At 32.5% G+C, this 132500-nt stretch overlaps 13 protein-coding genes and 1 non-coding gene across 36 annotated transcripts in view; 3 read left to right on the forward strand and 11 right to left on the reverse strand.

The window, feature by feature from the left end:
• Positions 1-1690, reverse strand: part of LOC130813529 (cytokinin dehydrogenase 1-like) — a 4778-nt gene extending 3088 nt beyond the window's left edge. The window contains exons 1-2 of the mRNA XM_057679369.1: positions 1356-1690; positions 614-741 (exon numbers count right to left, since the gene is read on the reverse strand). Of these exons, the coding sequence (XP_057535352.1) occupies positions 614-741; positions 1356-1608 (381 nt within the window). The 5' untranslated portion in view covers positions 1609-1690. The remainder of the gene's footprint in view (positions 1-613; positions 742-1355) is intronic.
• Positions 1691-8041: 6351 nt separating this feature from the next.
• LOC130815459 (uncharacterized) lies at positions 8042-20668 on the forward strand. Of its 7 annotated transcripts, none has more exons than XR_009042611.1 (7): positions 8042-8182; positions 8348-8426; positions 10177-10241; positions 12801-13194; positions 20059-20098; positions 20228-20267; positions 20358-20668. XR_009042611.1 is itself a non-coding variant. In XM_057681949.1 (6 exons), exons 2-4 carry the CDS (start codon positions 8401-8403, stop codon positions 13178-13180), a joined length of 471 nt encoding a protein of 156 aa, XP_057537932.1. In that variant the 5' UTR covers positions 8042-8182; positions 8348-8400; the 3' UTR covers positions 13181-13194; positions 20059-20091; positions 20228-20668. The 7 variants fall into 7 exon arrangements, 2 of the variants coding, with proteins under 2 accessions (XP_057537932.1, XP_057537952.1); XR_009042612.1 differs by having other exon boundaries at positions 20059-20091; XR_009042606.1 differs by having other exon boundaries at positions 20228-20668.
• LOC130815448 (cytokinin dehydrogenase 1-like) lies at positions 13200-16145 on the reverse strand. 2 transcript variants are annotated; one of them, XM_057681937.1, is made up of 5 exons: positions 15154-16145; positions 14860-14987; positions 14513-14773; positions 14154-14416; positions 13200-14067 (listed from the first exon to the last, which is right to left on the reverse strand). In XM_057681937.1, exons 1-5 carry the CDS (start codon positions 15806-15808, stop codon positions 14004-14006), a joined length of 1371 nt encoding a protein of 456 aa, XP_057537920.1. In that variant the 5' UTR covers positions 15809-16145; the 3' UTR covers positions 13200-14003. The 2 variants fall into 2 exon arrangements, with proteins under 2 accessions (XP_057537920.1, XP_057537912.1); XM_057681929.1 differs by having other exon boundaries at positions 13201-14029; positions 15154-16144.
• A 6674-nt stretch (positions 20669-27342) lies between the features above and the next one.
• LOC130810938 (uncharacterized) lies at positions 27343-27927 on the reverse strand. The gene is made up of 2 exons (XM_057677058.1): positions 27896-27927; positions 27343-27805 (listed from the first exon to the last, which is right to left on the reverse strand). Exons 1-2 carry the CDS (start codon positions 27925-27927, stop codon positions 27343-27345), a joined length of 495 nt encoding a protein of 164 aa, XP_057533041.1.
• Positions 27928-38477: 10550 nt separating this feature from the next.
• Positions 38478-45687, reverse strand: LOC130813605 (protein FATTY ACID EXPORT 1, chloroplastic-like). Of its 12 annotated transcripts, none has more exons than XM_057679491.1 (7): positions 45445-45687; positions 43937-44183; positions 43397-43564; positions 40179-40225; positions 40057-40097; positions 39864-39971; positions 38495-39301 (listed from the first exon to the last, which is right to left on the reverse strand). In XM_057679491.1, the coding sequence occupies exons 1-6, from the start codon at positions 45544-45546 to the stop codon at positions 39878-39880; spliced, it is 699 nt and encodes a 232-aa protein (XP_057535474.1). In that variant the 5' UTR covers positions 45547-45687; the 3' UTR covers positions 38495-39301; positions 39864-39877. The 12 variants fall into 12 exon arrangements, with proteins under 12 accessions (XP_057535487.1, XP_057535441.1, XP_057535436.1 ...); XM_057679477.1 differs by having other exon boundaries at positions 39856-39971; XM_057679485.1 differs by having other exon boundaries at positions 38496-39280; positions 39856-39971.
• On the forward strand, positions 45564-46600 carry LOC130810946 (lichenase-like). Its single transcript, XM_057677067.1, has 3 exons — positions 45564-45665; positions 46150-46268; positions 46354-46600. Exons 1-3 carry the CDS (start codon positions 45564-45566, stop codon positions 46598-46600), a joined length of 468 nt encoding a protein of 155 aa, XP_057533050.1.
• LOC130801188 (U11 spliceosomal RNA) lies at positions 45718-45846 on the forward strand. The gene has a single exon (XR_009039528.1). It is a non-coding gene; the product is annotated as a U11 spliceosomal RNA (small nuclear RNA).
• Positions 46601-46957: 357 nt separating the features above from the next.
• On the reverse strand, positions 46958-50997 carry LOC130813591 (protein IQ-DOMAIN 12). Of its 2 annotated transcripts, none has more exons than XM_057679435.1 (6): positions 50594-50997; positions 49872-49993; positions 48998-49303; positions 48345-48542; positions 48126-48206; positions 46958-47542 (listed from the first exon to the last, which is right to left on the reverse strand). In XM_057679435.1, exons 2-6 carry the CDS (start codon positions 49944-49946, stop codon positions 47027-47029), a joined length of 1176 nt encoding a protein of 391 aa, XP_057535418.1. In that variant the 5' UTR covers positions 49947-49993; positions 50594-50997; the 3' UTR covers positions 46958-47026. The 2 variants fall into 2 exon arrangements, with proteins under 2 accessions (XP_057535418.1, XP_057535413.1); XM_057679430.1 differs by having other exon boundaries at positions 48126-48257; positions 50594-50995.
• Positions 50998-55575: 4578 nt separating this feature from the next.
• LOC130820689 (probable inactive purple acid phosphatase 16) lies at positions 55576-59378 on the reverse strand. Its single transcript, XM_057686157.1, has 5 exons — positions 59039-59378; positions 57144-57368; positions 56716-56989; positions 56371-56539; positions 55576-55935 (listed from the first exon to the last, which is right to left on the reverse strand). Exons 1-5 carry the CDS (start codon positions 59376-59378, stop codon positions 55717-55719), a joined length of 1227 nt encoding a protein of 408 aa, XP_057542140.1. The 3' UTR covers positions 55576-55716.
• Positions 56969-62443, reverse strand: LOC130820695 (uncharacterized). The gene is made up of 2 exons (XM_057686168.1): positions 62108-62443; positions 56969-61016 (listed from the first exon to the last, which is right to left on the reverse strand). The coding sequence occupies exons 1-2, from the start codon at positions 62202-62204 to the stop codon at positions 60208-60210; spliced, it is 906 nt and encodes a 301-aa protein (XP_057542151.1). The 5' UTR covers positions 62205-62443; the 3' UTR covers positions 56969-60207.
• A 7931-nt stretch (positions 62444-70374) lies between these two features.
• LOC130810955 (glycosyltransferase-like KOBITO 1) lies at positions 70375-91687 on the reverse strand. Its single transcript, XM_057677077.1, has 11 exons — positions 91388-91687; positions 88702-88851; positions 88320-88372; positions 87858-87966; positions 86943-87077; positions 86164-86208; positions 77187-77386; positions 76175-76316; positions 71225-71271; positions 70655-70742; positions 70375-70515 (listed from the first exon to the last, which is right to left on the reverse strand). The coding sequence occupies exons 1-11, from the start codon at positions 91457-91459 to the stop codon at positions 70375-70377; spliced, it is 1182 nt and encodes a 393-aa protein (XP_057533060.1). The 5' UTR covers positions 91460-91687.
• Positions 91688-93757: 2070 nt separating this feature from the next.
• On the reverse strand, positions 93758-103565 carry LOC130810964 (glycosyltransferase-like KOBITO 1). Its single transcript, XM_057677087.1, has 11 exons — positions 103251-103565; positions 100278-100427; positions 98656-98708; positions 97743-97851; positions 97518-97652; positions 96899-96943; positions 96160-96347; positions 95722-95866; positions 95216-95262; positions 94698-94785; positions 93758-93937 (listed from the first exon to the last, which is right to left on the reverse strand). Exons 1-11 carry the CDS (start codon positions 103563-103565, stop codon positions 93863-93865), a joined length of 1350 nt encoding a protein of 449 aa, XP_057533070.1. The 3' UTR covers positions 93758-93862.
• Positions 103566-107205: 3640 nt separating this feature from the next.
• Positions 107206-112508, reverse strand: LOC130823175 (glycosyltransferase-like At2g41451). 4 transcript variants are annotated; one of them, XM_057687813.1, is made up of 10 exons: positions 112052-112508; positions 110471-110620; positions 109977-110029; positions 109572-109680; positions 109348-109482; positions 109017-109249; positions 108792-108933; positions 108322-108368; positions 108014-108101; positions 107206-107806 (listed from the first exon to the last, which is right to left on the reverse strand). In XM_057687813.1, exons 1-10 carry the CDS (start codon positions 112397-112399, stop codon positions 107567-107569), a joined length of 1545 nt encoding a protein of 514 aa, XP_057543796.1. In that variant the 5' UTR covers positions 112400-112508; the 3' UTR covers positions 107206-107566. The 4 variants fall into 4 exon arrangements, with proteins under 4 accessions (XP_057543796.1, XP_057543794.1, XP_057543798.1 ...); XM_057687811.1 differs by having other exon boundaries at positions 109953-110029; XM_057687815.1 differs by lacking the exon at positions 110471-110620 and having other exon boundaries at positions 109953-110029; positions 112052-112471.
• A 2941-nt stretch (positions 112509-115449) lies between these two features.
• The window catches only part of LOC130810974 (probable jasmonic acid carboxyl methyltransferase 2), a 17381-nt gene continuing 330 nt past the window's right edge, over positions 115450-132500 (reverse strand). The window contains exons 2-4 of the mRNA XM_057677094.1: positions 131514-131918; positions 116373-116633; positions 115450-115806 (exon numbers count right to left, since the gene is read on the reverse strand). Of these exons, the coding sequence (XP_057533077.1) occupies positions 115450-115806; positions 116373-116633; positions 131514-131918 (1023 nt within the window). The remainder of the gene's footprint in view (positions 115807-116372; positions 116634-131513; positions 131919-132500) is intronic.

A 132500-nucleotide genomic window follows, 5' to 3' on the forward strand; every position in this document is an offset into this window, starting at 1 on the left:
TGAGTTGGATCTGTTGTCAATGCCATCATATAATCGGGAAAACATGAGACGCACACACTTCATAAGCTAAAGAGATACCATCCAAAAATCATATGGTAATAGGAAGAAGGAACCTAAGGACTTATAAAGTGTGCATGCGATCTTTAAATCATCAATGTGAGAGAAACCATCCCAACACCCACATGTGAACTCTTATCAAATTCGCATGTGGAAGGAATCAATAGAGGTCCCAGTTAATCAAAATAGTTGGCTCTGATATCATATTAAACTCAATTAGACTTATTGTCAATACCAGCATATAATAGGGAAATACGAGGTGCACTTTTTATAAGCCAAGGAGATTTTATCCAAAATTAAACTATATGGAAATGGGAGAAAAAGCTCAAATGACTGATAAAGTATGCACACCATTTTTAATTCATCTTTGTAGGACAATACATCCAAAAAAGTGTTTGTAATTCGATAGTTGATACCACAATGGTATCAAGTGAATCTCATTTAAGCGGAGTTCAAAAAACCTTAAGATATATACATAATCTTATTCTTGTCAAAATAAAAAGATTGCGATTTTTAAGTGACAAGGTATGTAAATTAGTAGGAGATAATACTTAACGAGTTTTGGAGCCACTTGTAGAGAAATTCTGGCCTTAGTGATGATACCAAATTGCCCTAATCCTCCAAGAACACCATAAAAGAGGTCTGCATTTTCCTTTTCTGAACAATTCACTAAATCTCCTTTTCCTGCATCCACATAATATCAAAGGATAAACAATATCTTCATCTTACCTATCCCTACATACGGAAAAATACTAATGGTTGAGGCCCTAAGATATGTTATATTGTCTAACATGTCCCCTCAACGAAAATCCTTTGGCCCTTTTTGCTAGATGTGCTCCTCAATTCTCATATTTGGTGCTGAATATTCCACTTTAAACGAGAGGTGGTTGAGAGTTAAATTCGTGACCTCTTATCACGCAGACTTCTTATAATTATACCATGTCAAGAAAACGACTCAATCAAAAGCCTAAGCTTTTAATTGAGACCAAAATATGTTATATACTCTAACACGAGCTCAATCCTACCATCAATTATTCCCAAATACAAAATTGACATTACTTCATTATCTCTTAAGTTTAATTGGATTTATTATGAGTGCCAACATATAAACGGAAAAGCACGAGATGCACACACTGTATAAGCCAAAAAGATATGTACCATCCCAAAACCATATGACTATAGAAAGAAGGATTCCAATAACTTATAAAATATGCACACTATTTTTACTTTATCGATATTATCAAATATACCAACACTATCAACTCATCCAAGTAGTGCAATAAGTCATAAAATCTTACCTGTTACAACTTCCAATTGATAGACATTACTACTATTAATTTGAGGTCCATGTTTGAATGCTTCTCCACTAATCCCACCATTTGATAAAGTCCCCCCAACAGACAAATACAAAAAATCTGTCCATGATTTTGGGGCCAACCCATATTTTATACTCTCATACAACACATTTATCCATAATTCACCTCCCAAAGCATCCACATAAGGATCCTCCCCTATATGAACAAAAAACCTTGGTTCTTCCAATGATTCCATACTTATAACAATCCCACCTTCATTTTGTGACTGCCCTTCAAGCGAGTGACCGTGTCCTCGGGCAGTTACAGTCAGTTGATCTGAAAACCGTCGGCTCTTTTTATAAACATATTTGATTGTTGTTGAGATATCAGAAACTGTTTTTGGAAATAAAATTGCTAGGGGAATGTAATGAAACCTATTGCCAAAATCATATGCTACATTACTCGTATTGTCGAAATCGAATTCACCATTTAGTTTAAGTTTCTTGAGGGATGATATTATGTGATCATTTAAGTTTTTGATGTTGGGTTGTGCATAAGATTGGTAAGAAAAGTTTGTGTTTATGAAAAGAAGTAGGAAATAACTTAGAATTTTTGTTAACATTTTTTTTATAGGAATGCCAAAAGATGTGCAGAAAAGAGTTGCATGCTTAGGGGTTTTAAAGAGTGTACGGCCGTGTGGGTAACGTAACCTTACTATGATGTGTAGAAACTTACTTGTTTTATGAAGACATTCAACTTCGCTTGGTATTGTGGTTTTTGAACTTATAAATTAGACTAAGACCCTTAAAAAGGGACGGATTTGGATTGGGTCTAATAGGATCCTAAATCCATAATCCATCCCTACTTATAATATAAATATAGTCGATTGCGAAGTTGGAATTCAAATTAAGGGTTAGATTGAGAGATTTCGGGTTGAGCTTTAAAAGATTGATAGATTACTCATATCAATAAGGTGAATCTTTTTTTTAGGGGAGTATATTTGTTAAGAATTCCAAAGTTAAGTACGCTTGTTGCGGAACAATGTGTAAAAGTGAGGCTAAGGTGCGCTGAAAAGATTTGTATTGGTTTTTGAAGCCAATATATGAGATACATGGGTAGTCACCTAGATTTGGTGGAATCGGGGGTGTTACAAGTGGTATTAGAGTCTCACAGCAACCATGGTAGCTGATAGTGTGTTCAATCCACTTAGCAGGGAAAAGTTCCTGGAACTAAGGTGCAATGAGTATGTTGCATTTCTAAGTGGGGGTGAGTGTGATACCCTGAATTGAGTTTTAAAAGAATTAATAGTCTACTCATATAAACAAGGTGCATAAAAAATACAATAAATTACGTGTTTGAACATGGAGGTTGACCATTAAAGTCAATTGCAACTAAAAGGATAAAAAATTAATAAATCTATGGGTGGTTTTTGTTTCTTAATTAATTTACTTCATCAGTCAATTAAGAGAATTTTACGTTCTTTTTTAGGAGAAAACAGTTAAGAAATTCAACTTTGCTTGTTTGTATGGTAACTTGTCAAAAAATTTAGTGTCATTTACAACCGAAAGGTGAAACTTCTAATGAAGGTTTCGTGGATTTCCATAATTAAGAATCAAATAATACAAATTGATGAATAAGACTTTAATTGAATATACTTGTAAAGATAAATTAATTAGAACATTATGAAAAATATAATTAATATCAACATAAAATTATAATGTAATGATTTATATCCTATACAAATTCTCATTTAGAAGATCGAAATATGAGACAATTTAACCCAATAAAACTAATTAAATAAACATTAACTTTCGTACTTAAAATATTTATTTTGCAAATATTTAATATATCATTTTAAATATTTAAAATTGACATTTTGAATGTTAAAATATTTTTTTTATTTAGATACTTGTAGGAGTTGTCTCACTAGTTAGAGTATCATGAAGAGTTGCTCTTGTTCCTTTTATTTTGCTATTTTTTGTTTTGAGTTATCGCTTTGATTTTGCAATTTTTTTTTTAATTTTAGTCACACTTTTTCTCCTAATTTCACAACATAATATCTTTTTTCATTTCATTAATTTATTTTCTTTTACGTTAAGAACACTTTAAAATATAAAATAATATCTATCTATATCTAATACTAAAACAGACATCATTTAATAATAAGTGTCAAGCTCTTATAGCTTTTTTTTCTGCTCAAATGCTACTCTAAGTGCATCTTCTTTGGGAAATAATTCTTTCCTTAATTAATTACTGCTCTAATGTATATTTTTTGGAAACAAATTTGACCAAAAAAAGTAAAATTTGTAAAGATATCATATTTAGCCATATTATTAGTGGTATTCTATTGTCATTAATAAGCCCTCTTAATTAATGCTTGAAGAAATAACTATATGCTATACAATCCTTTTATTCTTAATTATAATCAACTATTGTATATTTTTGTACCAATTATCCTATATTAAATATCGTACAATACAATATAATCAACTATTGTATATTTTTGTTACTATATGTATTAACATTATTCTTGTCTTAATATAAAAAGGGGATGAGACACTTTATAGTAATTGCAATAGAATAATAGTGGTTTATTGGCAATATAATGATATTAATTATATTTGGTTTTAAATTACTTGCAACATTTGCTTTTCCACGTATGCACTAATTCAATCTTTAATATCTCTACTTATAATAATAAAAAATTATAAAAATTTGATATTAATAATCTTTGCATTGTGACAAATCAAACAAGATCCCACTTAAATATGTTTTAACTAACAGATTAAGAATTAATTACAAATTAAGGGTGATGAGTAAATAATGCAATTTGATAATGTTGCAAGTGATTTAAGACGGAGACAGTATATATCATTTACAAATTTCGTAGTTTTCTTCACATTTTTTCTTTTCACCCTTTTTTTTGTTTTCATTCATCAAATCACTGACTTATTTTTTCTATCTCATCAATCTAAGTCTCATATATTTGCAGTTTGGGAGGAAGATTATTTTTATCTTTTTCTCATAAAAAAATCTCTATTCCTATATCTAAAAATTGTGTTTTTTGTTTTTTAATTATTTCTCTATAGATTTTTTGGGTTAGTTGATTCGAATCAAAAAGAGAAATAAAGCATATAACCAATCGCGATGAATGGGCCATATCACCTGCATTACTTAAATGATAAATATATTTCTATCTTATTTGCATTGATTAATAATATATGCATGTAAGGATTATAAAGGATACCATAAGTTACATTCTTTGCAAATATTAAATTTGTATCACTTCTAATAAAAATCTAAAATTTATACATTTTTCTAAAAAGTGAATTTTTTTCTAATGCAAGTTAAATAACAATGATGTAAGGATATTTTAGACACTAAATTTCAAGTAACAACACTAAATATATTAAATTGATATTTTTGTTTGAGTTTTATATTAAGTTTGAATTTTATTAATTGTTAATTAGATAATTAAATTTAGATTTGAATATAAATTGTTTGGATTTAATTTATTGGAGTATTGATTGATGTATATATATGTTTTACTAATGGTTTATTTAGTTGGTTTCTTTGTTTAGTTGTTAAAAATTGACTTTCTATTCAAATTGAGGCAATATAAACGGCGTTTAGAGATAGACGATATTTATAGAGGAGTAATAAAACTAGCTAGAGAAAAATTGACAATAACAATCATGATATTGTTTCCTAATACTAAAATTTAAAATTTTATTTTCCTTTATTTAGTTTGATCAATAACTAAAGACTTGACATTAACAGTGTCCTGATAAGAAAATAAAGAACAAGATATAAAATTAGAATTCAATTATTTGATTATCATCTAACATAAATTTTAAAATTTTACCAATTTGTATTAAGGTATAATCAATCATATATAGTGGTTTTATGGGTCAAAATTAGCAAATACTAAAGATTTTAATATGTGATGATGATAATAATATTCATACTTCAACATACAATGTTGTATACAAATAAAAAAGGTGGTTATATATTTATAGTAGATATAAATATGTCCATTTTCAAAATATGTATATATATATATATATATATATATATATATATATATATATATATATATATATATATATATATATATATATATATATATATATATATATATATATATATATGTTTAACTTTATTTTTCGTTTATTACATATATATATGGGTCAAAATTAGGCAAATACCAATCATTATTTTTTATTTTATTCTTTTTTTTGATAATTTCTTCATTTATTTATAAAAGTATATGTTAAATATAATTAAGTATTAATAGCTCGTGTTTAACACGGGCAATCACCTAGTTGATTAATAAATAGTAGATACTATATAAATAGGACAACTAATTTAAATTACAGATACTATAAAAAATTATTTTCTTTTTTTAGCAAACTAAAAGGAATATCAAAAGTATGAGACTTGATAAAAGTAAATTTTTTTCTCACAAAAATTTTCCAAACAAAATGATTCCAAGCTTACATCAAAAGAAATAATAATTCTCAGAATACCGTCCACATAAGAATGTGCTACTTCAAGAAACAGTTTAATCATAAAACCGCAACTCTAATTAGTGATTTTACCTTATCTAGAAGCCGCTACTTGAAGTAGTGGTTCAATGAAAAAACCACTACACTAACTAATGATTTTATAGTGAAAAGAAAATTAGATTTTGGGCGACAAAAATGAGGAGTTTAGGGCGACAAATAAGAGTGATCCAAAATCCAAAGGTGGCATATGGGCATTAGGGGCGGAGCAAAAATTAAAATTTTTGTTAAAGGCTTTGTGCAATTTTAAAAAAGACTAATTTGCGAATTACAGCTTTAAAGTTTAGCACTTTTGCGAATTACACCCTCAATGTTTATTTTTTGCGAATTACAGCCATCAAAGTATTAAAGTTTGCAGGTTTAAGCCAAAACATAGAATTCCGACTATTTTGGTGGTCGGGATTTTTGGTTAAATGGTTGAAGTTTTGTGTTTTTGGCTTGAACTTGTAGACAATTCACAAAAAATAAACATTAAGGCTGTAATTCGCAAATGTGCTAAATTTTAAGGCTGTAATTTACAAATTATTCTTTAAAAAATTATGACATTTTTTTAACAATTTTGTATCTTTAAATACTTAACATGTACTACATAATTTAATATTGAGGCATCTAATTTTCGAGGCCTTATACGGTCGAACATGTTAAACATGTTTAGAACCTTCCCTATGGGCATTAACGACAAAATGTCGCCCAAACTGTAATATGGGGTCAAAATTGATGTTTGTCACCCAATATTGCTTATGTGATATGTGCTACAAGTCTACAACAGATACTGTGGCCCATGAATTATACAGATGACAAGGAAACCTATTGGAGACAATTTCTAAGCTATTGTTCCATACTTTTATGTTGTCGCCCATTGATGCGCATATCCATCAACACATATTGTGCCCCATAGATTATACGAATGACAACCGAAAACGATGGACGACACTTTGTGATATGGGACCTTTTTTCCTCCTAATATCCTTATGTGCCCAACGTATTTTAAACCGATAGATTATATGAACAACAACCCATAATATATTTGTTGTATTTTATAGTTTATAAGCTAGATATACTTTTATGAAAGATCGTTTCTTGGTAAGACTAATTCAAATAAAAAGTTCATATTTTCAAGATATATATTAGATGAGCTATTTAACCCACGTATGAGTTGAGTTTCACGATAAACCGTCTTATACAAGAATTTGTTTATGATCTATAAATCACACTTCTTTGTCGCTAAAAAGATAAAATTGCTACTTGAAGTAATCCATGTAGGGGTCTTTGCCAAATGGCCTTTTTCGAAGGGTTTTTCTGATCAAACAAATAAAAATGTAACTGGTAGATGTTTATTAAGTAGATTGAATTTTTTTAAACCATATTTTTTTAACCTTAGTTTTTTACAGTGTTGACCGAGAAAAAGAGGGTAGTGTGTGAAACTCGAACAGAAAACAATAAAAAGTAGTGTGTATTTTCCAATTGAAATAAAACTCGATTTTTTTAAATGTTCCTCAACATTTAATGTTTTGATCATCTTGATTAGGGGTGAACACGGTTCGATTTTGTTTGGTCTGATACTAAAATCAGACCAAGCCACAACTTTTGGTCTGGAAAATTTCAAGACCGTACCGGACCGTTTAAATTAGCGGACCGAATCGGATCAAATCGTTTTACAACAATTTGGTCCGGTCTGGTCTACGAATTTTTTATTTTTAGATATTTATCCAAATTAATACATGTGTTTGTGCAAATATTTTGTACCTACAATCACAAAATATAATAATTTGTAATAAGTTCATGACATCAACAACATTCAAGTATATATTACTATATAAAGTAACTACATCTTGAAATATCTAGGTAGCAACTTATTTTTTTTTAAAAAAAATTATGATTTTCAACCATAGAACGGTTTGAGGTCTGGTCTAAAAAATAAAAAACCGAGACCAGACCGTAAACCGTAATTTATTTTGAAAAAACAGATCAGACCATTTAGACCGTAGACCAGACAATTCTGATTTGATTCGATTTAGTTTACGGTTTAGACCAAACTTTGTTCAGCACTAATTTTGATCGCTGTTGACGTGTTGGTCTAACATGCGTGGGGGATTTGAATTCATAAAATACGTGTCCAGTAAAAGACTAACCCACGTCTTGCACCACTTCCCTCCTTCTAGAATTGTAGTATCAAACAAAACAATCACAACGATGGCGAATTGGCGGTAAATCAAAAATACCTATTTACTCATGATTCTGCTCTACCGAACATCTTGAACCTCGGTATCTTTCTTTTGTTCATCAGTCACTCCACGTATAATCGAAATCGCATTGTTTTGAATTGTTAAATTCTGTTGAAAAAATCTTCAAATTTGTTCAAATATGATGTTGTTTTATGAGGTTTTAATTGTTAATTGTTGTTGTTAATTATAAATGTTGTTTTTGTAGAATTAGGATGTTAACTAAATTATTTGTTTTTGCTCCTATGAAGAAAACTCGAAATGCTACCTTGTTCTACTCTACGAAGGTTAATTTTTTGATTTAATTGTTACAATAAATTTTTTGTATTTATTTTCATTATATTGCAGTAATCTGAGGCATTCCTGTTGATCATTCTTTTTTTTGAGAGTTTATTATTTTGGTAATGGAGAATTTTGAGGGTTAAGAAATAAGTTGATCGCTGGAATAGTGATTATGGACTAGTGTTACTTAATCAGGGTTAGATGATGATCTTCTGCTGAATTCGGGTTGAAGAATATTATGATCCAAATTCGAAGGTTTGTGCTTAGGGAATTGTTCAAATATGAAATATGTGACCAGTTTCGTAGTATTTTTGATATAATATATAACATATCATGCAGTTGAACCATCATTTTTAAGTTTTTGGTAGAGTTTATATCTTATATTATCAGAAGCCAACTTGGCCGTTTGAATCTCATCTTTGGAATATTTAGCACTATATATATATATGAGGAAAACATAGATCTATAATATAACATAATATGGGTTTTAACCATCTGAGTTGGTTTCTTGACATTATTGAGTTTATGTTGTTGATAATATGTGGTGATAAAGGGTGAATAAGTTTTGATTACTTTGACCATTTACTGTTTCCATAAAGAAACTAGAGGTTGATTTATAAAGAGGGGTTGAGGAAAATATTGGTTGTCTCACTCATTTATCATTGCACCCTGTATATCCCGCGCTCATAGACTCATAGAAGCTAATCAAAGTTTAGGGAGGGATCGAAAGGGATAGAAAAAGATTGATCATATCCTAATCAAAGGAGGTTCTGTTCCTAATGTTGATGATGTGTAATTGTGCTTAAGTTCTCCGAATAATAAGCCAGAACATTTGGTCTTTGTACATCTTATTACGCTCATTAACTTGAAGAATACACTTGAATTTATTGAATCTGATTTTTGTATTTATTATGGACTAGTGTACAGTTGCTCAATAAACTATGTGCGCTTTTATTTTTTGAAGTAGCAAAAAGTTTTTGCAATCAAGTTCAAAGAAAAATACTCTTTGTCATTATAGGCCAACACCCCTTACTTCTCTTAGGTGAATTTCACATTAGTGACTCTTGAGCAGTGCAGTTTACGCTCTAATTTCCTGACAAGACTGAGTACTTTTAGGTGGAGGGAGAGTGTTGATCTGATTGTAATAGGATGGAATCAAAAAGACCAATGAAACTTGGTGTAGAGTTATAGAAATCTCTCACAAAGATTCTGATACTGAAGGTATGGATCATGATGATGCAAAAAATCAGGTTGGTGGGTATTGCATAAGGTGTATATAACAAATGTTCTGACACAGATAGTCTTTTACGGTTTTACTAGGAGAGTTCTGTCATTTTGGAGGTAATGTTTGAAATTAGATGGTATTTTTGGTGTGATTCTGTATTGCATAAGACAGTTGGTCCTCACTTATGCGCCCTCAGCCTTTTTATCTTGAAAACTTCCTCATGTTACTGTTACTGATGTATGCGTGTGTAAAATAATTTCTAGTTTTCAATTTGCAATATAGATCTAAGTAGGTATTAGCTCTCATTTGTTATAACTTATCAATGAAGAGATATCATGTTTTAAGATGTACAAATACAAATATTCTTGTGTTTATGTAATCTTTGGTTGGTGTTTTGAAGTTCATGTATCCATATTTAGATCTTTGTATGCTCAATCTAAGAGATTACTTGGATTATTATACTATCGATAGTATTTTAAAATCAATATTTTATAAGGATGTACTAATCTGTTAGTTTGTATTATACTCAGCTTGCGACACTATCACCAGTGTGTGATTGAATCAATGGATGATAAAGGAGCTGCAATTAAAACTGGTATTGGCTTCTGTTTCATGTGTCAAGACTTGAATTTAGAATCTTTTAATTTAAAAGTTTGTGATTATATTTGAATTAACATGATGCTGAATTGGTATATAGACAGCCCTTCCTTCAATATACTTGACAATGGACGATGTGTCCTGCAGGTATTGACTGTCATTTATTGAGTTTGAGCTCAGACTGTTATCACCAAGTTGATTTTTTTAGATCAGTATACAAGACTGTTTCCCTTTACTAGACTTCAATTTGCTTCGTTGCCAACAAGAAGCTTTTAGCAGTGTTTTAGTTGAAGAATGTTGCAGTGTTAGACTAAGCGATTCTCTATCTTGACTCAATACTTGCAGTATCTCTTGGAATGTTTGTAACTACCCCATAGCCGTATTCTTTCTTAAAGCCTTTTGGGGCTTGTAGGTATTTATCTATTTGTTAGTTTTGGAGTTCTAATTTTGACAGCTTGACTGTTAGATGGTATTTGTCAGCTATAACTTGAGTGTGTGGAGAGATTTGAACTCGATTTACTCAATCTGTTTAAAACTAGTTTATTACCATTACCTGATAATCTATGCATGTTGGCAACTTATTCTGTTATTCTTTCTTGTCTCGATCATTCTACTACCTAAAGTTATTCTGTTGAGGTGAAGGCTGAGAGAAGTTGGCGATTCATTTTTGAATATAGGTTTTTTTATGTCTTTAGTGTTCAATTTGTTCAAACTTGTCAGTGAAAGTGGGTGTTAGAATTTTAATTGATGCAAAATTTTATGTCATCTCATTTTGATTACTTCTCTTTTCTTTTCTGCTCACTGCTTGAAACTGTAGTTGAATATGTTTTGTTATTGTGTCATTTGCTCGGTAATTGTGTCCAATTAATCTTTCATGATGAATTGATTTGATTAAATTGATATCACATTTTATGTTTGTTAGTGGAAGTGTCAATTCTCCTAGGGTAGGAGATGATTTTGAACATCTCATAGCCCAATCCATGACTTGCACCTTAGAGAAGATAATGTGTGTGCAATGAGATATGGGGGATTGATGTTTGGATCACTACATGAGGTGATCAATGTGATGCATAGAGCGTGCCTTGAACAAGGGAAGAGGTACCTTGAACAAGGCAAGAAGGTGCATAGGGAGGGCCTTGGTTCATGCCTTGAATGAGGCAAGAGGAAGGAAGGAAGATATCTTGAACGAGGCACAACACATGAAGCAAATAGTGAATGGCATTGAGTTGCTCATTCGAGCACATATAGTGCTCGTTCGAGAACCTCAATACAAGGGCCATTTTGAATTTCTGTTTTGCATGATACTTTGGGGGCAAGCTTAGTACTTTATCTTATGGTTACTCTACTTGTTTTGGGCTATATAAGGGCCTTAAATCAGATTAGATTAGCATGTGGGGAGGCTAATACATAGAGAGCAACTAGGGTTGAGTGCCAAAAGAGTGCATTTTTTGTATTAGTGTGTGTTTTCATTAATGGTGGAAATGTTGTGCTTGAGAGGTTGTTCCCAAGGCTTGGACAATTTGCATTAATGTAAGTTGATTAATTAATGAAATACTATCTTGTTTGAGGGGGAGCTATCCAAGATACTTCATTAATCATCCTTGTGTTCTTGTACTCTTGTTTTTGTTGTTCTTTTGTGTATGCTTTGTTTTTCTATTTCTTTTTCATCTTGTTCTTTATCATAGAGAGGTCTTTTAGCCTATCATTTCAATTTGGTATCAGAGTTTGTTGCTTGTTGAGTTTCTTAGGTGTTTGGTGAGTGAAAATAAGAATTTTAGTGAAGAAAGAAGATGGGGAAAGAAACAAGTTTTCATACTTCATTGTTTGATGGAAAGATGAACTTTTCGGTGTGGATAAGTTCCGTTGAAACTTTTTGGTTCAACAAGGTATTGATGACGCTATAGAGAAAACAAAGCCTACATCTTTGGAGGTTGGAAAGTCGGTATCCATGAAGTGAAGGCAGCGAGCCATTAGGCTTGCTAAGGCACTCAAAATCAAATACAACTATTTGAAGGAGACAGATCCCGGTGGGTTGGAGAAGCTTCAAGCGGTGGAGGGTTGTTTTATTAATGTAATGTCGCTTAGTTAAAATAAAATCTATTTTGAGGGGGAAGTATCCAAGATACCTCAATAATCAACTTTGTGTTCCTGCACTCTTGTTTTTGTCGTTCCTTAGTGTATGCCCGGTTTTCTATTGCTTTTTCATCTTGTTCTTCATTACAGAGAGGTCCTTTAATCTATCATTTTAATCTTTGAAGATCTGAGCTTAGTCTAATTTTGAACATGAAAAATATATATAAAAGAATTTTTGCCATTTGCTTGTGTTTATATCTTCCTGTGGTTGCTCTGAGCCTCCGACACAGTTTTCTAAAGTAACGTCTTTATTTGCTAATTGATCATTAACAGCTCTTATATTGCTTATATCCCAAACTTTTTGTCTTTTTCTTACAATTTTATTTATTTATTTATTTTTGAGTTCTGTTCTTACAATTTTGTATTGCTTCTCATACTTGCAATTGCATTTTGAGCGGTGTTTAAGGTGCTTTCTGTATCTCAGACAATTCTAGGAGCAGAGGAACAGAATCTGAGAGGACTCAAGGTGATGCTGTTTTTGAGCTGGGCTCACATGCTGCTAAAGATAATGCTCAATTCTCTATGACAGATTCTCAATCTGTAGGAGATATTGCACGAAAGGAAGCACCTAAACATTGTGATGATCCCTCAATGGAGGTAAATATGGATGCTACTATCGATCCTGATGATGTGATACGAGCTGGAGGTTTTGGTGCTAGAGATGATATAAATAGTTTTCTTCCTATTGCAAGTGACTCAACTGACTTTGAAGCTTCATTGCTTGATGCGCGTGAGTATGAAGAGCCCCAGGGTGAGCTACGCCGACCAGGCCTTGGCTGGATGGAAGATAGACTCTCACAGTGAATATGTTGTTTCAGGTATTATCTTTTGGAGTTTGCTTACAAATTTTGAACTTGTTTTAGGTATGTTCACCGCACATTCCGTGTGTCTTTTCCTTATACTATGAAGTATGCTTTATCGTTTAACTACCAAAAGGCAATCTTGGAGCGTCTTTTTCTGTGGGTCATTTACTCATTTTGAGAATCCTTTTTAGTCGACCAACTCTAGAAAAAAAATATTTTCTGTTCTGAAGTTGTCTTTTAAACTTTACATTCTCATTTGGCTTATGCAACTGGATTTTCCTCAGTTTATCTTCAATCACAGAATAAATATTGGTGTCTTGCTCTGAATTGTTATGAGAGCGTTTAAAAGAACAAAAATGTACATCAATGAAATTGTATCCTCCCTGAAACTAAAGTCACTAGCCCTAGTGTGCTGAAAGTCGCTTCAGTTATGTAGATGGGCTACTTACTGACAACGGCCTTGGTGCTTCTCTAACTTTTTCCGTTGAGTCATACTATTTGAATCAGTTCTTGAGATGATGCCCAATATCACGAAATGGATCTTCCTTTACGGAAAATCCTTTGTCCTGGTGTGAGGATTGCTAGAGGGTCATAGTTGAGTTTCCGTCGTGCAAAATCATCCCATCTAGTCCCAAAATGAGTTTGCCATCTTTCCTGAGTGTCGTAATGTGGAAGATATTGCTTAATCCCGAGCTTTTTCATCTCACAGAAATCTAGTATATGTTTGTTTTTTGTTAAAATATTTTCTAAACCGTCTGATCCAGATGAAGATGGTATTGCAGATGACAGAAATGCAACAAGGTAGAAAACATCTTCCTCTGGGGTCACCATAGATGTCTTGTCATTCCATCTGAGAAGGACAACGCAATGTCTACATTAGTTTCTCGCCTAAAAATAAAAAGAAAAGTGAGAACCACTTTAGTTTTGAAGTATGGGCGTAATAGTGGACAAGCACATATTAGATTTGTGGGTACCTAGACTGGTTGACAGGATAAATGAGGATTGGCCCATTGCTTGTATCTGTGAGGATATGACCAAATACTTCTTCAGAAAAACTGTGTATCTTACTCTTGGGAACAAGAAGATTTAACCAGGGATGAGGAACATCCCACAGTCCTTTTGCTCGGAGCTTTATTTCTGATAGGTGAACTCTGTTTAGGAAGTCCCCGTATGATGCTTCTGACTGGAAAAGTGTGTGAGGGATGTAGTTTAATTTGGACAACAAAAATTCTGTTTTCTGCATTTGGTATAAATTACAAGGTTTAAGTGTAATGAGTGACTTACATATTAGAAGTTAGCACATCATATGAAATTCTTTGTCGTAGATTCTAACCTGATTTATAATGTTCGCATCTTCAGAGTTAAAGTACTTCGCCATTTCGAGGCAGTATAGAGTTTTTCCTTCAGAGATGAACTGACTAGCTTGAAGGGGGTCTTTGGGGCTAAAAGTAGATCTCCAGTTGTTAACAAGACCTGTCCTGTTTATTATGACAAAACCTTCAATATAATCAAAGGAATTATCTGATGATATTAGCTTTTCCTGTTCCATGGTGAATAAGTTGAAATCTGAGTAAAGCACTCTAATCCATTTCACCTGTGAGTGTCAAAAGGGTGATCAGATCACTACAGTTATCTTTATGATTAAATAGACAGAGCCAACAAAAACTATCAGGTACTTGCCATTTTTGGAGCTGGCTCTAGAGAAATTCTTGCTCTGGTAATGATGCCAAACTGTCCTAATCCCCCAAGAACACCATGAAAGAGATCAGCGTTCTCTTCTTTTGAGCAGTTCACTACTTCTCCCTTTCCTGCATCCATACAAATAAATAAAATAAAATAATTTCCCAAAATGACATGAAGATATTCAATTTGGTTGGATGTGATTTTGTTTACTGAGGCTCTTGTTGGATGAATAGTCACTTTTTATTCTAGTATTATTATTCAGTATACGTTGAACAGAGGTTGTGAACTTACCAGTGACAACTTCCAGCTGGTGAACATTATTTATTTGAGGTCCATGTCTGAACGCCTGTCCACTAATCCCGCCGTTTGACAGGGTCCCTCCGACGGTTAAATATAGGTAGTCGGTCCATGACTTAGGTGTTAATCCGTATTTTAGTGTCTCATGCAGAATGTTTATCCACAATTCACCTCCAGAAACATCAACATAGGGGCGCTCCCCTGTTTGAACATGCATTTTTGGTTCATCTAATGATTCCATGCTGATGACTATGCCACCATGACTTTGTGATTGCCCTTGAAGTGAGTGACCATGGCCTCTTGCTGTAACCGTGAGGTCTGAGTTATAACCCTTATTGAAGACATGTTTAACAGTAGAAGAGATGTCTGATACTTTTTTTGGGGACAGAACTGCCATTGGAAGGAAATGGTATCTGTTGCCAAAATCATTTGCTACACGACGGGTGTTGTCAAAATCAAATTGACCATTTAGATTCAACTTTTTAAGTGATGATACTAGATCATGTGCACTTACGTTTGTGAAATCTTGAGTGGCTTGAGGAAGGTAAGAACAGTGGTTGGTGTTATGATCAGCTAAGTTGAGCAAGAGAAGTAGGACAACTTTTAGCACTAGTTCTGCACTTTGTCTACATAGCTCACATGACACCATTTCTCTGAAATGGGTTATTCAATTAATTGTTATGCTAAAAAGCTATAAGTTTTGTGTAAGGAAGAAGAGAGGTGAAAGCTGGTTATTTCTTGGTTTTCTTAGTGAAGCAAAGGGTAAAGAAGTGTGGAAGAGATGCTGTGTTGGAGGGCTTTTAAAGGCAGTTTCTTAAAGGCAGTTCTTGAGTCAAATGCGGTCACGTATGTTGCTAAGTGGTGGAAACTTCATTAGGAGATTGACGTTTGCTTGCTCATATAGTATTATTAATCGTTTGTAGGCCACCATCCCAGACCTCTTGTGGGGTTGAGTATGCTAAGCTGTTTTTAGATTGGCTGCAATATATATTTCCTTTTTTCCTTTTTCTTTTTTATTTTGGTTTTTTGGCTTGTATGTTTTCTGAGTGCATCACATTTAAATTTAGGATGTAGGAATATTGTGTCCTAAATTCCTATTAGCGGCTGTAGTTTAATTTGGCCTCTTTTTCTATGTTATTCATTTTCTTTCTGTCACCTCAGTCCTCAAGTACTTGTGTTGGATTTTTTGCACTTTGGTGTCGATACTTGACACTTACGTTGGGACCAAAAATCGAAGATTGTTCGTAAGGTGATTGCGATATTTGGGTATATAGGAAGTATTAAGCATCAGTAAATTAATTCTGAGTGCCAATAGGTTTTCGCTAGATATCGTATGCATGCTTAATGTTTCTTCAGAAAACATTTGACTTGTTATGATTCATCAGTTGTTTTTGCTGTTGTTTGCTTGCTTATGAATATAAATGGCAGTGGTAAGTTTGTTGAGCTTTTTTTTTTTTTTGTTAATTTGAGGTTAAACCAAACGATTAAAAGCAGTTGACCTGGCTAGGATCTCCAGTTTACTAATCAGTTGACCTGGCTAGGATCTCCAGTTTACTAATCACTGGGGAAAGGAATATGGGTTAGTATGATAACTGAGATTTAATGAGAGCTGTCCCACACCAAATTTTGAAAAAAGAATTTAAATCTTTTGTTGGATTCTTTGTTTATTTAAATCATATTTTAGGAAATATACCTTTCAAGTGGATTATTCTCCACCTACTTTAGCCATCAAGTCTTGCTTGGTCGTTGCCCTATCTTTTCTTTTCTTTTTTTTTTTTTTAATTTCCTCGTTCTCATTTTTTAGGAAGGTAGGGGGAACACTTTTCTGTAAATATTGAGTATTTATTTAATATCTCGTGTATGGACTAAATGTTTTTGCTTAAATTTGGTGTATGGGATGGACTATGGAGACTGTTCACTGCATCTTTTGATTTGTCCTCTATATATTAAAAATAAATTTAAAAATTCTCTTTACAAGACAAAATGGAGCAAGCTCAATGAGACATTAGGATTGGGGAGTATAGCTTAAGGATGTACTTACTCCTAAGATGAACTGTTAAACGACAACGAATTATCCGGACACAATTGGAGTAGAATGTGTTGGTAATTGGAGTATGTGATAGGAGAAAGAAAACTAAAGGTCCGTTTGTTATAGTTTTTAGTTCTATAGTTTTTAGTTTTTTAGTTTTATAGTTTTTAGTTTTTTAGTTTTTTTTTTCTTTTTAGAATTAAAAACCAAAAATAGAAAACTAGAAAAAATGGTTTTTATTTTTTAGTTGTCAGATTTTAAAATTATTGTATTTTCTATTAATTTGACTAAATTTTTCATTGATATTAAGACATATTTCATATCATATGGCGTTAAAAATTTAAAAATTAAAGGTAATACTGATTACCAAGAGGCAAAGACCTTAATAGTAACAGTAGACTGTCATTTCTAATTTTAGTTTACCTAGCATTAGCTTTGCCTTTTAAAGGCAATAAAAGTTCTGCATGAGAGTTTATTTGTTCCCCTTCTAACCTAACCCCGTAGAGGAAGAAAAGACTTTAGCTATCATACTCCTACAACACTGGCAAAATCTGTCTGATTAAAAATTGCAGTAAGTTCAGTGGAACTGATGCTTTTTTTCGGACTGTGAGATCTAGATCGGAGAGGGATTGACGGGGCTGGCCCCTACTGAAGGGCTCCCTGAATATTGGTCTGAAATGAAATTGTGGGGCTTCCAATTCCTGAATCTCTTTTTCAGTTTTTCTTTCTTGTTTACCTCGTTTTTAAGTTGGGTAAATGTCATACTTCCACAGTCCCAATAATTATGAGATAATGATGTTATCTCTCACTATATATCATTATATTGTTGGTAGAAGGGTAGAGTAGGGGATTTCCGTTTCATAATACTCGCACTTATTATATTTTTGTTTGTTTCACAATACTTGTGCTCTTTCCAACTTTGACAAAAAAAAACAACTTTTATTCTCTATTTTACCCCTTTTTATTCTCACTCTTCACATTATTACTTTTTCATCTACCATATAAAAAGGGTAAAATAAACAAAGATACATTGAATTTCTTAACATAAATTCGTGTAAGAGACGGTCTCTTTAAGAGGCTATCTCTAATTGAGTCAGCGCATTATATATATTTTTTGTAGGTAGGCATTAAGAATGATGTAAGTAGACATTTAAGATATTGAAAGTAGACATTAAGTATACTTAGTATTAAGGATAATATAAGTAGGCATTAAGAGTACCTTAAGTAGGCATTAATCTTTAGTGGGTAGGGCTTGAAATACGTCTCTCAAGAGACTAGCTGATTTCTTAATTCTTATGCCACATGCAAGTTTTTCAGAAAGGAGGTGGTATTCATGTCCAAGAGATTAATTAACATGTATACTTTCCACTAATGAGTGTTACATAATATTGCATGCATCAAGTTGGGGTTGTCTGTGTACTATAGACTTAGTTTTAATTTTTTTTATTATTCAAATGATTTATAGAGTTGCAAATATATGGGGTGAAGGGGTTAATACTTTCCCATATGTAAAGTTGGATCATGGATGGTACGCATTGAATTTAAATGCAGTAGTATTATTAAGCTTGGAAATTATAAGGTAGTATATCTTAGTGAAGTTCCCAGCCAGTGTTTAAATTCTTCCATAATTTTCATCCTACAAAGAATTGATATTAAATAAGCTCTTCTACTGTTCAGCTTGTTGGGTAGTTAAGGGGTAACTAACAATCGGTTTGATGTTTTCCAAAATGGAAAAAATCTCAAAAATGATAAGTACCTTTCGCTCTCTCTGCATTACTAACCGTTCAATTTCTAATAATCACCAAAGGCAAGGTATATTTTGGGCATTTTTATTTTTAGTGCTATGTGTTAGATGACTAATTGTCACACATAAGAGAGTTATGATGTCCTTTTTGGTTAATTATTGTGGCCTTATTGTCACGTGATGTTCACAAGGTTATGCTCTATAAGAGCCTGGACCACTGTCACTATGAAGTACCATCAGCGTCTATCATTGTATAGCACTAGCCTTGTAGAAAACAAAAATCCTTCGTATTAAGGTCAATAATAACATTAAATGTTGTTTTTGCAGATTTCTGTCTGTGAAATACTTCTTTGAATAACTAGTATGCTTGGATCTTTCTTTTTCATGTTAAATCTTCCATTGGTCCCCTTTCTCTGTGTTTTTGCTAATTAGCTCGTACTTTAAAAAAATTTAGTGGTCAGGGCATCTAGTTGAGTTGGTACGTCTCTAGTTACTAGAAGCCTCAAGTTTTTTTTAACCATTTTTCCCCTTTTCCATTGTGCATTTTGGTAAAGAATACAATGAAAATTGATGCTAGTTCATGATCTATGGCCTTGTTTTTACCGTCACAGTAACTGGTTGTGTTCATATTAAATTCATACTCATCAGTTCCGCATACCCGCTTACAAATAGGGAAAACCCGGAAAAAAAAAAGAAGAAAGAAACACGTGCACACACAAAAATAAAATGAGAAAGGAAAAGATAGAAGAGGGGGGAGGGGGGTGGGGAAGGGGGGTGTGTTCAAATGAGCTGTCTGTTGCAGTATGAAATCCCAGCACTGGGGCATCCTTGAAATGATTTTGGCTATCTAATAAATTGTCATCCTTGGGTAAACATCCACTAACGTTAATTGGAATACTATTTATCAAATTATTATCATTATTGCTTTGTTTCTTTAGCTCGTCAGCCACATTTTTGAGCAGTTATTTTGGGGGTAAATTGAAGTGTTGTTAACAAGCATGTTAGGTTTTTGTCGTGAATATTTTTGTGGGAAGGGAGGTGAAGGAGAGGTCCGAGGCATTGTTTAATGTTAGGTTTATATCTTGTACGTCCAAATTTTCATAAAGGTTGTACTCTTTGCTTGCAGGGGTACAAGTCGTTTTTGGATACACTAATAATGGTAATTAGTAAGTGTTTCATATGAACGCGATAATTTCTTTTTTGACTTAATGTTTTGATCAGTGGTCCTTTCGTATTCGTCTACACGTGTTGTTTAATGTTCCAAGTTCTCTAAAAGGCTGTACCATTTCTTGCAGGGGTTTAAGTCGTTTTTGGATTCACTACTAATGGTAATTGGTAAGTGTATTTCATATGAACGCGATGTTTCTTTTTTGACTTAACGTTTGGATTAGTGGTCCTTTCATGTTCCTCGACACGTGTTTCTAGGTTCCTTACTCAAATGTTGGCAGCTAACTCCGTGTTCAAAGTAACCTCAATACCCATCTTATTCGAGGTTTGAACAAAACGCTCTTCCATGCCTTTATTAGATAACTAGCAAGTGTGTGCATGGACACTAATTATGAGCTACCTTGCTAATCCTTGCTATTTGACCCCAATAAAAAAGCTTTTGGACAAATTTGTACATATAATTTTGTAATGTCAGATTGATTATATGCTGTTGGGATTTTGGTCGAATCCCAGTACTCGGTTAATAAATTTATTTTATGTTTGATGAGATATGTTATATTTGTTTGTTATCGAGTTTGTCTGCTAATCACCCATTTGTTGACCCCAATTGGATTTGTCGACTACAATGCAATTCTCTATAATGGAAACTGAGAAGAGTTTTCTTATTGGTTGTAACTGGAGCTCCCTAATTGGTTAGGGACCGGGTCCCTGCGAAATTTATAAATTTCTTATCATTTATTATATGTCCTAGACATAAAATACATGTGATTTTCATTTAAAATTATAACAAAAATATGAAACAAACAAGGTTTTTGAAATTGATGTGTGTTTTTGCTCCTTTCTCTAATTGTTGTGTCATACTTTGAGGTGCAACGTCAGGGGGACATCGGAGTACATAGTAAACTACCTGATAGGGAGGAGTGTAAGGAGTACACACGTAGTTTGAGTAATATGCAATTTTGATGGTACAAAAATAAGATACTAAGGAGTATATTACATTATTTTGTTTGGTTTGCTAAGGTTAATGATGTTTAAAGAAGATAATAATAATAATAATCCACTAAACTAATAATTTAATTAGTATGAATGATATCTTAAGTGCATCATTGAATTGATTTTGAAGCATGAAAAAGGAAAGATGGTACTTAGTGTTAATGAACTTTCATAAGGGCAATAATGGGAAATTGAATCAAGTGCTCATGCAACAATGGAAGACAAAATGGACTTTCAGCCAAAAGGCTATAAATCCTATTGAGCTTTTTGAGTCCTAGATTCCAGCAGTGTATCTCTATTTCTATCCTTCTTTTCTTTTCTTCTCTTTTCTTTTTCTATAGAAAAGCAAAGCCCCAATTACAGCTGTTGCCCCAACCAAGAGAAACCGTGGGCAAATTATTACTCCCTTTGCCTTTTTCTTATGGGGAAGGGGAACTAATGGATCTAAATAGGTAGTGAGATTTGAATTTCTGTTACAAGGGTGAAAGATATTATTAGGAGTCTCTTGGATTAGAGATAAATATTTAATTGGTAAATAAAAGTCGAATTAGAAAATAAATGAAGTTAGATAGATGGTTTAAGAAATTTCATTGTTAGAGAGGTGAAAAAATTAATTAGAAGATAATGAAAAATGAAAAAAATAGTAATTAGTTATCTTATATTGGGGTATAAATTTACTCTAAGAGAAGGTGGGAAAATTCTTTACCTCTAAATGAGAAACATTAACCTCTTTTTTTTAAAATTTTTTTTATTTACTTTTATTTTACCTGTATCATCAGTATTTCAATAACTTTATTTGCTTCTCTAAATAGTAAATACATTTGTTACATTAGTTTGACTTTTTTACTCTTAAATATTTACTGTCCTTCCAAGCAACCCTAATTAGATCAATTTCTTTTTTGTTTTTCTTCTTGTTTTCGTGTTTAGTTCATTTTTTTTGTTGTACTTTATTTAGTGGTTTCTCTAATTTCATTAGTGAGCCTAGGCATGGGCTTAAGGGATGGATCTAATATGAATTTTAATTAAAAATCCAATAAATGATAAAATGTGCAACAAAAATAATGAGTAAATGCGAATAGAGCTGTCTAAAGTAAATGATAGTATGACCTAACTTGACTCAAAAATAAACGTATAATAATCAAATTAAAGTTTCAAAATATTTATATACTCAAAAATCGAAATTGATCGATTTTAAAATATTATATTTAAGATCTGTTCGAAAATTAGAATAGACACCTCTAATTACAATTAAATTAGCTCAACACAAATGCAAATATAAGTATTTCACTCATTATATACTACTCCTTTCGAACCAATTTAGGTGTCCCATTTGCTTGAGTACGGTTATTGAGGATGGTGTGGGGTCTATTAAAAAGGGTAAGTAGTAAAGGGTAAGTATTGAAAGGTAAGTAGTGAAGGGTAGTTGGGTAAGTAAGGTATATGAGGGTATATTCGTAATTACTTGTGTGAATTAAGGATATTTAGGTAAAAAAATTGACAAAAATAGAAATGGGACAACTAAAAGACTTTACCAAATAAAAAAATGGGACAATTAAATTGGTTCGGAGGGAGTATTATTCTAAATCGGCAAGTAATATGTTTGCTTGTTTATTTTCCATTGAAAATACGTCAAAATAAAGTGGTTTGTAATGTATATAGATTGGTAGACAGTAGTAATTAATAATGAGCTCATTCTCATGTGAGAATGTCGAATGACTTTTGACAATTAATAAAAATTAAATTAATGCTAAAGATTTGGTTTAGATTTGTACCTCCTTTCAAGGCTTTGTATTTGGCTTTTCTATGATTATGTTTAATTAATGCTCATAATTATATGCAAAATTTAGTGTCCTCTTGTTCAACCGATAAGATTTCTTCCATAGATGAATTTTTCAATCATTCTGTTTTCTCGGGAGCTGTAGTAGCCAACACAGACAAAAATCTATTAGCTTTACTCATTTTTTTATTAATTAAGATTAAGATATAAAAACCTTAAATGATTGATATTAAATAGTAAAAAAGTTAATGAAAGTTTAGTATAATTTTATTTAAAAAATTTGATGATAAGTTTAAAGATTATCCTATTTTCTTGCATTATTTAATACCGTAAACTCAACAGTAAAGGAAGACTTTCAGACTAGCACATTTCTCACGTCATTTATGGTTGTTAGTACAAACAAACATTTTCATAATATAGCATTGTACTCCCTTTGATTGTATTTTCTTTTTTTGTTGTGTATCATATAGTGATTACAAGAAGTATATATAATGACTATTATTGAACCACTACATTCTAGAAGCAGTAAAAAATAACAAACTTGGGACAACTGTCATGAGAAAAGAGGAGCTACAATGCTGTTGTAACAAACTATGCAGGAGGAAGAAATCAGCTGCAAGACGAGTGCAAGAGCATGAGTGTGCTTCAATACTCCCCCTCAAGATTGGTGAAAGCTACGAACACCAAGCTTGGACATGAGCTGATGTTGCTGATGAGTTGGGAGAACTTTGGTGAACATGTCAACTACGTGCTGAGTGGAAGGAATGAAAGTTGGGGTGATAGATTTGGAGGCAACTTGATCACGAATGAAGTGGCAATCAATATCTATGTGCTTGACACGATCATGGTACACAGGATTAGCAGCAATGGCAAGGGTAGCACGATTATCACAGAAGAGAGGAGTAGGAGCACAGTCTGTGATCCCCAGATCTTTGATAAGTTGTTTAACCCAGAGGACTTCACAGGTGGTCATTGCCATGGATCTTTATTCAACCTCAGCACTGCTACGTGCCACCACATTTTGACGCTTGGACTTCCATGATATGGAAGAGTGACCAAGTAGAATACAAAAATCAGTGGTGGATCTCCTGGTGGAAGGACACCCAGCCCAATCATTGTCACAGTAGGCAGTGAGAGAGGCAGTGGAGGAATGAGCAAACAACACACTTGGTTTGGAGAGCCTTTGAGATACCTGAGTACAGGAAGAGCAGCTTGGTAATGAAGAGTCGTAGGTTTGTGCATAACCTTGCCGAAGGCATGCACTGTAAAGGATAAATCTAGGCGAGAAATGGTGAGATATCAAGTTTGCCTACCGAATGTTGATAAGATTCAGGATGAGGCATAGGATCTCCAGATGTTAGGTGCAGTTTATGGTGAGCAGCCATAGGGAGACGTAAAGATTTGCAGTTGAACAAGCCATATTCTTGTAGAAGGTCAAGGATATACTTGCGCTGGGAAAAAAATAACCTTGAGGAGTGTGATCAACTTCAAGACCCAAAAAGTATCGTACAGGACCTAAATCTTTCATGTGAAAGGTGGAGTTGAGAAAGTCCTTGGTAGACTGTATGTCAGAGGATTTATCACCAGCTATTAGAAGGTCATCCACATAGACCTAGATGATGGTGATGGAAGTGGATGTGCGTTTTATGAACAGACTGTAATCAGTGTTTGATTGAACAAATTGATGAGCTAGTAGTGCAGTGCTAAGTTTAGAGAACCACTAACGTGGAGCCTACTTCAAGCCATATAAAGACTTAAGAAGGTTGCACACTTTAGTTGAAGTAGAGGGCACATAAGACTCCCCCTCAGAAGGAAGAGAATGTGAGAATAACCTGCAGGCATTTTCATGTAAACATCCTCCTTAAGATCGCCATGTAAAAACACATTTTTGACATCCATTTGTTGAACCACCCAATTTTTCAAAGCAGCTACAGCCAAGAGAGAACGAACAATGGTCATTTTGGCCACAAGAACAAAGGTTTGATTGTAGTCCTTCCCAGGCTTTTGGTGGTTACCTAAGATCACAAGACGAGCTTTGTATTTGTCAAGACTACCATTTGTCAATACTACCATCAGCATTGAACTTAGTCTTGTAGAGCCATTTGCACCCAATGGCCTTTTCATGCGGAGGAAGATCAGTAACCTCCCAAGTGTTATTCATCTCAAGAGTGTAAAGTTCTTCATTCATTGCAACAACCCACTGAGGTTGAGTAACAACATGTTTGTAATGGATGGGATCCTTGGTATGCATAGAGTGAGTAAGAAAGCAAGAATAGGAGGCTGAGATAGAGGCTGCCACAGTACGTTGAATCTTGGTAGGCAGATGTATAAAAAGGTGAGTAAGCATGGAGCAAGAATAGGAGGCTGAGATAGAGGTTGCCACAGTAGGTTGAATCTTAGTAAGCAGATGTATAAAAAGGTGAGTAAGCATGGCATAGTCAGAGTGCCAAGATGGTTTGGTGATGTACGAGAAAACTTCCTCACAGTGACAACAAATGAGATAGGGGCTCCTGGATCAGTACGAGAACCTTGCTCAGAGAAGAAGGAGAGACACTGAAAATCAGCAAATTCAAGAGCATTGTCAGAACAAATGATTTTTATGAACTTGTCATATTGAGTTTTGACTATGAGAACAAAGGTCTTGATAATATTAACGGCATCTGACTTCAGCTTCAAAAGACTAACCCATGTAGTATATGAGTGATCATCCACAATGGTAAGAAAATACTTGTGATGCCCTTTACTAGGTGTTTTGTAGCGACTCCAGATGTCTATATGAATCAGATGAAATAAATCAGGTGCCCTTGAAGCACTGATAGGGTAAGGAAGCTTGGTAAACTTGGCTAAGGGGCAAGTGAGGCAAATATCTAGATGAGGAATAGGAGGAATGTGGGGAATAAGAGATAGTTTGGCGTGTGGAACATGACCAAGCCTGCAATGCCACAAAGTAGAGGGTGAGAAAGGTGATGTGTAGGGTATGCTATTAGGGATGGATGGTGTAGTGATTGTAGTAGAGATGAAAGAGGAAGGGTGAAAGTAATATAAACCATGATGAAGTTTGCTAAACAAGATGGGAGTAGAATTATATTTGGGGATAAGGAAGCAGGAGTCAGAGGTAAAAAGAATTTGACAACCAATTTCTTTTGTGAGTTTGGAGAGAAGATTATGCTGAAATATAGGGACATACAAAACATTGAGGAGAGTAATGGTAGGAGAGAGATGGACAGTACCAGAGCAAGTGATAAGGGATGTGTGGCCATTAGGTAGAGTAGTTTTGGTATGATAAGGATTGTGTTTGGTGAGGGTAAGAAGGGATATGGTGCCTGTCATGTGATCTGATGCACTAGAATCAAGGATCCATGGTTTTGGTGAAGACGTGATGGAGTGACCAGTGGCCATACCAGCATAGATTTGGTCAAACTCTTCTTCATGGGTTGTAGTAGGTGTATGAGAGGTGGAAGAGGGTAGGAATTTTATCAGTTGTTCAATTTGAGCTGGACTAAGAGTGGGAATTGCAGTGACTTCATTACTGAAAGGTCTGTGGCATTTGCCTACTCGAGTGCTCTTGGGCCACCTACCCCCTTTGCCTCTAGTAATACTACCTCTGCCTCTATAAGGTAAAGATTGAGACATGGTGTGCCAAGTAGGATAGCCAATAACTGTCCAACATTTCTCCCTGCTATACAGGTCAAAATTTCCTCAACACTTTTACCATACATCACTAGAGGTGAACACGGTTCGGGTTGGTCTGGTCTGACACGAAAATCAGACCAAATAAGAAATTTCGGTCTGAAAATTTTTCAGACCGGACCGGATCGTTTAAATCACAAAACCGGACCGGAACAAACCATTCGGTCTAGTTTGGTCTTCGATTTTTTATTTTTGTATTTTCATCCAAATTAATACATGTATTTATGCAAATATTTCATACCTACAATTAATAAAAATAATAATTTGTAATTAGTTGATAACATAAACATCGTTCAAGTATATATTTCTATATAAAAATAACTACATCTTAAAATATCTAGGTAGCAACTTAACTTTTTAAATACAAAATTATGATTTTTGACCATAGTACGTCGTTTGCGGTCCGGTCTGGTCTGAAAAATAAAAAAATCGAGACCAGATCGTAAACCGTAATTTAATTTGAAAAAAAAAATCAGACCAGACCATTTAAACCGTATACCAGACCAAATACTAAAATTCCGGTTTGGTTTACGGTTTAGACCAAACTTTGTTCAACCCTATACATCATCAAAGAGTCAGAATCATGCTTGGTATTTTGAAGAACTTCACGTTGACTCTCTTCTTGCTGCAAAAAGATTATAAGCCTTATCCACATTGGGAAGAGGTTGCATAAGGAGAATATGACTCCTGTGAGTGCTATAGGATTCATCTAAACCATTTAAAACGTGAAATAATTTTTGCTCAGTTTGTTGTGTATGCAAAGCAACCAAAAACATTCTAACCTTATCTGTCATTTTTGTCTGCTGGTAAGGCATCGAGGCTCTCCAGTTCTTCCCATAGACCTTTGATTTCTATGTGGTACTCAGACAAACACCTTTCAGCTTGTTTTATTGAGAAAATTTCTTTGTTCAACTTGTATTTTCTTGCTCTATTGATCACTGAGAAACGTTTTTCCAACTGTTTCCATATGGCATGTGCACTATCAAGAAACATAACAGATTTTTTAATGGATTTTGATACATTGTTAAGTATCCATGAAATAATCATACTATTGTAAGTATCCCATGCTTTTTGCTTCACTATATTCTCTGCATCTCTCTTAATATCACCAATTACAAACCCCAGTTTCCTTTTGAAAGTGAGGCCTATTTCAAGAGACGTTCTCCAGCTTTTGTAGTTACTTGCTCCCAGTAATTTTTCAACAATGATAGATGTACTCCCATCCGAGGGATGTAGGTACAAAGGGCTAGAAGGTTCAAATAGTGAACGTTGCAGATGAATCAGCCATAGTACAGAAAAAGAAAAGAAAGAAGATAGGAAGAAAAAGGATTAATACAGATTGTGAGAAATATGCAGCTCTGATACCATGAAGACTTTCAGTCTAGCATATTTCTCAAGTCATTCATGGCAGCTTCTGTAGTTACTTGCTCCCAGTAATTTTTCAACAATGATAGATGTACTCCCATCTGAGGAATGTAGGTACAAAGGGCTAGAAGGTTCAATAGTGAACGTTGCAGATGAATTAGCCATAGTACAGAAAAAGAAAAGAAAGAAGAAAGGAAGAAAAAGGATCAATACAGATTGTGAGAAACATGCAGCTCTAATACCATGAAGACTTTCAGTGTAGCACATTTCTCACATCATTTATGACTACTAGTACAAACAAACATTATCAGAATATAGCATTATACTCCCTTTGATTGTATTTCCTTTTTTTGCTGTGTATCATATAGTAATTAAAAGAGGTATATATAATGACTATCATTGGACCACTACATTCTAGAAGTAGTACAAAATAACAAACTTAGGACAACTGTCATGAGAAGAGAGGAGCTATAATGCTGTTGTAACAAACTCTGCAGGAGGAAGAAATCAGCTGCAAGACGAGTGCAGGAGCATGATTGTGCTTCAATAAAGATGGGTACAAAATAAACTTACGCATATAATCTGAGAAATTAAGAAGCAAGCAAGAATACAAGAAGTTCATCCAAATAAAAATGAGAAACCACAACCTCAACAATGAAGAATGGTCATCTACTATCTTCTCTATTATTAGATGGACATGTTTTTTTTGTGCCAACAATAAGATGACAAATCGAGGTAAAAATGAGATAATAAGTAACTTTTAAGGTATATACCATACCCTACAACCAAGATTTACATCTCTTGATTATAATCCAACCCATTACAATAAGAAAATTCTTGATCACTCTCTCGACCTCTCAAGAGCTCCAATCATCATCATCATTATCATCATACCCAGTGTATCCCGCTCATAGAGAACTATTATCAGGGTCTGAAAAGGGAAGAACGACGACAGCTTATACCCATAGAGAAGAGTGCAGTCAAAGAGCTATAATATTTTCTCCAGAAAGTACAAGAAAGACTTTCTAATAAGGTTCAACAATCACCGAGTTGTTTTTTCGCATTCTTCCACATGTTTCATCTAACCAAAATGACCACCTCCAAGCTATCAGAAAGACTTTCTTACAAGGTTTAACAACTACAAAGCTTCCTCGCACTCTTCCTCACACTTCATCTAACCTAAAAGACTCTCTATAAAACTTAGGAATTTTAGTTAAGAAGCAAAACCTAGGAATTCCCAAAATGAAACACGCATACAAAACAAATAGAGTTTTTAACAGCTTGCTCGATCAAGCTGCTGCTAGACACATTTTTGTTTTTTTTCTCTTGCTTCAATATGGCCGCATGTGAACCCCCTTGCTTTCCCTTCTATTTCCTCACTTATGAAAGCTAGAGCTTGCCCTACTAAGTGATCAAATGTATCATCATTTGTAATAATTTTGGTTCTTGCATTAACAATCTTCCTAAAGACCAAAATTACCCCCTTCATCAAATGTCGCATTTCTTGGTGACTCACATAGTTCATCATCATCATCATGGCTATTTCCGCCAACCTATAGCATATACAAGCTGCTCTTACTCCTCTTCTGAGCACAATGCTTCCTCTTATGACCTTTAAATTTCATAAATCCTCTACTAGTGTTGTAGAAACACTCTTTTTTGCTCGAGTGTACCAAGTGATATAAGGTTCATTTCAAACTTAAGCACATACCTCACATCTTATAGCCTACTCTTGACTCCATAATGTGTTTTAATAATAACTTCATCAACTCCTTCCAGACTCACAAGCTTTGATCCTTGTGAACTTTTCACAACAAATATTAAATTGGCAGATATATTGATCACAAAAACTATAAAATTGAAAAAATATGTTTTTTTCTTGATAAATTTTTTAAGTTTCTAATTTACATGATCTAACCTTAGAAAATGTGTTGAATACAAAATGATAATTGATTAGTTTTTTTAAAAAAAAAAATTTTTTTGAAGTGAATTAATAAGTTAATTATCACTAAATTAGAATTACAAAATATAGAGTTATAACCAAAACTAAAAAAATGTATTAAATACTTAAGACAAACTAAAATAAAAATGTAGTAAATTCATGATATGGATGGACTATATTAGAAAGAATAACATTTTACAAGCTTAATTTGAAAGATCTTAGTATATAGTTGCGATTATGACCAAGAAATTATTTCATCTACTTACCGGATAATCAACTCACTATTTATAGATATTAATAAATAGTGAATTAAACTTACGAATAATAATTATATTTTATTTATCTACTAGTTATAGATAATTTACCGAATGAATCAGTTAATTTATTTGTTAGTGATCAATAATTGATGGTTGTATACAAAAAGGGTGGACAGCAAAAAGCAATTTTAATGGTTTGGTAGAGACATTCTTATAAGATAAAGAAGTAGGTTTTACAGTGTGAACAAAACAATCCGACAAAATATAATAGAATGGTGAAATACATTATTTAAATATTGTATACACAAAAGTTTTATTTATGTACCTAAATACTATTGTTAAATACTCACTATATATATGAGTATCCATGAAGGGAACTTAAAAGGAATTTTTTTGACTTTAGTTGTAGAACAAGACACTCTAGTGTCCACTACATCTACTTTTACATGTCAAAATAATTTATCGGAAAAATTTCAAGTCAGATTATTTACGGGTTAAGTTTTTATATAAAAGTGTTGATCAAAAATAGTTTTATTTACAAGATTAGTAAAGTTATTTACATCAAACCTCAAAACGCAACCTAATAAAAGTCTAAAAATTAAGAACTACTTAAAGGTGTTATCATCTCAGGATAATTATCATAAAAAATAGGTGATGCATCGATGAAAATGTTAGAATATGTAGCATATTATAGGATCTCAACTATTAGTTTAAACATTTAATCTAATTAGTCTTTTCACAAATAAATATTTATTTTATTAGAATATCTTAGTTCACATTAATTTTCAACTAATTAGTAATTTTTTATATATTTATTACAAAATTTGATGTGTACACTATTAACTATATAAATTGCGGCTAACATTCCACGAATTTAGACTCCATAGTTTTAGACAAGAAGGTTCTTAGCCTAATTACATAATTAAGATTATCAAGCACAACTGCACAAGTCAACTAAGCTACTCTTAATTACTTTCTAGTTTCTACAAAAGGTAATCTGCCCTTACTTTTTTGTCAGCTCCAACATTGTTAATCTTTTATGTATTAAAGGTAATCTGTTTATAATATTGATTATATTTAATTTTTTTATAATTTTTTAAAGTATTATTCAAGCCTTAATATTTTAAATACACTTTATAATAAATTATCAAATTTATATTAAGAATTTATATATTGAAATAAATCTAAAAACGCGTTTTATTTTTCCCACTTGGGGAAATATAATCATTAACCAACAATATGAAATAGATGAAATTTATTATTGTTATTATTAACTCATCTCACATGTCAAAATTATGCGACATTTGTTTGTAGTGTGTTTTTAATTTTCCCTTGAAAAACATTATTTTCTTCTTTACCTAATTATTTATTGGGTTAGGCCTAATTATTTAGTTAAGTAGTTCGCCCTTAATCTTCTAGAGAAGATAAGTAATTAATTAGCCTCTCTAGCTAGCTTGAAAGAAAATAGTAAAGGGCATTATTATTATTATTATTATTATTATTATTATTATTATTGTTATTATTAATTGTTACTCTCTATGTTTCATTTGTTTTTCTCATTCACTATTTGTGTAGATCCTAATGCAAAATAAAAGTCAAATAATTTTAATTGTGAATTTTTAAAAATTCAAAAAAATTGATATTTAGAAAGGATATATTGAATATGTTTTTTTATATAAGATCCCACATGAATATGCTTTTTCATATAAATCAATAAGAAATTATAGTAAAAATTTGACACTAAAATTTATAAATTATATTTGAGAAGAATATATAAAAACGAAGGGAGTATATTTTTTTTTTGACACTTGTTGTGAATGGGCTATTGCAATGTTGAAGAAACAAACACAAAAACAAAGTGCAAAGGAAACAAGGAAGAAGCAAAACACAAAATGTATGAGGTGTCTATGGGTACCTCCCCTCAAAACAAATATCTTATCATTAATATATTCAACAATACATTAATAACTCACCTTACAAGCTTCAAGAACAATCCCCAAAGCAAAGACCTCACCTTTAATGGTGGTCTCTCACAAAATTACTAATACAATGAAGAACTCTCTTGGATAAACCCTAGTTACTTCTAGTGTATTACCTTCATTCACATATCTCTAATGAAGTTCTAAGGACTCTTATATAGCCCTAAAACTAATTAGAGAATAACCCTAAGACAAAAGACTTAAAAGGCCCACAAAATCGAGGACTTAAAACAGAAACTATTCAATTAGTGGGTTGTATCGTGCTCGACCCGAGCAGGTGGCGCTAGACCACTCGAGCGTGAGTCCAAAACTCACTGACTTGCTGTTGCATTAAGGCTCGATCGAGCCATACATGCTCGACCTGTCAAGATCTCTTCAATGTCTTCCATTCTTTGTGTCTTCTAAACATTAAGACATCCCAAATCATCAACACTCACTTCATCAAGTGATTCAAAATATATGCTACTTTCTTGCACTCACAACTTCGTTCTCAAATATGCAAGCTAAGGAGTACGCTACGAGATGATCAAACTCATCTGCATTAAGATGAGATTTAGAGTTTGACTCAACAACACCACTCTTTGAAGTTTTGTCCCTAGACTTATCTCTCAAATATCTCTCTATTCATTTAATTATTTGATCTCATTGTATGTAAAGATAATTGAAACATCCATAATTTGAATTAATTAATATTAAATAATAAAACACAGAGGTAATTAAGAAAATTGTGCAAGTCACACAAAATGTGATGTGCGGAAGGACTTGCCCAGTCGCAAATTTTGTGTTACATGCATTAATTTTTTTTTTTTAATAAATTAAAATTAATTGATCGATATGTAGTTTACTGCTAGGCTTATGTTAATCAACGCGTTAATCTTTTTTTAAGTTTTTATCTAAAAAATTAAAAGATCGGCATTTTAGATTTGTGTCTATATTGTATTTATGTTACTCGAAATTAATTAAAACGAAAAATCATATTGTTGCATTTACGTTAAACAATTGTTAAATTTATGAGATTTAGAGAGATAAGTGAGTTTAGAAAGTTTTAAAGGTCGAGTGCCAAAATTAAAAATTTCATTAAAAAAAAACTCATATTTCGGAAAATGAAAATGGAGTCATGATTGCACTTTTTAATCAAACACTACGAAGAAATCATAAAGATACGTGGGGGAATTGATTTTTTGTATGTGGTAAGAATCGAATATTCGTTATAAGGATCAAAAAAGCCTTTAAGGCTTTAACCACTAAAACAACTTATAATAATACTTTCTTTGTTTTAAAATACTCGCACCTGATTTGTGACATGTTATATGTAAAAATGTCACTATCAATAACAAACTAATTGAATGGAAGAAACATATAGTTTAATTTTTATTGTTAGTCTGAATCACAATAATGTTAAAGCGAGAAATTTCAATTTCAATTTCAATATCAATACATTTATTATTAGTCATGATCAAATCACAATAATGTTAAAACGGATATTCAAAACAAACCTGATGATCGGACGTTATCCAACCTTTTAATTGAATTCGATTTGACCCGATATAAAAAATGTATTAACAATTAGGTAAAAACCAACATGAACAAGCCCTAAGTTTAAAACTGATCCGAAACATTTAATCTAAAATCGACCCAATGACCTGAATGAACTTCTCTAGGAAAGCATAATAAGATGCTCTCTTAAGCCTCAGCCACTGAATACCGACGAAGAAAAAGGAAAACACAGTTCAAAGTGACAGAAAAAAGAGAAATGGGAGCAAGCAATTGATATACAGCAATCTCATGAAGATGGTTGTCAGCTTTCAAGAAAAGCTCCATGAAAATAAGTAATACTCCTATAGGAAGAAAACCCCACTAAATATAAGCATCTATATCTATCATGCAATATACCTTGGACACTCACACTCTCATATATCAGCTTTTATATGTGATGACTTATTTCATTCTCCATTGTTAGGTCACTTTCTAATTCAAGCTTTCCACCTTCACTATAGTCTATAATGGAGCATGCTAATAGCCCTAGATCATACTATAAATTATAATGTGCAGGGGTTTTTATGAAGTGTTGTCAAGAGTTCGTAGGGTTAAAGGACTATTTTCCATGCCCAACATTGTGAGGTTATAACCTATTGAAAGCAACATACTTTTTGGCATTTTGCAATCTCTTATTATTGTCATGGAAAGATTTACTTATTGAAGTCAGTTGACATCACTTAAATCTAAAATAAAATCTAGTAATATATAAATATATCCTAGATGAGTTAGTTAATATATTGTCATTCACGTCAGTTACTAGAGTTTAAAACCCATAAAATACGATTTTCATTAATAAAAATTTTACATTATTATTTTTTTTTCTAGATCCGTCACTGGCCCACTACTGATTTTGTCGCTATTCATACTTCCTTTCGAACTAATTAGTAGAATCCTCATTAACTATGTATTTTGTCGGTGCATGTGTACATGTATATCTTTGTGGTTCTCTCTAATATATGTACTGTTATTGTATGATGGCATGAAGTAAGCTCGACTACTAGTATATTATGTAATTGGGAATCGCCTCTAAAGCTAAAAGATAGTATGTTTTATCAGAAAACTGATAGAAAAGAAGTAATTACTTACAATTCTAAAAGAGATTTACTATTAAAACTAATTGGTAGTTGTAGGAGTTAATGTTGTAGTTTAGAAAGTGATGTATACTCTTCTCTTTCTTCGATGTGAACAACACACATGTAGGTAATAAATGGACATTTAATTGCGACTATAAACCAATGTTACTGGATAAGAATTTTGGGCTTTTAGAAAGATGATATTTAGGAAAATGGGAGTTGCAAAAATGTAAAAGATTAGATGAATTAGTGAGCATACTTTGAGGAATATAATTCGAAATGCATATATAAAAAGTGGTTATTAGGAGTTGCAAATAATGAGAAAATAATGAAACATAATTGTTTAAGATGGTTGTTTAGTTATGTGCTAAGGCGAAGTATTAGTAAAGTGGTTGAAAGGATTTAATGAGGGTTAGAAAAATTGAAGATGAACTAAATGATAGGTTCGAAAAATTATATAAAAAATTTAGACTTACTAGTTGAGATGATAAAAGGTTGAAGTGAATGAATAAGAATAGTTCATGTAGATGACCATTAGTATAGGTTTATTAGTTCATATACAGTCAAACCCAATCTTTTAGAATTAAGGCTTTAGCAATTTGTTGTTGTGTATGATGGCATTGGCAATGGTATATGGTAAAATGAAAAATATAGCAAAATCCGTAAAATGACTAGTAAAATCTCATATTTGATGTTTTGTGTAAATAACAATGTAATTACGTGGTGATGACTTTCTTTTTTCCTTAAAAGTCATGAAATTTGACAAAACAAAAATTAAAAAATTGCCAATCATGTCCTAAAATAAAAATATGACAAAATGAGTAAAAAGAACTATAATAGAATATGAGATAAAGTAAAACCACAAAAATATTTGAAAATGGGGTATTATCCTAGTGTTTTAGGATTTGACTTCTAGACTTTTGATGTAATTATACTTCCTCTAGTGCTTCTTTTACCTCTTTACTTCAAGTAAAATTAAAAGATTGTCAAGAATCCATTTTAGCCTACTTTTTATTTATGGAAGTTACATGTAACTTTTTTGTGTGACTTTGAACTTGGGTTTATGAAGACAAAAGGTAAAAAGGGAAAAAAATATGATCAAGAGAGGAACAATGGAGGGTGACAATCACTAATATCGATCCACATTATTTCTACTTGATTTGGTGGAAGACAAGAAAGGACATGTAAAAAGCAAGCTCATATTGCTATGGATTCATCTACTTTCCGACCATATACTCATCATGCCTCTTTCATATCCCATTAACATGTGCATTCTGCATTCATCGATGATTCTTTATTCCTTTGATTTTGCTGCATAACACAAGTTCAATTGAAAAATTTTGATATTATTTAGCAGATTTTATGGACGGAGGAAGTATGTTGATTGTTGATTGTTGATTATTAATATTCCTTATGTTTCATTAAGTTAATTACATCTGCTTTTTGCACAGTCTCCGAAACATAATTTAAATTTTTGAATCTATAATTAGAATGTGATAAAAGGGACAATTTTAAATAACCAATCATCTATCCGAAAAGGAATAATTTTTACACTTGTTCAAACCAATTTTAAATTGATTTTTTTTAAGTTTCATGATCACCCATTTCTCTTTAGGTAAGTTTAAGTTGGTCGATTTAAGGCTGAAAACCTGCACCAATTTTTAATTAATTTTTTTTACGTCTAATGATAGAAAGGTTTTGCACTATGCAAGTTCAAGTTGGCTTGTTTAGAGTTGAGCTATCCAATAATCACCTCTACCTATTTGACCGAGTGTAGTTAGAATAAACTAGAGTACACTAAACTAAACTAAATTAGAATGTTAATGAAAGTGTAAGAGTAAAGGCACTTAAGAGTGAAGAAAACACGAATGGAAAATAAAAAGATAACAAAACTATTTTTGGATGAAATTTAGTGGAAAGGAAAAGTGATTTGAATAATAACACAAAAAACAATTAGATGATATTAATGAGTAGTATGATGAGAAAATAAATTTATAGATAAAATTAAAGAAATGAAAGTGAACTCATTTCAAAAATTAAAAAGGGTGCAAAGTACTGAGATTAAAATAAAAAATATTGCAAATGTATAAGTAAAAGATAGAGTTTTCTCTGTCTCCAAAACATTGCCTCATTTTTCTATTTAATATGTTTCTTTTTATTATATCACAATTTTTTTTTACGAAAATGTTCCCACCACTTATATTTATTTTTGTCTATTCATTTTCACCTTCTTTAGTATCATCTATAGAATTTAAATGATCTCGTTATTTTTTAATCTTTATAAGATATAAAATTGTGATAATTTCTTATAGATGGATGAATATTTATTAGTGGTTGGCTTGATTTGTCAACAAGTTCAAATAACATAATCCGTCAAATCATTCCCAACCATGTTATTTTCCAACAATGGATTGGGGGGGCAGTTGGTCGTTAAATGAATACCTGCCACGTGTTCATCTAGACAGTTTGGTTCAATTTGTTGGGAAGTTAATTGCATCATTTCTAATTTTCTATTGTTTTTAATTATAATCTTATCTTATCTTTAAGAAAAATTGCTCTATCATTTTTGTTACTAAAAAGTACTACAAAAGAATTAGTGATTTTTTAGTCTGTTACTTTAAATTTATCTAATTTTTATTTCTTAAATTCTTACTTGAGACCGTCTTTATAAAAAGCGCGTTTCAAATGAACTGACCCATTATTAATAAAAAAAATAACTACTAGAAAAATGTGGGCCGTGTAATCCTATTTGAAGTTGGTGTTATAACCTATTGAAGTTAATATTATAACCTATTAGAGTTGGTATCATAACCTATTAAAGTTGGTATCTCCAAATAGGTTATAATACCAACTTTAATAGGTTATAACACCAACTCCAAAAATCAATTTTAATAGTTTATAATACCAACTTCAATAAGTTATAACACCAATTTCAATAGGTTATAACATCAACTTCAAATAGGATCAAATCCGCGTATCAGTTTTTAGATTTTTCTCTTTATTTTATTTGTTGGGCTTGGGCCTAGAGAACCGTCTCTTATAAAGACGGTCTCTCAGGAGAGGTGCTGTTTCAATTTCAGGTTTTGTCATATTCAGTTTTTAATTTTCATTTACACATTTAAGTTATTTTTCCATCTCATTTTTTACTATGACCGACACTCATTTTTTAATTCTCATATATTCAATTTAACTTACAAAGTTACAATTTATTTCATCCATATAAGCCTCGTAATTTTTATTAAAAAAAATATATATATTTATTATTTTTATTTTTTAAATTTTGTATCATATGTAATTAAAATTATTTCTTTGAGACTGAGGAAGTATAAAGTTTGAGTTCGTGCAAATAAAATGTACACAGATCCAAACCCTTAGACACTAATGGAGTATATGTATGAAAGTTTTATTACCTCTATGGCCCCATCCCAAATAGAGTACTTCTATATGTTTTCATTTGATTAAAATATTAATAATAAATTCGTATAAATAAAAAAGTAAACATATTTTTGATGAGAGAGTATAACAATCCATCTGTTATGAGTTTTAATACTCGTCGATCCTTATTTTTCCTCGTGTTAGAGTCAGATAAAGCTCTCATATATATGAGAAGTCAGGTAAATCGATTCGACATATGTATTTCTAGAGATAGAACACCTAATCTATACAACATACTTCCACTCGAAGAAGACCGGCATTGTGGCATCTTATTGTTTATTAATTTAAAATTCTGTAAGGACTTATTACTTTCTTCGTTTCATATTGTTTATTAATTTAAAATAAAAGGCTCTTATAATTTTGATCAAAACGTAACAAATAATATGAAACGGAAGGAATAGTATACAACTCTAAAAACGCCAATTGATAATGTGGGAATCATGCATCTTCCGGTGAACAATAATATTATCACTCTTTTCGTTATTTTTTTAATAATAGGGATCAGCTGAGGGTGGAAGGAGTGTATGAAAATCAAAATGGCTTTACTTGAGAAAAACTGGCACTTGCGTTTAAACTAAAACAAAAACAGGATTTTCATATTATCACTCTTAGTAGAACTTTCATCTAAAAGATAGATTTTAAGAGAAATGAAGTTTTTAGTAGTAAACATACCAAAACCTTTTGTTTTTAGTGTCTTCTCTTAGAATTCCCAAAAGACCATGGTATTGGTGGGTGATCTTTGGCTAGCCTAATTGGAAGGCATTCAAAGGGCCCAATTTATATGTAATACAGGAAGAAAAAGTGATTCTTATATTTAACTAAACCATAAATATAAATTGTTCTTTTATTTAGATATATTCGGTGTATCTCGCTCATAGAAAAATTACACTCCAAACTGGAAAAAATATTTCACATAAAAATTTAAGACCATTTCTTTCCTTTACGACAAATCATAAGACAATTTCTACCACACCGATGGGGAGAACGGGCATGTTTAACTTCATACGAACAAAGTTTATCGAAAATCGAGTCACCATATACTACTGTATGAGTATATCTTGCATTGACTGGAAATCATCATTTCTGCTCATCTTGCCATCAACCCTCTGTTGCTCGAACTTAATGCTTTACCTGAAATGTATGTGTCGGACCCTTGACACTCGTGATATGAGCAAGAGTGTAAGACACTTGAACACTTCACTAATTGATGATCTATTCAACTGTATGCTAACCCACTAATCGATGATTTAAAAAAGCCGAAGTGCAGTAACTTCCAAGCATGAGCAAGCAGCATCATGTGCAATGACGCGGTTACAAAAATTGACGCTCTTTTCATGCTAGCACAAAACAAGTCCGTCGCACACACTTTATTACTAAATCATAGAGCTTCATTATACATACAATTACATACAAGTAGTTTTCTATGACAAAATGTCACATGATTCGCTTGTCGCCTTGCTAATTGCAAATCGGAAAAAGCGAATTAAGATCGATTTTAGGCTATTTTTTTTGAGCGAATCGAGAATTCAAAAGGCGAACTAACTAGCGAATTTTGTTTCACTGCTATAGACAAAGACCAGTCACAATCTCTTATCTACACTGAATTCATTTTATGATCTCCAGCATAATAAACCATGGGTAAAGTCAAAATGAAGTATACAATCAAGCAAAAATTTGGAGAGGGGAAAGACATGATCAGAACATACAATCTAACCTTCAAATGCTTCGTCATGATGCAACTTCGGCTGCGGATTTCAATTTCTTTGGGGGTGGATTGCCTCCGGAAAGCAGCACATAAGTATAAAAGACCAACATGAAAACGCTGCACGGAATATAATGCCGGTGAGCAAAGAATCAGCATTTTACTAGTTACTACCATTGATAAAAGTGAGGTAACAGTTTTAAACCTCACTAAAGCATAGAGTCCTAACGGGAACAATTTTTTTGTCTGCAAAAGCGCGAATTATCCCATGTCAATAAGAAAGCACCAGCCAAAACTATCTGACAAGGACAAAAAAGTTTCACTTACCACTGAGTAGGTTTTGAAGTTCTTCCAGAACAAGGTGGCTGCAAGAACTGGACAACAAATGGAAAATGATGCATGAGTTAAACATGCTAAAGATTATAAAGACTGCCACAATAAACCAGAATTTCAAAGATCCATTTTGTAGTATTCAAGAGAAGAAAATGGGCGGCGGAAATGGGTATCAGGTTTATCGGTTAGTGATGTAGACAAAAAATATGCTATCCTCATCGCTACTTAGCATAAAATCATAATGTTTACGGTTGTTGATCTAAAATCACGAAAATGATCCATTTGATGGTCATCAATAAGGTCGAGATGAAAAAGATCCCAAAAGCATATCCACGGTGGTGAGTTTACATCCGATAAGTAGAGCAATGAGTTGTTAGCTAAATGAATTTTAAATTCTGATTCCTTGCGTTCTTCCCAATCCTGCTAACAAAGATTTGAGAGTCTGGGTCTTCAAGTTCATCACTTGGTTCAATACTTATTTATATAAAAAAAAATTAACCTACAATTATAAATTCCCCAGACACTCGCTTTCCGAGGACTCTTTGTGCACCAGGCTGCTCTTTTTACAATCATAAATTCACATGTCGTTCACTCAAGATGAAACTTATAAAAAAAGGTGTACGATAAACCTCAAAGTCTCAATCTTCACACACAAAAACACACGGCAAATAAAAACTCAATTCTTCCATAAAAGGTGTAATATTAAACTCAATTCTCCCACATCAAACCAAATATTACTCATACATAAGGCAACATCAACTGCACCTTGACTAATTCCATCAACTAAGCCATAAAAGTTGATACTTCTTCGCAGTTAATTTGTCTTATAACACTATAACATGCACCCCAAAGGCAAGGAGACACTAGGAAAAGAGCTTCATGCACTAGAGTTAAGGCAACTAGCCAACAACTTGAACATGTAATAAAGCGATGTGGCTCAAATCTCTAAAATCCAATACAGCCCTCATAAGGCATGATAACGGAAAAGGATGACAACAGGTAAGAAAGTAACGGAGATCTCTCAGGAGAGACTCGAGAGCCAGATGGAGGGAGTTCTTTGCCTCAGATACAGAGGATGGAGATGTTGCAGCCTTTTTCTTTGATCTAATAATTGGTTAAAAAGCTCCCAGACGCTAGATATAGCAAACAACTTAGATGATAAGATTACTAAGACTAGAACCTAGTCCAATTTCTTAAGTTCAAGACTACAATGCCTTTGTTTGTAAGACACTAAGACCAACCAAAAACCGACTTCCAACATGTTCAGTAAGAGAATTGGAAGAAATAAACAGATTAGTTTCATAAAATTACTTCCATCCAGATTTAGGCGCGTCCAGCATTTCAGTTTTCAATACCTTATGCAAGTGCATACACTGAAATATTCAAACGTAACTTAAATATTGAACCATTGAGCCAAAATCGCTTTAGCACAATGCAAAAACATGTTAACATGAACAAAATAACTACTCATGTAGTATGAATTTTGTTTGTGTCACAACACACATTCTATGTTCTTTTTTCCGATTTAATTTGGAGAAATTAACATTTATAATCCCCACTGTGAACCATTCCCACATAGATCCCAATTATTCCCAAAAAATCCCGACTGCTAACCACCCTATCCAAAACAATTTTAACGTTACACGTAAGTTGTAACCTATAATTCTGGAAAATATATTTTCTTAAATAAAATTTGATAACCATTAGGATTTAGATAATCTCAAGCCCCACATGTATTTTAGGTTTCTATCTCATTGCCCCCTTATCAACACCATGTCACCATTAGCACTGCAGATGCGCCCCTGCCACATTTCTACTCTCCTTTATTGTCTATTGAGTTCTTATTAAAGTAAGGGCAGTTGGTACAAACTTGTTCATTCAGCTGCATAAAAATTAAAAATGTTGCAATGGTTTCAATACCAAAAAATAATTGTCTTTTGGCTCATGCTAATCAGGGAAGGGTACCCTTGATTTGTATTATGTTTGATTTGCCTGCCTTCATTCTGTTTTTCCACTTTGGCTAAAAAAAAAGCCAAATTCATACTCCATTTGTCCCGAAGATAATACCCCAAGTCTTTTATCTCCCATTTCTCACTCACTAAGACTTTGACTCCCCCATTGCAAGTTTGGGGGTAAAAATCACATTTCCACAGCCATCAAAATACATTGGACCACCACTCCAATGGCAAGGCTAAACAACACCAACACCTCCCATCCCCAACATGCCCCACCGCACAAGTCATAACCACATCACATAATAAACTTTCACTATCATCACGAAAAAACATGATAACTTAGAAAATCATCTCACCATGTCCCATAATCCGTAGAACTAATAATTCCTTCCTTCGAAGTCACCATTGTTAGCACTTCCATCACCTAGCCCCCTTTCACAAGCACTACCACCTATCTAGATCTTAACTCTGGACTCCACCAAATTCTGGAACATCCAAGCCTACCCAAGTTAAAAAATCAAAACCACTAAATGATGGGTATACAATAATTTCACCTTCCACCGTAATATGGTGCAACAACAAAAAGCAAAAAAAGTGCAACACCGACCAATGACCTACCAACTCTGAAAACATCAACTTCACCACCGCAACATATGAAGCAATAAAAAAAGAAAAGAATGATTGCTAAAGAATATAAAAAACACCAATGGCATTCCCATCACAAAAAAAGGTTGGCAAATTTTTTAATTTGGCCATTGTGGTCAGTGTTTAATGCGAGTTAGGTTTAAAAACAGCACTCCAAGGCATTTATGTTTAGAAGAGTGGTGGCAAGCAAAGGACTGAAGTAGTTGATGAGCACGAAGGTGGTTCTTGAGAAGATAAATATAAAAGCTGAGTGGAGGAGATAGAGAGCAACGAGGATGACGAACTAAAGATAGGTGTGGTCAACAAAAATGACAATGGCAAAGTGTGGTCAAGTGATTCAAACAAGCTCAACAACCCTGGCCATAAAGTAAGCTGGTGATAACTAGCGTGTAACAAGAGCACAATATTAAGGTCAAACCACTCACATGAGATATTGATCCATAAAAAGCGTTAAAAATCCTAAGTAGTCCAAACAACTATTGCTACAATACTCTCAACCATAATGGTCCATAATAGTTCTCTTTGATCTATCATGTAGTCTATGAATGGACATAACATTTTAAAAGGACCATTAAAACCGTCAATTAAAACACAATAGTCCAACACATGTACCTGCTTGTCCAATGATAAAAGGGTACGACGATTTTCCTTGCTTCCAAACCTTTAAACTGAATGTGCTAAATGCTAGAATAGAACCTCCAAATAGAACACCCGTGCTAAGAGATGCCAAGTTCCTCGAGAAAATTGAGCCAAAGACTCCACCAGTCAGAATAAAGCCACCTATTTCATGTCAAAACAATCAACTTGCAATTCAGTCTTTTGCTTTATAGCACGTATCATTAAAGTATGCTAAGTTTTCTTATTTTGGTTTAACTAATCATCACCGTTGCCTGTACATATATCCTATACGCTTAGATTCTTTTATCTGAAATAAACAATCTTAACACATATGCAAAACCAAACCCTTTATTTAGCACAACATTTTAAAGACATGTGCCATTTAGTGGAAATTCTTTTACTTTTGATTTAAATGTTGATGCATCTATACATACAACAACAAACTTTCAAGTTATGCGTACATAACTTACAAGATGCAACATGTCCATCTATGTTGAAGAAATTCTAGAATTTGAAATGTCCAAACACACTCACCAAAAGGAATTCCAAAACAAAAGTCATGAATCTTTGCTGTATTCTTCTTTCCAACAACAGCTGGATCCGGAGATGCATTGACGCCAACCTTTCCGTTAACATTGGCATGCTCCTCTACCCCTGGATACAACTTCACTACTGGTTCTACACTGGAGCTTGATTGATCAGCAACATAGCTTAGCTTAGGCATGTTGCCAGCACTCGAAGTTTCATCATCATGTCCTTCAACGCTCATAACAGCTGATATCTATATAAAAAAAAACCTTCCACCGTCAATACCATTCAAGAGGAAATCAACCACAACACCCACAATTTAGTGCTGTTCCTATGTAATAACAAAAATCCGAATTTCAATTATGACAATATTCAGAAGTTGAATGCTATTCTCTTAAACTTATTTTTGATTAATTAACTTGTTTCTATTGAATTATACTTATTTTCTTGATAGAACTCGCTTATTTTTTAATTTTTTCTTCAATATAGAAATAATAGACGGTTGTGGGTTCCACATCCGCCCCAATTGGTGGGTTAGGGGTGGATATGGGTATAAAAAGTTTTGTGTGATGGGTGATGTGTATGAGATCATACTCCCCCCATATCCACCTCTTCCCAGCTCCCTCATACTTCTATATATTACTTATTAAAAATTATTGGGGAAAGTTAGAAGTTTTAAACTCTTTAAGAGGTTGCTTTATGATTTATTGAGATTTATTTTAGATTTGGTGAAGACTTTTCTAAAATGCGAATTTAAAATGTTAATTTAACAATAAACGATGGTATGGAGCACATAAAATGAAGCAGATACAAGACGATATACCCTCATATAGTGACTAGGTTTTGAATACATATACACAGTCATAAGTGTGAAAATTGTACCCAACATGGATGGTGGCCAGAGGCAAAACTATAATAAAATCAAATTCGATAATTTAAAAAAGTACATGCATTGACGTTTTAGTTACCGCGATTGTCTAGACTGAGTTATATACATAAGTTTATTGTTTTTGGTTGACATTATTAGCTTAATGTATACCTGTCCCTGATGGTGGCATGATAGCCAAGTGAATTTTAGATGTGTATGAGCATGGAGGGGCTATCCGCTCCCACCACTCATGTTGCCATCCCTACTTGGATGTGAATGCTGGACTTATTTATAGAGAAAATTTCTAAAACAAAAATTAATTCAGTAGCATAACAACTTTCAAAATACAAATTCTGATTTCAGCATCACTATTGCATCAACTTTTATCAAATTCGACCATAATTTTTCTGGACAATCATAAATCAAATCATTCTAATTAATCTCAAGTGGCACAAATTAATCAATAACAATTGCATCCAAAATAAACATAGCATGTTCACACATATTATATGGTTTCCACCACCAATAAAGGAATCACGGACTTTTTTCATCAACTTTCAACATTGTAGGGTTTACGAAACTGTTGAATTCAATAGTTTAAGAAATCAAATACAAAAATTAGGGCTTTCACAGAGAATTAAGATACCTTTGGACGATAAATGAGGATCGAAAGTGATCGGCGTTGCTGAAAATGAAAATTGATTTTAATGGAGGAGAAGCATGATAACTGAGAGATCGTAGACGACATTTTGAGATCTCGAATTAATGATAATCCAAAAGGTTAGCTATACCATATCTGCAAACATATGTTGTCCAGCTGCTGTACAGAAAAATTTATGCTTGTCCCACATCGACTTAGAAGAAGAGGTAATTAGCAATGACTAGCTATAAAGAAGACCAAACGGCCTAATGTCAAATTTAAAAGGGTCGGTTGGCTAATTATGCCATGCTCACCCTTTGATTTGGTGAGTGCTGTATGGCAATCAAGACATATGGCCGACATAATTTGTGCAAACTAGAAGGGTTGGCTCGCTCGGCCGACCCTCAATCCCAGTTAAACAAATTTATAATCCATTGCTAATTTTTTAATTCAAGTTTAATCGTTGATTATATTGACCATGATTCCTTTGTTTGCCAAAAGCTTTCTGAAGCAATTTGTAGACTGTACTTGCCAAATCAACTATCCATCAAGAAAATTTTCACATGATATGACCATTTGCAATGCCGAAATCACTTCCCTTGATCCTTTTAACTGCTGAGTCGTGGGTGCACCCTTTTACTTGATCCTTTTAACTGCTGAGTCGTGGGTGCGAACACCTCCTTTTTTATCACTTTGCAACGCCTTGAAAAGGCGGCAGCTCGTTTGACATTGCAGCCCTTAAGAACCCATACACAGATCCCCCATCAGATATATCTTATCCCAATGATGGTCGATAATTACCCTTACTATGTCCTTATTATGAACCCAAAGTTAACACTCGACTCAACACTCTTGAAAAGATCAGAAGGAAACTTGTTCAGTTGCTTGATGGATGCCATGTACTTGGCCCTCTAGCGCCGGTTATAAATCACTTGATATTGTTGTGACCGAGACTGGATGGCCTTTAGCTGGCGGAATTACTGCCAGTGTCGAGAATCAGATTCAAAATGTCAAGAACGTTTGTCCAAATAGGCCTAACAAGCCTATTGAGACTTATTTGTATTCCATGTTTGATGAAGATGTTCAGGGTGCAGCTGCGATTGAGAGGCATTTTGGTTTGTTTACCCCTATGAAAGAACTGAAGTTCGAGCTTAACTCTTAAACGAGATCGATTTCATGTATGTAAATGTAAAAGAAATTATATACACACAAATCTGTTTTTCATGAGTGTACAAAGATAAGTCTTGAAATTTTGGCCAAACAAAAAATATTTTCGTATTATGTTCTATTGTATAGAAGAAACACACGCGCGCACACAAAAGATACAGGAACAACAGGGTAAAACATTCAGAAAAAAACATCAACAAAAAGGTATTGTCACCAGCCTCAAGTCGTGAACCAACCCAACTCAACACGCTCATTTTATAACCTACCTATATGTTAGTGATTCAACACTTCACTCTTTTGTTTTATCAATCTCGAGCACACATTTAGAATTAACCAAAACTTATACGAAAGAAAAAGAAGAAACTCATCGATATACAAGCTTAACGGTGAAGAGAAGAAACCTCGAGTTTAGCCATAGTGCTTAGGATGAGCAATTAGTCCTCCTAAGTGCACTAGACTCACTATTTAGTGAAGACCAAGAAGAATGAAGTCTACTTTTACATGGTGATCCATAATGCTCGAAGCAAGTATCAAAATACCCTAACCTTTGTCTTGGTGTGCTCATGGATCTCATCTTTGCCTTGGCTGATTCCGTCACAGCCATGTAAGTCGGAAACATTGAAGAGTTAAGTAGATGACAATCATCGATTCCTCGGTTTAGCCTCATATGAGAAAATGATCTCCTAGGATGTGAAAACGGAGAGTTTGCTTCTTCTGTATAATTCGGTTTTGCTAGACTTGTAGCTCTTGGTTTGATCCTTAAGTTTGTCCCTAAGTCCCAACTTCTTGTATTTGGATGCTGCAACTCTGAGAAGGTGCTTTCTGAATACCCTTTGTCATGAATATCTTCCTCAGCCCATTCTTTTCTTAAGAAACTTTTCCCTTCATTGTATCTAATTGGCATTGTTTCTACTAGCATTTGAGAACATTGCCTCTCCTACAAAATATCATTAGAAGTTTAGCGCAATTTGTTATTGCATGTTCACTTCAGCTTTGTTGTATGCCAATAATAATGAATTTATGCTTAATTTTGTGAAAAAAAGCTTTTAAATCAAGCTTAATTATGCATTTTTCTACATGAACTTTTATTAACACTCATTTGTTTACTGAATTTGTTCTCCAAATAGACTATTGTTTTCTGTCAAGAAACCAATTCAATCAAAAACTTAAATTCATGGTCGTAGCCCTATTATATATTATATACCTTATTACGTCAAGTCACACGAGATCGCTTTGGACAATAAGTATGGATGTATATGCTCTCCTCATACATGCTATTTAATATTTCACTTGAGATGAGGGGTGGATATTGCGATGAGAAGTAGCTTAGATTAGAATTGTGACCCTTTATGTCACGCTTGCTCTGATACCATTTTAATGAACCAATCCAATTAAAAGCTTAAAATGATGGTTCTAGCCCCTAAATATGTTATATATTCCATCATCACTTGAGCTTTTAGTTGAGTTAGTTCCTTGATGGTGTGACAACTCACGACCATAGAAGAAATGAAGTCACTTACGCGATGAGAGAATGAATATTGCTTCATTCTCTCTCTTCTGAGGACGGCCTCTTGCTTCCTCAAATAAATTGATTCAATTTCCTGCTTCGAGAACAAACTATCAGTCCATTGCCTCTGGCTCTGGGTTTGAAGCTGTTCAATTGAAATTTCTTTTCTTTAGGAAAGAATATATGTAATGCACTTTAAGAATCATCCCAGCTATCATAAGTATGACTATACCTTAGATCGTTCTCCCTTTTCGTTTATTATGCTAAGAGATTGATCATTATTTACATGAAGAACATTTTTTGTTTGGACAACTTGTGTAGGATTATTCAAATGCTGGAGTTGTGTGTTCATTCGACGTCTTACAGCATTTCCTCTTGCTATTGCTTGTATTCTTACCACTCCTTTCAGTGCTCTTAATGCCTTTCTTGCCTGAAAATTTATAAAAATCAAGCTTAAAATTTGATTACCACCTCAAAATGACTTATCAAATTATGCGTACTTTTTATTTATGAAAACTTACAATGCTGTTGCTGCCAAGGATTTATCAGAATTAATTTTTTTATTATCATTAACAAGATCAGGTTATTTACATTTACCCCAAGTGCTTGAAAAGTGACCGCTAAACAAAATGACTTATGAAATTACGTGCATTTCTACATAGGTCTGACAAAAGCTGACCCGATCTAAAGCAAACCCGAAATAAGTGGGTATCAGTTGGGACTTTTGACCCAATAAATTGAATAGGTCGATCCAACCTAATCTGTACAAATGGGTTAGGTTCAGATAAAAATTTTAATCCTAAAAAAATGTGTATTAATCTAGAGACTTCAAATATCAGCTTAAGTTTTTAGTTTAAGTCTTAAAAGTTAATGCAAAAGTCTTACAAGATAAGCTCTGAAAGCAGTTTGAATCTTGATGGCAGCTAAGTGGTGAACACCACTTTCTTGTTGCCGCAACGACGAATGTCGGGACACGCCGGCTAGCCGGACTACCTCAGCAGCTGCCTGGGCAGCAGCCACTGCTGCCTCGGCTGCAGCAGTGGTGGCCCGTGCAACATTCAGTGCATGCTGTAACTGTTCTTTCTTGGCTTCATTTAATGACTTTTCTGGTAATATAGATGTTGTAGTTGTAGTAGGAAGTTGTTTGAACCTAAACCTATCAAATAACCAGCTCCATTGCTTTGATTTTCCCTATAAAAAGGGTATAAATTCAAATTTTTGGCCATTGTAAAGACGCAATATAACAACTAATGATTTCAGTGTTGATTTTGATATTTTATGAACCCTAGTCAAAATGAAATAAATGGACACTCTTTATAGAGGGTTGAATTTGAATTTTAATGATTGGCAAAATAACAGAAAATGGATTCTTATATATTATAATTATCATTATAAATATAAACGTACCATATATTTCTTAATGATAAAAGATTTAATATATCTAATAAAAATGCATGCTAAAGTTAAGGTATTGAGCTAAAGTAAAGTTACAATTTTACAAACGATGTTCTACTTCCTACGTGATAATATTGCATATTGGGCCCCTTTCTAGCCTTGGGCGGTTGGGCCCTAGCAAATGCCTACTTTGCTTAGGGTTATAAACGACTCTGATTGAGCTTCAACCATTAACTTAAGCTTTTGGCTGAATTTAATTTTGTATATAACATATTCTTGAAGTTTCGATATATGTATATACTCTGACAATGAGAAGATATAATCAATAGTTGGTAGGTGTGAACAAGAAATTATTTCTTTGAACCTTTTTTGCTTTTGGTTTGGACTCACAGCTGATTAGATTTTTCAGAATCTGAAACCAATAATTCTCTTTAGCCATAAGATTGTAAGATTGAAGATTGAAGACCAATCTCAATAATTAATTTCCTGAAATAATTAAGAGGGAAAAATAAATCAATGTCCATTAACAAATTAACAATATTACAACATTTTGTTATGCCAATATCGTTTTAAGGGTTATGCGGCTCTCACCTAGGTGCAGTTCAAGCTAAAATTAAATATATACAAGTACGTAATCTTACTCTTATAATAGTAATTAGACCATTCTTATTAATGTTGTATCAATGATAACAAATATTAACTATTACTACTAATTCTATAGTTTAGCTTCAAAAACATACTCTTATGGCCCCTAATAAGTTTGATATATATAAGGATTGATATAAATAGCAAATAATATTTTTGTGTGGATGGAAATTTGAAAAGTAATGACATTAATGAAATATAAATAAATTTTGCAAAGTATATAGGTAAAACAACAAAAATGAATATCGTAAAAAACTCGAAAAAGATGAAATATTTCTATAAAAGAGAATTTAACTTAAACGAAAGAAATAAAGACATAATCCAATTAGGCTTATGAAAAAGTACTTTATTAATTGTCTAATCCAAATATCATCAAAGGAGAAAGTTTAGGAAACTAAGAAAAAATTACTTGTATAGTGGAGTATAACATATCACACATACCTTTGATATTACCACTTCTTGTTCAAAGTAGTGATTGACATTCTTCAATAATAATCTATATAATTCTTATCAATAATTCTTCATTATAAAATAAATAAAAAAGTGAATTATTTTTCTTAAATTTTTTTAAAGAAAAATGAAAGAAAAATATGCCAAAAGAAAAGGAACAAAGAGAGTGAGAAAAGGAAGAAAGTAGAGAAAACACAATACAAGTAGTGTGTGGTTTGGTGTGACTAAGAAAGAAAGAAAGAAAGGAAGGAAGAAAGGGAGGGAAGGCCTTTTGAAAGAGGTGTCAAGTAGAAGCTTAATGTCATCCCTACTTATAACTACTTATGACTGATTCCATTTAGGAATAGTCTATTACTTATGATATGAACTATGGTAGACCACTATACTTTTCTAAGTCATAGGTGCAATTCATTGCTTAACGCCACCTTTGATCTTTTTATATTCTTCAATTTTCTATTTTTGTACTTTTCATGCTTCCTTATAATATTATAAGTATATTCTTGTAAAAGTCTAAACTTAAATGATTATTACCTATTTTACCGAGTTTGCTATGCATACACTGCATAAGATAAAGAGATATTACCATCCCAAAATTATATGACAATGAGAAGAAAGGCTCTAATAACTTATAAAGTAGCACATCATCTTTAATTTGTCGATGTAAGATAAACTATCCCAAACATGAAACATACTTGCTCTTCTTTTAAATAAGGGAAGAGAAGGAGTGATACTTGCCATGTTTGCTATGGCTTAAATTTTTATTATATAAATATTGTTCTTCATCTAAAAATCCTAAAAGATAAAATTAATACAAGTTGTATCTTAAAATGGTTTAACAAATAGAATGTTGAGGCTCTCATAAACACATTTCACCGAAAAGTGTTCAAAACAAGCTCAACCTGATAATCATCCGACCTTATATAAGATCGATTGGACTTTAACCCCACTTCAAAAATAAATTTACAATAACAAAAAAATAAATATGGACATAAAATTTAATTTTAACCCGATCCAAATTTATAGGTGTACACTAATTAAATCCACGTAAAATGAAAAAAAAAATAGAGATGTTGATATGCAATAATATAGAAAGTGGTGTCAGTTGGGCAAATGGAGTAAAGTAATGCATGTGGGTGTAGGGAAGCTAAAGGCAAAGTGATGTAATGTCTTTAAGAGTGGAAAACATTCAGCCAAAACGAACTCAATTATTGACTGCTCATAGGAATTATATCCACACCGATGTAACCTTCCTGAATTTACATCTGATTCAGTGAAGCTGACAAATTATACTTGTATTATTAGTTACATGGTGATCCCATTTTTCGTTCTTCAATACAAAATATATAGCGTCGTCTAACACCATGTGATGTCTTCCCATCACTTTTTAGCATGGTTAGCCCTATCCTGGTTCTTCTTTAAGCCGGTTTTACGGATTTCAGGGTGTGAATATCTCAAAATTCAAATCTCAATCTTTAAAACTTTGTAACGTTAGATTACATCAATTTTTATCATTTTCTTTATTATTTGAATCCATGTGAATTTCTTTCCATTTTTTATACTTTATCTCCAGACTTTTATTATTCATTTCTTTTTTTTTATAGGAACTTGTTAATGAATGCTCTAGAAAATCCATTTATAAGGATTAAGTCAGTTTTAAATAGTAAACATGAATATTTGCTAAAATAAACACACCTATTTGTTTATATTTTATAACTATTTTTAAATTTTTTTTTATAAGTCAAGCAATTAGAAATAAATAATAGTTGAGTTTATTTTTAGTAGAACAAGTAAAATTAATAATAAATTTATTTGGGGAAGGGAGGGAGAAATAGTCTTATTTTTAATTATTTAGGCATTTAGCTAAAATCCATGGCTAATCTTTACACAAAAGATAGCTAGCGATAAGTGTTACTATTCAGTGTACCCTCCAACTCAGTACAGCATGATGATATAATTATGAAGTTAGAAAGTAATACTCTTTTCTATTGTGATCAAATGAGTCATTTATTAATATTGGTTATTGATTACTCTTAGCTAGTATTTAGTTATAAATATATAAGTTAAATATAATCAAGTGGAATTTAATTTAATTCGTCTTAAGATAAATTTTATTATTATAATATTTTAATAATTTTTAGCCTAGTATAATAAAGATACTTTATCCGTTCTCAAATATTTGTCGCATTACAGTTATTGACATTATTTATCGTTTAACCTTATTTTATATATTACAGTTAATGTGTTTGAAAAAATATAATTAAATAGAATCTTATTATAATTTTTAGATAGAAAAATAAATAAATAAAATAAAACATATAATTATGTGAAAAATCAAATATAGTAAGTAGTGGAAACGAACAAGTATTCAAAATAATTGAGAGTATATAGCTAAACACTCAGTGATAAAGGCCTTCCAATTTTGTGGGGGCAGAGTACTTGATGCCCCTTTAATCAATTCACTGTTTTAACAAAAATCAATACACGTGAAGGACTATCCAACCTTTGACCCACATACCCTTTAGTCTCTAAACTTAAAAATTTAATTTCTATAATACTTGCTGCATTTTCTATTTTTGGCAATTTCATATTACTTGCTACATTTTCGTTTTTAGTAATAAAACAATCATTTAAAGTTCTATCTACCCCTATTTTTATCTTACTCTATACTCTATACTCTATAATAAAATATATACTATACTCTATAAAGTAACCTAACAACCTATTTTTCCTTTTTCTTTTTCAATTAACAATAATAAAATACTATACTCTATAAAATAAACAATCAGCTACAGTGTAGGTCAATCACTTTTCTTAATTCCCGTGCCCATGCAAATGTAGCAACAATTATGGAACGGAGGAAGTACAATGATTAGATTAAATTTAATTGAAGTTTACCCGAAAATAATTCAAACATAAAAATAAAGTCTTATTGATTAATAGATTAATTTTATTTGATGATTTGAATCAAAGGCGGATTAAAAAAAATAAATTATAAAGGAACCATGTTAATTAAAGCATATATACAGAGAATGACTATTGAGTATTTTAATTTATGTATCGTGTTATATATCATGTTAAAAATAGTAAAACTAAAATGAGAAGATGGAGGGATTATTTTGAAGAGTGATTTTGCACTTAAGTTTTTTGAACTAATTAGATTTTAAGTTAAATTAATAATAAAATGATGTGATATCTATCAATAGATTATATATATGGATGTCTTTTGAGTTGTCCAATAATCTCTCTTATCCCAAAAGTCCTTGCTATGAATGTTTTTTCCTTGAAAGTATGACTACTCCATTGTTTCAATCTTTCTATATAATGTGGTACCAACTTAAAGTTGATGTCAATTAAACAAAAGTTATCGGAATAGATTCATTATACTTGTTATATTTGACTTTTTATGTTATTTAATGTATTATTTTTGTTTATTTATTTATATATTAATTCATACACATCTAAAATTTATAAAAAGCTAAAATTATTAAAATATGTGAATAGACGATTCAAACAAGATCCCAATTAACTATATTTTATCTTACACAATAACAACAATATGTAAAATAAACTTGAATGATGAATAATAACAAAATTCATAATATAACGAGTATTTCAGAACGGAGGAAGTGTCTAACTGGTCTTTTATTAGTGAAAGTGACATGAAGTCTTCAAAATAGTAAATATAAATGAGAAAATTTTCATTTGGAACAATGAATTCAAATATGTAAATAGCCACCAATGTATAATGTCAACTAATAAAGGCACTTGAAGAAAATGTTACAAAAGTGATAGATGTTAAGGACTTTAAATTGGTTTACTTCAAAGTTTTTTATCTCATCTCTTTTTTATTTGATTGAATCACTTTTTAAATAATTTTTTTTCTTTTTGTTTCAAGTAATTAAGTTGGTAATTAAAGAAGATTTGGAGATGGTCATTATCTAAAGGAAACAAATTATGAATGATGATGCATGCAATTAGAAATCATATGTGTCATTTGTGTTCATAATTACACACACTCCTTCTCATCATTAAGCAATGTTTGTAATTATTCAATGCCAAACAACATATAAGTATTCTTCTATCCCAATAAATTCCATAAAGGCATTTCGTAAAAGAAATTACGGGAAAAGAAGAAATGTGATTAAAATGTAAGTTTGAATGTGTTGATAAAAATTAACGAAATAATATTAACCATAGCTGAAAATAGAAATACAGTAAACTTGATAAAATAGACTAAAAAGAAAAATAAGGCAAATTTCGTTGGAAAATGAATATATAAAATAATAGTTAAATGACAGTAAGTCTATATGATAATTATAGTCTAATTGTATGTTAGTTTGCAAATATAAAATTTATGGTCCCAAAAACAATAGATTCATACATGTGGAACAACGTACACCTTCAAAACTGGTGTATATTAATTTGTTCAATGTTTCTTTAAGGGCCAGGGTGGATCTAATGGCCAAGGGCCGAAAGAAGATTTCCAATCCTTAAACATACTACACATATATTCTTAAAAATTTTAATTATAAACTTTTGTACATTATTTTTTTATTTCTTTCCTTTAATTCTATAAAAATTCTCAAATGAAACAGTTTTATGATCGACCATTTTAAGCTGGCCTCATGTGCGCTTACTATCTTCAAGTAATCAGTTATAACTAAAATAATCCTTTACAGTTTTGAAGTGATAACTTTTTATAGTTAGAGTACTCATTTATTATCTTAAAGTGATCATACAATATTAATATGATCAATTAGAATAATAAATTAATTATATCGACTTATCTCATGGTAAGACAGTTTTCACACAAGACTTGTTAATTTTAAGGGGAAGAGGAAATTAATCCTTTCTTATGTCATGAGAATTAAACTTTTAGTTACGCTATTTTTAATTTATATCTATTTATTAAGATTTATTGTATTTGCAAATTTAACTTGGACACCAAATTTTCATGAGGAATTGAATGACAGTTTTGAACAATCAAAGAAGCTTTCAAGAGCAATATTTAACATTTATAAGAGAACTAGATAATACTCAAATCTGGAAAATCAACAATTTTTAAAAATTTGATCTTAGATGATTTATACACTACAGAAAGAACTGCTCAAGTATCATATAGCATGACTTAAGTGAATGTGACTATGAACATCACCATTCTCCATCATAATCCATGATTTGAGGGTGAAAGGTTTCTCGGTGATCTCGAGAATTCGAGCTCCTCTAGGCCAATCTCCATAACCACCATAACCAGAGTGCCGCGCAAAGCAAAGCCAGAACGTTTTGTAAGGACAGCACCAGTCTAGTCCATGGTTGTGCCCCACAAACACCGCCTTATAAGAAGTATGTATGTATGTTAGTAAACCAAATGTGAACCATTGAAGATCCATAGATTGTGATATGTGCGCTCAAATGTGAGTAGAATTAGATAAAACAAGACAAATTCAAGACAACCAAAAGCAAATGAGGGACAAATCCAGGAAACTGGTATAGGTTGAGCTAAATAGTCATCTCAGCACGTGTATAGAACCAACTCGCCTGCGGTTTGACTATGTTATATTATGTTACACAATTCAATATTAATAGGATTTTTAACAAAATGAACCGGGTATGAGTTGCCGGACCCTGATCATACTTCCCATGAGCGAGAGACACCGTGTATGATGATGATGATGAATCAAATGATCCGGGTCATGACCTAGATTCTACCCTGATCAAATCAGCAAAAGAAGTCGCGAGGATTGTAATTTATAATCAATAGTGTGTACCTGAACTGAAGGTCGAGCTTCTAAGGCCTTCATGATCCCGTATTCTGCTTCCTGAGGAGCAACATTCTCTTTATTTATGGATCCTACACAAGGTTTCTTTATCGCATCAGAAGGTGCCACGGTATTGTAAGCTTTACTAGGAATGTGCCAAAAGACGATCTCAGGCACCCTGAAATGTTCAATCATATGCCATCTTAGTCATTAGACCAAAAAAACATGAAGAAAACACCAACATACAAAGGCAAGATCTCTTCATTTATCTGAACTATACGAAACTTATTGCAACTATATATAGTACATGGGTTAATGTAGCCCTGAAATCATTTTATGTCATGATTTATGTACCTCGAGTCTGGGTTGATTTTCTGGGATGTGCTGTTAAACCATTTAACTTGTGCAGTCGATATGACTTCTGGATAAGATCCCCCTCCGGAATCTAGAAAATAAAGGTATGCTACTGGGGTTTCCGAATCTTCTGATGATATATCTAGGATGTAATTGGACACACTTGGCCATAGTGCTCTCGGACCACTCTCTGAAAATGATAACGCGCTACTTGTTATGTCATGATCCATCAACTGTAGACGTGTTGTGTCCATGAAGCTGCAATTAGCCCCCTCTACATGGAATCAAAAATGATTCATTAAATCACGCACAAAGTTTAGTCGCATATGATATTTGCTACCAAGGATCAATCAGAAATGAAAAAATGACTGAATAAACGCTCTAAGATGAATGTAATACTCCATATAAACACCCAGGAACTTGGCTACCTGAAGCCGATAAATTTACTGATGAGCATTTCAGAGGAGGAATGCCGCTATCTGAAAACCATTCCGGTGGCCACACAAATGAAGCGTCATCATGGTTACCGAAAGTACTAGCCCAAGGAATGCACCTTTGCTTGATGGGCGAGAGTGCTTGAGCCCAATACAGACTTGCATTTGCTACGGCTATGTTATCAGCTGTAATGATATCTCCTAGATATATAACCAAGTCTGCATCCACAATTTTAGGTCAAAAGTAATGCGCAAAAAACTGCTATATCTGCTGCACATTGGTGCAATGACTTCAGGATTAGTAGTCATACAATTACCAAAATCATGAATTCTGTGCTAGCAACAAGAGTATCCCTAGCAAGACACATAATCAAAAAAATAAGTTTACTGTTTAAGAGCAAGGAACAGGCTATAGGAGTACAAAATTATCAATACACCTCTGTCTCCATGGATTTACTTATGGAATTGATGCAAATATTAAGGAGGAATTTAGTTGTCAGGAGAACAAGACAAAAAATTTGAATCGTGCGGATCATGTAAAAGGTGAGAAGGGATGTGCAAATGAGAATTTAAGAAAGCTGTGGAGATCATTTCCACAAAAGAAAATGTAGCAAATTAAATGACAGACAGAAATGAGAATTGTAGCAAACTCAAGGAGAGGGATGAATAAATCATTGTGAAAATAATATTTGAAGTTAAGGGTATATTTCATAAGGATTGCCTTATGTCTAACATATATGAAGTACTATACACACATACATGATACATTTCATTATCCCGATGCCGATAATTGGCTTCCAACTAGGGTAAGGTTTAGGGGTTCGGATATACACAACCCAGATGAATTATTATCTTTGGTTAGTTTCTCATCTTAATTTAGTGACAGGAATAACGACAACCTTAAAGCTCAATCAGTAGGGCAAGACAAGGATTAATATTGAAGTACAGATATACAAATTGTGTATTGGACCTAGCAGCAAACAACCAAAATGACCCCCACCATGGCCATCAAGATGCAGAGTTGATTTGATAAGACCTGCAAAATTTGACTAGTACATATACTTGAACCAAAATAAATATTAGTCAGAGCTCATTAACTCCAATCTAATCCAAATTCACCAACATTGATTTAAAATTGTAACTTGATGACTTGAACCGAAATAACTTGGTACCATATGGCTCATCAGGAGCCAATCGAATAAACTCAATAATAATGTCAAAACCTTAATCTCAATAACATAAAGCCGACTAAACTTGAATAAACTCTAATTAAAACTAATTAGCTCTTATACAAGTAAGATAAGTTAGTGATATAGCTACACTATATTACTAATTAATGTCGTGCCAAATTTGCTCCAAGTATATTTGGTGAGCCAATCAAGGCAAGTGAGAGAAAGTGGTAAAAAAAAGTATATTTTGTAGGGAAATGGGAGAAACATTATGGACGGGATGAAAACGTGTTAAACATATGGGTAATAATTAATGAAAAGTGTGGGTTATAGCCAAAAATAAAAATGAGACAAATTTTAAGGGGCTTGGGACAAATCAAATAGAAAATTGAGTAAATTTGGTGGGATAGAGGGAGTACCTAGCATGTAATATGTCCGTCTTTAATGAGTTTGCTGCATTTAACGTTTTAGTTTATCCAAATAATTTTGTGTAAGTTTGAGCATGTGTCACTTTCCCTAAGTACGATCCATATTCGATTCTAGTTGCCCTCCTCCTATAGTCATCTCCTTCCCTCAACTTACGCTTTACTCAAAAAGATTATATTTCTTCAACACATCCACAAAATCAATCTCTTTTTATGACACATCCTCACATTCTTATGTCCCTTTTCTTGTCTTCTTTTATTAACAAATTACAACAGATACAGCAGGGAAAAATACCTGGTTTCTCTTGATCAAGGATAAAAGACATAACTTCGGTTGAATGATCATCCTGGAGTGGGCCCCAAGAAGTCCAAGCATCTTCACCAAAATGCAAGTCTGCAAACAGTGCGATCTTGAAGGGTAAACCTTTCTTTACCTGGAGATTTATTCCTGTCCCTTGCTTAGCAACCACTAATCCTGCAAAACATATTAATGGCAGCAAAAAACAGAATTTCTTGCACAGGTTCCACTTTTTTCCCTCCATTATAATACCCTTAATTTTCTTCATTTTGAGGTAATACAGAGAATTCCTTGCATGCAAGAAGGTCAAAAAAATTAATCTGAAAAACAAACCCATTAATGTAGTTTTTATGTTAACACATAGTTTGAGAACAGGTCCTTTTCTTTTGGGTTAAGTACTATAGTGAAAATATCCCTTCTGTAGCTGTTGTGTGTGATGGGTAAAACAGTAAAAGCACAAGCCTATACCGACTTTTTTTATTTTACCTTGATGAATTTTGCTTCAATTTTCATTTTTTTCCCATTTCTGTCAAGGCAAGAATCAGAAAAACAGGGATATTCTTTGGCATATATTTACATCAAAGTTTGATTGACATAGAGAGCCCAACTAATATAGCTGTTGCAGTGCTGCCACTTGCATGTGTTGCATTGATTGAACCCAACAAGAACTCTAACCTTTGCAGGATTTGAAAGTCGGATGTGCACAAACTTACTCTTATACTAAAACAAAAATATTGTTTTCAACTTAGGAAAGTCATCTACAACTCCACATGAGCAAAAAGCGGACATGATTTAATGAACCATTCTAGAAAAAAAAATCTACAGAAGATAAATAATAACATAAAACAGGACACTATATCATATTCAATTGCTACCAAAACTATAATAAACTAAGCCCAGAGATATAGAAGTAGCTGACAAAGAACTCATCCATGTTATATCACATAAAGCATTATTGCAGCAAGAAACCAAGCTGGTTACCATTAGGCTATCAAAAGACTACAGATTCTCATATACACAAATACTATATTTAGTAACTAGTTCTCTCATTTTGCTCAACAATATTGAGGTTCTAGATTACTGAAAGAATTAATTGAACATCTATACTAACAAAACACAGCTAATATACTAGTTTTTGACACCTGCAAAATTTGTTCTACAATCATTTATAACCCATCAACAGTTTGCTTTGAAACCGGTTTCCATTGGATCATAGGACGTTCGTCATTAGAAAAGTTACCTCTGTTGTTGCATCCATACCGAGCATTATTACCATTACAATGATAATAGCGGGATATCCTGTATCTTGAAGTGTTCCGACCTCCATTACTGTTATTCAATTTCTTATTGTAGCCACCATAATCCCCCCACCGCTTCTTCTTGTAGTCGCTGTTCCATGTTGATCCACCATTACGCGTATTATTTTCTTCAGGCTGGTTGACCATGTCATGGGTGACATAAACATAATCATCATCCCAACCATTTACACCATTGTTTTCACCCCAATGAACTTGCTCATATATACTGGTATCAACCCTCTCGGAAACATTCAATTGTTTGTCGTCCCTTACACTCTCCGCATCCCCCCATCCCATGGGAGTAAGAGCATATTGCTCGGGAACCACAGGAATACCGAAAACTACACCACTGTCCTTCTCTGTCTCACAAGGGACCTCGACATCTCTCTTATCCAAGTCCAATAGTAGCTCAGGATCAACAATAGAATCCCAATCAATTTCATCAATGAAGATGTCGGGATCAGGAAGTTTAATGTCGCAAGGTTGGCCTCGCATCTTTGCCAAAAATCGCTTCTTGGCATTCCAGAAAGCCTCCTGCACAGCAGAGTCCTTCCACTGCAGCACCTTGTCATCCTTGTACATGTATTTCTGTGTGTCTAATACTTGTTGCCATGAAACTCCACCAACAGTTGCACAGAATTTCTTCTCCAATGAAAGCACAGGTTGCTGCCACCTACCTACAAACCGTAGTGGAAGATGAGCACACAATTTTTTGTAGAAACTTCAAAATAAAAGCCCATAGCCATAGAATACTATGAATTCATTGTATATCTGGTGATTATATGATCTAAAAATTTCACAGTAAACCCAGTTTGTAATAATGTCAAATATGGGCCTGCAGTAACCCCAATCTGCAATGAGGGGTATTACCAACATTAAACCCCCACCTCCCCATTTGAGACCATTGTCGCCCGTCGGTGAACCTTATTCAAATCAATCGGAAACTAAATTTATTCATCAACAACATTTCAGAAAACCCAAAATTAGCAAAAAAAAAAAATAAATTGTCTCATTGAAACAACGACAACAACCGCGCCAAAACCTTAATCCCAATAGGGTCGGCTACATTAACCAATAAATCAGCAAATAAATTGTCACCAACTAAAATTATCTTAATTGCCTTACATTATGGTGATAAGTGACAACTATCTAAACAAAATCACTACTATCATTATTCTCAACTTTTGCTAGTCTATCCAAAACATTATTAATATATGATGATGACAAGGGAGTTTTTCATCATTATTAATTTCTTTTTTTTTTTTATTACAGTAGAGTGATTTATTGGTTATTAATTCAAGTGGACGATCACCGAAAATGATTTATTGGTTATTGATTCATGTAGTAACCCTAATCTTTGGCAGCATTGTTGTTGATAAGCTTATTAAGTCTTAGCCCTTTATAGAAGGGACAAAAGGTAGTAATACTAAGTAAATACACATCAAATAAACCAAAAATAGTGGTCAAAAAGATTCTAATGACTATATTCCTAACTTTTTCAACAAATTTTTCTATTATTTATTCAAAATCAACATCTCCACAGTATAATTTCCAAAATTTACACCTGCAATTCTGCAAATTCCAAAATTCATCATATTTTACATCTCTAATCATGAATAAGAAACTTTAAATTAAGAAATTTCATCTAAAAATACTTTGGCATAATCAAAATTAAATCTCTATTAGACTAATACCTAAAAACAGTGAATTAAATACAAGAAATTTCCAGGCAAAAAAGAAATAAAAACTATGATAAATTTATCGTTACCAGACGAAGAACTTCTGCTGTTACGTGATCTTGACCTTGAACCGCCATAGAAACTCTCCTCCTTCACTTTTTTTCTATAATTGCATTCATTATCCATAATCAATCCACCATAACCCACCGAAAATTTTTCCAAGAATAAATATATATATATTATAATATATAGTAGTCTATAACATATATACCCAGAAAAATCTCCCAATATTAAACCGACGCAGAAAATTCAATCAAGAAAAAAAAAAAAACAAAACAATAAAATTCCAGTGATCACTTGTGTTTTTCTGCTGAAATTTTATTTTTTTAGGAGAGAGAAAGTATGAAATGAACCCAATTTTAGAATTAAATAATGGGGGTTGGTTTATTTATAGTGAGAAAAAAGAATTACGTAAATTTGGTAGGTTGACATTTTGCAATGAAAATAAAAGATTTTAATTAAAAATAAGGTAATATTCCCTCCATTTGATAGAAAATATCTCATTTACTTTTTGGCACTGTTCATTTATTACTTTTAATTTGTATTGTATTTTTAATTTATAAATTAAAATATAGTTAAGTGAGATCTTGTTTGATTCATTTGAATGCAATGATTATTAATATTCATTTTTTATAATATTTTGTTATGTATAATAAATGATATTAAGCATTGAATAAGTACATTGAATAGCGTGAAAAAGTAAATAAGACATTTTTCAATGGGATGGGGGTAGTAATATTTACAGATTTTAGGGCTGGATATAAAAATCGACAATCTCTTTATTACTAATAATTTTTACTTTTCAAAATTATCTAATTTAGAAATTAAAAAATAATTAATATTTTATATAATTATTTTAACTTCCCAAGAAGAATAAATTATAAAATACTAAAATATAATTAAACTAGTATACAAACTCGCGAAATGAAACAGTTGTTAAGAGTACAACCAAGTACATGTATTTGAGATCGATCATTCAAAGAGATAGGGAGATTGACGAGGATGTAAATCATCGTATACAAGCGGGTTGACTCAAGTGGCGAGCAACCACCGCAGTGCTGTGTGATAGGAAATTCCCAAGCAAGTTAAAAGAAAAATTCTACCGGGCGGCAATCAGACATGTTCAACTATATGAGACCGAATGTTGGCCCGTAAAGAAGATTTTCCAATATAAGATGAAAGTTACAGAAATACATATGCTGAGGTGGATGTGTGGGCACATTTTGATGGATCGAATTAGGAACCAAGAGTTTTGGGACAAACTAGGGGTAGCCCCTTTATCTGGAAAAATGTGCGAAAATAGATTGGGGTGGTTTGGCCATGTGCAGAGAAAGACTTTTGACGCACCGGTGAGGAGGGTAGAAAGCATTATAGTAGAGGGTAAGAGGAGTCGAGAAAGACCCAGGAGAACTTGGGGTGAGCAAATAAGAGTTGACTTGCATGAGTTAAATCTCTCTGTGGACCTGACTAGGGATAGGAACAATTGGAGACGCCATATCCATGTCTTAGATTACTGATATTCTCTTAGTTTACCTTTTAGTGTCCTTAACCTCCTTCTTTTAACGTTTCCTTTCTATTAGCGCTTTGTTTTCTTTTGTAGTGGTTCTTATTTTTATAGGCCTTTAAGCTATGATTCACATGTAATCACATCTCTTTATCTTCCTCGAGTCGGAGGAATTCTTTGGCCGCACTCTTCTTTATGGGTATGAGTTGCCGCCATCTTTCCCTCCCCAGACCCTGGCCTTAGTTTTCTATGAGCGGGATATACTGGGTAGGATGATGATGATGATGACGACAAACTCGCGAAATGCACGAAATTTTTAGTATAAAGTACCTATAAATATAAATTTTAAAGAAATATGCAATTGTATAATATAGTCATCAAATTATAATATTCATAAAATTATGTAAAACTTGAAATAAGATTTTATAACTACATAATTATTGCTTGATTGAATAAATTGATTATATATTTTACCCATAAAAAGCTATTTTTGTAAAATAAACAATTAGATATTACATGTTAAAATATCATCTCGATAAGTGTAAAAAACTAAATAAAACTACTAATTGTTTGAATTGAACTTTTCTTTTACAATTTGTAGTAATTTGATTTTTGTGTATGGTAGTACCTTAAAGATAACAATTAACAAAAGAATTTATAATTTCCAAGGTTATCATTCCAAGAAAATTTAAGTTCTCATGTTAAACTTAATTGCTAACCAAACACATTAATACCCTCCTTTTCATTTGAAATATTCCACTGTAAGCATAGAGAAATTTAATTAATGTTTTTGATACATATTTAGAAGATAAAATATATTCATGTGAAATATCGTTAGATTCGTCTTAATGTATACTTATGTATTTTTTATAATTTTTTATTATATGTATTTAGAGATATTAAGGTATAAAATTTGCATTAAAAACTGTATAATAAATGGGAAGAACAAAATGAAACAGAGGGAGTAGAAAATAATTCGTAATAATTTCATCCGTTTTTAGTACATATAAATAAATAATTACAGAGAATCAAATCTTATCTCAAAGAAGCAAATATCACATTTTTCAGGCAAGATCGGAAAATCTAACCCAACCTCTTTTCTCTCGATCTACCTTATAATTAAGAAATAATAAATAATTACATGCATTTTAGTACTTTGATTTGATGATGAGGAGTGTTTGGGTAATGGGGAGGAGGGGAAAATATTTATCCTCATAAAGTTGAATGAAAACTACGGTACAGTAAAGGCCTAAAGGAGCTGTTTGGTTTCACGCTTTTTCTCCGCCTAATCTAAAAATAATTTTAGTGCCGTGCCAAACACAGATTTGAGGAAGGGGAGAAAATGAAAGGCGTGTTTGTTTATGAGTAAAGGGATTTCATCTTTAGTTTTTGTCACATTTGTGTAATGGTGTTACGTGTTTTCTTTGTACTTGCTATGTAATCAACACAAATTTTAGGGATAAAAGATGTTCAAAACGTACCTAACAATTTAATATTATAATCGAATTCGATTTTAACTCGACAATTTAAAATGATGTAAAATTAAATGTAGACACAAAACTTAAATAACATACATCACCACCAATCTCCCACCCCTTTAAAAGAACCTCTTTTTCTGAGGATTTTTTAAAGGATCTTTCTCGAGCAGAGAAACTTTTTAACCGCATTTTCCTTTATGAGTATACGTTTCCGTCTTCCTTTTCTCTCAAGACCCTGATCATCGTTACAATTAAGAGTTACAGATACACAATTGACAATACAAATAAGGATAGGAAGGGGAAGAACATTTACCTGTAATGACCAAAAATGCCAACTACAGCCATTGTCATGCCTGCAAAGTATGTGTATGTGTATGTGTATGTGTCCCCCAAAAACACAGAAGACGGGTACATAGAATATACGTTACAATAATAAGTCAGGACACAAGACAGTCGAACATAAAAAATGTAGTGCAATCAGCAGCTAAAAGAATTACCAGTTGCAAGAGAGTAAAGCCAAAGAAGTTGCGAGCAAAGGTTGAACAAGATAAATAGAGAATGCATGGGCTTATTGATAGTAAGGGTTGTCCTTCGAAACTCCAATGTATACACCCAACCTGCTTATGTTGAAAGGTAGCAATGGTCGAATTAGAAGGATGTCACAGATCACAGCAATTGCATACCAGGAAGTGTCAAAATGCACGTCCGATTATATGGCAATTTGCAACAGCGGTTTCTCCTCCTAATAGTCATTAGGAGCGAAACATAATTCGCTAGTTAGTTCATCTTTTGAATTCGCAATTCGCTCAAAATGGTTCAAAAATAGCCTAAAACTGTCTATAATTTGCTTTTTTCGATTTACGAGGTAATAAGTGAATCATGTGACACTGGTCATTAGACATTGAACTTTAAAGAGTGATTGGAATCTTTGTAATTAGAACACTGGAACAAGATTAAGCACCGCATAATCATCGTACACATGATGTCTAATCATCACATATTTTAAAGCCCTAATGTAGTTAATGAATGATAAAACAAATTTCATGCTTTCTCTCTATTGATCAGTGACATGGACGCATTGATGCAATTATTGAATCATTACAATAAAGAATAAGAACTAATAAAGCATTTTACCTAGATCCAACACCTCCAGGCCAACATATGGAATGAAAGACTTTGGGATTACAATGGTTGTATGACCAGCATAAGCCATCAACAGAGGGAGACCAGATAGAAGGCAAGACTAATTTTCTGCATACGGCATGCCCCAAAAATCAGTAGAAGGGTCTTTCAAAGAACATGACACTCACAGCCTCCGTGGGACATCGAGAACATCGTCCACAAATCCAAGCACTAACATAAAGCAGATGGGTGCCAAAGCTGCATTATACTCAACTAGCTACTGCAAAACAACATACAAGTAATATGAATATCAGTCATTATAATATGCCAAAATGTGTTACCGATAATACTTCATGCAAAATGTAAATTAACAATATTTATGAAGTAATATACATAATAACTCCCGAGAATCCAGAACAGTTAATTAACAATATTGAAACAAGTTGACAAAGATCTTCTGGAGAGTAGCCTTGACAAAGTAACAAGGGTAAGGTTGCAAATTGGGCACATATAACCAAACCAAACCTCGCTTAGGTGGGAGAAACTGAATGACATTGAGGAGATGGATGTTCTAATATTGGACTGTTGTAAATATTCACATACAAAAAAGTGACATCCTCGCATGCCAACATGATCACACACATGCTTTTTTTTCTCAACAGACCTCACTCTATTTCCTGGTTGCTCAGAGCTTTATGATTGAATGTACCCGGTAAAGCTAAATGATAAAAAATTGCACAGTTCAGACTAAATCGCTTAAACTTCCTCTAAATCACATAAGCAGATAGAAAACTCAGTTTCTAAGCTCAGGAACCTACAACGGTACTGTATAGTTCATATTGCTACAAACACCCGTGTTGCCCTTTACACTCAAACATAGATAGGACACTTCAACTCTTTATCTTAGGCCAAGAAGATAGAATTTTCTAATAAAATAACTAGATCTGACACTAAATAGGAGTACACACATAAACGAGTCGGAGCGACAAAGACATGCAATACCAAAAGCTTAGCTTTTGCTTCAAATACCACTTCTATCGATGTTTCTTGAACCGAAAGGTAGAAGTCCAAGGAAGCATGCTAAACAATTTTATTTTGAAATAAAATTAACACGTACTTCCTCCATTCTAATATACTCGCTACATTACGGTTATTGATACTTCAAGCTTATTTTATATATTACGGCTTATATGTAAGAAAAAATATATGCAAGTGGAATCTTATTTGAATCGTCTAATCGCATACTTTCATAAAATTAACTTTTTATAAGTTTTAGATGTGCACACTTCAATATATAAATGATTTAAATAACATATTAGATTGCGTAAAAAGCCAAATGTAGCAAGTATAATGGAACGGAAGAAGTATCGGTTAACGTTCCCTCTAGTACAGTCGGTAGAACCCTTTCTATCAGCAAGAAGTACAAAGTAATCATAAACATTATGTTCGTCAAGAGAGAAAAGTTGTAAAAAATAAAACAGGCTTTCCAAGGAAGTATTACAAAAGGCACCGGAAAAGGGCAATTCAGATAAAGTAGAAATTTATGGTTAGCACAATTGGAAAACAATTAACCAAAAATTCAGGGGCATAATGGAGGAAACTATGGAAAATTGAGGAACTTAAATTGGATTCGGCTGTGAAGTTAGAATGTTGTAATATAATTGCCATTACGAGAAATTCAATCCTCACAACTATACCCAAACAACAGACTAAAATGAGAAGTGCAGCAATTTCATACGGACACAGAGAGTACAAAATAAATCAGACAATTGCTAAACATACACTAAAAAACAAGGCATAAGGAGCAATTTTTAAAACAAAATTCCAAATTTACTACTGACAAATTCAAGAGCAAAAGTTCAACCTGTCCTTCCAAACACCAAATTACAGTAATAAAATGTAAAATTTGCCCAGAATTTCAACCCGAAATGCCATCACTAAAATAAAACCCGTAAAAATCATAAATCCCAGGTCAAATAGAAAAGAATAATGATGTGAAAAACACCAACAACGATAAAAGAGGAAATTTCCATGATATTTCAAGTAAAGAATACTATCTTTTCATATCTTCAATCATATAGTTAAAGACCCAAAGACCCAAATCAAAGGGGGAAAAAGTGATCAATAATGAAATTCCAACAAAATATCGTCAAAATTCCAATCAATAAAAGACATATACCAACACTTTAATGGTGCCTTGATGAGTGCTTTTCTTGTTGATATCATACCCAAACAAATTGCAGCGAATAACATAACGAGGAGCGACGGGAATCAATCTAACGGTTGATAAAAAGCCGACGAAACTAGAGCAGCATTGATGTGAATAGATCGTGTAAGCTCGTCATCAATTTGGAAGTGAAATAAGGGACATTAAAAGAGAAACAGTGATGATTTTGGTCCATTTCACAACTTAACTAATTAAATGTTTTTAAGCTCATTAATGTCATTCTAACTTCAAATACAATAGTGTAATATTTTTTTGTGTTTTTTTTTAAAGATTTGCTACCCCTAGAATTTCATAAAAATATATTTCGACAATATATAATATCGCAACAATTAAAAGTAGGGCATTAAAATACAAATATATGTATAGATTTTATGAAATGTATATATTATTACAACATTTTTTTAATAAAAGTCAACACGAGCTTCTAAAATTGAAATTGTCAAAACATGTAAAGCTTCTTCATGCAAATCCATGGGGAAGGTTATAAGGTGTTGAAATCATATGCCACAATAAGTATATTATTCCCGAGCTTCGATTAAAATCGTCTGTACACAACCCAACCCTTACATGTCTTATACGTCTACCATGCAAACTCCGAATGATCTATAATAAACTTTATCGAACATTGAGTCTAATGGGTGAACTTTTTCTCTTCCCTACAGTGTTCAATGTGCTATCTCATTTGGTGAGTAGTAACGTAGAAGCATACAAACGTTGTAATATGGGCCTAACGAGAACTACTTTAATTGTTTCGTTGTAATTTGTTTGTTTTCATTGCCATCTATTTTTCACCTACTTCTCCTATAAATCCCACAACGTTTTGCATTTGCATTATTTTCCTAGTAGATCAAGCAACTGTTACAAAGTCTAGTTATTTGCTTGCTTCTTCACGTCATGAAAACCAATGGTCATTGTATTTGGTTTTGGTTAAGCCTCCTTCACCATATTATTTATTTCATCAAAAAAACTTTCGAAAATCAGAAAAATTTATCTTTGGATTAGTTAAGCGGCTTATCATCGATCGACATCTGCGTGTACATTTTGCTATCGGGATTCAATGGATTGTTTGTAGCACTTAGCATGCTGAAAAACCGTCTCACATGGGGGTTTGAACCTTCATGTACTTGCATAGGCAAATCTTCTTCTGAGTGCTCATTGTTTTCTTTTTAAAAAGTTTGGTACGTATCCAGGAATCTATACTAGCAACAACATCATGCTCCATACGCAGTAACTAATTATTTGCATTGTTTCGCTCAAGGGAAAAAAACTACAGTTCTTCCCAGCTTAATACCGAAATACTACTTTCACCAGGGAGGATATTTCAATGACATCTCCAATTGTGATAATTCTCTACAAAATTCTTACGCATTAAACTTAAAAGGATCCTTAAATTCATTCGGATCTTTAAAAACACGATTTTTGCATTTGATACAGGGACATCTAATATTCGTGGTTGATAAGTATATACAAATATATAGAATTATAATTTTTTTTTTAAAAAAGGTTATTTGTATCTTTTGTTTGGAACAAAACTACAAATAACACAGTTATTTGTATCTTTGATTTGAAACAAAAGATAAAAATAATGGGTTATTTGTATCGTTTGTTTCAAAGAAATGATACAAATAATATGTTATTTGTAACCCTTTTATTTATAACCCCCAATACAAGATATAAATAGCCTTAAATCAAATATAAAAATAAGACTTTTTCACCTAGTAATTAAAACATCAATATAGTATCCTCCTTGGGTATGCACCAAAATTTCTTCTGTATATTAGTCATCATAACCATATAAGTTACAATTTTTTTTTTTTTGATTAAGCTGGATAATCCCCTATAACTAAAAGAAAAGGAGAAATAATTCATTTTTTCTTGATGATGAAAATTAAACCTCTATTATAAAAATTGAAGGAAAATCTACAACCATTAACTAACTTATAATTCTCTTTTAATAAAAATTAATTAATTTTGTGGAGATGAAATGCCCATGCCTAGAGAAGGCCCATTTAAGCTACCTTGAGATTCATGACTGCTTGAATTGTCCTTTACTGAAGTGATCATGGAAGCATAAACTTGGGATGCTTTTAATTGTTTAATAATAACCTACAATAACATTGTACAAAATAATATTGGTACAAAAAAAATTATTTACTAGAAGAATATACATTGATTAAAAGGATAAGAGAAAAGAATTAATTTTCTTAAAATTAAATAAATTTTGGTGCTTAATTGAAGTTATTACCATTGGAGTATAAACCCTTGTCAAAATACCATACTTCAATAGTCTGCGTTTCAATTCTTCATCACCCCACACCACATGTTCTTGATACCTTTTATATTATTGTAAGGAAAAATCCAATAACAATAATGTCAAATCTTTAAAAATAAAAATTATGCAATGTTTAAAAATTATATATTCAATAAAAATACATTTTATTTTAAAAACAGTAACGGATTGGGAAAGAAAAAAAAAAACTATGTCAATTTAATAAAATTATAAACTACTAATCCCATTTAGTTTTTTTCACATGGCAATATATTATTTCAATCTTTAATGTCTTTGCTTGTGCTTAGTTATTAAAAATTATAAAAGTGATAATAAAAAATTTAGATCGAAAAAAATCAAATAAGATTTCAGTTGATTATTTTCTAATTTATATATTAAGAAAAAATACAAATAAGAGTGATTGATAAATGATGTCAAAAATAAAAATAGAAGCTTGTTAGTGAAATGAAGGGAGTATTATATTATAGAAGTATTATAATGTTTATGTTATCAATTAGAAACATTACAATACGTTTGATTTCTCACCATCGAAGCATTTCTGGTCGTGGTGTTGTTGAAGCAATAATGAATGCCTGCAAGTTTGAAAATTTTCTTCATTTAGATACCAAAAGGCAAATGCATAAAAATGAAAAAAAGAACTTCTTTACATTTTATTTGAAAGAAAATTTTCAAATGATAAAAAGATTTAGAAGCAAAAAAATCTCAAAATAACCTTTCCTCTCCTCTCTGAAAGACTGAGATAATGCGGAATAATTAGGGTTTGAATACGTTTTGTATTACCATTAATGACAGGCATAAGCCAGAATATATACAAGTACATATGGTCTACCTAAGGCAATAGAATAAATGACAGAATAAACTAAAAAATTACAAATCAGAAAGATTTCCCTAAATATTTACTTTCCTACATTCCCCCTTAAGTTAGGTCTTCGGGCCACCAATACCTAACTTGCATAATGTCTGCTCAAAGACGTCTAATGTGACTGCCTTCGTAAGAATATCAGTAAGCTGATCCTTTGATCTGACATAGGGAAGACTTATAATCTTATTCTGTAGTTTCTCCTTAATAAAATGTCTGTCAATTTCCACATGTTTAGTCCTGTCACGCTGAACGGAATTTTTAGAAATACTAATTGCTTCTTTATTATCACAAAACAATTTGCATGCCTTTCTTTGTGGGAAATGTAGTTCACTTAGAAGTTTCTTCAACCACATCACTTCAGTTATGCCTTTTGCAATGCCAAGGAACTCCGCTTCTGCACTTGATAGGGCAACCACTTTTTGTTTCTTACTCTTACATGTAACTAGGTTTCCTCCAACTAGTGTGAAATATCCAGAAGTGGATCTCCTATCATTCCGATCTCCTGCCCAGTCAGCATCTGTGTAGGCTAGAAGATCTAAATGTCTGTTCTTCTTATAAAATATCTCTCTACTACTAGTACCTTTGAGATACCTCGGAATCCTCATAACCACTGCCATGTGCTGTATATGTGGCTGATGCATGAATCTACTTACTACACTACGTATGCGATGTCTGGTCTGGTGTGAGCAAGATAGATAAGTATCTCAACAAATCTCTGATATTGTCCTCCATCTGCGGGTTTTTCTCCTTTAACCATATGGAGTCCATGATGAGCTATGATAGGAGTTTCTACAGGTTTGCAATCAATCATACCAATCTCTGCCAATAGATCAAGAACATACTTCCTTTAACTTATAAAGATTCCTCTTTCTGACCTCAGAACTTCAATGCCAAGGAAGTATTTTAATTGCCCCAAATCTTTCATCTCAAATTCACTAGAAAGCTGCTTCTTCAGAGTATTAATCTCATCCTTGTCATCTCCGGTGATGATCATATCATCTATATAGATGATTAAGCAAGTAATTCGGCCTTTCTGCTTCTTAAGGAACAGAGTATGATCTGAGTTGCTTTGTTTGTACCCAAACTTTGTCATAGCTGTGGTGAACCTGCCAAACCATGCCCTTGGACACTGTTTTAAACCATAGAACGCCTTCTTTGGGTTACAACCTTTACTTTGCTTATAATCACTCGAGAACCCTAGAGGAGCCTTCATGTATACTTCTTCCTTTATTTTCCCATGAAGGAAAGCATTCTTTACATCGAACTGGTGTAGTGGCCAATCCTTGCTTACAGCAACAGAAAAAAGAACTCGGATAGTATCAATTTTAGCCAGTGGGGAGAAAGTTTCCGAGTAATCCACCCCATAAGTCTGTGTGTACCCCTGTGCTACCAACCTAGCTTTAAACCTTTCAACTGTTCCATCAGCTCGATATTTAATAGAGTACACCCACCTGCACCCTATTGTTTTCTTTCCCTTCGGCTAATCACACTTTTCCCAAGTTTCATTCTTATTGAGAGCAGAAATTTCTTCTTCCATTGCTTTCTTCCATTTAGGATCTCAGAGTGCTTCTTCAATATTTTTTGGTACATCACTAGAGTAGAGAGCAGTATTAAAGGCCACAGCTGAGAGGGAGAGATTGTCATTATTTTCCCTGTTAATAGGATATCTAGACCTCTGTGCTTCAAATTTCGGATCATACCTTCTTAGTGATACACTTCTCGTGCTCCTAGAAGGTAACTCATACCTGTTTGGTATGCCTACATTGGCAACATCATCAGGAATATTTTCAACTACTTGAGGAACATCATAATTTACTTCTTGCAGCTAAAGAGGGATGACCTAAACGTCGATGCTATAGCCAAAAATGATGATCAGATGAGCCACGAGTAAGCAAAGCTTGACCTTTGTGAGTTGTCTCATCAACATAGTATAATCCTCCTTGTTCAGTACCATGTCCAATAACGGTCCCGGTCTGAGCATCCTGCACAACACAACTAGTGGAAGACATGAGAATAGTACAATTAAGTTCCCAAGTACGCTGACTAACAAAAAGTAACTTATGAGACAAACTAGAAACTAACAAACAATTTTTTAAATGCATAGAGGGAGACACATTAATAAAACCAACACTTTGAACTCGAACACACTCTCCATTGGCAGTTTTAATATGAGAATGGGTTGAGGGTTTATGAGTGATGAGATCATGAGAGTCGAAGTTCATAGTGTCAGTGGCTCCACAATAAAAAATCCATGGTGTAGATTGGATTTGAGAACTTTTATTTTTTGGGATGGAAAATTTTATTTCGGCTTATGTGGGTAATGTGGGTTGGTTTGGGAGTGGAATTTTAGGGAATTTAGGTGACATACTGTGGGCTAATTGGAGGGTTTAAATAAAAGGGAATTAGGGTTAGGTTTTTTAGTGGAATCATGTGACCCACTATATAAGGCTATTTTTGGAAAGTTTTCATTCATCCTTTTCCTCTCCCCTTTGGCCGGTTGTGTGTTTCTCTTTCCTCTCATGTTTCTGGGTTTGTGTTCTTCCTTTCCCTTCATTGTTGTTGTCCCTTACAAACCTCCAAAGTTTTCCCCCTTATTGCCGGTGGTATATGTTGTACTGAGGAGGGCTTTGCCGCCGGCTCGACCTGGTGTACCGGTGCCTTGGTGGCAGCCTTCTTCTTTTGTAGATCTTCCCACCAATCTAGGTAGCCAATGAGCTTGAAACATCCATCTTTGGTGTGTTTCGAACCACCACAGTGATTGCATTTCAAGTTTGTTCTATCCTCTCGCCAGAGTGGCCATTTTTCCGACCGGTGATGGGCGATGAGGCCACAATCGATTTCTGAGCGGTTTTGCCCCAATGATGAACTGTCGACCATGATTCCATGCCTCGAAATCTTCCTGCGAATAGCTGCATATGCCATGTCCAAGGTTGGAAGTGGCACTTGATTTAGTAGATCTCGATGTTCTTTGTCGAGTGAGTCATCGATGCCGACCAGAAATTGGTACAATCTCTGAGTTTGAATGTATGTATTAAAAAAAGTGATGTCCTCATCGTGCTTCATTGGGTTCGGCATTCACCGGTCGATTTCTTTCCAAATCGTATTAAGTTTACTGAAGTAAACTTCAATTGTGTCATTGTTTTGTTTGATTGCACTTGCTTTTGTACTGAGATCAAAAATTTGCAACTCGTCCCTTGCACTGCCGAGAAGAGTCTCAATACCACTCCATAAGTCCTATGTCGTATTGTAGTCTAAAAATTGATTAATCAGATCTGACTCGATGTTTGTGATAATCCATGAGAGGACTATCGTATCTCTTTGCTTCCACTGTTGGTAATTCGAACTTGCAGATGAAAGTAGGGCGGTAATGATGTGATCGAGTCGTCTCCGACTTTGTATGGCTATATGCATCAATTTACACCATCTGGTGTAGTTATGGTAAGTCAGTTTTTTAGCCACCTTCAAATCTGGTGCCGATGGTTCAATTTGGCTGGTTTTGTTCATTTGTTGAACAAACAAAACACTTGTTCCATTTGTGCCATTGTTAAGGGTTGGTTTTCTGTGTTTTTGTTTGGTTTTGAATCTGCCATGGAAAAAGGTAAGTAAATGGTAAATGATGAAAGCAAAAAAAAAATGGTGTTCGACAACCCGGAAAATACCTTACGACTCTGATACCATGAAAGACTGAGATAATGCGGAATGATTAGGGTTTGAATACGTTTTGTATTACCATTAATGACAGGCATAAACCATAATATATACAAGTACATATGGTCTAACTAAGGCAATAGAATAAATGACAGAATAAAATAAATAATTACAAATCAGAAAGATTTCCCTAAATATTTACTTTTCTACACTCTTCTCTCATTCTATTTACTCTTTTAGAAGAGAACATTCCAAAAGTCTCTTTTCTAGTGTATCAACATGCGATGTTGCAAGGTCAAGTTAATATTTTCTTTGTTTCTTCACTACATTTTTCAAGCCGCTCTTATAAGGAGTTTATGAGAATGCTTGAAAATATCAAAAATTAAAAATGGTATGTCCGAAAAGAATGACGTTCCTACCTTAATTGATTACTCCCATAGGCGAACTTGACGGGGGTTCTCATGTGAGGGGGGTGTTGGGATGATTTATCCCACATCGACAAATTGAACATGGAGTGCACACTTTATAAGTTATTGGAGTTCTTCTTCCCATTGCCATATGGTTTTGGGATAATATATATCTACTTGACTTATGAAATGTGTGCACCTAGTGTTTCCCCATTAATATAATGGTATTTACAATAAGTCCAGCCTAATTTAACATAAGGTACAACTAAAAAAACAACGCCACCTCCCTTTATTCTCATAAAGCACATCTCTCGATAAACAAATCACTAATAAATTAAGGTACAACTAAGGAACAACGCCTCCATTTGTCTCATAGCACATCTCTTTCGATGCACAAATCATTAAATAAAGAGTTAGGTATAACTAAGGAAAAACGCTTATAAATAGAGGTCTTCCGTTTATTCACAGAACACATCTCTCTCGATACAAAAATCACTATTGCTAAATCGGGAATACGTTTAATGAAATAAAACTAGAAAGCAAAGTATAGATACTTACGGAACTATCAAACTTCAAATAAAAACATCTCTTAACATCTTCTTGAGTAGGCTTACAATTACATCTATCTCGTCTTGAAGTCAAATCGGAAAACCTTGTGTATGTGTAATGCAAAACCACAGCCTCACTGATTTCTAACTCTCTGCCAATGAATTATCAACAATAATGAGATATCAATAATAATCGAGAATCATGTGTTCGTTTTAGGCCGTGACAATTTGTCACATAATCTCACCGTGGTCCGCTCGTGTGGACACGGAACACCCGTGGGCTCGGGCCCACAAACCCACGGGAATGAGCATTGACTTGCACATAATCTTGGTGAGGTTTATTGTTTCCCAAAACCATATGATAATGGGAAGGACTCCAACAACTTATAAAGTGTGTACTGTACACCATCTCTAATTTATCGATGTGGGATTAACTTAATGGTTGAGGACTTACCCTTGCGATTGGGGTTTGATTTTTATCACCTATGAGAAAGATTAATTCCCTTCTTAGAAGGCAGAGATCTAGAACAAAAACAAATGATATCGATGATATTTAAAAAAAAATGTGTTAAGGAGGTTAAACCCGAGTCAATTTTTTCTTTCACATAGCAAATTTTTTACCAATTTAACTAACACATACACGTGTTTATAGGTATATGCTAGAGTATATGTTATATATTCTAACACGCCCCCTCACACAAGAGCCCATTAGGCTAGAAGGGTGGATGCACATATGCACTGAACATTCCACTTTAAATGAGGGGTGGTTGAGATTCGAACCCGTGACCTCTTGTCACGTTGGCTTCTAATACCATGTCAAGGATTCAACTCAATCAAAAGCTTAAACTGATAGTTGAGGCCTCATGATATGTTATATACTCTAATAGTATATGATTTATACATAAGTTAAATGGTGTCATTTGACATCAATAAGTGCCCTTAGATTTGTCTATGCCTTGCATGTAGAAATTTTCTAGCCTACTCCCATAAAAAAAAAATGAATATAATGAATATGGTCTTACATGAGATCTTTGTCGTAGTTACTCCATCTGTGGGCTCCATTAGGGCGAAGATGATCTTGAATTCTTGCAGCTGATTTTCCATTTGAGTACGTTAAGAAATAGCTTGGATTACCTGGCTTGGTTGCTTCCTTGTAGAGATAGAATTTTAAGTCGGAGTTGTTGATTGGAAGATGCACTATATTCCTTTTGAACATGGACACCTGAGTTTATGAGGGGGCGGAGTCAGAATCTTACATTAAAAGAAATCAAATAACTAATACGCTAAATTATAGTTTAAAGACATGATGTACTAACAAAAATTTATATAAAAAGCAAATGATATATATTTTTTATAAATTATATCTTAACACAAATTATCAAATACTAGTGTAGAATTCCGTGCGATGCACATTTTTTTTAGCATCAGCATATATAAACGTATGATATTAAAAAAATAAAGTCAGAGATATTATATAGTAAAAATACCCAATTTTGACAGTTATATGTATAAATTAACTTTGTAATTTTAGAAATTGTCAACAATATATGATGCAATATATATTTACTAATTTACTCATATTAACTATAAATAAATGCTACTTAAAGATAGTTTAATGGTAGAGATATTGGTCAAGATCAAATACAATGTCCTTTTTATTTAGCAAATAAATGTCTTTCATTTGGTAAATTCTCTTTAGATGTGGCACTTGAAAATTTCCAAGCTTTGTAATGGTAGAGATATTGATCAAGATCTACTTTATCTTATTTAGTTTAATATTATAGTGTATGTGTTGAAACACGTAACTCCTAATCCTAAGCCCCTGAAGGAGGAATCCGAATACCTACAGGACGATTCACCCTGTGGGACGATAAAGAAGCACAAAACACCTGCAGGATGGGTAATCCTGCAGAGCAATAGAAGACCATAAGTGCCTACAGGATGGTTAATCCTGCAGAGCGATAGAAGAACATAAGTACCTACAGGATGATTAAACCTGCAGAGCGATAAAAGAACATAAGTACCTGCAGGATGGTTAATCCTGCAAAATGATAGAGGAACATAAATACTTGCTGGATGGTTAATCCTGCAGAATGATAACATCGAATATAATGACATGACATAAGACAACTGCAGCCGTACTCAGAAAAATCTGTTAACACTCGTATAAGGCAAGGCACCACACCTACCTCGTACCCTACCTAGGAAAATGTACTAAAAGACAGAGAGTAGGGACCATGGTAAAGATCAGCAAATCACCAAATGCCACATAGGCCTACGAGATACTTTACTTCTCTCTCCATTGATCCCCAAAAGATTCCATTTAAGATAAAAGCCAAAACAGCCATTAGCGTTTTTGGATCCTCTCCTAAGACTCATTACTATAAATACACGATGCCATGTATCACCAAGGGTAACGTATCTTTTTACACTAAAACCCATACAAAATATTCGCTTGAGCTTTAACAGAAATCTTCTTAACTTACTGAATTAATCATCAAAGGAGGACCCCCGGAGGACCCCTCTTCGGTCCTTGTTTGTTATCTTGTGTAGGAGAACATAGTGGAACAACCTAGAAAGCGACTTAAGCCTCCCCAGTGGTTCATATCTACTGTGAACCTTAAAAGACATTCTCATCGCAATAGTTGAGAATGTTGATTGTTCTCTCAACAGCCGGAACAATTTGGCGCTAGAAGGAGGGCCTAGTTCTTTCTAGCTACGTTTCACCCAACTCTTAAACCAATCACAAACTTTCCTTGAAAATGAACAACCAAAAGAAAAACCTTCGATCCAAATCTAGCGAGCTCCACCGAGCTAAAGTTGAAGGAACCTCAAATCTTCAAATCCTCAACAAAGCCAGGAACCACGTTCCATCAACGACCCAAACCCTAACCACGAGCAAAACTGGAACCAAATCCCTACTCGTAACCCACCTGTTGTTATGGGTGCTAAAGAATCAGAAGATGATGAAGCAACATCCTCTGTGGTGAAAGCACCCTCTGCTAGGCTAGGATTTCCACTCCTCCCAGTGGAGGACTGACATCCGAAGAAATAGCCACGCTAGCACATGGGCTCACGCAACCAATCATTGTTGCAAGGAGCAACCTAGCAATAACTCCACCACTGAAGCATGCTGCCGTGAATAACCCTATTCCTTATCCTCCTCACGAGGAGGATAAGACTGAAAAACTACCTGGATACGTCAGATATGATGGAAGCACTGACCCCATAGAACATCTCAACGCTTACCAAGGACATATGTCTCTTCAGAGCTCACAGTGATGCTTCCTGGTGCAAGAATTTCGCCTTAACCATGACAGGGCTTGCTCAAACTTGGTTTCAATACCTCCCTGAAGGTTCTATCACCAGTCTTGATGACTTGGCTACAAAATTTATGAGTAAGTATGCGCCGATTGTCAAACGACCAAGACAATCCATTGAAATAATGAGGTGTAGGCAGAGGAAAGAAGAATCCCTTAATGAGTACAGTGCACGATTCAGCATAGAATGTCTAACAGTCACCAAACCCGAAAATTCCATCATTCTCCTGGCCTTCAGGTCAGGATTGAATGATGACAGATCATATAGCAGAAGGTTCAAGGAAGATGATGGATGGATCAACAATTACAGCATGGACGACGTTAGAGAAAGAGCAGAGAGGTTCACTGCCTCAGAAAATTTCAGATACATTGTTGCAAGTCTTAGAGGAGAGAACAACAACAATAATAAGAGTCATACCCTGTTCGTTCCCAGAACAATCAGGACAGAAGAAGCAGGGGAAAAGGTGTCGACGAAAGGAGAAGTCACAGGGATGAGGCCAAGAGACCTACACTCCGAACCTTTGCCCAATTCACACCCCTAAATGCCTCTAGGGCACAAATCTTCCATCTTCACCGAAACTCCAAGTTATGTGAAAGACCCCCACCGTCCCTCAGGTCAGGAAACAACTTAAACCAGTTTTGTGACTTTCATGGAAGTTCAAGACACTCCACTGAATCCTACAGAATCCTGAAAAATAATCTGGAGGACCTAATCTAGAGGGGTAATTTCAAAAACTACGTTAAGTGAAACGTTGAACAGAAACGTCAAACTGAAGTTGAGAATAAGAGGAATCCTTGCCCAAGCCAGGACGAAACAGAAGCCAAGAAATAGAAGAAAGCCCCAATCTACATTATCTTCGAAAAATCCGGTGGCTTAGCAGATGGAGAAGCACATTTGAAGGTTGTAACCCAAACCACAGCCAGGATTTTCGAAGTCCATGAAGAAGCAGAAGCACCAGATTTTCCTGACATGACTTCTACAAGGGAAGATTGTAAGGAAGTCTCTTATCCCCACTATGATCCCTTAGTCATGGTAGTGAAAATAGCATAGCAGCCTGTCTATAGAGTCCTAATAGACACAGGGGCAGAAGTGAATGTAATATACAAAAGCTGCTAGGACAGAATGGATGCAGGAGGACAACACCTACATTCAAGACAAGAAAGGAATCGTTGCCACTTCCCCACAGGAGTTCTACATCATTGATGCCCCGACAAGGTATAACTACATCTTGGGGAGGAAATTCATAGAGAACATCACAGGCATCCGTTCCTCTTTCCATCAAACACTCTTGTTTATAGGAGAAAATGGAAGGGTGGGGAGGGTCAAAGGCTAACAGCAGATGGCCAGGACATGCAACATGATTAAAGCTATCAGGACCCCCAAACAGAAGCCTAGAAGAGAAGAAGAGAAAAAAGAAGAGAAAAACAAGAGAGTATGTACAGAAGAAATGGTGAAGGATCCAGGCACGGTCCTAACTCTCAGGGAAAAGGGGGCAGTAGAGATAGACCCTAGACCCTTGTATGATGATGAAGCAGGAAATAAAATACCTCCCAGGACTTTAGAGCATGAGGAGACAGAGCTGGAAGAGATACCCCTCATTGAAGGGACAGATAAAATGATCAAGTTTTGGAAGACCTTATCACCAATAATTAAGGCTGAGTTAGTAAGCCCAATGAAGGAAAACGCATACCTCTTTGCATGGTCTGTTGATATAGGGAAAACTGCATTCATTTGCACAGCGGGAGTCTACAACTACAAAATGATGCCATTTGGCTTAAAGAACGCAGGTGCAACATATTAATGGACCAGATATTTGTCAGCCAAGGGGGGGGGGGGGGGGGAACCTGGAAGTGTACGTGGACGATTCAATTGTCAAGAGCAAGAAGGAAGAAAACCTCATACCTAATCTCAAAGAAACCTTTGGGAACATGAGGAAGCACAATATGAGATTGAATCCCAAGAAATGCGTATTTGGCATCAAGGCTGGAAAGTTCTTGGGATTCATGGTGTCCCAAAGAGGTATACATGCAAATCCGGCTAAGGTGCAAGCTGTTTTGGACTTGGCGGAACCAAAATCCAAGAAGGATGTAATGAGGCTCACTGGGAAAATGGCGGCTCTTTCCAGATTCATAGCTAATTCAGCAGAAAATCCCTGCCGTCTTTAAGGTGCTCCGTGGGAATAAGAATTTCTTTTGGGAAGACGAACAGAAAAAAGCTTACCAACAACTGAAAAACCACCTGCATAGCCTGCCCACCCTGGCAAGGCCTGTCTTAGGGAAAAATTTGTATCTGTATGCTGCTGCCAGTCAAACCACTATAAGTGCAACGATAGTCAGGGAAGAAGGAAATGTGCAGCAACCAATCTGTTACGTAAGCAGGATCCTACTAGATGTAAAAACCCGCTATTCCCTGATAGAGAAGACAGCCTGTGCTGTCGTGGTGGCCGCCAGAAAACTCAAACCTTACTTCAATGCCCTTCAGGTAATTGTATTAACTGATCTACCACTTGAAAAGTTCCTAGACAAGATTGAGAGCTCTGGGAGACTGGCCAAGTGGGCCGTTGAACTAAATGGATACGGTATCGAGTATCAAGCAAAAACTGATTTCAAAGGACAAGCCTTGGCTGACATATTGCAGAATGCACGCACAACCCTGAGCTGAAAAAAGATGCACTCGTCTGGTGGCTGCTCATAGATGGCTCTTCCAGAAATGTAAGTGCAGGTTTAGGAGTTGTCTTAATATCTCCGGAAGGGAAAACCATAGAGTATGCTCTGAAATTCCAATTCAGAGTTACAAACAATGAAGCAGAGTATGAAACAGTGATTGCAGGCCTGCAATTCTGCAGAGCCTTGGAAACAAAACACGTAAAAACTAAGAATGGATTCTCAATTGGTAGTAAACTAGATCCTGGGGGAATACGAGGCTAGAGAACCTTCAATGCAGAAATATTTAGCAAAGATCAAAACCTAATTGCACACTTTGAAGGCTTCGAAGTAGAAAGACTCCCCAGATCACAGAATGAACAGGCCGACGCCCTTCCCAAATTAGAAAGCGCCAGCCAACATGAAATGAAAAGATCTGTCCTAGTGGAGGTAAAACAACAAAGTTCAATCTATGAAGGTGCAACATCAGTCTTCGCAATCAACAGATTGAATCTTCACCAAGGGGAAAGTCCCTGGCCCACAGAGCATTCAGGGCAGGATACTACTAGCTAAATGCCCTCTCAGACGCAAAGAATGTAGTTGAGATATTCGAGAAATGCTAGAAATTTGGTCCTAGCATTAATACACCTTTCAATGAGCTAAAGTTCATCCACAACCCAATTCCTTTTGCCCAATGGGGCTTGAACCTCTTGAGGCCATTCCCTGTGGCCCCAGGAGGGGTCAAATTCCTTATAGTGGGTGTGGATTATTTTAACAAGTGGGTGAAAGCAGAGCCTCTCGCTACAATCACCTCCAAGAAGGTTGAAAATTTTATATGGCAGCACGTCATCACCAGATTTGGGTTACTCATTGTCCTGACGATGGACAATGGAAAGCAGTTTGATTGTGATACCTTAAGGGAATATCTCAGTGACTTCAAGATCAATGTCGCATATTCATCAGTCTGTAATCCTCAGTGCAATGGCCAAGCCGAAGTAGCCAATAAACAAATCTTGAATGGACTGAAGAAAAAACTTGATGAGGCAAAGGGTAGATGGTCTGAGGTCCTGTATGATGTATTATGGTCATTCAGAACTGCTCCCAAAGAGGCTATAGGACAGACTCCCTTCAGGCTAGTATATGGCCCAGAGGTTTTACTTTCTGTTGAAATCGGTGTACCAACTCTGCGTACCTAATGCTATGAAGAAAGTGAACATCAAGAATCAAGGTTGCTGGACCTTGAACTCGTTGAGGAAGTACGAGAAGAAGATGCTCTAAAAATGGAAGCCTACCAGAACAGGGTTGCAAGATTGTAGAATAGGATGGTGAGAGAAAGAACCTTTCAAGTGGGAGATCTAGTCCTGAGATATGCCCAAGCTACGAAAATTCGAGATCATGGGAAGCTTTCCGAAACCTAGGAAGGTCCCTACATCGTAACTTAAGTTTTGGGTCATGGAGCCTACAAATTGACAAAGCCAAATTCTGGCACAACTGAAATTCTAGAGTCTTGAAGAAGTATTATGTATAATTTCGCTGTAGTCTATGCACAACTGTATTGAATATGGTCTTTTTTGACCTTTTAATGAATCAAGTTGACTTTATATACAACTATACTAAAAATAATTATATTACCTGCGAATTTCTCCCAACCTTGAGAATCTAAAGGTAACAGTTAAAAGAGGTCGCTCAACAGAAGAGCCTGATAAATGAAATCTGCTACCTTAACCATGAAAACAAAAGCTTTTTAGTTAAGAGAGACCCTAAAGTCCCGAATGTTATCCAAAAGAAGAATCAAGCCAGTTCGGTTTACGTCATTGTTTGGCTAAAGCTAAATAGTGCAGAGGTTACTTCAAAGCCAAGAGACTTGGATAATTTTGGCTTATTTTCCTTGGGTCAAATACTTATCAGGAAAGTTATCTAGTACCCTGATAAGATTGTTCCAGATCCCAAATAGACAAACACTTTTGAAATAGCTAAAGTCCCTAACGCATAGGGATGGTACTAGGATCCTGATAACCATCAGACAATGTCAATGCCAAAAGACTAGTATAATTCTGGCTCATTCTTCTTAGGTCATGGATTTAACAGGAAAGCTATCTAATGCCTTGCTAAAATAGACTCTTGCCCTAAACAGACTTTTGCCAATTCTTGGATCAAGAACCCTAACAGGAAAGTCATTTTACCGTGAAAAGAAGGTCTTGGAATCAAAAAAGTAAAGGCTAACGATCCTTAGGTCAACACTCTTCAGGACAAATGTTTTATACCTTGAAGAGGGCGTTCCAGATCCGAGCTAGATAAAAAACATTTATACTACCTACGACCTATTTCGAGAGTCTAAAGGTAACAGTTCAGAGAGGCCATTCAATAGAAGACCTTGACACAACGGTCATATCGTCCTGAAACACAACATCCTGCTAACATCATCCTGAAAATAAAATATCCTACAAATATCACCTTGAAACACAATATCTTGAAAATACAAACCCAACGCAATTTCAAACAAGTATAATCTATATCCTTTAGCATGATTACTAAAGCACATGGACTAGGGGGCATGTATAGGGATAGTACCACCATATATCCCATAAAAGGCGAGTAAAGAAACGAAAATTTTCTTTCAAAAAACTTGCAAAAATAGAAACCCCAACTCTAAAGAGCAGGCAAAAGGAAGAACATGAACTAGAATCAGACCTGTTGGCTCCTTCTTCCATGACTCAACAGGTCTGAGGGGCAAATTGTATGTGTTGGAACACGTAACCCCTAATCCTAAGATCCTAAAGGAGGAATTCGAATACCTGCAGGACGATTCACCCTGCAGGAAGATAAAGAAGCATAAAACACCTGCAGGATGATTTATCCTGCAGAGCGATAAAAGAACATAAGTACCTGCAGGATGATTAATCCTGCAGAGCGATAGAAGAACATAAGTACCTGCAGGATGATTAATCCTACAGAGCGATAAAAGAACATAAGTACCTTCAAGATGGTTAATCCTACAGAATGGTAGAGGAACATAAATACCTGCAGGCATCCTACTGAATGATAACAGCGAATATAATGACATGGCATAAGACAACTGCAACCATACTCAGAAAAACTTGTCAACACTCATATAAGGTAAGACACCACACCTACCTCGTACCCTACCTAGGAAAATATACTAAAAGACAGAGAGTGGGGACCATGGTACAAAGATCAGCAAATCACCAAATGCCACATAGGCTTACGAGATACTCTACTTCTCTCTCCACTGATCCCCAAAAGATTCCATTCAAGATAAAAGCCAAAACGGCCATTAGGATTTTGGGATCCTCTTCTAAGACTCACTACTATAAATACACGATGCCACGCATCACCAAGGGTAACGTATCTTTTTACACTAAAACCCATACAAAATATTCGCTTGAGCTTTAACAACAATCTTCTTAAGACCCCACTGTAATCATCGGAGGAGGACCCCTCTCCGACCCTCGTTCGTTATCTTGTGTAGAAGAACATAGTAAAACAGCCTAGAAAGCGACTTAAGTCTCCCCAGTGATTCATATCTACTGTGAACCTTAAAAGACATTCTCTTCGCAACAGTTGAGAGTGTTAATTGTTCTCTCAACACCTGGAACATATAGTAATTAATTAATTTGATTATTGCATATGGTAAATCATTGTGGATTCATTTAGTTATAGTATGATTTTTATGTAATCACTAAAAATCTCGAATCTAATATAAAAATTATACAAAAATTAGGAAAGACCAAATTAAAGTCAAGGAATAATATTACCAAGGAGGCAAATCTGCAGGTCTTAGCTTGTATGAGGCTGAGACGGGTGAATACAATTTGTTGGTTTTTACTTTAAAATAATAAAAATCATTAATTTAAATTATAAATTATCATTTGATTATAATTGATATTTTAAAATTGTTAATGATTATTTATGACTATAAAAAGTGATTATATATGTAGGTATCATATCATATACAATAACAATTGATTAAGCAAAATTGTTGTTACTTATTAATGGAGTACAAATTAAACTTTACCTCATCAAAAGGATTTTTAACATCATCTCTCTCAACGGCACCTTCCTGAAATGAGGAGAAATCTACTAATTAGCAGCCAATCTATTCATACAAGATATATTCTACCAATCGATAACCCTGCATCACTATAAAAACGAACTATCTGGTGACAAACTGTCGTTAAACTTGAATAATTGTAATTATAAAGTTGATATTAATTTGAATTAAATTTAAATTTAATTTTATAAAGTTGTTATTAATTTGAATAAAATTTAAATATAATTTACATTTTTTGCTAACTAATATGAGTTATTAGTGATTATTAACAACAAAAACAAAAGGAATATTATAGTTTTTAGAATAATTTGCGAATTACAACCTTAAAACTTTAGGACTTTTGCTAATTACAATCTTAATGTTTATTCTTTTTGAATTACAGTGACCAAAGTATCAAAGTCATGCATTTAGGTCAAATAACATAATTCAGACCACTTACCCTAGAATTTCAACAACCAAAACGGTTGGAATAATATGATTTGGTATGAACGCTGTAGATTTTGATGCTTTGGTGGTTGTAATTCGCAAATAATAAATAATGAAACTGTAATTCGCAAAAGTCCTAAATTTTAAGACTGTAATTCGCAAATTATTCTATTATTTATTATGACTTAAATTTATAGGTTTTTTTATCTTTTGCTCTGGGGTCTAAAAATAAATGAGAAGGCGGTGTATATTCACCTGTATAAAAGGGTAGTTGAGGTAATACATGCAAAATAATTTAATGAGAGAATATAACTCACATAATTAAGAAAAACAACTGCGTCAACTTCACTTGGAACTTTGGCCAATAACTCTAGCACCGAGTAATCTTGAGTCCCTCCAGGATGTAGGAGCTCATCAGTGTCAAGATGGATAATCCATTCCATACCAGCTTCCTATATACAAATGTTAATATGGGTATAAATCTCATTTATCATTATTATTTTAATTTGAAAGTGGACAAACAAAAAGATCAGATGGAGTAGTACTCTATATAATAATATTTGTGTACAACTGTTGATTGAATGTACATCTCAAGTCTCACATCAGAAAATATGAAGGTGTTGACAAATTTTTAAGTAATTCAATTCCAAATTAGTATGAGGTGTTTTGGGAGGTGCTTAAAAATATATCCACATGGGATTGAATTGGCTTAAAGCAGAAAATATCTTACTAATGTGGATCATTATGACATGCGAACCAATAATTGATATCAGAGCGAAAGGGTTGACGGTTAAACAAATATATGATGAAGCAATATTGTGAGTGGCAAGCTGAATTGCTAGAACAGATGTGTGGGCGTATTCTCTGTGTGACCTCACGATGAGAGAATCTAATTTTGGTGACTTGTATCGAAAGTGTTCTTGAGCAAGTTTCATGGTAAAGCAACGGTGGAAGAAAATAAATTATATCATTAGAGTAGAGGGCACGAGTAATGTAGTCTGAGGGATGAATTGTTGAGTATACATCTCAAGTCCCACATATATAAAAAAGATAAGAAAGTGTTAACTAGTATATATGTAATCTAACTCCAAATTAGTATGAAGACTTTTATTCAAAACAAATCTATAAAGACACGATCTAAAGCGAACAATATGACACTGATGCGAGTCATTCAAGACCGTCAGCCTAACATGCTACAAGCTAAGTCAATGAGAAAAGTTGATAGGTCGTACCTTTGCCATGACTATAGCCATTTCCATGTTAAGGTTTTGCTTCACAAATAATGCATGATTACATGGCTTGTGGAACTCGTTAGAAAGCCAAGTTTCATTCCATATTCGACTGATAAGTGTTAACCCAAAATTAGAGCCACATAAAAAAAAAGGACAAATTCAATTTTTTATACCATTTTACATGAAATATTATTTAACTTTAAAATACAAGAGTAAATTATTTCGAGATATATAGGGCTATTCATATAAATTTTAAAATTCATAACACTTAATTTGTATTATTATTAATTTATATTAACAAATTGGTGGTCAAAAGCACAATATTAAAATATTATTTCCAAATAAATAGAAAATAAAAATATGTTTATACTTTCATTTTATTTTAGTTATTTGCTGATGAATATTACTAAGGGAATAATTATTAAGCCATATTACCAAGGAATTTAAACAAATAACACAAACCTGTTAGCTTGTTGCACCTCTAGTTCTCTTGTTCTTGGTATTGTTTTTACCCCCTTTAACATAATTAATATTTAAGAGAATAAGTCATATATATAATCCACTTCAGTGAAAGAACAAGGTAATTAATAATTTTAATAGGAGATAATTGTCAATTCAACCAAAAGCTTAAGTTGATGGTTGAAGTCCAAGGATACGTTATATAATCTAAACTGTCATCTTACACGAGAGCTCATTGGACTAGAAGTATGAGGGGTGATTGGGATTCAAACCCACGACCTCTTATCACACTGACTTCTAATACCATGTTAAAGAACCAATTCAACCTAACGGTTAAGCTGATGGTTGAGGCAAATAGAAGGTATTAGTTAATTAAATAACTTACAGGAATAGAATCAAGGAGTTTAGAAACAGTAGGACTTGCAGCCTTGCCTTCCACAAATAGAAAGAAGTTTGTTACGCCAACAACCTTGTGATAAAAGATCCATGCTAGAATATCTTCTACCCCTGCTGAAGTAGTTCCAGTAATAGATATCTGATGTAGAAGTAGTAAATTCACATTTAAAACATTTACTCCTACTATATAGAAGTTACTAGAAGTATATAATTATTAATACGAATTCACTATAATAATTGCAAAGAATTTAAAATGAAAATTTAAAGTTTAGAAAATATTGTTTAAATTATTATATATTTATTACTCCCTTCATTTAACCAAATATTCCTTTAGTCCCTGTGAGAAAATACCATGATTAAAAAAAACTCCCATACATTATTTAAGTCATACGGTGCTAAATTCATAGGGAATATCTTATTTGTTTTTCATATTTCTAACTGTACTAATAATAAAAATTTATAAAAAATTGATATTAATAAAAAGTTGATATTAATAAAGTTTACATTAAGAGAATCAAATATATAATCTCACTTGCAATAGTAATAAAAAAAACCAAATGGAAAGTTGTTAGTAAAAGGAAAGAAAAATAATATAAAATTATTATATACTTTTTTCATTCTAAAATACTTGTCACGTTATGGTTATTGGTACCATTCATCATTCAAGCTCATTTTATATATTATAATTAATGTGTAAGAAAAAATATAGTCAAGTAAGATCTTGTTTGAATTGTCTAATCACATACTTTCATAATATTAGCTATTTATAATTTTTAGATATACATAATTCAATATATAAATAATCAAAATGATACATTTAATTTCGTAAAAAGTCAAATATAGTAACTAATCCAAATCCAACTATAATGGATGGAGGAAGTATATGATTGCATATAAAACATTTTAGATTAAGTTTAGTTTTAGATGTTAAATCAGATACACTTGTAAGTCGTTTTCTATATATGAGAGCCTAACATGAACAATGAAAATAATTTTTTCGCATTTTTATTGAATGTATTAATATTTGAGTTTTTTTTTTTAAAAATTATAAGCAAATGAAACTAAATAGCTGAAACATAATATATGTATATAGGTATATTATATTTACACGAAAGTGAATAAGGGGTGAGAAGAAAGAGGGGAAAACCATACATTGATGCGTTCTACATTGCAATAAGAAGTAGAATAAATGACATACATACCACAAATAAATAAAAGGCTAAGAAGAAGTTGATCCAATCATATATATGAACTACAAAATAATCTACCAATACCAAATTTGTCAAAGACTATGACCCCTCAATTAAGTAACAAAACTTACAAGTCGCACTTTTAATTGAAATAATTAAAATGGCATAATTTTGTCATTTAGAAGGCCGAGTCAATTATTTACGGATTTTGAGAATTCCACTCTTCCGCCCATTTTACTTCTCTAGATAAGGGTTGCATGAATGCCTTAATTAAAAGCCAAGAAGTTTATATTAAGTTATTAATTTTAAAATACTACATAAATTCTTAAATGAGATAGTTTTACGGTATATTATTTCTATTAGACTGACTCATATATATTTAGTGTATTAAAGTCAGCACTTATAATTTAAAATTGATCAATTAGATAAATGTGCTAATTATATAAATCCGTCTTATAATGAAAAGGTTTCATATAAGACGAGATGAAGATATTATTATAAAATTAAAAATTCATAGTTTTTATGAGAATTTGAATTGCATAGCTCAAATTTCATTTTAGTTATTTTAGTTATTTTAGTTATATAGAATTTTATTTGATTTTTTGATATTTAATAAGACCTAATTAGAATAGTATACTATAAATTAATAAGTAGATTTAAATTAAAAATACAATAGACCTCGTTTTGAAGGGGTCGAGCCTCTTCTGATTCTATGTAGATATATTAGAAAAGAGAAAGGGAGAAAAGATAGAATCGTGGTTAGCACGTTAAAGAAAGAGCGATAAATGGAATTAGAAGACCAATTACTAGCCGGGAACCAAGGGGGAATGATTTAGGGTTCCTATTTTTCTATTGTTGATTGCTAAAGGAGTTGCTTCTCATGTCTTCACTACATGTGGGTTTTACATATTCATGAATTTTTAAAAGTGATTAATCATTTTTGATTCAATTTTTTAAATTATTAAAATAGTAAATGGTGTTGACTTCCCTTTAAAAAATAGTGTTGACCATTTTTTTTTCTTATTGGATAAACTGAAGAAAAATAATGGGTCAGACTAGTTGAAAATCAAATTCATTACTTTAAATGAAAAATAAGTGATTCTTATTGATTCTTAATCAACTAGAATAAGATCTGATTTTTAATCAATTGAGTTTTTTTGTTTTAAATGTCTGTTTCTTAAAAACATTGGTTATATTTGGAAATAACGTACACATGACGACCTTAATAAATTGGTCTAGAGATCACACTATTTTGGGCAACTACTTTTGGTAAAAGTTTCATTGTATATATTGATAAAAATTTTATTCATGTAGTTAAATTTTAATTTTAATTTATTTTTTGTTTTATCAAACATTGAATTTAAGCTGATTTATAATTTTTAAATAAAATTATTAACGTAACGTAGATGAATATTTTTTTTCCAAACCCATCTAAAATGTAAATATATGGTAAACTGTTAAAACAAAATGAAGAAAATTACTAACCTTGGGTCTAACAAAAGATTCATTATAATTGAAGTTCCAACCGCCAATATGAGAGAAGTCAAAAGACTTCATTTGAGCCTTTTCATTTGTAGTACTCTTAGTCGTCGATTCATTATGATCCGACGATGTGGAGTTTAGCTGAGTCGAGCTACGGGTTGCGCAAATGGTGGGACTATCAAGAGACAAGCGCGTTAGCAGCTCGGTTGAGCCGCTGCGCCATTGAAAGAAAATGGTGAAGATAAGAAGAATAATGATAAGAAAGAGATAAGTTTTGGTGGTGCATCTATTAATGGCATTAGAAGAAATATTATTTGCATAAGTTGATGAAGATGGAGAAGATGAGTTGGGTCTTGGAGATGGTGAAATCTCCAACATTTTATTGATCTTCTTTTTATTATTTTGCCAGAAAAATAAGAGGAATTTATCAATTAAGAGAGATTTTATTCAAGTGTAGTTAGTATATAATATATAATATATTGGTTTAATTATATTATTTACTTGTGTTGACATTGTCTTTAGATGGTGGAGTCATGTATAGAAGAAAAGAGAAGTGGTAACCATTGACCTAGGAGTCATGGAGAAGTGGTAGTTTTTTTCCTTTTTTTTTTTCATTGCTTTATTGCATGTTGTGTCCAGTCGAGGGACTTTATTCTCTTTAGATTCTGATCATAGTTTTTATGAGTATGATATATTGGATGTAAAAATGATGACGATGACTCATTTCCTAATTCTACTTAAATATCTCATCCTTTTCTTTTTTTTGGCATATTAATTAATTTATATTAAATGCTTCATTTCGTTATTATGTAACCATTTCCTTTTACTTATGTTATTATGAGATTCAATTATCTATATAATTGTCATTATTATTTTTTAGTTCTCTTATTATTTAATTCACTCTTCTTATGCTGTCACTTGTGATCCTCTTTCCATTTTCTTAAAATTAGTGCATATTGCAAATAAGATGTTTTATTTGAATAAGAGGGAGTATTATTTATTTGTTATTATATATGGAATTTGGGATTTGGTGAGGCATTTTGAGATGGACAAATGAGCTGATTTTGCATCTAGTATTTGAGAATGATTTCATAAGTTTAAAGAGTTGTACATAAAAAAAACATCATACATAGAGCTGCGTAATTTGGCGATCCCAAAGTATTCTGACTTGAAATACTTCCTCTGATCCATTCTGAAATACTCGCTACATAATGAATTTTGACACTGTTCATCATTCAAGCTTATTTTATATATTGTAGCTAATGTGTGAGAAAAAATTTAGACAAGTGGGATCTTGTTTGAATCGTCTAATCGCATACTTTCATAATATTAAGTTTTTATAATTTTTAGATATGTATATTTCAATATATAAATGATCAAAATAACACATTGGACTGCGTAAAAAGTCAAATGTAGCAAATATAGTGAAACGGAAGAAGTATTTAAACTTAGGGTATTTATTTTGGAATGATGGAACTAGGTAATCAAGATAATTTATTTTTGTTTCATAGAACATATTGTTATATCAAAAAAGACCAATATTATATCCATTTAGGATATAATAAAGAAATATTGAATTAAAATTAAAAAAATGACCGAAAATGTACTAGATTCGACAAAAAATGATGAAGTTGAATCGAAAATAAGTCAAAACGGTTAGATATAGATTTCTCTAAGGTTTGGTTCAATTTTTTCTGTTTTTTCAGTTTTGAGTCGTTTTAGGATCACGGGTCGAAATTTGATAGGCAAGACCGGCCCTAAGATTTTAGGGGTCCGGGGAAAAAAATTAATTATGGGTCCTAATTATAAAATATATATTTATAATTAAAAAATTTATTATATCAAAAAAATGTTACACCCCAATAATAGAGTTTGATGTTATCTGCTTTTTGTTTGACAATCGTGCATTTATAATTCAATAATTAGTAAATCACTAATAGTTATTTTTAATCACACTTTAACTTGGTGGTTAAATGCAGTATTTAATTACAGAAGGTCTCAAGTTCAATGCGTATGAAGGTAAAATTTATCTACTTTTTTTATGAGCTCTAGACACATACCTTTCTTGCCCTTACGTAGGGCCGGTCTAAGGACTACTTATATCGTACAATAGCTTTATGTAATTTAATTTATTAGTTTATCACATAAATATGGAGTAATTTTTACTACTTATTCCATTTATCTAATTTTCATTATCCTAATAAGTTCCACTTGAATTTAATTGTTAGTAAAAAAATGAGTCGAATTCAAGCAACTTTATAAATATCAATGTCATTGTTATTATTCGCAAAATAATAATATATCTGGTATTAACATAAGTATATATTGATCTTAATACTAATATTCATAACAAAAATTGTTCCTTAGTAATATTTTATAACAAAAAATAACCTAATTCAACTAAACCTCGAATGTTTACATCCTAAATAAACATCATAATACAATTGTTATGGATGACAAAATAGACCACCAAAAATTTCAAGCTGAAGGAGCTCGTGCTGATGCAATTACAGAAGCAAAAAGTCCAGATTCCCTTAACTTTTGAAGTATTACCTGGTATTTCACAAATTCATGTAAAATAAGATATTGATATCAAAATATGTATTGGCTTCATGCTAAAATTTATTGAAATATCATATCATATCTCATCTGTTCTCTTGAATTTGCTACTTTTTTGTCCGTCTTAATTAGGACGTGTTAAATTTAAATAACCGTTAATAGTTTAATGAGCCTAAAATATTAATTTACAGAATATGTTATTATTATTAGTAAATATTTTCAAGTTGTTACAACTTATAGTGTGTCAAAATCAAAAATAACAATTTAATATATTTTCTACATTTTCTTAATACATTATATTCCAACTATCAAAATTGTTATTGTTACCAAACAATATTACTTACAGCGCTATATATCTAACAATTACTATTGTAAGTAGGGCTGGAAACAACTTAAACAACTAACAGCTATAGGCACAATGTGTCAAACAATTTCTTTTATGGAGATCTCCTATACTGTTTTTATTATATTTTTTCTTTTGACCTCATCCATATAATTTAAATATTTTGTTTTATTCTATTAATATTTACGCTATTTGTTATTCATGTCAAATTCATTGGTGGCAAATTCAAAAGATAAAAGGAGTAATATATATTAAAGGGTATATACTTTTTTGATCTGCTTCATTATACTTGTAACTAATAAAGATAATTTTCCACCCAACATATGAAAATCAATTACAAGTATTTCAGATTATATATAATATTTGTGATTCATTGATACAATGCAAGTAGAATTTAGATTTTGGGCTTACCATGGGAGAATAAATGCGAGTCATAACACCATACTTCAATAGTCTTAGGTTCATTTCTTCATTAGTCCAAACCACATGATCCCGATACCTTGATTAACAAATGAAATTTGAAAACACAATATGCATGGTAAAATAATTCATAAACAACATACACTAATTAACTTAGTCGGTAAAGTTAGATTTAAATATATCTATAATTTAAGATCAAATCTTTTTTAAAAGTTTTGATTGCGGCACTTTTATTAATAAAAAAACGTTAATTGGTAAATTTTATTAGACAATTTTAACTTATTTTTACTCAAATAGATAGTTTAATGATCTAATCATTTAATGTTAGCGTAATTTTTTGTTAAAACTAATTATTTCTTAAAATAATGCTGTTAATAGCATAATCAAAATTAACTGATCAAACAAGTTAATAAAATAAGTACCGGCCATCTTACTACCAAACATCCCGGCCATATGTTTATCAAATACTCCTAATGTTTAATTGACAATATGAAAATAAGTATTCTCACCATTGCAACATTCTTTCCGGTGTTTCCGTAGAAGCAATAATATATGCCTGGAACGAAATTGTTCAAAATTCATGTTTAATCAGTTACAAAATGCCAAAAAGGATTACATAATGTTTTTTTTTTAATATTTACACTTTTTCAAAAAACTCTCATGTAAAAAAAAAAATTATGCTATTGAGAAAAAGTAGTAGTGTACTTCCTTTGTTATCCATTACTTGCTACATTTATTTTTACAAGTAAATCAATATACTTTTTGATATTAAATATCTTTATTTAGATTAAACGAAAAATTATGAAAATTACATATTAAAAAACTAGGTTTTAAGAAAAATAAAACAAAATTTCATATAACTATATTATTTTATATATATATATATATATATGATTCATAATTACTGAAATAAGATTGAAGAAAAATAAAAATAATATTACTTTTTGAATATAGTAAGTATTATAAAACAGAACAAGTATAAAAGAGGTGAAATAAATTTAATTAATAAACTTACAGATTGATCAAATTCCAGCCAGAAGCATCTTTTGACATCCTCTTTAGTAGGTTGGCATTTATTACATCTATCCCTCCTTGAAGTCAAATCTGAGAATCTTGCATATGTGTAATGCAAAACTGCTGCTTCATTCGATTCTATTTCTCTGTCATTTATTATTAACAACCTCTATTACTTAATTTTGCTCATATTTAATCTCTATATTTACATATATGTCACTAATTCTTAAATGAGGCTGAAAGTCTCGTAGTGAGACTATTTTTATTGGGCTGACCCAATATATATTTTTTGTTTTAAAATGATTACTTATAACGTTAAAGTAATCACTTATAATTTTAATATAATTACTTTTTATAGTATATTTAGGAACGGAGGGAGTATAATAATCTCAGAAGAAACAAAAAAAAATATAAAATTGTAGGAGAAATGAAGACATACTTGGGTTCTTTGACGTAGTTATACCATCGATGAGCACCATTAGGACGAAGGTTATCTTGGATTCTGGCAGCTGATTTTCCATTTCCATAAGTCAAAAAATAATTTGGGTTGCCTCGAGTTGCTAATCTATAGAGTTCAAAGTTTGAATCATTTGGAAGATGCCCGAAATTCTTTTTGAACAATGAAACCTGAAACTTATCCATTCGTACTACTTAGCAAGCCAAATTCTCGGCATATTTTTTAAGGTATTCGATCACACTAAGCTTTTCAAATTAGAAACCCTCAATATTAGCTAGTTTCATAACAACATAATTTACTTTTAGTGGGATATATTAGTGACATTTGATGTTAATGTCAAATATCACAATTTTAAATTTATTATGATATATATAGTGGATCTAATTACATTTATTAAATCCTTTAACAGTATAATAAAAAATCAAATTAAAGCTTTTTACAACATCATATTTAGTAATATTTCTCTTAAATACTACTATAGACTATAGTTACAATTATATATGCCACTAACGACCAAATAAAATGTCACTAAATTAATTTATAATGAAACTTAAAATAAAAACCAATATTAGTGTCAATAAATCTTATGTCGCGAAAAATTAATTTTGTTATAATATATAAACTTCTCTTATTATTTTTGTTTAATTTCAATTACAAAAAAATAATATAATTAGATCCTAAAAAGTTATTAGGTATTTTACTTAGAATTAACTATACGTACCTCATCGAAGGGTACTTTGATATCATCCCTCTCAACTGCACTTTCCTGAAAGATTAGAGGAATGTTATGACATTCACTCATTCAGAAATAAGTAGCAATACTTTTATCCATATTAAATAATAATAAAAAAAACAAAATGAGTATGATCCTAGGATAAATAAAAAATGATGTTATAGGCTTGGGTCCACAAAGTTATGATTAAATAAATTTATGTTAGGAGGAACTTTGATCCAAGTATATTTAGGTCATAACTCTTAAAAACTCTGTTAATATAACACGGCAATAAAGTTAGTTCAACACACATACAAAGATGATTAAATGCATGAGTGTTCAATCTGTCTAGCTATTCTTACAATATATAAAAACTTTTGAGGTTTCAACCATTGACTTAAACTTTTAGTTGAATTGGTTTCTTGACATGATTGATAGCAGAGCCAATTGATGTAGATTGGCTCGTGTGAATGGGCCTAGGATGTCAAAGAACAAACTCAACTAAAAACTTAAACTAGCTAATAGTTAAGACCTGGATATATTATATACTCTAACAACATGCATAAATTTTCATTGGTCGCAATATGAATGAATTAATGTTGAGAGATTAATTAATTAGATGACTCACATAATTATGGAAAATTAGGGTATCAACATCAGTAGGAACTTTTGCAAAAATCTGCCTGATAGAATAGTCTTGACTGCCGGCAGGATGTAGGAGCTCATCAGTATCAAGATGGAGAATCCACTCCATACCAGCTTCCTAAAATAGTAATTCCATGAATAGATGAAGATTATCTAGTGATAAAAATAGTAATGTAGGTCAAGATTTTTGTAACATTAATATATTTACCCTTGCCATGGCTATAGCCATTTCCATGTTTAATGTTTGCTTCACAAACAATACACCATTGCATGGCTTGTGAAAGGCACTTGCAAGCCAAGTTTCATTCATTATTCGACTGAAAATCAAAAAAATTAGGAGTAAAGTATGTTAGGTAAATGTAATTTATTTTTATATATTATAGTAATAGTCTAGGTTAGTAAACAATGATATTAATCTTTTGAAAATATTATTGTTTCCACCACATTATATACAACGTATTTATTATCTTTTTATTTTTAAAGAGTCATTCAATATGGATAAAAATAAACTCATTTAAATCAATAACTATATAATAATAATTTTATTTACTAAGGATACAAAACATAATAATAATAATAATAATAATAAAAACAACAACAACAACAATAATAATAATAATAATAAAAACAACAACAACAATAATAATAATAATAATAAAAACAACAACAACAATAATAATAATAATAATAATAATAATAATAATAATAATAATACCATCATAATATTTTACATGGAAAAAATTTCATGAATAATTGACATAGACGTTGATCATAGAAAATAACGTCAACTTTTTAGTAATATGATGATATCTCATGCCCTGTATCTATAAAAAAGTGTTCAGATTTTTAAGAGAGAAAAAAATGATAATCTTATATAATACTTCTTCTGTTTAATTAAGTGACATTGTATAATTTTATTTTTTGATACTATTTATAGTTCACTTTTAATTGGCATTCAATTCTTAATCTATAAGTCAAAATATAGTCAACTGGAATCTTATTTAATTGATCTCAATGCAAAGATTGTTAATATCAACCTTATATAATTTTAGTTATTATGCACAATTAGAGATATTAAAATAGTTCAATGATATTGTCAATTTAGAGATCAAAGCACAAACCTCTTAGCTTGTTGTTCCTCTAATTCTCCAGTTCTAGGAATAACCTTTACTCCCTGTAAGAAAGAGAGAGTTATAAAACATCATTCATTAAAGACAATCAAAAAACACACAATCTATCTATAACCTTTAACTATTACTAAAATAAAACACTCCTAACATCATCACTAATTAATATTGCTTACGTGTTACAGCTTTAATAAAAATTTTCCTCCAAAACTCAATGATGATATCACTATTATTATGATTAATATTTATATCTTTGACTTTATTACTTTCTAACCATGACTATATTATTATCCATATTGATTGATTTTATACTTTTAAAGTCACATCATTTAATGTATTAAAAAATTATGTATTTATTTTATTTATAAAATCTTATCAAATTTATTTATGAAATGAGTGTATTATTTAATTAATGTATTAGATATTTTGAGATCGTTAAAAGAGAAATAATATTCTATTAGGATTTTTTTATTTATATTATTAGTTACTTAAATGCAATGCTTAATTCTAATATGGTTTAGGTTGTGATTATCTTTATGCAAGTGAATTATATTTTTTAGGTTTATGACAAACAATATATTTTTTTGTTTAAACTTTTATAAAATAATTTTACATATTTTTATATTAAATTTGATTTTGAAGTGTGTTATTATAGTTGTAAAACTTTATATGAATTAATGAAATATTTTATTTTATTAGCATAAATTGGTATATTATTTTTTTTATTAAAAATACTCATAAATTTGTATTGTATACTTTATGTATGAACCATTTGCCCTTTTATTTAAAATAAACAAATAAGGGTATAAATATAATTATATAATCAAATTTTTTCTCTTTTGTTGTGATTTATTTGTCACGGACTTAATTTCACAATCATCTGCATGCACAATGCAAAGTATGATACAAATTATATAATGTATGTAATGTATACAATTATTTAGAATGAAATGAGATATAACTAGAATATAAAATTTATTTCTTAAAATTTTAATTTCTTAAATGATACAAATATATCGGAAAATTTAATAAAACCGTGCACTATTTAATATATTAATTAATTGTTATGTAGGAAAAAAAAGAGAATAATTGGGAGGAATAATGTGTGAACGAGATCATTAAAGATAATTAATGTATTTGTGAATGATATTAAGAGATTAAATAATGATATGTCTAAATTTATAAGTTTAGAAAAAATAAAAGCAACGTATGAATTATAACCAAGGAAATTAAACATGAGACTAAAAGTTGAGAAAGTCTTGTATAAAAAATTTGTCAATATTATGTTAGTGTACATCAACCTTAAAACGTATTGAAGTAGTACTTCTTCTATCTTTTTCTATCCTTTTTGATTTGCATCAAAAAGAAAGAGTGTAGTTTTTAAGAATGTGGTAATAAATAAAGGGAGGGAATGAATTGCGTGGATTAAATTAAAAAATAGTTAAAATGTATGGATGAGATTAAAAGAAAGTGGTGGATTATCATCCTAAAATAGAAATGATGCAAATTAAGTGGGGCGGACTAAAATAGATATATTATTAAGTTAATGTATACTAAAATAGTATGAACCAGTTCTATATAAAACTTTTATCTAATGGTTAAGGAAAGGAACTTACAGGAATAGACTGAAGGACTAGGGATACATTAGGGTTTGCAGCCTTCCCTTCCACAAAGAGGAAAAAGTTGGTAACACCAACAACCTTATGATAGAATATCCATGGAAGAACATCATCTAGACTTGCTGAAGTGGTTGATGTTATACATATCTACCACATTATGATTTTCATAATTAATTTGATTGTATAATGTATTTAAAATTCCTAATAAAATTAAAATAAACATGAGTTACAAAATATGGAAAAAAAAATTCTCTAATTGTTGAGTATAATGCAAGGGCAAATATAGAATATTACACACATCTCTAAATAAATATGCATAGGATCAATTTAATTAGTTGTCATTTTTCTATCAATAATAATAAAATCTTTAATTGTTAGATTTGGGCTATAGCCGACGAAGGTTCGAGCCTGAATTCCCCTGCTACTTACCTATACAATTAATATGGTTTTTTTAGTTGGTCTTTAATGATTTTTTCATTTTGGGATTTTATAATTAATGCTTTAAATTAAATTTTATTTTAGTTTTTAACTGTACAAAATATAATTTATCATCATCATACCCAGTGTATCCAGCTCATAAAAAACTATAACCGTAAAAAATGTAATTATAATACCTTATTATCATGGTTTTATTGTTATTATTATGCAAACTCATCTAAGTCAACTTTTTCTGTCAATTATTATTAATAAGCTAGAATTATTTTGTAATAATGGAACACATTAATTAATATGAATCCATACAGCAAGAATTTGAGGTTTATTAGTTATTGCATATCGATATTTGATTCAGTATAGACACCAATATTGATTGGAATTAATTGTTTTTGATTTGAAAATTTACAAGATCTTTTTTAATGATTTATATATTTAATTTTTATAAAAATTTTAGTTGGACGACCTCGATCATATCTTCAATTATATTATTCCCTTTGTTTTACAATATTGGTTATATTTGACTTTTTTTTTTATGTATAATTTGATGCTTAATGTAATAGATTAAAAGTCTATACATCGAGACGATTCTAACAAGTTTCGAATATTCTATCTCAATGTAAAGATTTTTTTTTATTTGTATCAAATTTAATTTGCATCATTTGGTCTCAAGTTGAGGGGCTAATCTTTTATATCGTTACCTGATTGTAATGAGGATATTAATCTGTCTTTTTTTTTCTAACCTTCTCATAACTTGCCTGTGAATCATACTCAATACTCATTGAGATGATGATATGATATTTTTGTTTTTGATATAACCTACTCCTAGGGATGGTTATAGCCCTTGCCTGTGAATCATACTCAATACTCATTGAGATGATGATATGATATTTTTGTTTTTGATATAACCTACTCCTAGGGATGGTTATAGCCCTTATAGGTCTAGGATCATGTTGGACCCGCTTATTTTTTAAGGGTCTGGGTCTTATTTTTTTGAGACTCTTCAGATTCAGGTCGGATATGGATCCAAAAAATAATTGGCGGGTCCGGATCAGGGTATAGACCTGGACCCTTATAATTATTAAATTGTCTTACTATTTTGTGAGTATTGTGACTTTTTTCTATTGTACTGACTTCTGCCCCTACCCCAATACGCCATTTATTTTTTGTTTATATATATATATATATATATATATATATATATATATATATATATATATATATATATATATATATATATATATATATATATATATATATATATATAGTTTTATGCAAATTGAATTATGATTTGGACAAGCGTTTTTAGTAATTACTTTGTATTTGAATTTCATAGACTCGAACTATTATTTGTAATAGAATTTAAGTGTATATAGACGACACTATGGATGTATAGTTAGTATTAAATATTTGTAAAATACGTTAATGACTTACAAAAGGTTCAAATGTGACAAATCAAAGAGATATTTTTAGATCCATTAAGGACCCTAGACCCATCAGACTCGGAGGGTCCGGGTCTGAAAATTTTAGACTCTTAGGGTCCGAATCCGAGTTTGGATTTAAAAAAAATAAAAGTGTTCGGGTCTGGGTCTGGTTAGACCCGCCCCATGACCATCCCTTCCTGCTCCCTTTGTTTTTTTTCAAATGTTTTATTTGCTTTTGGGTTACTATTTATCAATTATTCTTAATTTGTATTCTATTTTTAATCCATGTATTAAAGTATAGTCAAATAAGATCTTATTTAATTCGTGTCTACATAAGGTTTACTCACATCTGATTTTTACAATTTTTAATTGTACACAATTTTCACTATTAAGTATTGAACTAGTGCATTAACAAACGTTCAAAAAGTAAATGATACATTTGAAAAAAAACAAAGATAATTCTCCTTTTTATTCATCTTAAGTGTCCTATTTACTTTATATAATCTATCCAATGCACTTATTCAATCCTTAATATATCTAATTTTGTATAATTATAAATTATAAAACGTTGATATTAATAAACATTACATTAAAACAAATCAAATAAGATCTCAAATGACTTTGCTTTAACTTATAGATTAATAATACAATACAATTTAAGACTGATAGATGAATAGTGTCTCAAAAATAAATGGGACACTTAAAATGAATAAGGGAGAGTATTATTTTTACCTCTGCATTCTCTCTTTTATTTATAAATATCTCATCACATTAACTCACTATATAAAAATTAAATTTCTTAATTTCCAGACCAAAGCAACCAAATAACAATCAAATGTAATGCATTCGTTTCATTATACTTATTACATATGACTTTTTACACAATTTAATGTATTATTTTGTCGTTTATATATTAAATTATATACATTTAATAATTATAAAAAGTTAATGTTGTGAAAGTATACGATTAGAAGATTCAAATAAAATTCCACTTGATTATATTTTTTCTTTACACATTAACCGTAATATATAAAATAAGCTTAAACAATGAATAGCGTCAATAATCTTTAATAATGCAACAAGTATTTCAGAACGGTGGTTGTAGTCTACTAACCTTCGGTGAAACGTTAGATTCATTATAAAACTTCCAAATTTTGGTGAAATCAATGGCGCACCCGGACCCCGGCGAATCATCCGGAGCTGAATGAGATAACCGGCTGATCGGATCGATGTAGCCGCCTCGCCATTGAAGGAAGAAGGTCAACAATAAAAGAGAAAGGATAAGCCAAATGAGAAACCATGAAGGTCTTAAAATTAAGTTTTTAGGGGAATGATCATCTGAAGATGATGAAGAAGAGGAGGATGATGATGTAGGAAGTATAGGTGATTCACTTTTAGGAACTCTTGGAGAATTAGTATGATTTCCCATATTGAAGCATGAAAAATTAATATGAATGGAAATAAAAAGCCAAGTAACTAAAGGATTTGGTCTTATTATTCAAGTGGGAGGGAAATTTATTTATAATTGTTGAAGGAAAATTGTTAAATATTATTAAAATAGATCCCATGATTTGATATTTTACCCGACTTTAATTTTATCCGAAATTGACTTGATCTGACTTGAATATGAAATAAAAATATTATCAAAATAGATCGACCCGACGATTCGATATTTACTCGATCTTAATTTTTGCCCAATACGCTTATTTAATGGTTTTTATAACCTATACACCTGATCTATACTCTATAGGTTTAGACAAAAATGGTAACTATTTGAAATTTGATTTAGAATATTTTCTAGAATATTATTTCATTTACTTATTTTAGAAGATATCTTTTATAAAATTTAAAATTTAAAATAATTGCTAAATATATCTTTTAAATTTATGCACTAGGTACATTAACTAGAAAAATTGTAAATATAGATAGTAAAATTATTAATTGTCATTGATTATAGAAATAAATGGATTAACAAGCCAAATGCTGATGAAAGCAATTTGATCAATGATGAAATCAATTTGATCAATAAAAATGGAGAAATTTAAATTTGAATCAATAAATTGATAAAAAAAAATGACAAAAGAATTAATAAAAATCTTAATCTTCCGAGGATTCAGACTGCAGGCTAAGTTCTAAGTTCATGCAATAAAAAATGGTTTCAAGAAATAAGTTGTTAGTTGATAATAGGGCATTAGGTACAAAATATAGTCAAACTAATTAAATATATTATTTTGGCGGTCGCCAACAGGTTGTATTGTTGAAGGAAGGTGCAAGTATTCCACACATTGACAATAACTACATAATCATATGTATTTCGATCATAATCATATGATCCTATTTCTTTATGTTGTGCTCTCCATGTCTTAAATATTCCCATATTTTCCTAGTAAAAAAATTATCTTAGTATCAAGGTAGAGTCTGTGTGGAAGGTTTTTTTTTTTTTTCTAATAGAGGCTGACAAGTCATATCCAGAACCCTCCAGGAGAAAGTAAAAAGGAATGCGCGCAGTCAAGAAACTCCTCACAGCTAATACATGCGCCCGGTAGAAATTGAATCCTAAATCTTCTGCTCTACATGTATATCCTCTGTCTTTTGAGCAACAAACGCTTTTGGTCTATATTTGCCTAGTAGAATATGTTTAAAATGATATTTATGGAAAAGTAAGAGAAATATGGAAACAAAATGACAAATTAATTTAACTATAGGTTATAACCAAAAATAAAAATATAGCAAAATCCGATACGAAGAGATTACAATTGATTAAGAGAATGTTTTTCGTTGAAAGAATTTTTTGGTGCCATAAATCTTTACGTAATATATTTGGTAGAATAAAAAGATTGTAAAACATAGATTTCTTAAGTTTTTTCATCCAAATGACTTGATGTTTTTCAGTATTAAATAGATTGAGTAAACTCTTTAAATCATTTGAATCATATTATAGTAAAATCCATGATCATATGGATTAAGGAATTAAAAGTTACATTAGTACAATTATTTATGGCGTTAATTAGAATTCCAAAATCAAACACACCATTAAAAATTAACAAATTAATTACTCCAATATGGATAATTGCAATCTTCTAAATATACATAATCTATCCATCTATCTGTATCTATAATCTATAAATATTACTAAAACAAAACACTGTTGACATCATCACTACCTAAAATTGCTTAGGTGTCACATTCCCAACAAAAATTTTCCCTTCAACACTCAATGATAATGTCATTGTTTTTATGACTACTTTTTTTATCTTTCACTTCATTACTCACGTCATTTAATGTATTAGAAGACTATATATATTACTTAGTTTTTTCAATTATTTATAAAATTTTTTTATTTTATTTCTTAAATCAGTATTATTCAGTATATTGGATATTTTGAGATGCTGAAAACATAATATACTTTTTTTAGGATTTTTTGTTATTTATACAATTAGTTACTTAAATGCAATGCTTAATTCTAATATGATTCAGGTTGTGACTATTTTTATGTAAGTCAATTATATTTTTCATGACAAAAACTAATTTTTCGTTTAAAATTTTATAAAATAATTTTACATATTTTTGTGTTAAATTTAATTTTAAAATGTGTTATTAATAGTTTTAATAATTTATATAAATTAATGTAATTTATGTCAAAAAATTTAATAAAACCGTGCATCGCAAGGGCACTATCTAGTAAATATAACTAAGAAAAAATTAACATCATCATCTTTAAAATTGTTTATATCTCGCTTTTTTATACAATTTTTTCCTTTCAAAATGATATGGCGGTATCATGATCATTTATCATATTTTGTAATTATAATGATGATTACACTAATACTAACTATTTTGAGATTTAAAAAAATATATATATTTTTAGTGATAATTTAACTTTTTAGAATAGTGCAGTAATTTTAAAGTATAATACAAATTTTATTTCATTTGTAATTTTTTTATTTTTATTAAACCTTCTTATTTAACATCTTTTAAATGAAAAAAAGCTTTATTTCAAGTTACTTAAAAATTATTTTACATACATTAAAATTTTACAATAATTTTAAATTTACTGCTAAATGTAAAATCTTAATTTAGAGACTAACAATTAATTACTAAAATATTATTCATAATTATTTCATATAATGTTAGAAAAAAAAAATTATAGGCATGCATCGGCACATCGCACATATGCCATTCTAGTATGTTTATTAATATAAAGGTCTTGGGCATGAAAAAACGTAAACGACTTCTCAAAATCCAAAAAAAAAATTATTATTGCAATTTTTTAAAATTAAGTGTTTATAGGTCTTTTTTTGAACTTTAAACAAATCATCAAAATATGAAATTGTAAATTTATTTAAAGCACCATAAATATTCAAGATGATTATGTGTTCTTTTAAAACACTTGATTAACATCAACATCAAGAATTAAATCATAATAATAGATTGCATATCTACAATAAGACATACACAAATAAATAAATAAATAAATAAATAAATAAATAAATAAATAAATTCATCTTCAATAATGGATCTTCTCTTATGATATATCATGGTGTATAATTTATTAATTTGCTAATAGTGAATCAAAGTGATTTATGTTCGACCATTACAATTCCTAATGTGAGTTAATTTTCTACTTATAAAGTCATATGTCGACTATAAGAGACACATTATATTAATATAATGAGTTTATTTTCGTAAACAATATATGTGAGATTATTAATGTCAATATTTATCCGTATTATATCATGAACAATAGTTTATTTTATCATAATATATTTGGTGAAAAATTTAGATAAGCAATTCACTTAACTGAACAATTTTATAATTTCTTCCTCCCCTCAGGCATGTGTCTCTATTTAGGGATTATTTATCTATCACTATTAATTTGTATTTTATTTTTAATCTATAAGTAAAAAGAAAGTCAAGCAGAACATGGCCTGATTCGTCTCAATTCAAAGTATCATAATATAATTATTTTATAATTATCAATTATACTGATATAAAGAATGAATAAGTATACATGTACTAAATTAAATATGAGATATCGAAAATGACTGAGAGAGTAGTACAAAGAAGAAAACACACAAATCAATAACATTATGTATGATTTATCTACAATCACAACTGTAAACTACATTTGTATATTTTTCTTTTGGATTACAGGGTAGGCTGATGGAGGAGAGAGTTAGGTGAGATTTGATTCCAAAATCTTGCCTAGAAAATATGGTATTTATTTCAACTGTTACAAGACCTGATTCTCAACAACATTTGTGTATGTTAATCTACAATGTTGTAATATCCAATCTAAGCTCCAATTTACACATATTTCCTCATCAATCAATTGAATTAGAAAAACATACTTAATGAATCATGATACTTCTATATATAAACCTATCAAAATTTGTGCTATCAATCCAAGACTAATTTTCTTGAGTAACATCACCAGTGATTGGGGCCTGGGGGAGACAAGGGTGGGATAGCTTGAAGCTGTTCGAGTTCTCCTACGTCTTTCAAGACCTTTCGTCGTGTATTGCCTGGATTTTCGATGCCTATCTTTCGAGGAAACGATTTTCCTACATTAACATTCTTATCTGAATCGCTTCGATTGGATGCAGCAGTTTGCGCTGATGCTATAACAGAAGCAAAAACCCCAGTTTCCCTTAATCCTTGGATTATGTCCTGTTCAATCAGTGTAACATACGCCAAGTTAATTCACTTTTTAAATTCGTGATTCGCTCAAAATTACCCTAAAAATAGCCCAAAATTGACCATAATTAGCAATTCGTAAAGAGATTAGTGAATCATATGACAGTGTGTTCAACACACATTTTTTGTTTGAGAAATGACAGTGAATGTTTAGTACACATAAGGTATTATAAGACTCACCATTGGAGCATAAATTCGATCCAAAATGCCATGTTTCAACAGCTTCTGTTTCAGTGTTTTGTCGTTCCATACAACGTGTTCCTGATACCTGAATTAAGAAGAGCATTATCGGAGAAACACGATGTGCATACACTTCATAAGCCAATGAAATATCATCACAAAACCCTATGGGCGCTATGGCAATGGAAGGAAGCCAGGAAGGGCTCCAATGAGTTATTAAGTGTGCATACCATCTTTAATTCATCGATGTGGGATAAACCATCCCAACAGAAAGAACAATGATAGATGACTAGAGTTTAATTTCTCACCATCTTAGCATTTCTTCTTCTGTAGCAGTAGAAGCAATGATAAATGCCTGCAAATTTGCAAATCTATTTTTCAGAACATTTAAGTTGTAATCCCTCCAATGGTTTAGTCATATAGAAAATCAGTAAAATCATGTACAACAACAATCTGTTACCCCAATGTCTTTAATAGGCTCCCACCTAATCGGGGTTTAGGGGGTTTGGATGTACACAACCTAACCCTAATTAGTGACAATAAAGAGGTTGTTATTGATTGAACTTGGTAACGAATTATGAACCGATAAACTGTTAATCGTTTAAAATCAAGACAATGTAAAGACTGATTCTGAGCCTAAAGCAAGGTTCGTGTTACATGTATCAAGCAACCTCCTCCCTGTGCATAGGCCCAACTCATCCTGCCTATGGGCCGGCCCTGTTCATATATCAAGCAAAACAAAAATAAATGATAAGGGAATAAGGAAAACTGAACTTACTGCTCTATCAAAATCCAACATGAAACATCTTTTGACGTCCTCCTTTGTAGGTTTGCATCCACACCTATCATGCCTTGAAGTCAAGTCGGAGAATTTCGAGTATGTGTAGTGCAAAACTGCAGCCTCCTCCATTTTGATCTCTCTGTTGACAATTTCAAAGACGGGCAATGATCATAGAAAACTAAACTAACTCTATGCAGTAAGAAGACATCAAGTGACGCGTACTTTGGACGTTTGACATAGTTATGCCATCGATGAGCACCATTAGGGCGAAGCTGATTTTGAATTCGTGCAGCTGCTTTTCCATTTCCGTAAGTCAGAAAATAGTTTGGATTGCCCCGAGTTGATTCCTTGTAGTGTCCAAAGTAAGTTTCCTTTGGAAGATGATCAAAGTTTTTCTTGAACATTGATACCTCACTGAAAGGTTCCTTAATGTCACTTCTTTCAACAGCACTTTCCTGAAATTTATGAAAAAAAGGACTATTCAAACCAGGCAAACGAACATGAAAGTCATCAGAAAGCACACAACGTAATGAAAACTAGTAGTCTTTCTTACATAATTCGAGAAAACAATCATGTCAACATCGGCAGGAACATCCATAAGCAGTTCGGTAACAGAATACCCTCGAGTTCCTGCAGGATGCAGAAGCTCATCTGTGTCTAGATGGAAAATCCACTCCATGCCTGCGTCCTTGACAAAATCGACATCTTCGAGATCAAATGATGGCTTAAAAGTCAGGTTATATGTGTTGACCTTTGATAAGTGTAAGAAGTCCTTACCGTTGCCATGCCTATAGCCATTTCCATGTTAAGGGTTTGCTTCACAAACAGCTCATTGTTGCAGGGCTTATAGAAAAAGTTCGACAGCCATGATTCGTTCCATATTCGACTGATAATCCAATAACAGGAGCAACGCAAACCACATTAACATTGATAATTGATAGATTTGTTATTGGATTCGTACAAAACAAGACCCGCATAAGAGAAGAATTGACTGCATCCTAAAACTCATTGGTCTTAGGAGGAGTACCCCATCAAGTATATATGATAGTCAATCTCTCTCTAATTCTTCGATGTGAGATCACATATGAATTATTTTCCAACAAAACTAAACTTCAAACAATTGAGTTGGTAAGTTAGTATGATCATAAATTTACATACATCAAAATTGATTTTAAATCCAACCTTTTCGCTTGTCCTTCCTTAAGTTGTTCGGTTCTGTATATAACATGTATACCCTACGAAATAAATGACTAAACATCAACATATAATCAATCTAGAACACCGAAAACAACCAAGTTAAACAATTGACAACTGAACAGTGTCATTTCTGGCATTTTATGGGCCCTAGGCAAACTGAATGAAATAACCCTCTATATAGAAAGTCGATTTTGAACTTTAACGGGTGCTTGATAAAATAACAAAGACAAACCAAATATATTATAATTATCTTTATAAATGTAGTTTAGGTGTGTCATACACTTCTTAATCAATAAAAAAAACTAATCATAAATACCGAATTTTTTCAAGTGCCTACTACATTAACCAAAATTTCAAACATTGGGCAATTTCTAATTCTGGACCCTAGGCAAATGTTTACTTTGCCTAGGGTTAGGAATGGCCCTGCGACTGAGGCATCATTTTAGCACGCTCAGCATAAGATAAGCGAGTAGACTCACAGGAATAGATTCGAGGACAATAGACACATTCATGGTTGCAGCCTTCCCTTCCACAAACAGGAAAAAATTCGTTATACCGATAACCTTGTGGTAAAATATCCATGGTAGAATTTGTTCTAGGCCTGCTGAAGTGGTTGTTGTGATACATGCCTATACAAAAATGGACATCCATATATTATAGTGCTGAATGCTGATCATTTTGTAAAGTAACACATTTTTTTAACTCACATACTATTCAGAAAATTGTGTCGAAAGTAATTCCATGATCTAGTCTCTTTCATAAATACATCAACTAGATGACACTTACAAGGCTTAACACACGCGCACTACAGGATATCAAATATGCACTTCTAATTTATGAGTGTGGAAAAACAAATCATGGTGAAAATAAACTTGTAAAAGTACGGGCGGATCCAGAAAAAAGAAAAAGTAATGTCACTAATAACTCAAATAAAACTACTAAGGGGATTCAAATTCTGGCTAATGGCGGGCATCGTGTGTGAAAGGTGACTATCTAATTAACCAACTCAGCCAAGCTCATTTTTTACCCTGTATTGCAGTACTATTAGATTTTTAGCCTTTTTTAATATTGTCACTTACTAACTCAGACCACGCATTAGATCAACCTCTGTGTAGAAGTGTCCTTAATTATCACAAATACAACATACATTAACAAAGTTGGTGAAATTGATCAAATTAGTGGTAGATTAGTACTTCAATATTATGTGTATGAATTTCAAAAAATGTATTGCAATAAATTAAAGTCTTAAAGGTGATATGACTTAGATTGTGATAAATCTGTTGTATCAGTCTATAACAACATATCTAAATTATAAAATTACTAGGAAGGAAATTCCTGAAATATGCATAAACCAAAATAGATATTAATTAGAGCTATGAAAGATTAAAGCTAATCAAAATTAGTTGGGGATCTAGCCTCGAGCCTACCTAGGCCATGGTGCATCAGTCATCTGATTAAAATTTTTATTAATGTCAAATACGGTTGAGTTGGTTAACAAACCATGAGTATTCAGCTTACGATATACTAATATTCTAAATTCGTAACTAGGGTAGCCGATTATTTTCAATTGTTTAGCCATATAGATCAATGTCCCAACAAACTTCTTACCCATTAGTCAAAACTTTAATGTTAATTAATTTCTAAATTTCATGTTAAACAGTTTTGATCCAAGGTGCCCATCAAGCTTATTTATTAGTTAACCTCTTTTTTATTTTTCGACGTGAGATCACCGTATTTCAATAGAGTTACCAATATAAATTGATTTACAATGAAACATAATATGCTCAAAATTAATGATTTATCATATCGCGTTAATCTTAAACCTAGATAAAAATTTCAACAAACCCACAAATTTTTAATACAATACACACACTAAAATTGAAAAAAAAAACATGAACAAATGATCAAGATAGAACCAATCTTAGGTTTAAGATTATAAACAAGGACAAATGAAAAAAAAAAAAAAAAAAAAACCAAAAAATGATAGATTTAGATCTTATAGAAACCCATAAACAAAAATTCGACATAAATTCAATGAAAAATACAAAAAAAGAACTAACCTTGGGCCTAAGATTAGTGTCATTAAACTTCAAATTCCAACCCCTGAAATACGGAAAAACAGGGGAAATTCTCTGACCCAATAAATTATCATCACAATGAATAGAAGATGATGATTTAATTTCAGATGAACTATGCATTTCAGGGTAATCAGAAGACCACCGGGTAATCGGGTCGATAGACCCGCTTTGCCATTGAAGGAAGAAAGAAAACAGAGCAAGAGAAAGAGGAAGAAGAGTGAGAAGGAGAAAAAGTTTGTAAAGAAAGTGTTGCTGAGAAGAGTTATAAGAAGAAATGATTGGAGAAGAAAAGGAAGAATTGGGTCTAAAAGATTGGGAAAAACCCGCCATTTTTGGAGTTCGAAGAAATGATGAGAAAAATGATAAAGCATGAAAAAAGAAGGAAATTATGTGGTTTATATGTGGAAGGTAAATCAAGACATGAGTGTAATTGTCAAAGGAGGAAATGTAAATGTGGAAGAATAGGGATGGTTTAATGTTGGTTTTTGTTTTTATATCTAGAAGCTTGAAAGGTAGTGTTTCTCCCCCACATTAATCTGACTTGTTGTATGAAACAATCTTACTGAAATTGTATTTTAAATATAAGTTAAAATGTTCATCTCATATATATTATGAAAATATAGACTTTTTAAGCTGTCTATTGAGATTTAAGAGACGGTCTTTCATAATAATAGTTTTCTCACTTAATTATTTGTCTTATTTTTTTTTATTATTTTAGTTTATGTTAATGAATTTGTCTCATTTCTTTTTTTTTTATATATATAACCTATTGTTTTTAGTCTCTATAATGTCTCTTATTTATTATAATGCTACTACTTTAATTTATTAATATACAATTTAATTTTCGTGTCAAAAACAAATAGAAAATAACTAATAAAGTTGAATAGATCATTTGAAAAAGTTTGTGATGATAGAAAAGTTAAGAGAAATGAACACGACCTAAACTAAGTAGTGGAAAGGAAAGGAAGTTCTAGAAAGCTTAAGGGTGAAGTTAATAATGTATTGCTTGCTCTAATTCTTTGAGTTTTCTTTTTTATTATTTTGAATTGTACTCTATGGTGGATTAGGATTTAGATGTTGTTTTTCATAAATTTGTCTATTTTACATGAATAAGGATTTACATCTTTATTAGATTTTTTTATCTGACCTCTTTAATCCGCTATATTTTCTCTGGCCTCTTTAATATCTGAGACACTGGATTTTCTTCATGGTCCTTCACGTTGAAAAAGTCGGCATTTTCAATAATGTTGAGGAAGTTGATATTTTAGTTCTAATCAAAATTATCCTCTAACACTTATTTCATTTAACTATTTTAAATTTTCAATTATCTTTAGACAATTAAATTGCTTATTAATAATATTAAAAAATCGACTAGATTCTTTATCATTTATCTATTTAATAAGTTAATCATAAAACTAACCACTAAATAACTACTTAATGCACACATTATTTCTTCGTTTCTTTCTTTTCCAATAGTATATGGAAATCATCTTAAAAAGGATGTATAAATGATTCCTCAACTTTTTAGTCTACTTTAGCCAATCCAACAATAATGAGTAAAAGTTAGTAAAAAAAACTAGATTTGCATGTGGCAATCAGGGAATGTTGTTGCATATTCATGCTTTGATTGTGACAAGATTTAACATATTTTTGATGTCGTTTTATGATTCTTGATTTACTCCATGATTAATGAACATGTGGCTAACTTTAGTTACTTCTTCTATCGAGCAATATTTAGTACAACACAAATTCTTGAGAGATTATCTCTAATTGACCTGCTCTAAAAAAAATATAGAATAAGTTTTTTAATAGGCATTAAGAATATCATAAATAGATATTTAGAATATTATAAGTACTTAAGCACTTACTCGGTGGGCATTAAGTATATTGTAAGTAGGCACTAAGGATATGGTAAGTAGGCTTGTAGGCAAAGTGTCTCGGTAGGCATTAAAAATATTGTAAGTAGGCATTAAGAATATTGTAAGTAGGCATTAAGAATATTGTAAGTAGGCATTAAGAATATTGTAAGTAGGCATTTTAAGTACTTTTTCGATGAGTATTAAGTATATTGTAAGTAGACATTAAGGATAATATAAGTAGGTATTAAGAATACAATAAGTGGATATTAAGGTTTAATGTACTGGGTCTGAGAGATGTGTCTCAAAGAGACGGCCTCTTAGAAGACCGACTATTAGTACAAGTACACATTATACTAAAAATAAGGAAAACATATTTAATGAAAAAGTAGGTAAAATATGTAAATAAGAGAAGACATATTAAATATGTAAACTATAATTAAAGAATGAGAGTGAATCACGAAGAAAAAACAAATTTTATAAAACAGACTAATATAAAAAATCTAGCAAAAGTAGAGTATTTTCTTATCTTAAGCATGAGGGATTATCCTCACACTCACACGTATCAAAATGCTTTTGTTTAATTGGGATTTAGGAATAGGAATGAAAAGTGCTCTAATCAATGTTGTTGGTCTATTTAATTTCCCTTTTCCCATGTGCCACGTAACATACTTATAAACAATATATTTCACCTTCTATTCAACTTTTAGTCTCACCAAAACCATGTGGTGGAAGTGGAAGTTCTATTGAGATTTGAATTTTTAGTTAAATCAAATCAAATTATATTTATTTTAGTTTTTATTTTTTCAATTTAAATTTAAATTTTATTTAGTATTTTACTGGACTATGTATTTTTTAAAATATTAGATTAAATTCGAATCATATAGACTGAATTATGATATAATTATGTGTGGGGCCATGTGAAAGATTATGTTAGTTGAGGTAATTGTTAGCCAAGAATAGTTAACAATTTCATTCAGGTTCTCTTTAGTTACTGTTGGCACATTGTGAGGTCTTATAACTCATGTGCACTTTGTCATATATATATATATATATATATATATATATATATATATATATATATATATATATATATATATATATATATATATATATATATATATATATATATATATATATATATATATATAAGCTAAGCCTTGTTTTTGTTCTCCTTTTGATTATCTTATGAAAAGTAGTTCTTATCTTATTTCAATTCACTTGTAACATAATTTCATAATTTACCATTAAACACATCATAATATTTATCTTGGATATAATCTTGTTTGCAAAGTTGTTTTGGTTGGAAAACCAAATACGTTAAGTTTTTTATCGTAATTTTCTTTATTTGTATATTCAAAACTTTAATAGTATGTAAAATTCAGTATTATATTTTTGAGGAGATGAAGATATGTTGAGATCTATTATAAATTATAATTTATATTCATTAATATAGACGTGAATCCAAAAGCCTGTGTGTATTAATTATGTAACATTAACTCAGAAAATTAGAGTCAGGTTAATTCAGTATAAATTTGCTCGTGTCTTAATCAATGAGACAACAATATTCAAGTATTGGCTTTCTTTGCAAGACAAATGTTTCTTAACCTTGATTTTGAACCTGTAAAATAAATCATCCATGATTGCCGCACCAAATGTTGTGTCTAGGAGAGATTCTGTAACAGCTCTGATAGACTTTGCCACGAAGTTGGCTCGATTTTCCAGGTTTTGACTACTGTCCACACTCCAATCAACTGTAAAACTTTTGAGTTTATTAAGATAAAATGATCCTTCTGCCCCCACCAATTTACTCACCTCCTGAATTGTGGGTGCATAAAATGGCATATTGAATTTATCTAGTTTTTCCTCTTCAATTATACCCTGCAGACAAATTACAATAGTTGTACTTAAATAGTTTTCTGTAATAATATGAGTTACATCTTCAATTATATCCTCCTAGTATTTTGATTTGTATTTGGTATTCTTCACCCTGCCCACATTTTAATAAAATTTGTTCTCTTTCTGCTTGTGAACGTAGCTAATACATAGCTAGTTCCATATTTTACCATTTAAGACATTGTAGCATAGTATATTTTACAATACCTTCACATGATAACTTTTTGAGTTAAAAATATGGATGCAACAAAAGTACTCATATCTGAAATAAATACTCAAACTTTAAATCAAGGGCGAAGGAAATTATAAATCACGACCAATCTAATCAAAAATTAGCTAATGTCTAAAGTTTATAATATAATTGATGACATATATATATATATATATATATATATATATATATATATATATATATATATATATATATATATATATATATATATATATATATATATATATATATATATATATATATATATATATATTAAAACTAATTTAACTCGATATAATAATTTTTTCTAAATGGGAACATGCGTAGTTATAGTTATTACCTCTAAAACCATATCATTGAGTGTAGACCCAAGCAGGTCCCACAAGGAGCCAGGGTCATTGCTCTGGAATCTACCCTGCAAAGTTAAGACCATACATCCATCATGCACCATCTCTTGTGCCCTTGACCTTAAGAAGAGTACGAAATCTCTCTTAAATTGTGCATAATATGCCTTTGATATTTCTTGAGGACTTGTGTTTCCTATGTATATATTCCCTTTGTTCAATGCTTCTTCACTTTTGCTTTCCAATCCTTTTGGTACCTGCCATTTCGATCACATATCCAACTTATAAAATCAAGGGTGGATGAGATTTGAATTCATGAAATTCCATTACTTGCACTTTTAATATCATGCATTTTTACAAATCAACCCAACAAAAAGTTTTAAACAGGTGATTAAATCCCCAAAATATCTATTTTTTTCCTTACGTTAGTTTCCTAATAGATCTCTATTAGGTGAATATTATCATCTAAAAAGGAAAGGTGGTCTCATCAAATAGAACATGCCGAGATATAATGATTTTACAGGATGAGAGATCATAGCACTTGTAACCCCTATGAGAAGAGGGATATCCTAAAAAGACACATGGAGCGGAACGTGGTTTAAGTTTGTGAATAGTAGTAGAGGGAAAAAGAGGAAAACATAAACACCCAAAAACCCGTAAATGAGTATATGTAGGAGACTTACGATATAAAACATCAGTAGGAGTGAGATTACCAAGAAGTTGAGAAGGAAGAATATTGAGAAGATAAGTGGCCGTGTTTAAGGCGTGAGGCCAAAAATACGGAGGAAGAGTGGCATGACACAAGAGAGTGCGAATGATGTTATTGATGGAGCGAATTTTGCGTTCGGATTTGCCATTTTGTGAGGATGTGTAAGGACAAGAAAAACGAAGTGAAATGCCTCGGCTAGTACAAAATTGACGAAACATATGATTGTCAAATTCACCCCGTTATCACATTGGAAAGATTTTATATTAAGCTCAAATTGGGTGTTAACAAAAATATGAAAATTCACAAACACATCATAAACTTGAGATTTGCGATATAAAGGAAAAGTCCACAAAAAATTAGTATAAATATCAAGAAAAAGAACATAATATTTATATCGCGATGGACTAGAAATAAGGGATGTCCACAAATCACTATGAATAATATCAAAAGGTTTAGAACTCATAGTCATAGAATTAACAAAAGGTAATTGAATATGTTTCCCTAAAGGACAAGAATGACAAACAAAATGAGAATCTTTATTACATTTAATTAAATGAGAAGAATACAAGGAATTTAAAACCGCATTGCCCGGATGTCCTAAACGGGAATGCCAAATGCTAGAAGAAAAAATAGAAAAGGCCGATGATGTGGAGGATGAAGAATTTGCTCTATGTGCGGATGGAAAAGGATAAAGATCACCCGTGCTATTATATCTCAGAACGATGCTCCCCGTGGCCAAATCCTTCACAGAAAAGCCAAAAGGATCAAATTTAACGGAAACCATATTATCATGAGTGAATTTTCGAACGAAAATGAGATTTTTAATAAGTTTAGGTGCATGTAAGACATTTTTGAGGGTAAGGGATTCTTGAGAAGAAGGAAGCGAAATATGCCCGTGACCAAGAACTGGAATTAAATTACCATTACCGACAACAATAGCATTATTGAATTGATGCTTTAAAGGAAATAAGGAAGAAGAGTACCTTGAGAACGAGTCATGTGGGATGTGGCACCGGTATCCATATAAAATTGCTCATCCGGAGTAGATAAAGAGAGAGTGTTCATGGCATGATCGATGGCCGTAGGAATATAATTCAGGGAAGCATTAGTCCCGGTGTGATAACTTTGTGCCGGACGTGGACCAAGAATACCATCAGAATACCCATTATTGGAAGAATGAGGAGGAGCCCAAGATGTAGTGGGAAAGGGGGCAGCAGGCTGGGCCAAATTGTGGCCGGCCCAATTATGCCAACTAGGAGAAGGAAAAGGAGGATATGAGGGTGGGCCTAAGGGATTTCTATTGGACCGAAAAGAAGTAAAAGCATTGGGCCTGTGTTGTTGCTGCTGCCAGGGGCCAGAAACAGTGGCGGAGCCATGGTGGCTGCCACGGTGGGTCCGGTCACCACGATGGGAGTGGCGGTGACCACCACGGTGGTGAGAAGGGCCACGATTGTTAAACGGAGCAGAATTTTCAGAAAAAGTACCTTTGTTTGAAGTAAGAAGAGCCGAATCTTGAGCGGGAGAAGTATGCTTATGATTAGAGCGTTCTTCCAATTCCAACATAGAGCGAAGAGTATCAAAAGAGGGAATAGGATTCATATGTTGAACCAAAGACTGAAAAGTTTTGTACTCCGAAGTCAACCCATGAAGAACTTGAAGAGCGAAGCGATTGTTGGTGATGGAAGTGCCAAGATTATTAAGAGAAGTGGCAATACTTTCAATTTCATTGCAATAAGAGTTTACATTGGCAAAAGTGGATAAAGAAATGTCATTAAATTGAGATTCAAGATGAAGGATTCGAGATGTCTTATTATTTTGGAAATTGTTCTCAAGACGAGTCCAAGCATCAAAAGCACAATCATCGGGACAAACTATAGATTGAATGTAACACCTCAGAATTTCCGACCCCTTAACGAAACCAAAACCGTAAAGGACGGGAGGAAATTCGGGTGTTACATAAAAGAAAAAGGAAAAGAATTTAGATAAACTTTAATTATTAACTTTTAAAAGGTGAGTGGAAATTTTGGCAGCATCTGCCTTAAAACTGTGCGCCTTTGTAGAAAAACAAAAGTTAATTAAGAAGCTAATAAAGTAAAGGCACTAACGGCTTATCAAAACTATATCACGGCGGAATGATTCGTCGCCGGCTTCTCAAATCAACATGCCAAACATGGATCGTGGTTCCAGTGTCGACGTTTGCGTTTTTTAAAAAGACTTAACTACTCAAAACCATACAGAGTTATAAACTACGCAGCGGAAATACAAATACACGTGGGAGGACACAATGCCTCATAACAGAACATATACAACCGAAATTTACAAAAGATAACAAGAGATACAAAATCGAAAGATAGGGTAATGACACAAGTTATGCTTCGCCCTCATCACTTTCCCCAAATGCAATGCAATGCATAAGAAGCTCCAGTACCTGCTACGCTGGTCTATGATCCCCCTGCTGCTCGACATTAGACCAAGGGCCAATGTGTCATAGCAGGACAATCATAGAAAGTCAACAAACAAACATAAACACAAACACATACACGTCAGTAACTAACATCAAATAGAATAAGGCCAACTACTAGATAGCATTATATCATAAAACAAATAAGATGATTTCATAAAACGCAAGCACGGATAGTAACCGTTTATCGGCCACTTATACTTCTTAATTTCATTACGTGCTTTCCAACCCGAACCATGTGCTCTCGGGTAGAATGCAGGTCTTCACGTTCCTCTCTTCAAACATAAACTCTTGCAAAACACGCATAGATTAACTCGACCTAGGCATTAACAGAATACCTAACTCATACCCTTATAGAGCTTGTCTATCTTAAGGTAAGCGTGATCATAGTTCGTAATACCCTTGAAGTAACTTAACTTAGGCACACTTCTCACTAGCATAAACTATTCTATCAATAATAAGTATACGTTCTATCAATGAGTAAATATTCTACCAAAGAATGAACCTTCTATCATTACATAACTTTCGATCAATGAATAAACTTTCTATCACTGAATAGTTTTCTATCAGTGGATCTTTTCTCTACTTCCTGGCATAGTGACACTCCAAAGGGCGTTATCGGCCTCCCGGCGCCCAATGACCCAAGCATGCTCATACCCCCCTTACGGTGGTCCCGTCGAACCTCACCTAGGGGACTAATAAAACAACCGGACATAATCCAGTTAAGTCACGCCAGCTAATCATAATATAGTACCTTATCAGATGGGAATAACTTCCACTCTCAACTATTAATGAGCGCCCTGGGATAGCAGCGCGCTAAAACCCACTGAGCCACTCAATAGAATATGAAATTCACCTATAAAGGAGTCATTCTAACTCCAATTAGGCATAATCTAATTCTTAAATAAATAAGGGGTAGTTCTCGCCCTCTATTAACTCTCATTCTCTAAACTATTCTAAGCGCAAGGATTTCATAGTCGATAGCTCTTCATGTAAAGTGTACTCAATAGTATCTCATAGTTTCAATGCAATGTATATTATCACAATAAACAATAATGTCTTAAAGCAAATTGCGTATAAGGGTTAGTTACTGCGTGTACGTACCTGTAAGCGTCACCGCACGATCAAAAGTCACAAAATCACCTAACTAAGGCTCTACTTTCCTCTTATGTAATAGGCACCTATATAAGTTATGAGTAGAACTATTAAGTTCCCTTAACTACTTTGACATACCAAACTAAATACCAATTTAACCGCTATCACCCATTCAACATGAGTTTCCGATTACTCTAGCACGCACACAACCCATTCAATACAAGTCAAAAATTATTAACTCAATACAACATAAGTCTTTCCATCAATTTAAAGTAGAAGTATGTGTGAATAGTTTCTTTACATTAATCAACTTGAGTTATAGCGATCCACGTTACTTTAGGATAACATATCAATTCACACTTAAATCTTGCGATGCTCATTTAGTGCTAATATGACGACAATGACGAATCTTATGTTTATCACATCGCAATATCATCCATTATATTCTTCAAGGTTAGGAAGAACTACAATCACGACATCATAACTAGTAACTTTAGCAACTCTCAACAATAAGTTAGACACTATGCTCATGACTTATTGAAATTACGTATTTACAACATCAATAACAACCTAATAAGGTAGTAGTAATTCTCTACAATTAAATCAATAACAATTAGCAACTCCTACTTCCAATTAACAACCAAAACCATTTCTATAGTCAATTGTAATCAAAACATTACTAATTGCCACCACGATAATCAACAAAGTCTCAACTACTTATAAGATTATTGAATAAATCATCACATCACCAAAGTAGCATACAAACACACACACACACTACTAGTAATCACATCTCTAAATAAAACCCTAATCATTTCATTTCAATGACAATTCTTTTAACTACTACCCATACTAGAATTCAATGAGACTAATACAATACACAATCAACACACAACTCATGAACATGGTAGATTCTAATTAAAATTAGTAAATTAATCAATTGGAAAGTGAGATGCTTACAAAGATTAAAACTAGTAAGAATGGTGAAGAGGAGGATGAAGGTCGTGGTGGTGGTGCACGAAGGCCAAGAAGGGCTGGAGAGGGCCTTAAATCAAACAGCAATTGGCGGTTGTTCGTGGGTTTGCTGCCGGCCAGCCACAGCGAGGGAGGAGGGAGTGTGCTGCGGTGGCGAGAAGAAAACGCAGCTGCTGGTCAGAGGAGAACGCAGCCTTGCTGCTGCTGCTTGCGGGAAGGAGAAGGCGGGCTGCTGCTGGTCGTTCACTGGTGGCGCAGGGGAGAAAAGGGGTTGCTGGTGTCCCCGTGGCTGCCGGGCTGCTGTGCGGGAAGGGGGAAAATGCGGGAGTGAGGGAGGAAGGAAGAAGAAGAGAAAGAAGGAGGAGAAGAAGGAAAGAAGTGACGGCTCCCTCTTGAGTGTTTAGGGTTTCAACGTTTTTATACTCGTTATTTCTATTATTATTATTATTATTATTATTATTATTATTATTATTATTATTATTATTATTATTATTATTATTATTATTATATATTTATTTATTTATTTTTCATCTCGATTTGTTTTCTTACGAGACCCAACTAAGAGACTTACCTTCGAGGGCTCACACATTTTAATAAATAATCATTTCGATTCAAACCTCTTTATTGGAGAAGTCGTAACTATATTTTTAATATATATATAAGTCGACATTTAAATCCGTATATGAAAGAAATTTATTAAAACTAATTCGGAAATATATAAATAATAATTGTAAAATCTTTAAAAACTATTAAAATATTAAATAATTACGTCATTAAAATCTCAGGGTGTTACAGACTACCCCCCTTAAAAGGAGTTTCGTCCCCGAAACTAGCGCAACCAAGTGCCAAATTGTGAAAATTTATATTTCTAATAACTCAAGGAGGCGTCTTAACGATTTTAAGCCTAAGGAATTAACTCAAAGATCGTGACCTTATTAACACTATTATACTCACTCTATCCAAATATTCATGCATATTTCGTTCCGAGCATTCATAACCATCTAAATTAACTCAACACCCAAACAAAGCATGTAAATGTCACACAATTAACTTAACATAATCAATCAAAAGCATGTAAAAATCATACAATTGACTCAACACGGTCAATCAAAAGCATGCAAATATCACACCAATTGATTCACACAATCAATCAAAGCATGTAGATATCACACAGATAGGTTCAAACAATGAATCGAAAGCATGTAAGTTTGTAATAGGTTGTTATCATAGAGACAAAAATGCGTGAAAACGCAAGAGAAAATGCGTGTAAATGCGCGAAATTTTACCGCATTCTACCCCCCTTAAAACTTAGTTACGACCTCGTAACTCACTAACCTCGAAACATATGCAAGGATAGTGTGGTTAGACCATGGAACTCTAATTATTTCATCTCTTCGATCTCAGTGCTACATACCCTAGTATCTAGGTCTCAATATGTTCTCTTAGTAAGACAACTCTTCTCAATGTTTACAAAAATAACAGAACTAGCAGATGTGGCTTTTAAAAAAAAAATATCACTTGAGTTCGTAACAACACGAAACGTCCTGTTATCTAATGTAATTCTCAAACAACTTTTTTCAATTCTACGTGACCACCTAAGATCGACTTTGTGATAATCTTGAAATGTACGGAAGGTTTAACTATTATAATTTGAACCATGAATGGGGGTAAAATATCAAAACAACAAAGTCCTAAAAGTAAAGTGCACGAAGTTGCTCAACACTTAACTCGTATTACAATTAGAAACCCTAGACCTGAGGATACTTGAATTTTACAAAACTGATTGGTTATCACCTCCCAAATCGATTCACCGCTAACTTTACTTATCATGACATAATCCTAACCTTTTACTTAACATGAAATGCCTTTTTTTATTAACCATATATGATCAAATCATTTTATAACATATTAATTCATACATCAAGAATCGATTAGTAGATTAATAACTCAAATTAATAACTCATAACATAATACATGTTTCATATATATAATCCAATTATATATACCACATTTTTAGCAAGTTACTGTAGTTAATAGTTATACGTTCACAACCATGATACTAATACACATATTGTAATCATTCAATAATAACATCCTTTATCCATCATAATATCAAATTATAATTACGATAATGTGAGGATGATTTACAATCATGAAGACATTTTTCAACTATTCACTTACCATACAACTAGATATGTTGAAAGTATAGAATTTTTTTCTTTTTTTTTTTATTTTTTTATTTTTTTATTTTTTTATTTTTTTATTTTTTTATCAATTAAGATCACGAACTCATATATGACTGAAGTAATGCATCATGTTCATATATAACGACAGCACTAATGGTACTAATAGGGTAATAATAACAGTGATGATCAACAAAGATGGCATTTTATGTATACAAAAAAATGCAAGATGAACACACCTACATCATCGCAATTTCCCATATCAATAGCAAAGTATGTATCATTCAGTTCGATAAAGTTGTGATACCAACACTAATTTCACAATATCCAACCTACATCATAACATTTCCATCTCAATACTACCTCTACCTATAAGACCGTTATCGCAACCATATGACTGCTACATTAACTATCCTAACACTATACTAAGGTACAACAACACAAGCCAACAAAATAACGCAACACTTGAAATTATGCATTACAATTATTCCTTCGCAAAAAAAAATTGGAACTCAATCACCCTTCGACCTAAGAGGCGAAACTTAAAACTAACAACTATAACATAATCGTTTGTATTAAAACACGTCAAAATTTCAAAACTCTTTCATCAAATGCTTATTACGATCCAATGATTTAGTAACATCAAATTAAAACTCTTCTTAACACAAGTGCAAATATTATTTAACTCTCTTTATCGCATAATAATGATTGTGTATAATAATCGTTTAAGACATACTCCATTATCTTGATTCATCTCTCAAGTTATAATTATTTGCATACTCATTGTCGTTTCTTCAATGTTTAGGTTTAAAACACCTGGACTTTTATTAGGACCACATTATCTTTAATAACCCAACTTATCACATCAATCATTATTAAAACAATAACTTGCATAGAGTCAACTTCATTTAGAATCTCATCTGAGTCTTATCATTTCGATACACTAGCAGGGCTATTAAATTGGTAATCAATGAGAAATTCTAAAAGACTTCAAACATTTAACTATATCTTACGTGCACAAGGACGCTTATTCCACCTCATCATCAGGTTATTTTATCCTTATGTCTTGTAATAGCCCAGAAGGCCATGAGGAAAACAAATTATAATATCACTGATTCCTTTTTAATTTCAAATATCATTTTATCCAGTTAACGCTTTAAAACCGTCACGGTTCTTCTTCACATTATCATCCGATTAAAATATTCATCACTCCATATAGGCATTTAATGAGACAAAATGTCTTAACTCAATAGTGCTCCCTTGAATCAATCCTTAGGCCCTTAACATGAAAATTTGTTTACGATGATTATTCTTTAACTATCCACTTTAATATGAAGTTATCGACTTATGTATGAATGATATATCATGTCTCAACGAAATACAGAACTCAAAGGACTTGCGAACAATAATTTTCTCCTTTGATACTCAAACTCATATGTCTTTAAGAAAAAAAAATCACCCTTATTTTATCCAAGGAATCCCTTTAAATAGAGATTTAAAGGTTGTTAGCCTTCGACAAACATAAAATATTATATTCATTATGATGAGAGTTGAATGCTTACAAAAATTAAAATCAATGACAAAGGACCTTTATAGTATATAATTCATCAAAATATATATAAAGTGTTTACTAAGGCTGATAGGTTGACTATCGTTTTCACTCTCAACTGATTCTCAAGGTCTCACTACAAGCATAATATGTTGGGTTTAGAACTAACAAATATATGTTACATAAACCAATTTAAAGCATCAGTCTCAATCACTGTATGAGACTAAAAACGTTTATTGGTAGACACGTTTATGCCACACTAAAACTCAACACTAATGTTACTATAGCTAGTTACAAAGGTCGAGAGCCTCAATCTAGTAAGAATTATAACTTCAAATAGAAATATTAAAGCGATTCTAGTATGAACAACAATACTAATGTGATAATTTGGTTCAGCTAATATAGCATTATCTTTAAACACTTAGCGGCGTTGAAAACAATCTCTTAACTTCAAATCAACACTATATAAAGAATATATCAATAATACTCTTATAGATCATGGTTCGAAATTGGGGGTTGAATTCTCAAACTATAAACTCTTAACGTGCTCTCGAACTTCTGCTTATATTAATATGTAGGTTTTAACGCATCTATACTTTAGCTATGACCGCATTATTATCATCAACTGGTGATTAAAAATTTATTTACAAGGTATCGCATACAAGACCCTTTTCTTTCATTTACAATACATCAAATTCTTATTACCCTTTAGCTCTTATGCTTATTCTAGTTCAAACTACCTATGCTCATACTTGCACAGTCATTCAACATATTCAAGAGAATTATGATCACCACCTTCTATGTTATGATATGATGGACGAATGCACCCAACAAAGGAAATGCTCAAGCAGATAATAATTAGTGGGTTCATGTATAGAATCAATATCAAAACTAGTAAGCTTTATGAAAGCAATTAACATGAACAAATACTCAAACACATAAGGCTAAATTTCATATAATCATCACGAGCAAGAGGAAGTTCCCGTTGCAACCAACTTCTCTAGAATTTCTTCATTCATACTTTACATCTTCATAATGACTACTTGTAATACAACTCATGAGTTGAACCAAATACTCAAAAATTTCATTATTTCTTGATAATACATCATTCAATTCTACTGATTTGTTAAATCATGTTATCATTCAAACCACCATCATGATTATTATTTATAATAACACACATGAGAATAAGTCTCATAACAAGCTAAACAAACTATATATTGATCTATGCACGTGCAATGGTAATCATTATGCATGAATGTGTAATGTATGCACCTATCCCATATCTACCCAAACTCTCACGAATGACTTCTAACTTCAGGCAATTTCTAAACGATTTTGAGAACACAAAGCGTCGAAAATAGGGACCACTGGCTCTGGTAACCACCTGTAACACCTCAGAATTTCCGACCCCTTAACGAAACCAAAACCGTAAAGGACGGGAGGAAATTCGGGTGTTACATAAAAGAAAAAGGAAAAGAATTTAGATAAACTTTAATTATTAACTTTTAAAAGGTGAGTGGAAATTTTGGCAGCATCTGCCTTAAAACTGTGCGCCTTTGTAGAAAAACAAAAGTTAATTAAGAAGCTAATAAAGTAAAGGCACTAACGGCTTATCAAAACTATATCACGGCGGAATGATTCGTCGCCGGCTTCTCAAATCAACATGCCAAACATGGATCGTGGTTCCAGTGTCGACGTTTGCGTTTTTTAAAAAGACTTAACTACTCAAAACCATACAGAGTTATAAACTACGCAGCGGAAATACAAATACACGTGGGAGGACACAATGCCTCATAACAGAACATATACAACCGAAATTTACAAAAGATAACAAGAGATACAAAATCGAAAGATAGGGTAATGACACAAGTTATGCTTCGCCCTCATCACTTTCCCCAAATGCAATGCAATGCATAAGAAGCTCCAGTACCTGCTACGCTGGTCTATGATCCCCCTGCTGCTCGACATTAGACCAAGGGCCAATGTGTCATAGCAGGACAATCATAGAAAGTCAACAAACAAACATAAACACAAACACATACACGTCAGTAACTAACATCAAATAGAATAAGGCCAACTACTAGATAGCATTATATCATAAAACAAATAAGATGATTTCATAAAACGCAAGCACGGATAGTAACCGTTTATCGGCCACTTATACTTCTTAATTTCATTACGTGCTTTCCAACCCGAACCATGTGCTCTCGGGTAGAATGCAGGTCTTCACGTTCCTCTCTTCAAACATAAACTCTTGCAAAACACGCATAGATTAACTCGACCTAGGCATTAACAGAATACCTAACTCATACCCTTATAGAGCTTGTCTATCTTAAGGTAAGCGTGATCATAGTTCGTAATACCCTTGAAGTAACTTAACTTAGGCACACTTCTCACTAGCATAAACTATTCTATCAATAATAAGTATACGTTCTATCAATGAGTAAATATTCTACCAAAGAATGAACCTTCTATCATTACATAACTTTCGATCAATGAATAAACTTTCTATCACTGAATAGTTTTCTATCAGTGGATCTTTTCTCTACTTCCTGGCATAGTGACACTCCAAAGGGCGTTATCAGCCTCCCGGCGCCCAATGGCAAAGTATGAGCTCATGCCCCCTCCAGCTGACCCTCTCGGGTTCTACCTTCGGGCTAAACCTAACACACTGGGGTACTAAACCAGTGAAGAGGCCACCATATTGGGGTTTGCAAGGCCCGCATGGTAACACCTCGGTCAAGGGGCGTTATCGGCCTCCCGGCGCCCAATGACCCAAGCATGCTCATACCCCCCTTACGGTGGTCCCGTCGAACCTCACCTAGGGGACTAATAAAACAACCGGACATAATCCAGTTAAGTCACGCCAGCTAATCATAATATAGTACCTTATCAGATGGGAATAACTTCCACTCTCAACTATTAATGAGCGCCCTGGGATAGCAGCGCGCTAAAACCCACTGAGCCACTCAATAGAATATGAAATTCACCTATAAAGGAGTCATTCTAACTCCAATTAGGCATAATCTAATTCTTAAATAAATAAGGGGTAGTTCTCGCCCTCTATTAACTCTCATTCTCTAAACTATTCTAAGCGCAAGGATTTCATAGTCGATAGCTCTTCATGTAAAGTGTACTCAATAGTATCTCATAGTTTCAATGCAATGTATATTATCACAATAAACAATAATGTCTTAAAGCAAATTGCGTATAAGGGTTAGTTACTGCGTGTACGTACCTGTAAGCGTCACCGCACGATCAAAAGTCACAAAATCACCTAACTAAGGCTCTACTTTCCTCTTATGTAATAGGCACCTATATAAGTTATGAGTAGAACTATTAAGTTCCCTTAACTACTTTGACATACCAAACTAAATACCAATTTAACCGCTATCACCCATTCAACATGAGTTTCCGATTACTCTAGCACGCACACAACCCATTCAATACAAGTCAAAAATTATTAACTCAATACAACATAAGTCTTTCCATCAATTTAAAGTAGAAGTATGTGTGAATAGTTTCTTTACATTAATCAACTTGAGTTATAGCGATCCACGTTACTTTAGGATAACATATCAATTCACACTTAAATCTTGCGATGCTCATTTAGTGCTAATATGACGACAATGACGAATCTTATGTTTATCACATCGCAATATCATCCATTATATTCTTTAAGGTTAGGAAGAACTACAATCACGACATCATAACTAGTAACTTTAGCAACTCTCAACAATAAGTTAGACACTATGCTCATGACTTATTGAAATTACGTATTTACAACATCAATAACAACCTAATAAGGTAGTAGTAATTCTCTACAATTAAATCAATAACAATTAGCAACTCCTACTTCCAATTAACAACCAAAACCATTTCTATAGTCAATTGTAATCAAAACATTACTAATTGCCACCACGATAATCAACAAAGTTTCAACTACTTATAAGATTATTGAATAAATCATCACATCACCAAAGTAGCATACAAACACACACACACACTACTAGTAATCACATCTCTAAATAAAACCCTAATCATTTCATTTCAATGACAATTCTTTTAACTACTACCCATACTAGAATTCAATGAGACTAATACAATACACAATTAACACACAACTCATGAACATGGTAGATTCTAATTAAAATTAGTAAATTAATCAATTGGAAAGTGAGATGCTTACAAAGATTAAAACTAGTAAGAATGGTGAAGAGGAGGATGAAGGTCGTGGTGGTGGTGCACGAAAGCCAAGAAGGGCTGGAGAGGGTCTTAAATCGAACAGCAATTGGCGGTTGTTCGTGGGTCTGCTGCCGGCCAGCCACAGCGAGGGAGGAGGGAGTGTGCTGCGGTGGCGGAAGAAAACGCAGCTGCTGGTCAGAGGAGAACGCAGCCTTGCTGCTGCTGCTTGCGGGAAGGAGAAGGCGGGCTGCTGCTGGTCATTCACTGGTGGCGCAGGGGAGAAAAGGGGTTGCTGGTGTCCTCGTGGCTGTCGGGCTGCTGTGCGGGAAGGGGGAAAATGCGGGAGTGAGGGAGGAAGGAAGAAGAAGAGAAAGAAGGAGGAGAAGAAGGAAAGAAGCGACGGCTCCCTCTTGAGTGTTTAGGGTTTCAACGTTTTTATACTCGTTATTTCTATTATTATGATTATTATTATTATTATTATTATTATTATTATTATTATTATTATTATTATTATTATTATTATTATTATTATATATTTATTTATTTATTTTTCATCTCGATTTGTTTTCTTACGAGACCCCAACTAAGAGACTCACCTTCGAGGGCTCACACATTTTAATAAATAATCATTTCGATTCAAACCTCTTTATTGGAGAAGTCGTAACTATATTTTTAATATATATATAAGTCGACATTTAAATCCGTATATGAAAGAAATTTATTAAAACTAATTCGGAAATAATTAAATAATAATTGTAAAATCTTTAAAAACTATTAAAATATTAAATAATTACGTCATTAAAATCTCAGGGTGTTACATTGAAGGAGAGAAGGACTAATAGAGCCATAAATCCATGTGCGAACAATGTCATCAAGACGTTACCAATCGGAATCTTTAGGAACTAAAGCTTTAGAGGAGTCATCGGGAAGAATATGAGAATCCACAAGGTGAGCACGACAATGAATCTTGAATAAAGTGACCCAAGTATGGAAATTGGAACCATCTTCATTAAGTTGAATGGGAATACTTGTTTTAATTTTAGTAATCAAAGTAGCTGGATGAATTTTGGTGGGAGAGGCCATGGAGAAGAAAGACTAAAGGAATGAAGGAAGAAGAAAAGAAAAAAAAAAAATGGCGGCAGCTTGTGGAATAAGGGCTGGTCGGCTGCAAGGAGAAGGAAAGAAAGAGTCGCGATAAAAAACCGAAGCTTCTGATACCATATAAGAATGACTCGGGTTGCCTTTCTCATTAAGATTGATGTTAATATATACAAGATTATAACTATGCTTTAGGAAACAAAATATTTTCCTAATATTCTACATAATCACAAAGATTATACATAATATGAAAGAAATCAAGAGATATTAGTCTAAGATATTCTAATATTCTAATAGTATTCAACACGTCTGAAACTACATTATTAATAATCGACTAAGGTTCACCTGATAGCCAAATATCATCAAAACAACCTTTCATCGCCCATCTAAGAAGGCGATGAGCTACCTCATTACATTTATGATTTGCAAAAATTGGAAAAAATAGAAGAGCTATACTTGTGTTATAGATACTACTTTTCATAATTTTTAATTATACACAATTTAAAAATATTAAAAATTAATCAAAAAACCTTTCATCACAACAACCATAATCAAAACCTTACATCACCCATCTAAGAAGCCGATGAGATATACCTCATTACATTTATGATACCAGAAACCAATTAGAGATATTAAGAACTGAATCTCATATTCCTCTTTATATAAGACTCTTATTTTTTAAGGTAAAATTGACCACATTCCTCTAGTCCTCTATTTAAAAGGAGTATGAGTTTAGATTGTCAATCATCTTTCCTCACCCAGACCCTATTTTCGAACGGGATGATTAGGCTGATGATGATGAAGAATTGAATCAGTATATTAACAAGTATGCACAATTAAATGGAACACCTACGCTGAATTAAAGAGAGTACGTCTTACCTGAGAAAGCCAATGAACACTATAAGAAGAATGGACAATGTGCAGGAAATGATCAGGAAATACTCTTCCATAGAAAGACTTAGGTGTTCCTGATATAAAGCATGCTCCAAAATCACTTCCTTTATCTTGTTTTAAGCCCTGGTAAAAGCTTGGGAGCATCTTAAATATGGCATTAAAATCATTCCCGGGAAGATCATTCATAAACACACTGTATTTTGGTGATTTCTCATTCATTCGTTGTCGTTCGTTGTCGATTATATCAATGATTTCTGAGACTACCAGCAAAGAATTAGGCCCTGAAGAACACCCAAAGTCTGCTATCATAAGGCAGTCTGGCTTTAAGGCATGGTACATTTCTCTTATGCTTTCTTGTAGTACTGGTTTTGCCTTTGTTACCACGCTTTTCTGTTTTTTTTTGTAAAAAAAAAAGGTGTTACAATTATGATTTACTTAAATATGTGTCTTTGGACTTGTTATATGTTAGACTTATTATTACGTCTCACAGGTATTTAAAATAAATCTGACGATTTAATATTTGTTTGACCTTGTAATCAAACCCAACTTTAATCTAACTTTAACATGAATTTAAATCTATGTAAAAATTAATGTAAATACAAAATTCGGTTTAAAACTGATTATTTGACCTGAATGAATACCTCTATCTAATTAGGTCTAATTTGATCTTATTTCAATTGAACTTAATTATTGGACTTGTCGGAGAAATTTGTATGGGCTTGCACATAAGGAAACCCACACGTGAGGAACGTTAACTGCAAGTCTGCAGACAAATTTGAAGATGTTAATTTCATCCTAAAAACAATTAGTAATAAAAAGAGTAACCCATCAAGTTTATATGTTAATAAACATCTATCTAATTCTTCAATGTGAGATATAATGTGTTATATATATTCCAACACAAAACCCATTTGTAATTCAACTTATCAAGTCTTACTAGGATTGAGCTAAACATAATTTTTTTTAATTTGA

Source organism: Amaranthus tricolor, chromosome 1 (assembly GCF_026212465.1).
Source record: "Amaranthus tricolor cultivar Red isolate AtriRed21 chromosome 1, ASM2621246v1, whole genome shotgun sequence".
NCBI classification, from domain to species: Eukaryota; Viridiplantae; Streptophyta; class Magnoliopsida; order Caryophyllales; family Amaranthaceae; genus Amaranthus; species Amaranthus tricolor.

Bases quoted from the DNA above. Each gene is read 5' to 3' on its own strand.
- LOC130815459 (XM_057681949.1), top strand. From the start codon at position 8,401: ATGCTACCTTGTTCTACTCTACGAAG. The intron at 8,427-10,176 runs GTTAATTTTTTG...TATTATACTCAG, and splicing joins CCTTGTTCTACTCTACGAAG to CTTGCGACACTATCACCAGT. The intron at 10,242-12,800 runs GTATTGGCTTCT...TCTGTATCTCAG, and splicing joins AGGAGCTGCAATTAAAACTG to ACAATTCTAGGAGCAGAGGA.
- LOC130815448 (XM_057681929.1), bottom strand. From the start codon at position 15,808: ATGGTGTCATGTGAGCTATGTAGACAAAGTGCAGAACTAGTGCTAAAA. The intron at 14,774-14,859 runs GCAAGTACCTGA...TGACACTCACAG, and splicing joins TAGAGCCAGCTCCAAAAATG to GTGAAATGGATTAGAGTGCT. The intron at 14,417-14,512 runs GTTAGAATCTAC...TACCAAATGCAG, and splicing joins ATGCGAACATTATAAATCAG to AAAACAGAATTTTTGTTGTC.
- LOC130810938 (XM_057677058.1), bottom strand. From the start codon at position 27,927: ATGGTATCAGAGCTGCATATTTCTCACAATCT. The intron at 27,806-27,895 runs GTATTAATCCTT...TGAACCTTCTAG, and splicing joins CTGCATATTTCTCACAATCT to CCCTTTGTACCTACATCCCT.
- LOC130813605 (XM_057679441.1), bottom strand. From the start codon at position 45,546: ATGTCGTCTACGATCTCTCAGTTATCATGCTTCTCCTCCATTAAAATC. The intron at 40,226-43,396 runs GTACATGTGTTG...TTTGTTGTCCAG, and splicing joins TTTTATCATTGGACAAGCAG to TTCTTGCAGCCACCTTGTTC. The intron at 39,972-40,178 runs GTAAGTGAAACT...TATTCCGTGCAG, and splicing joins ACTTCAAAACCTACTCAGTG to CGTTTTCATGTTGGTCTTTT.
- LOC130810946 (XM_057677067.1), top strand. From the start codon at position 45,564: ATGATAATCCAAAAGGTTAGCTATACCATATCTGCAAACATATGTTGT. The intron at 45,666-46,149 runs GTAATTAGCAAT...CGCCTTGAAAAG, and splicing joins ACATCGACTTAGAAGAAGAG to GCGGCAGCTCGTTTGACATT. The intron at 46,269-46,353 runs GTTAACACTCGA...TTGGCCCTCTAG, and splicing joins GTCCTTATTATGAACCCAAA to CGCCGGTTATAAATCACTTG.
- LOC130813591 (XM_057679430.1), bottom strand. From the start codon at position 49,946: ATGGCTAAAGAGAATTATTGGTTTCAGATTCTGAAAAATCTAATCAGC. The intron at 48,258-48,344 runs GTATAGTCATAC...TCAATTGAACAG, and splicing joins AAAAGGGAGAACGATCTAAG to CTTCAAACCCAGAGCCAGAG. The intron at 47,543-48,125 runs GTAAGTGACTTC...GATATTTTGTAG, and splicing joins AATATTCATTCTCTCATCGC to GAGAGGCAATGTTCTCAAAT.
- LOC130820689 (XM_057686157.1), bottom strand. From the start codon at position 59,378: ATGGGTTTGTTTTTCAGATTAATTTTTTTGACCTTCTTGCATGCAAGG. The intron at 57,369-59,038 runs GTATTTTTCCCT...TTGTGGATGCAG, and splicing joins CCTTGATCAAGAGAAACCAG to ACTTGGTTATATATCTAGGA. The intron at 56,990-57,143 runs GTAGCCAAGTTC...GATTCCATGTAG, and splicing joins AGTAAATTTATCGGCTTCAG to AGGGGGCTAATTGCAGCTTC.
- LOC130820695 (XM_057686168.1), bottom strand. From the start codon at position 62,204: ATGGATAATGAATGCAATTATAGAAAAAAAGTGAAGGAGGAGAGTTTC. The intron at 61,017-62,107 runs GTAACGATAAAT...TACGGTTTGTAG, and splicing joins CAGCAGAAGTTCTTCGTCTG to GTAGGTGGCAGCAACCTGTG.
- LOC130810955 (XM_057677077.1), bottom strand. From the start codon at position 91,459: ATGAAGTCTTTTGACTTCTCTCATATTGGCGGTTGGAACTTCAATTAT. The intron at 88,373-88,701 runs GTAAGTTATTTA...ATTATGTTAAAG, and splicing joins AACTCCTTGATTCTATTCCT to GGGGTAAAAACAATACCAAG. The intron at 87,078-87,857 runs GTACGACCTATC...ATTTGTATATAG, and splicing joins TGGCTATAGTCATGGCAAAG to GAAGCTGGTATGGAATGGAT.
- LOC130810964 (XM_057677087.1), bottom strand. From the start codon at position 103,565: ATGGGAAATCATACTAATTCTCCAAGAGTTCCTAAAAGTGAATCACCT. The intron at 97,852-98,655 runs GTTTGTGCTTTG...TTTGATTTTCAG, and splicing joins GAGGAACAACAAGCTAAGAG to TCGAATAATGAATGAAACTT. The intron at 94,786-95,215 runs GTGAGAATACTT...TTGTTAATCAAG, and splicing joins CCGGAAAGAATGTTGCAATG to GTATCGGGATCATGTGGTTT.
- LOC130823175 (XM_057687811.1), bottom strand. From the start codon at position 112,399: ATGGCGGGTTTTTCCCAATCTTTTAGACCCAATTCTTCCTTTTCTTCT. The intron at 108,369-108,791 runs GTAAGTTCAGTT...GCAAATTTGCAG, and splicing joins TGTTGGATTTTGATAGAGCA to GCATTTATCATTGCTTCTAC. The intron at 108,102-108,321 runs GTGAGAAATTAA...TTCTTAATTCAG, and splicing joins GAAGAAGAAATGCTAAGATG to GTATCAGGAACACGTTGTAT.